The sequence below is a fragment of the Pleurodeles waltl genome, chromosome 2_1, assembly GCF_031143425.1.
Source record: "Pleurodeles waltl isolate 20211129_DDA chromosome 2_1, aPleWal1.hap1.20221129, whole genome shotgun sequence".
NCBI classification, from domain to species: Eukaryota; Metazoa; Chordata; class Amphibia; order Caudata; family Salamandridae; genus Pleurodeles; species Pleurodeles waltl.
In genome coordinates this window covers 8,194,602-8,338,780 of record NC_090438.1, presented here as the reverse complement: position 1 = coordinate 8,338,780, position 144,179 = coordinate 8,194,602, and the positions used below count along the sequence as shown (strand labels likewise).

Sequence of the window (144,179 nt, the reverse complement as noted above, 5' to 3'; positions counted from 1 at the left end):
AACCAGACACAGGCAGTGAGGCACACGATACAGGCCACAGCACCAACCAGAGACAGGCACTGTTGGACAGAATACAGGCAACAGCAACCAGACACAGGCACTGAGGCACAGAATGCAGGCAGCAGCAACCAGACACAGGCACTGAGGTAAAGGATACAGGCAGCAGCAACCAGAGACAGGCAGTGAGGCACAGAATACAACCCACACCAACCAGAGACAGGCACCAAGGCACATAATACAGGCAGCAGCAACCAGACACAGGCACTGAGGCACAGAATACGGGCCACACCAACCAGAGACAGGCACTGAGCCAGAGAATACAGGCAGAAGCAATCAGAGAAAGGCACTGAGGCACAGGATACAGGCAGCACCAACCAGAGACAGGCACGGAGGCACAGGATACAGACAGCACCAATCAGAGTACAGCACTGAGGCACAGAATGCAAGCCACACCAACCAGAGACAGGCACTGAGGCTCAGGATACAGGTAGCACCAATCAGAGAAAGGCACTGAGGCACATAATACCCACAGCACCAAACAGTGACAGGCACTGAAGCAAAGAATATAGCCTGTATCATCCAGCGACAGGCCAGTGAGGCACAGAATACAGGTGGCACCAACCAGAGACACACCAGTGAGGCACAGAATACAGGCAGCAGCAACCAGACACAAGCACTGAGGTACAGGATACAGGCAGCAGCAACCAGAGACAGGCAGTGAGGCACAGAATACAACCCACACCAACCAGAGACAGGCACTGAGGCACATAATACGGGCCACACCAACCAGAGACAGGCACTGAGCCAGAGAATACAGGCAGAAGCAATCAGAGAAAGGCACTGAGGCACAGAATACAGGCAGCACCAACCAGACACAGGCACTGAGGCACAGGATACAGGCAGCACCAATCAGAGAAAGGCACTGAGGCACAGAATACCCACAGCACCAAACAGTGACAGGCACTGAGGCACAGAATACGGGCCACACCAACCAGAGACAGGCACTGAGTCAGAGAATACAGGCAGAAGCAATCAGAGAAAGGCACTGAGGCACAGAATACAGGCAGCACCAACCAGACACAGGCACTGAGGCACAGGATACAGGCAGCACCAATCAGAGAAAGGCACTGAGGCACAGAATACCCACAGCACCAAACAGTGACAGCCACTGAGGCACAGAATACAGGCTATATCATCCATCGACAGGCCAGTGAGGCACAGAATGCAGGTAGCACCAACCAGACACACGTCAGTGAGGCACAGATTACAGGCCTCACCAACCAGACACAGGCAGTGAGGCACACGATACAGGCCACAGCACCAACCAGGGACAGGCACAGAGTCAAAGAACATAGGCACCACCAGCCAGAGATAGGAAGTGAGGCATAGGATACAGGCAGCACCAACCAGATACAGGCACTGAAGCACAGAATACAGGCAGCACCAACCAGATACAGGCACTGCGAAGGCTTGATTGATACCACATACAAAACAGCGTTACAGAAATGCAAGCAGAAACCACCCACATATTCAGGAGTGTGGAGCAATTACAGCATAAAATGTGTTTTGAATGTGTTTTGCTGGTGAACACTCAACATTTAGACATACACCTTGCTAGAGCAAATACAGGCCATGGACACGAGTAAACTAGTATTCACCCCACATAGAGGCAGCAGCTGTACTCTTCACACCCTCCATGGAGTCAGCAGTTGGACCCTTTGTACACCCCTACAGAGGCAGCAGTTGGATTCTTCTCACGCCCCTATAGAGTCTAGAGTTGAACTCTTCATACCCCCTATAGAGTCAGCAGTTGAACTCTTCACACCCCCTATAGAGTTAGTAGTTGAAATCTTCATATCACCAAAAAAAGTCAGGATTTGGACTCTTCACACAGCCCTATAGAATCAGCAGTTGAACTTTTACACCCCTTATAGGGTCAGCAGGTGAACTCTTCACACCCCCTATAAAGTCAGCAGTTGAACTCCTCACACCCTTTATAGAGACAGCAGTTGGACTTTTCACACACCCCTATAGAGTCAGCAGTTGGACTCTTCACACACCTATATAGACTCAGCAGGTGAACACTTCACACCCTCATATAGAGTCAGCAGTTGAACTCCTCACACCTTTTATAGAGACAGCAGTTGGACTCATCACACACCCCTATAGAGTCGCCAGTTGAACTCTTCACCCCCATAGAGTCAGTAGTTGAACTCTTCACACACCTATAGAATCAGCAGTTGGACTCTTCAGGAACCCCTATAGAGTCAGCAGTTGGACTCTTCAGGCACCCCCATAGAGTCAGCAGTTGAACTCTTCACACACACCTATACAGCCATCAGTTAAACTCTTCACACCCCCATAGAGTCAACAGTTGGACTCTACACACATCCTTTAGAGTCAGTAGTTGGACTCTTCATAACCCCCTATAGAGTTAGTAGTTGATCTCTTCACCCTCCCAAAAAAGAGTCAGCAGTGGGACTCTTCACAACCCCCTGTAGAGTCAGCAGTTAGACTCTTCACACACCCCTATAGAGTCAGCAGTTAGACTCTTCACAACCCCCTATAGAGTCAGCAGTTGGACTCTTCACACCCCTATAGAGCCAGCAGCTGCACTTTTCACACTCCCCCATAGAGTAAGCAGTTGGAGTATTCACATCCCCCTATAGAGTCAGCAGTTGGACTCTTCACATCCCCCTATAGAGTCAGCAGTTGGACTCTTCACATCCCTCTATAGAGAGTCTGCAGCTGAAGTCTTCAGATGGAGTCAGCAGTTGGACTCTTCACACCCCCTCTACAGAGGCAGCAGTTGGATTCTTCACATCCCCCTATAGAGTCAGCAGTTGGACTCTTCACCCCCCCCCCCTTAGAGTCAGTAATTAGACTCTTCATAACCCCCCTGTAGAGTCAGCAATTGGACTCTTCACAACCCGCTATAGAGTCAACAGCTGGAGTATTCACACCCTCCATAGAGGCAGCAGTTGGACTCTTCACATCCCCCTATAGAGTCAGCAGCTGGAGTCTTCACCCCCCATAGAGTCAGCAGTTGGAGTCTCCCCCCACAGAGTCAGCAGTTGGACTCTTCACATCCCCTATAGAGTCAGCAGTTGGACCCTTCCCCCTATAGAGTCAGCAGCTGGAGATTCACCACCCATAAAGTCAGCAGTTAGACTCTTCACACCCCCCTCTACAAAGGCAGCAGTTGGAATCTTCACATCCCCCTATAGAGTCAGCAGTAGGGCTCTTCACATCCCCCTATAGAGTAAGCAGCTGGACTCTTTACATGCCTCTATAAAGTCAGCAGTAGGACTCTTCACACCCCCTATAGAGTCAGCAGCTAAAGTCTTCACAACCCAAATAGAGTCAGCAGTAGGGCTCTTCACATCCCCCTATAGAGTAAGCAGCTAGACTCTTCACACCCCTCTATAGAGTCAGCAGCTGGACTCTACTGTACCCTTCCTTGGTCTGTAATTTAACTGGGTTTGTTATAAGCAGCACTGGTGCTTGCTTTGCCCCTGCTCTCTACCTCCACTTGGCTGTGCATGCACAGAGGCCCCTCCTTCCACAACCTGGGAAAATGGGGTTTGTCTACTTTCCCCAAATCTGGGAAAGTCTGAGTCTAATTATCTGTAGACCCTGTCCAGGCAGTGGCACCTCCTTCTGCGCCTGACACAGCGCCACCTAGCGGACGGTATCTGTGAGCTCATCAAGAGTTCAGAAATCTTCCTGTTGGGGATTCAGGAACCTCAAACAGACCACATTGTGGTCAAAGCTCACAGCGTTTTTGTTTGAAAGGTCTGAGCATTTTTATTTACTTTCAAATTCATTATTCCCCAACCTCAAACAAAAAGAGCAGATAAAAATACACGTTGTAACCTGCTAGTGCACCGAGGTCAAGGTAAGCACTGTCTGGGTGTAGTGGCAAGTATGAAGGATGCGAAGGAGGCAGATTTCATGTTAATATCTTTTATTCTTGCCACAAGAAATAAGGCCCACGAGCAGCCGGCCGGCCGCAACACCGCGCTTTCTTCGCGCCTCTGCCTTTCCGCCGCGCCGCCCCCTGACGTCACGACCGTCCTCGTTACAGATTGGTCGTGGCGTCATGAGGCGTCTAAACATAGAAGACAGACTAGCTCTGTCCCTCCGGCCTCGTGCGTTAACTCACGTACGACATCTCCCTTTTCAACAGAACAAGAAACTTAAGGAACTTCACCTCATAACAAAATCTTCGAACCTCTTGGGTGCTCGGATACGCCTAATTGGCCTGCTCGGAGTAACATACTGAAGTGAATTCGCCTTGACGGCGCACGCATCCTCTAGGCTTGACCCCATTACATTGTGACTGTCGCTCTCCACAGATTCGGGCCTGCAGCCATTCTGTCCTGAGGCAGCCGTCAAGCCACGCCATGCCTTCTCGCATCGCTCCGCACTCGCCTGTCCACTTATTCCTGGCCTGGAAGGCGTATTCACACATTCCTCCTCATCAATGACTACATCCCTGGCTTCGTGAGTTTGCCACTCATCAACATCATCCGTGCCTTCGGCCCCATCCACACGGACATCTTTCATGATGATTTTCTCTTGCCCAGCCTTGAGCCTAACTATGTCGTCCTTGCTCCGCCACCCCGCTCCTTCCAGGCAGACTGCCCCTCTTGTCACTCCTTGCACACGCACCGGGGTTTGAAACACAGACTCCCCCTTCATCACCCTGTTGGGTTTCTTCACCAATACCCAATCCCCTTGCGCTATATTTTTAGTTTTGGCTCTATTCACCATGTCAGCGTACCTCTTATTGTTTTCCTGTTTGGCCACTATTCTTGCTTTGACTCTCAATCTCTCATCAGATTCTGCCTCAATTTCCCGGTTCATGTCATACCACTTATTTAATTTGGGGGTAAGCTCACTCATGCATCTTCTCCCTCTCATCAAATAAAACGGAGTGTGTCCAGTAACCTCACTGGGCGTGTTGTGGAAAGTGTTCACCTTGTCCGCCAGAAACGCTTTCACATTCATGTTGGAAGCGATCGCCTGTTGCACGCCCTCTTTGAGGAATCTATTCATACGCTCAACCTGCCCATTGCTCTTCGGGCTGTACAGCGGGGTTTTCTCTTGCTTAATCCCCAACCTGGACAGAAAATCCGTCATCCGCCTGGACACTAACTGGGTGCCGTTGTCCGACACCATGATCTTCGGCTGTCCCTCAATCGCGAAAATTTTCGTCAATGCCTTGATCACTCGTTCAGTGGTAACTTCCCTGACGAACTTGTAGTGAATCCATTTGGAGAAGTAATCCGTAAGGACGATGAGATGTCTACACTCGTCAGGTAGCCTTGTAAATGGGCCCGCAAAATCAATGGCAATCTTGTTCCACGGGCCGGCAGGTATGTCCACCAGCTGCAACTCTCCTTTTGTCGTCTTCCAGTGCTTATCGGCCCTTAAGCACGGTCCACACCGATCAATGAATCTGCTGACATCGCTGCACATCCCTGGCCACCAGTAGTACTGCTTGAGGAGATTCTTTGTAGCGGTATTGCCCGGGTGGCCTTTATGGGCAATCCTGATTAGCTTGTCTCTTAAGCTTTCCGGAGGTACGAACAGCTCGTGTCTCTTCACAAAGCCGCCTTCGATGGTGAGTTCGGGACTAATCTGTTGGAAACTTCTGAGTGCCCCGTGCAAGTTCCGGATAGGGGGCCAATGAGCCTTCATGTGGTCCATCACCCTCCGCATAGTCCCGTCCTTCTCCTGAGCCGTCAACCATTCTTCCTCTGATATGGATCCCTCGCACATGGCTGTTGCGTCAACCATTGCCACAACGCACTCCGTGTCGTCCAGGGAATCATTCTCCTCGTCCGGGATCGGTATGCGAGATAGGCAATCCGCCCTGCAGTTGAGGCCCCCTTTGATGTGTCTGACGGTGAAGTGATATTCTTGCAACTTAGACAGTAGACGTAGGAGCCTAGAGCTGGCTTTGCCATTGCCACGTCCTTCACCGTCCATCATGTATATCAAGGGTTTGTGGTCGGTGACTAATTCGAACTCCCTGCCCCACAAATATTTTCTCAGTTTCTCCACGGCCCAGACGCACGCGAGCGTCTCCCGCTCGATGGTGCTGTAGTGCTTCTCTGCTTCGCTCAATGACCGCGATATGAATGCAACAGTGTTCTCCTTCTTCCCTTGGAATTGGCAAAATACTGCACCGATTCCCTTGGCACTGGCGTCAACCGTGATTACATTCCGGAGGTCCTTGTTGTACGGTCGTAATACTGGGGCCGCGGCGATTGCCTGCTTGACGGATTCGAAGGCAGCGCTTTGTTCTTGTGTCCACGTATACTTTTCGTTCTTCCGTAGCAGTTTCCTTAGAGGCTCCACAGTGGTTGCGTATCCTTGCATGAACTTGGAATAGTATTCGCTGAGTCCCAGGAACGATCGCAAGGTGTCTTTGTCTCCTGGGCAAGGGGCATCTCGTATGGCCCTCACTAAATCATCTTTCGGCGCGATGCCATTAGGGGTAAGCACGTGCCCTAAGTATTCTATCTTGTTTTTCATGAATTTGCACTTGTCTTTGGAGACTGTCATCCCCCTTTTTTGTAGCACCTCCAACACTCTGCGCAGCAGTTCTAAGTGCCCCTTCTCGTCTTCCGTGTGTATCAGAATGTCGTCCTGAAATGCTTCAACCCCCTTCATATCGCAGAAGAGGAGGTCCATTAGCTTTTGAAAGACGCCCGAGGCCGATGCAAGGCCGAATGGAAGACGGATGTACCTGTATGCTCCAAACGGGGTAATAAAGGTGGTAAGTTCCTTGGATTCCTCCGTGAGACACACTTGGTGGTATGCAGACTTCAGGTCTATCAGGGTGAAAAACTTCGATCCTGCTGTGGCCGACAATATCTCCTGAATGTTGGGCAGTGGATGGCAGTTCACCAGGATATTTCTGTTCAGTGATCGCAGGTCTACACACAACCGAATGTCCCCTGTCCTCTTCTTCTTGGACACCACGATTGCGGACACCCATTCTGATGCACCTGCTTCCTCTATTACTCCTTCCCTTTTCAGCTTATCAAGAACAGCCTTAAGCTCCCCCCTTACTGAAAGAGGAATTGTTCTGACTTTGTGTTTTATGGGTAGGGCACCCTTTTTTAACCGTATAGCATGCACAAATCCTCTTACGCACCCTACCTTGTTTTCAAAAACGGAGTCAAACATTTCGAGGACCTCAGCTAATCCATCATGTAAATCATCAGGCTGCACATAATTGACCCAGTTATCTCTCAGAACTATGGGATCTTCCGCCCCAGGGACTAGCATCACACCTAGCTTCGCCAGGTCCTTCCATCCTACAAGGCTCCTCCCATTTTCAGCCACATATATCTTTGTTCTCACAGTGCGCCCTCGAAAGGTGAGGGAGTCCCAGAAGTAACTTTTCATCACTATGTCGTGTTCCCCGAAGGCCTTTGGACTCACATCCGTCTCGTGCAGTCGTACATCTTGCCACTTCGAATCAAATGTCCTATCAGAGATCAGGGTAAGGGGGGAACCAGAATCAGCCGTAAATGGCAATTTTATCACACCAATCATGACGGAGCCAATGGGACCCTTCACTCTACAGTCCTCACCATCAATGGACAACACCATGTCCGCATCCGCATCAGTATCATTCTCGCTTACCGAGCTCACTTTCATGCCCGTATTATATTTTTTTGCTTTGCATACTGCCGCAAAGTGGCCCAACTTCCTGCATTTAGAACAGCTTTTGTGCACGGCAGGGCAGGCCCTGCTATCCGCTAAGTGATCTTTTGACCCACATCTATAACAGACGAGCTGCCTCCTGCCTCCCCCTCTATCACTCGCTGCCCTTTCTGAATTTCCGGGCACATGTTTACGGCTGTCCTGTACATAGAACACATTTGAAGACTGACTAGTGTTCGCCAGTTCCTTGGAAGATACCATGGAGCGTTCCACTGCCTTTGCAATGGCAATTACGTCCTTCAGCGAAGGATTCCTGCATGAAAGCAAACGTTCCTGCACTTTCTTTGAATGGCAGTAGAACACCACCTGGTCTCTAATGTACGTATCAGTCATCACTGCAAATTCACAATCTTGAGCTAGGACACGTAGACATGCAATATATTCCTCGATAGTCTCTCCTTCCTCTTGTTTCCGCAGTGCGAATTTATGGCGCCCCACCATGATGTTGCACTCCTCTGCATACTGCAGCTCAAGCCGCCGCACAGCCTCCTGGTACTCATTCAGCGGAGCTGTGGCTCCATGGGGATTCACATATACCGGCAGGCTATCGAAAACCTCTTGTCCAGCCTTCCCCAACAGTCCGAATAGCAAAGACTTTTTCCGTTCGGGGCTATACCCCTGACCATCAATTGAGATAATATAGTTCTCAAATGCGCGCAGCCATCCTTTCCACTTCATGCATGGCTTACCGGGAGAGTCCAGGAAGAGAGGAGGTACGCAGATATGACCTGTCTGCGACATGGCCGGAAAGCGGGAGGCTACTGGGCTGCGCAGAACGGTAGGAGTCGTCGAAGTCAATCGTGTGGAGACCGCAGCATCAGCGCCTTAGGGGTTGCACGTAGTCCCAGTGAAGAGATATCAGCGCTTTCCACTGGCCTCCCGAAACACCAGGTAAGGTGGGCTACACTCGTGGGCCTTGGTAGAAGCTGTGACCCTCGTCGCCATTTGTAGTGGCAAGTATGAAGGATGCGAAGGAGGCAGATTTCATGTTAATATCTTTTATTCTTGCCACAAGAAATAAGGCCCACGAGCAGCCGGCCGGCCGCAACACCGCGCTTTCTTCGCGCCTCTGCCTTTCCGCCGCGCCGCCCCCTGACGTCACGACCGTCCTCGTTACAGATTGGTCGTGGCGTCATGAGGCGTCTAAACATAGAAGACAGACTAGCTCTGTCCCTCCGGCCTCGTGCGTTAACTCACGTACGACACTGGGTTTTCCTAAACTATCCGATGGACTTGTTTCCGTCGTCTCTACTTTTCTGCGCAGGTCAAGTTGAGTGGGTGTCTGCAAACTGACTACATGCACCTTGCTGATGCAGCTAAATCTGGAGCGCGTATAACCTGTTTAAAATCTCATGTGCTACCTTCGGGGTCGCTGGATGGGTCTTTGCTGCGTAACATAGGGCGAGCGGTATCTAAAAGTGGTGACCTTCCTGTGGACCTCCACCGTGAATGGAGAGGGGAGCTCTAGTGGAATTATCACTCACTCAATTTAGCGAGTTATAGCTCATTATTGAACCTCTTTCAGAATTTTCTAATGTGCATCGAAGGCTTGCAGTTCATTTTTAAGTCTACCGGCTATCGGTAAGTCTATATTAGTTGCCTGACATGCGTCACAGAAGAAAGAAGACAGCAGAAATAGAGAAGAAGGCATGCGGAGAAGAGGAAAGAAAAACGCAGCGAAGAAAGAACACAGAGAAGATGGCAAGAGACAAAGAAGAAAGAAGAATACAGTGAAAAAAGAACAAAGAGAAGACGGCATGAGACAAACAAGAAAGAAGAATACAGCGAAGAAAGAACAAAGAGAAGACGGCATGAGACAAAGAAGAAAGAAGAATCCAGCAAAGAAAGAACAAAGAGAAAATGGCATGAGACAAAAAGAATGCAGCTGAACAAAAAAAAAGAGAATACGGCATGAGACAAACAAGAAAGAAGAATGCAGCGAAGAAAGAACACGGAGAAGACGGCAGGAGACAAAGAACAACACAGAGAATACGGCATGTGGTGAAGAAGAAAGAAGAATGCAGCGAAGAAAGAACAAAGAGAAAATGGCATGAGACAAAGAAGAAAGAAGAATGCAGCAAAGAAAGAACACAGGAAATATGGCATGTGGTGAAGAAGAAAGAAGAATGCAGGGAAGAAAGAACAAAGAGAAGACGCATGCGGAGAAGAAGAAAGAAGATGGGAGCAAAGAAATAACACTGAAAAGATGGCATGAGACAAAGAAGAAAGAAGAATGCAGGGAAGAAAGATCAAAGAGAAAACGGCATGAGACAAAGAAGAAAGAAGAATGCAGCGAAAAAAGAACACAGAGAAGATAGCATGAGACAAGAAAGAGGAATGCAGCAAAGAAAGAACACAGAGAAGACGGCATGAGACAAAAAAGAAAGAAGAATACTGTGATAAAAGAATAAAGAGAATACGGCATGAGACGAAAAGAAAGAAGAATGCAGCGTAGAAAGAACAAAGAGAATACATAATGAGACAAAGAAGAAAGAAGAATACAGCGAAAAAAGAACAAGGAGAAGACGGCATGAGAAAAAGAAGAAAGATGAATACAGCAAAGAAAGAACAAAGAGAAGACTGCATGAGACAAACAAGAAAGAAGAATGCAACAAAGAACGAACACAGAGAAGCTGGCATGAGACAAAGAAGAATACAGAGAATACGGCATGTAGTGAAGAAGAAGGAAGAATGCAGCAAAGAAAGAACAAGGAGAAAACAGCATGAGACAAAGAAGAATGAAGAATGAAGTGAAGAAAGAACACAGAGAAGACAGCATGAGACAAAGAAGAAATAAGAATGCATCAAAGAAAGAAAACAGAGAACATTGCATGTGGTGAAGAAGAAAGAAGAATGCAGTGAAGAAAGAACAAAGAGAAAACGTCATGAGACAAAGAAGCAAGAAGAATGCAGTGAAGAAAGAACAAAGAGAAGAACGCATGCAGAGAAGAAGAAAGAAGATGGGAGCAAAGGAATAACACAGAGAAGATGGCATGAGACAAAGAAGAAAGAAGAATGCAGCGAAGAAGGAACAAAGAGAAGACAGCATGAGAAAAGAAGAAAGAAGAATGCAGCGAAGAAGGAACAAAGAGAATACGGCATGAGACAAAGAAGAAAGAAGAATGCAGCGAAGAAAGAACAAAGAGAAGACGGCATGCGACAAAGAAGAAATAAGAATGCAGCGAAGAAAGAGAAAAGAGAAGACGGTATGCGACTAAAAAGAAAGAAGAATGCAGCAAAGAAAGAACAAAGAGAAGACGGTATGAAACAAAGAAGAATGCAGCGAAGAAAGAACACAGAGAAGACGGCATGAGACAAAGAAGAATGAAGAATGCAGCAAAGAAAGAACACAGAGAAGATGGCATGAGACAACGAAGAAAGAAGAATGCAACAAAGAAAAGACAGAGAGGACAGCATGAGACGAAGAAGAAAGAAGAATGCAGCGAAAAATGAACAAAGAGAAAACTGCATGAGACAAAGAAGAAAGAAGAATGAAGCAAAGAAAGAACAAAGAGAAAAGGGCATGAGACAAAGAAGAAAGAAGAATGCAGCGAAGAAAGAACACAGAGAAGACGGCATGAGGCAAAAAAGAAAGAAGGATGGAGCGAAGATAGAACAAGATTGATAGATTGGCTACCAAGAAAGGAGGTTTGGCTACCAAGAGAGGTAAGAACCTATCAGAAGGGGTCTCTGACGTCACTCAGAGCAGTCCAGCATGCCCCCAACACCTCTGAATCCAAGATGGCAGAGGTCTGGGACACACTGGAGGAGCTCTGGGCACCTCCCCTGGGAGGTAATGGTCAGGGGAGTGGTCATTCCCCTTTCCTTTGTCCAGTTTCGCACCAGAGCAGGCTGGGGGATCCCTGAACCGGTGTAGAATGGCTTATGCATAGCATTTCCAGAGGCTGGGGGAGGCTACTCCTCCCCAGCCCTTCACACCTATTTCCCAAGGGAGAGGGTGTAACACCCTCTCTCAGAGGAAATCCTTTGTTCTGCCTTCCTGGGCCAGGGCTGCCCAGACCCCAGGAGGGCAGAATCCTGTCTGAGGGGTTGGCAGCAGCAGCAGCAGCAGTGGAAACCCCGGAAAGGCAGTTTGGCTTTACCCGGGTTCAGTGCTAGAGACCTGGGGGATCATGGAATTGTCACCCCAATACCATCCTGGTATTGGGGGGACAATTCCATGATCCTACACATGTTACATGGCCATGTTCGGAGTTCCCATTGTGACGCTACACATAGGTAGTGACCTATGTGCAGTGCACGCGTGGAATGGTGTCCCCGCACTCACAAAGTTCGGGGAATTTGCCCTGAACGATGCGGGGGCACCTTGGCTAGTGCCAGGGTGCCCGCACACTAAGTAACTTGGCACCTAACCTTCACCAAGTGAGGGTTAGACATATAGGTGACTTATAAGTTACTTATTGAAGGAGGCTGGACTGGCTTGTAGTGGGTACCAAGGGGTACTTGCACCTTGCACCAGGCCCAGTTATCCCTTATTAGTGTATAGGGTGTCTAGCAGCTTAGGCTGATAGATAATGGTAGCTTAGCAGAGCAGCTTAGGCTGAACTAGGAGACGTGTGAAGCTACTACAGTACCACTTAGTGTCATATGCACAATATCATAAGAAAACACAATACACAGTTATACTAAAAATAAAGGTACTTTATTTTTATGACAATATGCCAAAGTATCTTAGAGTGTACCCTCAGTGAGAGGATAGGAAATATACACAAGATATATATACACAATAGCAAAAATATGCAGTATAGTCTTAGAAAACAGTGCAAACAATGTATAGTTACAATAGGATGCAATGGGGAAACATAGGGATAGGGGCAACACAAACCATATACTCCAAAAGTGGAATGCGAACCACGAATGGACCCCAAACCTATGTGACCTTGTAGAGAGTCGCTGGGACTATTAGAAAATAGTGAGAGTTAGAAAAATAACCCTCCCCAAGACCCTGAAAAGTGAGTGCAAAGTGCACCAAAGTTCCCCTAAGGACAAAGAAGTCGTGTTAGAGGAATAATGCAGGAAAGACACAAACCAACAATGCAACAACTGTGGATTTCCAATCTAGGGTACCTGTGGAACAAGGGGACCAAGTCCAAAAGTCACAAGCAAGTCGGAGATGGGCAGATGCCCAGGAAATGCCAGCTGCGGGTGCAAAGAAGCTTCTACTGGACAGAAGAAGCTGAGGTTTCTGCAGGAACGAAAAGGGCTAGAGACTTCGCCTTTGGTGGACGGATTTCGCTCGCCTTGGAGAGTCGTGCAGAAGTGTTTTCCCGCTGAAAGGACGCCAACAAGCCTTGCTAGTTGCAAATCATGCGTTTGGCGTTTTTGGACGCTGCTGGGGCCCAGGAGGGACCAGGAGGTCGCAAATTGGACCTGAAGAGAGAGGGGACGTCGTTCAAGACAAAGAGCCCTCACTGAAGCAGGTAGCACCCGGAGAAGTGCCAGAAACAGGCACTAAAAGGATGCGTGAAACGGTGCTCTCCGAAGTTGCACAAAGGAGTCCCACGTCGCCGGAGACCAACTTAGAAAGTCGTGCAATGCAGGTTAGAGTGCCGTGGACCCAGGCTTGGCTGTGCACAAAGGATTTCTGCCGGAAGTGCACAGGGGCCGGAGTAGCTGCAAAGTCGCAGTTCCCAGCAATGTAGCCCAGCGAGGAGAGGCAAGGACTTACCTCCACCAAACTTGGGCTGAAGAGTCAATGGACTGTGGGGGTCACTTGGACAGAGTCGCTGGATTCGAGGGACCTCGCTCGTCGTGCTGAGAGGAGACCCAAGGGACAGGTAATGCAGCTTTTTGGTGCCTGCGGTTGCAGGGGGAAGATTCCGTCGACCCACGGGAGATTTGTTCGGAGCTTCTGGTGCAGAGAGGAGGCAGGCTACCCCCACAGCATGCACAAGCAGGAAAACAGTCGAGAAGGCGGCAGGATCAGCGTTACAGAGTTGCAGTAGTCGTCTTTGCTACTATGTTGCAGGTTTGCAGGCTTCCAGCGCGGTCAGCAGTCGATTCCTTATCAGAAGGTGAAGAGAGAGATGCAGAGGAACTCGGATGAGCTCTTGCATTCGTTATCTAAAATTTCCCCAGAGACAGAGACCCTAAATAGCCAGAAAAGAGGGTTTGGCTACCTAGGAGAGAGGATAGGCTGCTAACACCTGAAGGAGCCTATCAGCAGGAGTCTCTGACGTCACCTGGTGGCACTGGCCACTCAGAGCAGTCCAGTGTGCCAGCAGCACCTCTGTTTCCAAGATGGCAGAGGTCTGGAGCACACTGGAGGAGCTCTGGACACCTCCCAGGGGAGGTGCAGGTCAGGGGAGTGGTCACTCCCCTTTCCTTTGTCCAGTTTCGCGCCAGAGCAGGGGCTAAGGGGTCCCTGAACCGGTGTAGACTGGCTTATGCAGAATTGGGCACATCTGTGCCCAACAAAGCATTTCCAGAGGCTGGGGGAGGCTACTCCTCCCCTGCCTTCACACCATTTTCCAAAGGGAGAGGGTGTCACACCCTCTCTCAGAGGAAGTTCTTTGTTCTGCCATCCTGGGCCAGGCCTGGCTGGACCCCAGGAGGGCAGATGCCTGTCTGAGGGGTTGGCAGCAGCTGCAGTGAAACCCCAGGAAGGGCAGTTTGGCAGTACCAGGGTCTGTGCTACAGACCACTGGGATCATGGAATTGTACCAACAATGCCAGGATGGCATAGAGGGGGCAATTCCATGATCTTAGACATGTTACATGGCCATATTCGGAGTTACCATTGTGAAGCTACATATAGGTAGTGACCTATATGTAGTGCACGCGTGTAATGGTGTCCCCGCACTCACAAAGTTCAGGGAATTGGCTCTGAACAATGTGGGGGCACCTTGGCTAGTGCCAGGGTGCCCTCACACTAAGTAACTTTGCACCTAACCCTTTACCAGGTAAAGGTTAGACATATAGGTGACTTATAAGTTACTTAAGTGCAGTGTAAAATGGCTGTGAAATAACGTGGACGTTATTTCACTCAGGCTGCAGTGGCAGGCCTGTGTAAGAATTGTCAGAGCTCCCTATGGGTGGCAAAAGAAATGCTGCAGCCCATAGGGATCTCCTGGAACCCCAATACCCTGGGTACCTCAGTACCATATACTAAGGAATTATAAGGGTGTTCCAGTAAGCCAATGTAAATTGGTAAAATTGGTCACTAGCCTGTTAGTGACAATTTGAAAGTAATGAGAGAGCATAACCACTGAGGTTCTGGTTAGAGCCTCAGTGAGACAGTTAGGCACCACACAGGGAACATATACATGCACACCTATGAGCACTAGGGCCCTGTGTGACAGGGTCCCAGTGACACATACATATAGGCCACAAACCTATGAGCACTGGGGTCCTGACCAGCAGGATCCCAGTGACACATAACAAACATACTGAAAACATAGTGTTTTCACTATGAGCACTGAGGCCTGGCTATCAGGATCCCAGTGAGACAGTGAAAACAGTGACAAACACCCTGACATACACTCACAAACAGGCCAAAAGTGGGGGTAACAAGGCTAGAAAGAGGCTACCTTCTCACACAACCCCCCCCCCAAACGAAGGACAATAATGCTAACCTTGGCCAGTTGAGACTTTATTGTCTAAGTGGTGATAAGTAGAGAGTAGCTCTGCAATAGACTGGTTACTCCCTTTATCATCCACTATATGGTTACTTCCCTGTGGGGATGTAAACCACCCTGTTTGAAGTTTTTTAGCTAAGCAACAATGTGAAGATGTATTTTCAGAGTTTCTATCAGTAAGTTTTAGTTTAGAGCAGTGGGAATTGTCCACTGAACCTATTTGTAGTGATGGAAATGCCAGACAGGGATGCTGTCTCAGAAAAGCCATAGCTGGGCAAAAACTTTGTCCATCTGGCTGGAAGAGAGAACAGGGATGCTGTTTCTCTTGAGTTGGAGCAGGGCAGGGATGCTGTCCTATGAGCTCCACACTAGGGCAGGGATGCTGTCCTAAGTGTTGTGAGGTAGTGCAGGGTTTCTGCACTAAAGTTTCTCTGGGAGGGTTGGAGGGATGCTCCATGTTAACTAAAATGGTGCTGTTTTTCTCACCAATGTTAGTTATCCCACAGAGAGGTACTTCCACCTCAGGGAGTCCAGCTTTGCCAGCTGATGATTCCCTTGGAACAGGTGCCACCCCAGGAGAGGTTTCTCCCACCACAGGAATAGTATCCTGAATGGTAGGGTGGTTAGGGGATACTGTGATACCCTTTTTACCTGTTGATGGAGAGGGATCCTGAGTTTTCAGGCCTTCTCTCCTTTGCTTTTTCATTTCACTTGAAATGAGAGGGAACAATTCCTCAGGGATGCCCAGCATGGCTGCATGGGCATAAAACTCTACATCAGCCCAACCTGAGGCCTCTAGGTCATTACCTAAGAGACAGTCTACAGGTAAGCTAGGTGATACCACCACCTGCTTAGGGCTAGTAACTCCACCCCAACTAAACTGAATTATAGCTAAGGGAAGAAACTTAGTGGAGTTATGGACATCAATAATCTTATACTGTTGTCCAATGATGTGTTGTTCAGGAGGCACTAGGTTTTTAGTCACCAAAGTGAAACTGGCACCTGTGTCCCTGTAGGCCAAGGCCTCAACACCATTTATTGAAACTGTCTGCCTGTACTTATCCATTGTAAGGGGACAAGCAGCCAGTGTGGCAAGGCGGGGCCACTAGGTGTGACAGAAACTGTCTTGGGACTGACTACCCCAGTTTCTACTATGGACCCATAAGTGAACCCAACTACACCCTTTGCTTGACTGTTGCCAGCAGTCCCACCACTAGTACCACTACTGCTAGGGGCACTAGAGCTTGATGTATTAGTGGTGGTAGGCTCAGGGGGTTTACCTGGACAGGACTTATCCCCTGGCCTATGGCCTCTATTTTTACACACAAAGCACCAAGGCTTTTTAATGTGTGCAGGTTGGGAAGAAGAGGAAGAATTTGTTTTATCCCCACCCTCTGAAGAGTGTTTAAGATTTGAAGTGGGATCTTAGGTTTTACCCTTATCCCCATGCTTATCTTGAGATTTTTCACCATCTTTCTTCTTATTGCCATCTTTGTCACCCCCTGTATGAACTTTTCTGTTCACCCTTGTTCTGACCCATTTGTCTGCCTTCTTTCCCAATTCTTGGGGAGAGGTCAGATCAGAGTCTACCAGGTACTGGTGCAACAAATCAGACACACAATTATTAAGTATATGCTCTCTCAGGATTGTGTTATACAGGCTTTCATAATCAGTAACTTTACTGCCATGTAACCACCCCTCCAAGGCCTTCACTGAATGGTCAATGAAATCAACCCAGTCTTGTGAAGACTCCTTTTTCGTCTCTCTGAACTTTATCCTGTACTGTTCAGTGGTTAAGCCATAACCATCCAGGAGTGCATTCTTAAGAACTTGGAAATTATTAGCATCATTTTCTTTCACAGTAAGGAGCCTATCCCTACCTTTTCCACTAAATGATAGCCATAGGATAGCAGCCCACTGCCTTTGAGGGACATCCTGTACAACACAGGCCCTCTCAAGTGCAGCAAACCACTTGTTAATGTCATCCCCCTCCTTATAAGGGGGAACTATCTTGTGCAGATTCCTGGAATCATGCTCTTTTGCAGAATGACTATGGGGAATACTGCTGCTGCCACCATGGGTATCTAAACCCAACTTCTGTCTTTCCTTCTCTAATTCAAAAGACTGTCTATCCAAATCCAGCTGTTGCTTTTTAAGCTTCAGTCTGGTTTGTTCCACCCTCAACTTATTGAGTTCCCTCTCTAACATTCTGTCATCAGGGTTGGTGGGAGGGACATTCCCAGAAACAGAGCTATGATGGGAATGAACAGAAGGAGACCTGTCCCTTACAGAAGCCACCCTAACAGCTTGGTTAACAGAAACATTACTACCAGTATGGTGAGAATAAATGCTTTTGCTGTGATGTGAGACAACACTATTTATATGGTGTGGCTCATCATCATTACCATCTATGCTAGATTGTCTAGTAATGGGCAGGCTAGGAAGTTTCTTTCCTGAATCTTTTCCTGGGGGAGTCCCTGAATCAGATTGAGAACTATTAGGTACTTTTTCAACAGATGAGGCACCTATGGCCTTATCCTGTTCTCTAAGCATGTTAAGTAACAGTTCCAAGGAAGGATTCTTCCCTACACTCAAACCTCTCTCTATATAGAGACTCCTTGCTCTTTTCCAGCTAAGGTTGTCATATGCAAGTTTGGACAGATCAACATTTTGGCCTGTGCCAGACATTTTTAGAGAGAGTTAAAGTGATAGAAAAAGAGAAAAAAGTTTTCAGAACTTTTTGGAAAGACAGAAAAAAACTTTTTAAACTTTTAAGAACTTTTTGAAAGTTTAGAGGTACTTTTCAGCACTTAGAAAAGAGTGAAAAGAGGAAATGCAAAACTTTTTGGCTATGTGTATATACACTGACCTTGTTTTGTATATTTTTCTCTTATGAAAAGTACAATGACAAGAGTGGTAAGTAGTCTCAAGCACTTATCCCACCACTGCACAACCAATGTAGGAGGCTGGACTGGCTTGTAGTGAGTACCAAGGGGTACTTGCACCTTGCACCAGGCCCAGTTATCCCTTATTAGTGTATAGGGTGTCTAGCAGCTTAGGCTGATAGATAATGGTAGCTTAGCAGAGCAGCTTAGGCTGAACTAGGAGACGTGTGAAGCTACTACAGTACCACTTAGTGTCATATGCACAATATCATAAGAAAACACAATACACAGTTATACTAAAAATAAAGGTACTTTATTTTTATGACAATATGCCAAAGTATCTTAGAGTGTACCCTCAGTGAGAGGATAGGAAATATACACAAGATATATATACACAATAGCAAAAATATGCAGTATAGTCTTAGAAAACAGTGCAAACAATGTATAGTTACAATAGGATGCAATGGGGAAACATAGGGATAGGGGCAACACAAACCATATACTCCAAAAGTGGAATGCGAACCACAAATGGACCCCAAACCTATGTGACCTTGTAGAGGGTCGCTGGGACTATTAGAAAATAGTGAGAGTTAGAAAAATAACCCTCCCCAAGACCCTGAAAAGTGAGTGCCAAGTGCACTAAAGTTCCCCTAAGGACAAAGAAGTCGTGTTAGAGGAGTAATGCAGGAAAGACACAAACCAGCAATGCAACAACTGTGGATTTCCAATCTAGGGTACCTGTGGAACAAGGGGACCAAGTCCAAAAGTCACAAGCAAGTCGGAGATGGGCAGATGCCCAGGAAATGCCAGCTGCGGGTGCAAAGAAGCTTCTACTGGACAGAAGAAGCTGAGGTTTCTACACGAACGAAAAGGGCTAGAAACTTCCCCTTTGGTGGACGGATCCCACTCGCCTTGGAAAGTCGTGCAGAAGTGTTTTCCCGCTGAAAGGACGCCAACAAGCCTTGCTAGTTGCAAATCGTGCGTTTGGCGTTTTTGGACGCTGCTGGGGCCCAGGAGGGATCAGAAGGTCGCAAATTGGACCTGAAGAGAGAGGGGACATCGTGCAAGAAAAAGAGCCCTCACTGAAGCAGGTAGCACCCAGAGAAGTGCCAGAAACAGGCACTACAAGGATGCGTGAACCAGTGCTCGCCGAAGTTGCACAAAGGAGTCCCACGTCGCCGGAGACCAACTTAGAAAGTCGTGCAATGCAGGTTAGAGTGCCGTGGACCCAGGCTTGGCTGTGCACAAAGGATTTCCGCCGGAAGTGCACAGGGGCCGGAGTAGCTGCAAAGTCGCGGTTCCCAGCAATGCAGCCCAGCGAGGTGAGGCAAGGACTTACCTCCACCAAACTTGGGCTGAAGAGTCACTGGACAGTGGGGGTCACTTGGAGAGAGTCCCTGGATTTGAGGGACCTCGCTCGTCGTGCTGATAGGAGACCCAAGGGACCGGTAATGCAGCTTTTTGGTGCCTGCGGTTGCAGGGGGAAGATTCCGTCGACCCACAGGAGATTTCTTCGGAGCTTCTGGTGCAGAGAGGAGGCAGGCTACCCCCACAGCATGCACAAGCAGGAAAACAGTCGAGAAGGCGGCAGGATCAGCGTTACAGAGTTGCAGTAGTCGTCTTTGCTACTATGTTGCAGGTTTGCAGGCTTCCAGCGCGGTCAGCAGTCGATTCCTTATCAGAAGGTGAAGAGAGAGATGCAGAGGAACTCGGATGAGCTCTTGCATTCGTTATCTAAAATTTCCCCAGAGACAGAGACCCTAAATAGCCAGAAAAGAGGGTTTGGCTACCTAGGAGAGAGGATAGGCTACTAACACCTGAAGGAGCCTATCAGCAGGAGTCTCTGACGTCACCTGGTGGCACTGGCCACTCAGAGCAGTCCAGTGTGCCAGCAGCACCTCTGTTTCCAAGATGGCAGAGGTCTGGAGCACACTGGAGGAGCTCTGGACACCTCCCAGGGGAGGTGCAGGTCAGGGGAGTGGTCACTCCCCTTTCCTTTGTCCAGTTTCGCGCCAGAGCAGGGGCTAAGGGGTCCCTGAACCGGTGTAGACTGGCTTATGCAGAATTGGGCACATCTGTGCCCAAGAAAGCATTTCCAGAGGCTGGGGGAGGCTACTCCTCCCCTGCCTTCACACCATTTTCCAAAGGGAGAGGGTGTCACACCCTCTCTCAGAGGAAGTTCTTTGTTCTGCCATCCTGGGCCAGGCCTGGCTGGACCCCAGGAGGGCAGATGCCTGTCTGAGGGGTTGGCAGCAGCAGCAGCTGCAGTGAAACCCCAGGAAGGGCAGTTTGGCAGTACCAGGGTCTGTGCTACAGACCACTGGGATCATGGAATTGTACCAACAATGCCAGGATGGCATAGAGGGGGCAATTCCATGATCTTAGACATGTTACATGGCCATATTCGGAGTTACCATTGTGAAGCTACATATAGGTAGTGACCTATATGTAGTGCACGCGTGTAATGGTGTCCCAGCACTCACAAAGTTCAGGGAATTTGCCCTGAACAATGTGGGGGCACCTTGGCTAGTGCCAGGGTGCCCACACACTAAGTAACTTAGCACCCAACCTTTACCAGGTAAAGGTTAGACATATAGGTGACTTATAAGTTACTTAAGTGCAGTGTAAAATGGCTGTGAAATAACGTGGACGTTATTTCACTCAGGCTGCAGTGGCAGGCCTGTGTAAGAATTGTCTGAGCTCCCTATGGGTGGCAAAAGAAATGCTGCAGCCCATAGGGATCTCCTGGAACCCCAATACCCTGGGTACCTAGGTACCATATACAAGGGAATTATATGGGTGTTCCAGTGTGGCAATCAGAATTGGTATATTTAGTCACTAGTCTGCAGTGACAATTTTAAAAGCAGAAAGAACATAACCACTGAGGTTCTGGTTACCAGAGCCTCAGTGAGACAGTTAGGCATCACACAGGGAACACATAAATATAGGCCACAAACTTATGAGCACTGGGGTCCTGGCTAGCAGGGTCCGAGTGACACATAACAAACACACTGACAACATAGGGTTTTCACTATGAGCACTGGGGCCCTGGTTAGCAGGATCCCAGTGAGACAGTAAAAACACCCTGACTTATACTCACAAACAGGCCAAAAGTGGGGGTAACAAGGCTAGAAAGAGGCTACTTTCTCACACAACCCCCCGCCCCCAAACGATGGTTTGTGTTGCCCCTATCCCTATGTGTCCCCATTGCATCCTATTGTAAAAATACATTGTTTGCACTGTTTTCTAAGACTATACTGCATATTTATGGTATTGTGTACATATAACTTGTGTATATTTGCTATCCTCACTCTGAGGGTACACTCTGAGATACTTTGGCATATTGTCATAAAAATAAAGTACCTTTATTTTTAGTATAACTGTGTATTGTGTTTTCTTATGATATTGTGCAAGTGACACTTGTGGTACTGTAGTAGCTTCACACGTCTCCTAGTTCAGCCTAAGCTGCTCTGCTAAGCTACCATTATCTATCAGCCTATGCTGCTAGACACCCTATACATGAATAAGGGATAACTGGGCCTGGTGCAAGGTGCAAGTACCCCTTGGTACTCACTACAAGCCAGTCCAGCCTCCTACACTACCTTCCTACAGATGTACACTGTCACCTGTTACAAAGAGGTGACAGCCGCTCAGCTGTAGTAACTTACTACAGAAGAGGTCTGGGGGTCGCAATGGCTGCCGCAGGAGCCAGCAGTGGATGTGAAAGGCAGGTCAGGTCACAGAGTGTAATTAAAGCAGCTGTTTAAAGAATAAAAACAAGGTCACTTTCTTCTGATCTGTTTTTAGCTGTACAGTAACAGGCAGGAGGCAGATATTTACAGCAAGATGTTTATTTTTTTGCACTCTTTAGGTAATTATGGAACCATTGGAATCTTTCTGCATGGTGTTACCCATTCGATCTACTGCATCTCTTTTATTTTTTCTTAAATAATGTCTTGTATTAAAAACATTCTAATATCTTTTTAGTAACAAATGCCCACCAGCTGTTTTTGATGTGTGTAATTTTGCACTAGAGATTCTATTTTTATGGTTCATGTTTAGAAACGTGCTCTCTCTTTCATAGGAAAGGGCTACGTCCCAAGGATTTAAGTGGTTTGTGGGAAAGGTGATGATGTTACCATATGTTACTAAGAATAAAGTACCCCCTGCCCTACATGACAGTGATATTTACAAGTCACCTTGAGGTTTCATCACCCTACAAACGCACTCTGCCTTCGGCCTTGTTCCACTATTTGGTAATGGGACTCCTTTGTACCTTGCGATATCCTCATAATGTACAGCAGGTGGTACTTATCCCATATATCAACCTGAGCAGATTTGTAATTGCACCAAAGAAAGCATTCTCGGGTGATATGAACAGATAATACACTACAGGATGACAAAAAAACTGAATATTTGTGATTTCAAGTAATAAACAGTTGCATGTGTTATAAATAGATAGCTACATTGTGAAAAAGGGAAAGATTAGAGATTCTGAAATCATATCATTTCTTTGTTCAGGTAAGTTCTCCCTTTATGAACACAGACTGGTTGTTAGTTTCACGTTGTGTGGTCATTGAAGGTTTGCTAAGTAGTACCTCATTGTTACAGAAAGGATAAGCTGAAACAGAGCTCCATACCAACAAGTGGGCTATGCTTCAGGTAACTCATTAAACATCTGTAAAGCGTGTCCATACCTGTGTTGGCCATACGCTATATAACTCTGTAAATAAAGACATTGCATAGCAATAAAGCAATCCTCAACCTAGTGTTGGCCTCACTCTGGACCTCCTCTGCAGTGCCTTCCCTCATCCCCTTCCCCTCATTCGGCCACTCCGTTACTCTGGTGCATACCTAAGCAGAGTCGGTGGTGCCGGAAGGTGGGCCTCTGGGAGCATGCTGTCCTCAAGGAACTATGGCCTGTGCATTCACAAAACATGCACCTTGGAAGATGTGGATAAAATGAAGGCAGCTGTGGCTGCCTCATGGACTGAGACAGCACCCCTCTGCTGACAAGGTAGCTCCATTACAAGTCTGTATGCTTCCGACACCAAAAAGGATGCCAGGGACCCATAAGGACTTGTTGGGGATGGTTCTCCAAGGCTTCTCAGGGTGTTCTACCACAGGTCCCAGTTTGGGTCTTTCACTTATCTCCCATCTGTTTCTACCACTGCTCCACCTACAGTGTTGTTGGCTCTTCCAGACAGACCGACAGGAGATCCAGATATGGTTCAAGTGTTTTTCACCAAAGTTCAGGAATATATTTTTTGGTGTGGCCCATGGCGTTCCCACATGAATAGCCATGAGTGATCTTTTTGATGTCATGTTTGAGTGGGAATGCAGACGCATCAGTTGTTGTTATGCACAATGTATCAAGTAAAAAAAAATATATATATATATATATATATTATAAAAGAGAAGCATTACAAACCTAGCCATGTAGAGTGCTGCTCAAATTATAACAGGAAAATTGGAATTTAGTTTCTCACCTTACATATATTTATACGGATGGGACCAGAGACTCTGCGGCCAGAGGAGAAAAGAGCAGCCATATATATTATCTGAGTTTGTGGGATGACACTAAAGATGTGTTGGCCCAAAACATTCAGCACTGTGTCTGTATCACTAGTTAGCAGTCCAGAGGGAAGACAAAGAAATTCAAGGTTAGGGCATTTTCCATATTGAGAAGCTCTGATTCAAGTCTGTTATGGTTCAGAACCTATGGAAATTGGAGGTTGGAGAAGACTGATGTCAAGAGAGGAATGTGACAGGATGCACAAGAATGCATCATGTCTATATTGTGGGAAGAATGGGTGCTTTATCCAGGAATGCCCTGCTCATCCTAGAACACTCTAAGCTGCAGTGTTGGGGCAATCCACAAGCTTAGAAAAGATATCCTTGAACATGACATGAAGAACACATCACAGAGTAATGTTCCACATGGCTTTGCATGTTGGTCATGTAAAAGCAGTGGTTCTGAGGGATTCAGCAGCGATGTAATATGTCCTAAATGCAAGATATGTGCAGTCATGAATCTACCATGCCTACCAAAAACAAACTTCAATCAGCCAGGGCAGTGCGGCGAACCCTGCTCACAGCCGGACCCATAGCTGTGCATATGGAGAAGGCAGTTTTGTAAAGGAATAGGACATCACCAGGAGGAGATGCAAGTTGATGTTCTAGATGTCCAACAGACTGGGCATTATGTAACATGACATATTGTAAAAATGTATGTTTGGAATTTGAAGAGAAAAAGATCTTCATTAGTCAGTGTGTAGGAAATGTTGTTCTCAGTTGAGGGGTGTGAGAGCCCCATTCACGTAATAAGCACGATCTGTGTCAGGGTAAATGTAGGAAAGTACCATCTTGCCTGGCATGTTACCCCCATTTTTCACTGTATATATGTTGTTTTAGTTGTATGTGTCACTGGGACCCTGGTAACCCAGGGCCCCAGTGCTCATAAGTGTGCCTGAATGTGTTACCTGTGTAGTGACTAACTGTCTCACTGAGGCTCTGCTAATCAGAACCTCAGTGGTTATGCTCTCTCATTTCTTTCCAAATTGTCACTAACAGGCTAGTGACCATTTTTACCAATTTACATTGGCTTACTGGAACACCCTTATAATTCCCTAGTATATGGTACTGAGGTACCCAGGGTATTGGGGTTCCAGGAGATCCCTATGTGCTGCAGCATTTCTTTTGCCACCCATAGGGAGCTCTGACAATTCTTACACAGGCCTGCCACTGCAGCCTGAGTGAAATAACATCCACGTTATTTCACAGCCATTTTACACTGCACTTAAGTAACTTATAAGTCACCTATATGTCTAACCTTTACCTGGTAAAGCTTAGGTGCAAAGTTACTTAGTGTGAGGGCACCCTGGCACTAGCCAAGGTGCCCCCACATTGTTCAGAGCCAATTCCCTGAACTTTGTGAGTGCGGGGACACCATTACACGCGTGCACTACATATAGGTCACTACCTATATGTAGCTTCACAATGGTAACTCCGAATATGGCCATGTAACATGTCTATGATCATGGAATTGCCCCCTCTATGCCATCCTGGCATAGTTGGCACAATCCCATGATCCCAGTGGTCTGTAGCACAGACCCTGGTACTGCCAAACTGCCCTTCCTGGGGTTTCACTGCAGCTGCTGCTGCTGCCAACCCCTCAGACAGGCAGCTGCCCTCCTGGGGTCCAGCCAGGCCTGGCCCAGGATGGCAGAACAAAGAACTTCCTCTGAGAGAGGGTGTGACACCCTCTCCCTTTGGAAAATGGTGTGAAGGCAGGGGAGGAGTAGCCTCCCCCAGCCTCTGGAAATGCTTTGTTGGGCACAGATGTGCCCAATTCTGCATAAGCCAGTCTACACCGGTTCAGGGACCCCTTAGCCCCTGCTCTGGCGCGAAACTGGACAAAGGAAAGGGGAGTGACCACTCCCCTGACCTGCACCTCCCCTGGGAGGTGTCCAGAGCTCCTCCAGTGTGCTCCAGACCTCTGCCATCTTGGAAACAGGGGTGCTGCTGGCACACTGGACTGCTCTGAGTGGCCAGTGCCACCAGGTGACGTCAGAGACTCCTGCTGATAGGCTCCTTCAGGTGTTAGTAGCCTATCCTCTCTCCTAGGTAGCCAAACCCTCTTTTCTGGCTATTTAGGGTCTCTGTCTCTGGGGAAACTTCAGATAACGAATGCAAGAGCTCATCCGAGTTCCTCTGCATCTCCCTCTTCACCTTCTGATAAGGAATCGACTGCTGACCGCGCTGGAAGCCTGCAAACCTGCAACATAGTAGCAAAGACGACTACTGCAACTCTGTAACGCTGATCCTGCCGCCTTCTCGACTGTTTTCCTGCTTGTGCATGCTGTGGGGGTAGCCTGCCTCCTCTCTGCACCAGAAGCTCCGAAGAAATCTCCAGTGGGTCGACGGAATCTTCCCCCTGCAACCGCAGGCACCAAAAAGCTGCATTACCGGTCCCTTGGGTCTTCTCTCAGCACAACGAGCGAGGTCCCTCGAATCCAGCGACTCTGTGCAAGTGACCCCCACAGTCCAGTGACTCTTCAGTCCAAGTTTGGTGGAGGTAAGTCCTTGCCTCACCTCGCTGGGCTGCATTGCTGGGAACCGCGACTTTGCAGCTGCTCCGGGCCTCTGTGCACTTCCGGCGGAAATCCTTTGTGCACAGCCAAGCCTGGGTCCACGGCACTCTAACCTGCATTGCACGACTTTCTAAGTTGGTCTCCGGCGACGTGGGACTCCTTTGTGCAACTTCGGCGAGCACCGTTTCATGCATTCTCGTAGTGCCTGTTTCTGGCACTTCTCCGGGAGCTACCTGCTTCAATGAGGGTTCTTTGTCTTGCACGACGTCCTTTCTCTCTTCAGGTCCAATTTGCGACCTCCTGGTCCCTCCTGGGCCCCAGCAGCATCCAAAAACGCCAAACGCACGATTTGTAGCTAGCAAGGCTTGTTGGCATTCTTTGGGCAGGAAACACCTCTGCACGACTCTCCAAGGCGAGAGGGATCCTTCCACCAAAGGGGAAGTCTCTAGCCCTTTTCGTTCCTGCAGAAACCTCAGCTTCTTCTGTCCAGTCGAAGCTTCTTTGCACCCGCAGCTGGCATTTCCTGGGCATCTGCCCATCTCCGACTTGCTTGTGACTTTTGGACTTGGTCCCCTTGTTCCACAGGTACCCTAGATTGGAAATCCACAGTTGTTGCATTGCTGGTTTGTGTCTTTCCTGCATTATTCCTCTAACACGACTTCTTTGTCCTTAGGGGAACTTTAGTGCACTTTGCACTCACTTTTCAGGGTCTTGGGGAGGGTTATTTTTCTAACTCTCACTATTTTCTAATAGTCCCAGCGACCCTCTACAAGGTCACATAGGTTTGGGGTCCATTCGTGGTTCGCATTCCACTTTTGGAGTATATGGTTTGTGTTGCCCCTATCCCTATGTTTCCCCATTGCATCCTATTGTAACTATACATTGTTTGCACTGTTTTCTAAGACTATACTGCATATTTTTGCTATTGTGTATATATATCTTGTGTATATTTCCTATCCTCTCACTGAGGGTACACTCTAAGATACTTTGGCATATTGTCATAAAAATAAAGTACCTTTATTTTTAGTATAACTGTGTATTGTGTTTTCTTATGATATTGTGCATATGACACTAAGTGGTACTGTAGTAGCTTCACACGTCTCCTAGTTCAGCCTAAGCTGCTCTGCTAAGCTACCATTATCTATCAGCCTAAGCTGCTAGACACCCTATACACTAATAAGGGATAACTGGGCCTGGTGCAAGGTGCAAGTACCCCTTGGTACTCACTACAAGCCAGTCCAGCCTTCTACATTGGTGACAGCGGTGGGATAAGTGCTTGAGACTACTTACCACTCTTGTCATTGTACTTTTCATAAGAGAAAAATATACAAAACAAGGTCAGTGTATATACACATAGCCAAAAAGTTTTGCATTTCCTCTTTTCACTCTTTTCTAAGTGCTGAAAAGTACTTCTAAACTTTCAAAAAGTTCTTAAAAATTTAAAAAGTTTTTTTTCTGTCTTTCCAAAAAGTTCTGAAAACGTTTTTCTCTTTTTCTATCACTTTAACTCTCTCTAAAAAATGTCTGGCACAGGCCAAAGTGTTGATCTGTCCAAACTTGCATATGACAACCTTAGCTGGAAAAGAGCAAGGAGTCTCTGTATAGAGAGAGGTTTGAGTGTAGGGAAGAATCCTTCCTTGGAACTGTTACTTAGCATGCTTAGAGAACAGGATAAGGCCATAGGTGCCCCATCTGTTGAAAAAGTACCTAATAGTTCCCAATCTGATTCAGGGACTCCCCCAGGAAAAGATTCAGGAAAGAAACTTCCTAGCCTGCCCATTACTAGACAATCTAGCATAGATGGTAATGATGATGAGCCACACCAAATAAATAGTGTTGTCTCACATCATAGCAAAAGCATTTATTCTCACCATACTGGTAGTAATGTTTCTGTAAACCAAGCTGTTAGGGTGCCTTCTGTAAGGGACAGGTCTCCTTCTGTTCATTCCCATCATAGCTCTGTTTCTAGAAATATCCCTCCCACCAACCCTGATGACAGAATGTTAGAGAGGGAACTCAATAAGTTGAGGGTGGAACAAACCAGACTGAAGCTTAAAAAGCAACAGCTGGATTTGGATAGACAGTCTTTTGAATTAGAGAAGGAAAGACAGAAGTTGGGTTTAGATACCCATGGTGGCAGCAGCAGTATTCCCCATAGTCATCCTGCAAAAGAGCATGATTCCAGGAATCTGCACAAGATAGTTCCCCCTTATAAGGAGGGGGATGACATTAACAAGTGGTTTGCTGCACTTGAGAGGGCCTGTGTTGTACAGGATGTCCCTCAAAGGCACCGGGCTGCTATCCTATGGCTATCATTTAGTGGAAAAGGTAAGGATAGGCTCCTTACTGTGAAAGAAAATGATGCTAATAATTTCCAAGTTCTTAAGAATGCACTCCTGGATGGTTATGGCTTAACCACTGAACAGTACAGGATAAAGTTCAGAGAGACCAAAAAGGAGTCTTCACAAGACTGGGTTGATTTCATTGACCAGGCAGTGAAGGCCTTGGAGGGGTGGTTACATGGCAGTAAAGTTACTGATTATGACAGCCTGTATAACTTAATCCTGAGAGAGCATATTCTTAATAATTGTGTGTCTGATTTGTTGCACCAGTACTTTGTGGACTCTGATCTGACCTCTCCCCAAGAATTGGGAAAGAAGGCAGACAAATGGGTCAGAACAAGAGTGAACAGAAAAGTTCATACAGGGGGTGACAAAGATGGCAACAAAAAGAAGGATGGTAAGTCTTCTGACAAGGGTGGGGACAAATCTAAAAATGAGTCTTCATCAGGCCCACAAAAACACTCTGGTGGGGGTGGTGGGTCCAAATCCTCCTTTAATCAGAACAAGGAAAAGAAACCATGGTGCTATTTATGTAAAATAAAAGGCCATTGGACAACAGATCCCAGTTGTCCAAAGAAAGGCACCACTGCTCCTACCACTACAACCCCTACTGCTACACCTAGTGTTCCTACTAATAGCAGTGGTGGTGGGAGCAAACCTACTAATAGCCAATCCAAGGGAGTAGCTGGGCTCACTTTTTGTAATTTATTTGGGGTTGGTCTGATTAGGGAGACCACAGAGGCTACTTTAGTCTCTGAAGGGGCTATTGATTTAGCCACTTTGGTTGCTTGCCCCCATAACTTGGAGAAGTACAAGCAACTAACCCTAATAAATGGTGTTGAGGTCCAGGCCTACAGGGACACAGGTGCCAGTGTCACAATGGTGATTGAAAAACTGGTGCACCCTGAACAACACATACTTGGACACCAGTACCAAGTAACCGATGCTCACAACATAACACAAAGCCACCCCATGGCTGATGTAAATCTCAACTGGGGGGGGGTAACTGGTCCAAAGAAAGTTGTGGTAGCTTCAGATTTACCTGTAGACTGTCTATTAGGGAATGATTTGGAGACATCAGCTTGGTCAGATGTGGAGTTGGAGGCCCATGCAGCAATGCTGGGCATCCCAGGGCATATTTTTGCTTTGACAAGGGCTCAGGCCAAAAAGCAAAAAGGACAGGGAAGCTTGGATCCTGGAACAATGGACCAAGTGCTCCCTAAAGCTAGGGCTAGTAGAAGCAAACCACTTCCTACTATCCCTCCCTCTACAGTGGATTCTAATTCTGAGGAAGAAGAATTCCCTCCCTGTGCAGAACCTACACCAGAGGAGCTGGAAGCAGACACTGCTGAGCTTTTGGGTGAAGGGGGGCCTGCCAGAGAGGAGCTGAGTGTGGCACAGCAAACCTGTCCCACATTAGAGGGTCTCAGACAGCAAGCTGTCAAACAGGCTAATGGGGATGTCAGTGACTCTCACAGAGTTTACTGGGAGGACAACCTCTTATACACTGAGCATAGGGATGCTAAACCTGGAGCTGCCAGGAGATTAGTGATTCCTCAGGAGTACAGAAAGTTCCTCCTAACACTGGCACATGACATTCCCCTAGCTGGGCACCTGGGTCAAATGAAAACTTGGGACAGATTGGTTCCATTGTTTCATTGGCCTAGGATGTCTGAGGACACAAAGGAATTTTGTAAGTCCTGTGAAACCTGTCAAGCCAGTGGCAAGACAGGTGGCACTCCAAAGGCACCCTTTATCCCACTGCCGGTGGTTGGGGTTCCCTTTGAAAGGGTAGGGGTTGACATAGTTGGCCCCCTTGACCCTCCTACTGCTTCAGGCAATAGGTTTATCTTGGTGGTAGTGGACCATGCCCCAAGATACCCTGAAGCAATTCCTTTAAAGACCACTACAGCTCCTGCAGTGGCAAAGGCCCTCCTGGGAATATTTTCCAGGGTGGGCTTCCCAAAGGAAGTAGTATCAGACAGAGGAAGCAATTTCATGTCTGCATACTTAAAGGCCATGTGGAAGGAGTGTGGTGTAACGTACAAGTTCACAACACCCTATCATCCACAAACAAATGGACTGGTGGAGAGATTTAATAAAACTCTCAAAGGCATGATTATGGGTCTCCCTGAAAAACTCCACAGGAGATGGGATATCCTTCTACCATGCCTCCTTTTTGCCTACAGGGAGGTACCCCAGAAAGGAGTGGGCTTCAGCCCCTTTGAACTTCTTTTTGGACACCCTGTTAGGGGTCCACTCACACTTGTAAAGGAGGGTTGGGAACAACCTTTAAAAGCTCCTAAACAGGATATTGTGGACTATGTACTTGGCCTCAGATCAAGGATGGCTGAGTACATGAAAAAGGCCAGTAAAAACCTTCAGGCCAGCCAAGAGCTCCAGAAGCAATGGCATGATCAGAAGGCTGTTTTGGTTCAGTACCAACCAGGGCAGAAAGTGTGGGTCTTGGAGCCTGTGGCCCCAAGAGCACTCCAAGATAAATGGAGTGGACCCCACACAATTGTTGAAAAGAAGGGTGAAGTCACCTACTTGGTTGACTTAGGCACTGCCAGGAGTCCCCTTAGGGTGCTCCATGTCAACCGCCTGAAACCCTACTATGACAGGGCTGATCTCACCCTGCTCATGGCAACTGATGAGGGACAGGAAGAAGACAGTGATCCTCTACCTGATCTCTTCTCTTCCACAGAACAAGATGCTCTTGTGGAAGGTGTAGTTTTGGCAGATTGTCTTACTGCTGAGCAGAAAGACCATTGCATAAATCTCCTAGGACAATTTTCAGAACTCTTCTCTACTGTGCCAGGCACCACTTCTTGGTGTGAGCACACTATAGATACTGGAGACAGTTTACCTGTCAAAAGTAAGATCTATAGGCAGCCTGACCATGTCAGGGACTGCATAAAGCAAGAAGTTCAGAAAATGTTGGAACTAGGAGTGGTTGAGCACTCTGACAGTCCATGGGCTTCTCCTGTGGTACTAGTACCAAAACCCAATTCTAAAGATGGAAAGAAGGAAATGCGGTTTTGTGTAGACTATAGAGGTCTCAACTTGGTAACCAAAACTGATGCTCACCCTATACCCAGGGCAGATGAGCTGATAGATACACTGGCATCTGCCAAGTATCTAAGCACTTTTGATTTGACAGCAGGGTATTGGCAGATCAAAATATCAGAAGATGCTAAATCTAAGACTGCATTTTCTACCATTGGAGGACATTACCAGTTTATTGTAATGCCTTTTGGTTTGAAAAATGCACCTGCCACTTTTCAGAGGTTGGTGAACACAGTCCTGCAAGGGCTGGAAGCTTTCAGTGCAGCATATTTGGATGATATAGCTGTCTTTAGCTCCAGCTGGGATGATCACCTGGTCCACCTATGGAAAGTTTTGGAGGCCCTGCAAAAGGCAGGCCTCACTATCAAGGCTTCAAAGTGCCAGATAGGGCAGGGTAAGGTGGTTTATCTGGGACACCTTGTTGGTAGGGAACAGATTGCACCACTTCAGGGGAAAATCCAAACTATTATTGATTGGGTTCCCCCTACCACTCAGACTCAGGTGAGAGCCTTCCTAGGCCTCACTGGGTATTACAGGAGGTTCATTAAGAACTATGGCTCCATTGCAGCCCCTCTTAATGACCTCACATCCAAGAAAATGCCTAAAAAGGTATTATGGACAGCAAACTGTCAGAAAGCTTTTGAGGAGCTGAAGCAGGCCATGTGCTCTGCACCTGTCCTGAAAAGCCCTTGTTACTCTAAAAAATTCTATGTCCAAACTGATGCATCTGAATTAGGAGTAGGGGCAGTCCTATCACAACTTAATTCTGAGGGCCAGGATCAACCTGTTGCTTTTATTAGTAGGAGGTTGACCCCTAGAGAAAAGCGTTGGTCTGCCATTGAGAGGGAGGCCTTTGCTGTGGTCTGGGCTCTGAAGAAGTTGAGGCCATACCTGTTTGGCACTCACTTCATTGTTCAGACAGACCACAAACCTCTACTTTGGCTAAAACAAATGAAAGGTGAAAATCCTAAATTGTTGAGGTGGTCCATATCCCTACAGGGAATGGACTATACAGTGGAACATAGACCTGGGAGTAGCCACTACAATGCAGATGGACTCTCCAGATATTTACACTTAGACAATGAAGACTCATCAGGTCATGGCTAGTCTTATTGTCCTTCGTTTGGGGGGGGGTTGTGTAGGAAAGTACCATCTTGCCTGGCATGTTATCCCCATTTTTCACTGTATATATGTTGTTTTAGTTATATGTGTCACTGGGACCCTGGTAACCCAGGGCCCCAGTGCTCATAAGTGTGCCTGAATGTGTTACCTGTGTAGTGACTAACTGTCTCACTGAGGCTCTGCTAATCAGAACCTCAGTGGTTATGCTCTCTCATTTCTTTCCAAATTGTCACTAACAGGCTAGTGACCATTTTTACCAATTTACATTGGCTTACTGGAACACCCTTATAATTCCCTAGTATATGGTACTGAGGTACCCAGGGTATTGGGGTTCCAGGAGATCCCTATGGGCTGCAGCATTTCTTTTGCCACCCATAGGGAGCTCTGACAATTCTTACACAGGCCTGCCACTGCAGCCTGAGTGAAATAACGTCCACGTTATTTCACAGCCATTTACCACTGCACTTAAGTAACTTATAAGTCACCTATATGTCTAACCTTTACCTGGTAAAAGTTACTTAGTGTGAGGGCACCCTGGCACTAGCCAAGGTGCCCCCACATTGTTCAGGGCCAATTCCCCGGACTTTGTGAGTGCGGGGACACCATTACACGCGTGCACTACACATAGGTCACTACCTATGTGTAGCTTCTCAATGGTAACGCCGAATATGGCCATGTAACATGTCTATGATGATGGAATTGCCCCTTCTATGCCATCCTAGCATAGTTGGCACAATCTCATGATCCCAGTGGTCTGTAGCACAGACCCTGGTACTGCCAAACTACCTTTTCAGGGGTTTCACTGCAGCTGCAGCTGCTGCCAACCCCTCAGACAGGTTTCTGCCCTCCTGGGGTCCAGCCAGGCCTGGCGCAGGATGGCAGAACAAAGAACTTCCTCTCCCTTTGGAAAATGGTGTGAAGGCAGGGGAGGAGTAGCCTCCCCCAGCCTCTGGAAATGCTTTCATGGGCATAGGCTATTGGACAGTAGAAGTTGAGGATTCTGCAAGAACAACAAGGGCTAGAGACTTCCCCCTTGGAGGATGGATCCCCCACACCGTGGAGAGTCGTGCAGAAGTGTTTTCTCGCCGAAAGACCGGCAACAAGCCTTGCTAGCTGCAAGTCGTGCGGTTAGCGTTTTTGGATGCTGCTGTGGCCCAGGAGGGACCAGGATGTCGCCAATTGCGTCTGGGGACAGAGGGGGCATCGATCAAGACAAGGAGCCCTCTCAGAAGCAGGCAGCATCCGCAGAAGTGCCGGAACAGGCACTACAAAGAAGAGTGAAACGGTGCTCACCCGAAGTTGCACAAAGGAGTCCCACATCGCCGGAGACCAACTTAGAAAGTCGTGCAATGCAGGTTAGAGTGCCGTGGACCCAGGCTTGGCTGTGCACAAAGGATTTCCGCCGGAAGTGCACAGAGGCCGGAGTAGCTGCAAAAGTCGTGGTTCCCAGCAATGCAGTCTGGCGTGGGGAGGCAAAGACTTACCTCCACCAAACTTGGACTGAAGAGTCACTGGACTGTGCGAGTCATTTGGACACAGTTGCTGGATTCAAGGGACCTCGCTCGTCGTGCTGAGAGGAGACCCAGGGGGCTGGTGATGCAGTTCTTTGGTGCCTGCGGTAGCAGGGGGAAGATTCCGTCGACCCACGGGAGATTTCTTCTGAGCTTCTAGTGCAGAGAGGAGGCAGACTACCCCCACAGCATGCACCACCAGGAAAACAGTCGAGAAGGCGGCAGGATCAGCGTTACAGAGTTGCAGTAGTCCTCTTTGCTACTTTGTTGCAGTTTTGCAGGCTTCCAGCGCGGTCAGCAGTCGATTCCTTGGCAGAAGGTGAAGAGAGAGATGCAGAGGAACTCTGATGAGCTCTTGCATTCGTTATCTAAGTAAATCCCCAAAGCAGAGACCCTAAATAGCCAGAAAAGAGGGTTTGGCTACTTAGGAGAGAGGATAGGCTAGCAACACCTGAAGGAGCCTATCAGAAGGAGTCTCTGACGTCACCTGCTGGCCCTGGCCACTCAGAGCAGTCCAGTGTGCCAGCAGCACCTCTGTTTCCAAGATGGCAGAGGTCTGGAGCACACTGGAGGAGCTCTGGGCACCTCCCAGGGGAGGTGCAGGTCAGGGGAGTGGTCACTCCCCTTTCCTTTGTCCAGTTTCGCGCCAGAGCAGGGCTAAGGGGTCCCTGAACCGGTGTAGACTGGCTTATGCAGAAATGGGCACCATCTGTGCCCATGAAAGCATTTCCAAAGGCTGGGGGAGGCTACTCCTCCCCTGTCTTAACACCTTTTTCCAAAGGGAGAAGGTGTAACACCCTCTCTCTGAGGAAGTCCTTTGTTCTGCCTTCCTGGGCCAAGCCTGGCTGGACCCCAGGAGGGCAGAAACCTGTCTGAGGGGTTGGCAGCAGCAGCAGCTGTGGTGAAACCCCTGAAAAGGCAGTTTGGCAGTACCCGGGTCTGTGCTAGAGACACGTGGGATCATGGGATTGTGCCAACAATGCCAGGATGGCATAGAGGGGGAAATTCCATGATCATAGACATGTTACATGGCCATATTCGGAGTTACCATTGTGAAGCTACACATAGGTAGTGACCTATGTGTAGTGCACGCGTGTAATGGTGTCCCCGCACTCACAAAGTCCGGGGAATTTGCCCTGAACAATGTGGGGGCACCTTGGCTAGTGCCAGGGTGCCCACACACTAAGTAACTTAGCACCCAACCTTTACCAGGTAAAGGTTAGACATATAGGTGACTTATAAGTTACTTAAGTGCAGTGGTAAATGGCTGTGAAATAACGTGGACGTTATTTCACTCAGGCTGCAGTGGCAGGCCTGTGCAAGAATTGTCAGAGCTCCCTATGGGTGGCAAAAGAAATGCTGCAGCCCATAGGGATCTCCTGGAACCCCAATACCCTGGGTACCTCAGTACCATATACTAGGGAATTATAAGGGTGTTCCAGTATGCCAATGTGAATTGGTGAAATTGGTCACTAGCCTGTTAGTGACAATTTGGAAAGAAATGAGAGAGCATAACCACTGAGGTTCTGAATAGCAGAGCCTCAGTGAGGCAGTTAGTCATAACACAGGTAACACATTCAGGGTACACTTATGAGCACTGGGGCCCTGGCTGGCAGGGTCCCAGTGACACATACAACTAAAACAACATATATAGAGTGAAAATGGGGGTAACATGCCAGGCAAGATGGTACTTTCCTACACAAACCCCCCCCCCCAAAACGAAGGACAATAAGACTAGTCATTACCTGATGGGTCTTCATTGTCTAAGTGGAAATATCTGGAGAGTCCATCTGCATTGGAGTGGGTACTCCCAGGTCTATGTTCCACTGTATAGTCCATCCCCTGAAGGGATATGGACCACCTCAACAATTTAGGGTTTTCACCTTTCATTTGTTTTAGCCAAAGTAGAGGTTGTGGTCTGTCTGAACAATGAAGTGAGTGCCAAACAGGTATGGCCTCAACTTCTTCAGTGCCCAGACCACAGCAAAGGCCTCCCTCTCTATGGCAGACCAACGCTTTTCTCTAGGGGTCAACCTCTTGCTGATAAAAGCAACAGGCTGATCCTGGCCCTCAGAATTAAGTTCTGATAAGAGTGCCCCTACCCCTAATTCAGATGCATCAGTTTGGACAATGAATTTTTTGGAGTAACAGGGGCTTTTCAGGACAGGTGCAGAGCACACGGCCTGCTTCAGCTCCTCAAAAGCTTTCTGACAGTTTGCTGTCCATAATACCTTCTTAGGCATTTTTTTTTTAGATGTGAGGTCATTAGGAGGGGCTGCAATGGAGCCATAGTTCTTTATGAAGCTCCTATAGTACCTAGTGAGGCCTAAAAATTCTCTCACCTGAGTCTGAGTGGTAGGGGGAACCCAATCTATAATAGTTTAGATTTTCCCCTGAAGTGGTGCAATCTGTTCTCCACCTACCAGGTGTCCGAGATAAACCACCTTCCCCTGCCCTATCTGGCACTTTGAAGCCTTGATAGTGAGGCCTACCTTTTGCAGGGCCTCCAAAACTTTCCATAGGTGGATCAGGTGATCATCCCAGCTGGAGCTAAAGACAGCAATATCATCTAGATATGCTGCACTAAAAGCTTCCAACCCTTGCAGGACTGTGTTCACCAACCTCTGAAAAGTGGCAGGTGCATTTTTCAGTCCAAAAGGCATCACTGTGAATTGGCAATGGCCTCCAATGGTTGAAAATGCAGTTTTTGCTTTTGCATCTTCTGATAACTTGATCTGCCAATACCCTGCAGTCAAATCAAAAGTGCTTAGATACTTGGCAGATGCCAGTGTATCTATTAGCTCATCTGCCCTGGGTATAGGGTGAGCATCAGTTTTGGTTACCTGGTTGAGACCTCTGTAGTCTACACAAAACCGCATTTCCTTCTTTCCATCCTTGGAATGAGGTTTTGGTACAAGTACCACAGGAGAGGCCCATGGACTTTCAGAGTGCTCAACCACTCCCAGTTCAAGCATTTTCTTCACCTCTTACTTTATGCAGTATCTGACATGGTCAGGCTGCCTATATGTAGGAAAGTACCATCTTGCCTGGCATGTTACCCCCATTTGTCACTGTATATATGTTGTTTTAGTTGTATGTGTCACTGGGACCCTGGTATCCAGGTCCCCAGTGCTCATAAGTGTGCCTGAATGTGTTACCTGTGTAGTGACTAACTGTCTCACTGAGGCTCTGCTAATCAGAACCTCAGTGGTTATGCTCTCTCATTTCTTTCAAATTGTCACAAACAGGCTAGTGACCAATTTTACCAATTTACATTGGCTTACTGGAACACCCTTATAATTCCCTAGTATATGGTACTGAGGTACCCAGGGTATTGGGGTTCCAGGAGATCCCTATGGGCTGCAGCATTTCTTTTGCCACCCATAGGGAGCTCTGACAATTCTTACACAGGCCTGCCACTGCAGCCTGAGTGAAATAACGTCCACGTTATTTCACAGCCATTTTACACTGCACTTAAGTAACTTATAAGTCACCTATATGTCTAACCTTTACCTGGTAAAGGGTTAGGTGCAAAGTTACTTAGTGTGAGGGCACCCTGGCACTAGCCAAGGTGCCCCCACATTGTTCAGGGCCAATTTCCCGGACTTTGTGAGTGCGGGGACACCATTACACGCGGGCACTACATATAGGTCACTACCTATATGTAGCTTCACAATGGTAACTCCGAATATGGCCATGTAACATGTCTATGATCATGGAATTGCCCCCTCTATGCCATCCTGGCATAGTTGGCACAATCCCATGATCCCAGTGGTCTGTAGCACAGACCCTGGTACTGCCAAACTGCCTTTCCTGGGGTTTCACTGCAGCTGCAGCTGCTGCCAACCCCTCACATGGCAGAACAAAGGACTTCCTCTGAGAGAGGGTGTTACACCCTCTCCCTTTGGAAAATGGTGTGAAGGCAAGGGAGGAGTAGCCTCCCCCAGCCTCTGGAAATGCTTTCTTGGGCACAGATGTGCCCAATTCTGCATAAGCCAGTCTACACCGGTTCAGGGACCCCTTAGCCCTGCTCTGGCGCGAAACTGGACAAAGGAAAGGGGAGTGACCACTCCCCTGACCTGCACCTCCCCTGGGAGGTGTCCAGAGCTCCTCCAGTGTGCTCCAGACCTCTGCCATCTTGGAAACAGAGGTGCTGCTGGCACACTGGACTGCACTGAGTGGCCAGTCCCACCAGGTGACGTCAGAGACTCCTTCTGATAGGCTCCTTCAGGTGTTAGTAGCCTATCCTCTCTCCTAGGTAGCCAAACCCTCTTTTCTGGCTATTTAGGGTCTCTGTCTCTGGGGAAACTTTAGATAACGAATGCAAGAGCTCATCAGAGTTCCTCTGCATCTCTCTCTTCACCTTCTGTCAAGGAATCGACTGCTGACCACGCTGGAAGCCTGCAAAACTGCTACAAAGTAGCTAAGACGACTACTGCAACTCTGTAACGCTGATCCTGCTGCCTTCTCGACTGTTTTCCTGGTGGTGCATGCTGTGGGGGTAGTCTGCCTCCTCTCTGCACTAGAAGCTCTGAAGAAATCTCCCATGGGTCGACGGAATCTTCCCCCTGCAACCGCAGGCACCAAAAAGCTGCATTACCGGTCCCTTGGGTCTCCTCTCAGCACGACGAGCGAGGTCCCTTGAATCCAGCACCTCTGTCCAAGTGACTCCCACAGTCCAGTGACTCATCAGTCCAAGTTTGGTGGAGGTAAGTCCTTGCCTCCCAACGCCAGACTGCATTGCTGGTAACCACATTTTTTGCAGCTACTCCGGCCCCTGTGCACTTCCGGCGGAAATCCTTTGTGCACAGCCAAGCCTGGGTCCACGGCACTCTAACCTGCATTGCACGACTTTCTAAGTTGGTCTCCGGCGACGTGGGACTCCTTTGTGCAACTTCGGGTGAGCACCTTTTCACGCATCCTCGTAGTGCCTGTTTCTGGCACTTCTCCGGGCGCTACCTGCTGCTGAGAGGGCTCCTTGTCTTGCTCGACGTCCCCTCTGTCTCCTGGCGCAATTTGCGACATCCTGGTCCTTCCTGGGCCACAGCAGCATCCAAAAACGCTAACCGCAAGATTTGCAGCTAGCAAGGCTTGTTGGCATTTTTTCGGCGGAAACACACTTCTGCACAACTCTCCACGGCGTGTGGGATCGGTCCTCCAAAGGGGAAGTCTCTAGCCCTTGTCGTTCTTGCAGAAACCTAAGCTTCTTCTGTCCAGTAGAAGCTTCTTTGCACCCACAGCTGGCATTTCCTGGGCATCTGCCCATCTCCGACTTGCTTGTGACTTTTGGACTTGGTCCCCTTGTTCCACAGGTACCCTCGACTGGAAATCCATTGTTGTTGCATTGCTGGTTTGTGTCTTTCCTGCAGAATTCCCCTATCACGACTTCTTTGTCCTTTGGGGAACATTAGTGCACTTTGCACTCACTTTTCAGGGTCTTGGGGTGGGCTATTTTTCTAACCCTCACTATTTTCTAATAGTCCCAGCGACCCTCTACAAGGTCACATAGGTTTGGGGTCCATTCGTGGTTCGCATTCCACTTTTGGAGTATATGGTTTGTGTTGCCCCTATCCCTATGTGTTCCCATTGCATCCTATTGTAACTATACATTGTTTGCACTGTTTTCTAAGACTATACTGCATATTTTTGGTATTGTGTACATATAACTTGTGTATATTTGCTATCCTCATACTGAGGGTACACTCTGAGATACTTTGGCATATTGTCATAAAAATAAAGTACATTTATTTTCAGTATAACTGTGTATTGTGTTTTCTTATGATATTGTGCAAGTGACACTTGTGGTACTGTAGTAGCTTCACACGTCTCCTAGTTCAGCCTAAGCTGCTCTGCTAAGCTACCATTATCTATCAGCCTAAGCTGCTAGACACCCTATACACGAATAAGGGATACCTGGGCCTGGTGCAAGGTGTAAGTACCCCTTGGTACTCACTACAAGCCAGTCCAGCCTCCTACATTGGTTGTGCAGCGGTGGGATAAGTGCTTTGAGACTACTTACCACTCTTGCCATTGTACTTTTCATAAGAGAAAAATATACAAAACAAGTTCAGTGTGTGTACACATAGCTAAAAAGTTTTGCATTTCCTCTTTTCACTGTTTTCTAAAGTGCTGAAAAGTACTTCTAAACTTTCAAAAAGTCTTAAAAGTTTTAAAAGTTTTTTTTTCTGTCTTTCTAAAAAGTTCTGAAAACTTTTTTTCTCTTTTTCTATCACTTTAACTCTCTCTAAAAATGTCTGGCACAGGCCAAAATGTTGATCTGTCCAAACTTGCATATGACCACCTTAGCTGGAAAGGAGCAAGGATTCTCTGTGTATAGAGAGGTTTGAGTGTAGGGAATAATCCTTACTTGGAATTGTTGCTTAATATGCTTAGAGAACAAGATAAGGCCAAAGGGGCCACATCTGTTGAAAAAGCAGCAAATGGTTCCCAATCTGATCCAGGGACTCCCCCAGGTAAAGATTCAGGAAAGAAACTCCCTAGCCTGCCCATTACTAGACAGTCTAGCATAGTTGTTACTGAGGTGGAGTCACATTATACAGATGATGTGCTCTCACATTACACTGTCAGCCAAGCTGTTAGGGTGGCCTCTGTAAGGGACAGGTCTCCTTCTGTTGATTCTCATCATACCTCTGTGTCTAAGAATGTCCCTCCCACCAACCCTGATGACAGAATGTTAGAAAGGGAACTCAACAAGTTGAGAGTGGAACAAACCAGACTGAAGCTTAAAAAGCAACAGCTGGATTTGGATAGACAGTCTTTTGAACTAGAGAAGGAAAGACAGAAGTTGGGTTTTGAAACCCATGGTGGCAGCAGCAGTATTCCCCATAGTCATCCTGCAAAAGAGCATGATTCCAGGAATCTGCACAAGATAGTTCCCCCTTATAAGGAGGGGGATGACATTAACAAGTGGTTTGCTGCACTTGAGAGGGCCTGTGTTGTACTGGATGTCCCTCAAAGGCAGTGGGCTGCTATCCTATGGCTATCATTTAGTGGAAAAGGTAGGGATAGGCTCCTTACTGTGAAAGAAAATGATGCTAATAATTTCCAAGTTCTTAAGAATGCACTCCTGGATGGTTATGGCTTAACCACTGAACAGTACAGGATAAAGTTCAGAGAGACCAAAAAGGAGTCTTCACAAGACTGGGTTGATTTCATTGACCATTCAGTGAAGGCCTTGGAGGGGTGGTTACATGGCAGTAAAGCTACTGATTATGAAAGTTTATGATTATGATTATGTGTTCCCTGTGTGATGCCTAACTGTCTCACTGAGGATCTGCTAACCAGAACCTCAGTGGTTATGCTCTCTCTGCTTTCCAAATTTGTCACTAACAGGCTAGTGACGAAATTGACCAATTGTAGGAGGCTGGACTGGCTTGTAGTGAGTACCAAGGGGTACTTACACCTTGCACCAGGCCCAGGTATCCCTTATTAGTGTATAGGGTGTCTAGCAGCTTAGGCGGATAGATAATGGTAGCTTAGCAGAGCAGTTTAGGCTGAACTAGGAGACGTGTGAAGCTACTACAGTACCACAAGTGTCACTTGCACAATATCATAAGAAAACACAATACACAGTTATACTAAAAATAAAGGTACTTTATTTTTATGACAATATGCCAAAGTATCGCAGAGTGTAACCTAAGAGTGAGGATAACAAATATACACAAGTTATATGTACACAGTACTAAAAATATGCAGTATAGTCTTAGAAAACAGTGCAAACAATGTATAGTTACAATAGGATGCAATGGGGACACATAGGGATAGGGGCAACACAAACCATATACTCCAAAAGTGGAATGCGAACCACGAATGGACCCCAATCCTATGTGACCTTGTAGAGGGTCGCTGGGACTATTAGAAAATAGTGAGAGTTAGAAAAATAGCCCTCCCCAAGACCCTGAAAAGTGAGTGCAAAGTGCACTAAAGTTTCCCAGAAGACAAAGAAGTCGTGATAGAGGAATAATGCAGGAAAGAGACAAACCAACAATGCAACAACGATGGATTTCCAATCTAGGGTACCTGTGGAACAAGGGGACCAAGTCCAAAAGTCACAAGCAAGTCGGAGATGGGCAAATGCCCAGGAAATGCCAGCTGTGGGTGCAAAGGAGCTTCTACTGGACAGAAGAAGCAGAGGTTTCTGCAGGAACGAAAAGGGCTAGAGACTTCCCCTATGGTGGACGGATCCGTCTCACCGTGGAGAGTCGTGCAGAAGTGTTTTCCCGCCGAAAGAACGCCAACAAGCCTTGCTAGCTGCAAATCGTGCAGTTAGCGTTTTTGGATGCTGCTGTGGCCCAGGAGGGACCAGGAGGTCGCGAATTGGACCAGAAGGAAGAGGGGACGTCGAGCAAGACAATGAGCCCTCTCAGCAGCAGGTAGCACCCGGAGAAGTGCCAGAAACAGGCACTACAAGGATGCGTGAAACGGTGCTCACCCGAAGTTACACAAAGGAGTCCCACGTCGCCGGAGACCAACTTAGAAAGTCGTGCAATGCAGGTTAGAGTGCCGTGGACCCAGGCTTGGCTGTGCACAAAGGATTTCTGCCGGAAGTGCACAGGGGCCGGAGAAGTTGCAAAAGTCGCGGTTACCAACAATGCAGTCTGGCGTGGGGAAGCAAGGACTTACCTCCACCAAACTTGGACTGAAGAGTCACTGGACTGTGGGAGTCACTTCGACAGAGTTGCTGGATTCAAGGGACCTCGCTCGTCGTGCTGAGAGGAGATCCAAGGGACCGGTAATGCAGCTTTTTGGTGCCTGCGGTTGCAGGGGGAAGATTCCGTCGACCCACGGGAGATTTCTTCGGAGCTTCTAGTGCAGAGAGGAGGCAGACTACCCCCACAGCATACACCACCAGGAAAACAGTCGAGAAGGCGGCAGGATCAGCGTTACAGAGTTGCAGTAGTCGTCTTTGCTACTATGTTGCAGTTTTGCAGGCTTCCAGCGTGGTCAGCAGTCGATTCCTTGGCAGAAGGTGAAGAGAGAGATGCAGAGGAACTCTGATGAGCTCTTGCATTCGTTATCTAAAGTTTCCCCAGAGACAGAGACCCTAAATAGCCAGAAAAGAGGGTTTGGCTACCTAGGAGAGAGGATAGGCTACTAACACCTGAAGGAGCCTATCAGAAGGAGTCTCTGACATCACCTGGTGGCACTGGCCACTCAGAGCAGTCCAGTGTGCCAGCAGCACCTCTGTTTCCAAGATGGCAGAGGTCTGGAGCACACTGGAGGAGCTCTGGACACCTCCCAGGGGAGGTGCAGGTCAGGGGAGTGGTCACTCCCCTTTCCTTTGTCCAGTTTCGCGCCAGAGCAAGGGCTAAGGGGTCCCTGAACCGGTGTAGACTGGCTTATGCAGAATTGGGCACATCTGTGCCCAAGAAAGCATTTCCAGAGGCTGGGGGAGGCTACTCCTCCCCTGCCTTCACACCATTTTCCAAAGGGAGAGGGTGTAACACCCTCTCTCAGAGGAAGTCCTTTGTTCTGCCATCCTGGGACAAGCCTGGCTTGACCCCGGGGGGGGGGCAGAAACCTGTCTGAGGGGTTGGCAGCAGCAGCAGCAGTGAAACCCCAGGAAAGGCAGTTTGGCAGTACCAGGGTCTGTGCTACAGACCACTGGGATCATGGAATTGTCCCAATAATGCCAGGATGGCATAGAGGGGGCAATTCCATGATCTTAGACATGTTACATGGCCATATTCGGAGTTACCATTGTGAAGCTACATATAGGTAGTGACCTATATGTAGTGCACATGTGTAATGGTGTCCCCGCACTCACAAAGTTCAGGGAATTGGCCCTGAACAATGTGGGGGCACCTTGGCTAGTGCCAGGGTGCCCTCACACTAAGTAACTTTGCACCTAACCTTTACCAGGTAAAGGTTAGACATATAGGTGACTTATAAGTTACTTAAGTGCAGTGTAAAATGGCTGTGAAATAACGTGGACGTTATTTCACTCAGGCTGCAGTGGCAGGCCTGTGTAAGAATTGTCAGAGCTCCCTATGGGTGGCAAAAGAAATGCTGCAGCCCATAGGGATCTCCTGGAACCCCAATACCCTGGGTACCTCAGTACCATATACTAGGGAATTATAAGGGTGTTCCAGAAAGTCAATGTAAATTGGTAAAATTGGTCACTAGCCTGTTAGTGACAATTTGAAAGAAATGAGAGAGCATAACCACTGAGGTTCTGATTAGCAGAGCCTCAGTGAGACAGTTAGTCACTACACAGGTAACACATTCAGGCACACTTATGAGCACTGGGGCCCTGGAGAACAGGGTCCCAGTGACACATACAACTAAAACAACATATATACAGTGAAAAATGGGGGTAACATGCCAGGCAAGATGGTACTTTCCTACAGCCAGGCCTGGCTGGACCCCAGGAGGGCAGAAACCTGTCTGAGGGGTTGGCAGCAGCAGCATCTGCAGTGAAACCCCAGCAAAGGTAGTTTGGCAGTACCCGGGTCTGTGCTAGAGACTCGGGGATCATGGAATTGTCTCCCCAATGCCATCCTGGCATTGGGGTGGCAATTCCATGATCTTACACATGTTAAATGGCCATGTTCGGAGTTACCATTGTGACGCTATACATAGGTAGTGACCTATATATAGTGCACTCGTAAAATGGTGTCCCCGCACTCTCAAAGTCCGGGGAATTTGCCCTGAACGATGTGGGGGCACCTTGGCTAGTGCCAAGGTGCCCACACACTAAGTAACTTGGCACCCAACCTTCACCAAGTGAAGGTTAGACATATAGGTGACTTATAAGTTACTTGAGTGCAGTGGTAGATGGCTGTGAAATAATGCAGACGTTATTTCACTCAGGCTGCAGTGGCAGGCCTGTGTAAGATTTGTCAGAGCTCCCTATGGGTGGCAAAAGAAATGCTGCAGCCCATAGGGATCTCCTGGAACCCCAATACCCTGGGTACCTCAGTACCATATACTAGTAAATTATAAGGGTGTTCCAGTATGGCAATGTGAATTGGTAAAATTGGTCACTAGCCTGTTAGTGACAATTTGTACAGAGAGAGCATAACCACTGAGGTTCTGGTTAGCAGAGCCTCAGTGAGACAGTTTGGCATCACACAGGGAACACATACATATAGGCCACAAACTTATGAGCACTGGGGTCCTGGCTAGCAGGGTCCCAGTGAGACAGTGAAAACACCCTAACATATACTCACAAACAGGACAAAAGTGGGGGTAACAAGGCTAGAAAGAGGCTACTTTCTCACACAACCCCCCACCACCCCCCAAACGAAGGACAATAAGGCTAACCTTGGCCAGTTGAGACTTTATTGTCTAAGTGGTGATAAGTAGAGAGTAGCTCTGCAATAGACTGGTTACTCCCTTTATCATCCACTATATGGTTACTTCCCTGTGGGGATGTAAACCACCCTGTTTGAAGTTTTTTAGCTAAGCAACAATGTGAAGATGTATTTTCAGAGTTTCTATCAGTAAGTTTTAGTTTAGAACAGTGGGAATTGTCCACTGGACCTATTTCTAGTGATGAGAATGCCAAACAGGGATGCTGTCTCAGTAAAGCCATAGCTGGGCAAAAACTTTGTCCATATGGCTGGAAGAGAAAAAGGGATGCTGTTTCTCTTGAGTTGGAGCAGGGCAGGGATGCTGTCCTATGAGCTCCACACTAGGGCAGGGCTGCTGTCCTAAGTGTTGTGAGGCAGTGCAGGGTTTCTGCACTAAAGTTTCTATGGGAGGGTTGGAGGGATGCTCCATGTTAACTAAAATGGTGCTCTTTTTGTCACCAATGTTAGTTATCCCACAGAGAGGTACTTCCACCTCAGGGAGTCCAGCTATGCCAGCTGATTATTGTGAGAAGGTAGCCTCTTTCTAGCCTTGTTACCCCCACTTTTGGCCTGTTTGTGAGTGTATGTCAGGGTGTTTGTCACTGTTTTCACTGTCTCACTGGGATCCTGATAGCCAGGCCTCAGTGCTCATAGTGAAAACACTATGTTTTCAGTATGGTTGTTATGTGTCACTGGGATCCTGCTGGTCAGGACCCCAGTGCTCATAGGTTTGTGGCCTATATGTATGTGTCACTGGGACCCTGTCACACAGGGCCCCAGTGCTCATAGGTGTGCATGTATATGTTCCCTGTGTGGTGCCTAACTGTCTCACTGAGGCTCTGCTAACCAGAACCTCAGTGGTTATGCTCTCTCATTACTTTCAAATTGTCACTAACAGGCTAGTGACCAATTTTACCAATTTACATTGGCTTACTGGAACACCCTTATAATTCCCTAGTATATGGTACTGAGGTACCCAGGGTATTGGGGTTCCAGGAGATCCCTATGGGCTGCAGCATTTCTTTTGCCACCCATAGGGAGCTCTGACAATTCTTACACAGGCCTGCCACTGCAGCCTGAGTGAAATAACGTCCACGTTATTTCACAGCCATTTTTACACTGCACTTAAGTAACTTATAAGTCACCTATATGTCTAACCTTTACCTGGTAAAGGTTAGGTGCAAAGTTACTTAGTGTGAGGGCACCCTGGCACTAGCCAAGGTGCCCCCACATTGTTCAGAGCCAATTCCCTGAACTTTGTGAGTGCGGGGACACCATTACACGCGTGCACTACATATAGGTCACTACCTATATGTAGCTTCACAATGGTAACTCCGAATATGGCCATGTAACATGTCTATGATCATGGAATTGCCCCCTCTATGCCATCCTGGCATAGTTGGCACAATCCCATGATCCCAGTGGTCTGTAGCACAGACCCTGGTACTGCCAAACTGCCCTTCCTGGGGTTTCACTGCAGCTGCTGCTGCTGCTGCTGCCAACCCCTCAGACAGGCAGCTGCCCTCCTGGGGTCCAGCCAGGCCTGGCCCAGGATGGCAGAACAAAGAACTTCCTCTGAGAGAGGGTGTGACACCCTCTCCCTTTGGAAAATGGTGTGAAGGCAGGGGAGGAGTAGCCTCCCCCAGCCTCTGGAAATGCTTTGTTGGGCACAGAGGTGCCCAATTCTGCATAAGCCAGTCTACACCGGTTCAGGGACCCCTTAGCCCCTGCTCTGGCGCGAAACTGGACAAAGGAAAGGGGAGTGACCACTCCCCTGACCTGCACCTCCCCTGGGAGGTGTCCAGAGCTCCTCCAGTGTGCTCCAGACCTCTGCCATCTTGGAAACAGAGGTGCTGCTGGCACACTGGACTGCTCTGAGTGGCCAGTGCCACCAGGTGACGTCAGAGACTCCTGCTGATAGGCTCCTTCAGGTGTTAGTAGCCTTTCCTCTCTCCTAGGTAGCCAAACCCTCTTTTCTGGCTATTTAGGGTCTCTGTCTCTGGGGAAACTTTAGATAACGAATGCATGAGCTCAGCCGAGTTCCTCTGCATCTCTCTCTTCACCTTCTGATAAGGAAACGACCGCTGACCGCGCTGGAAGCCTGCAAACCTGCAACATAGTAGCAAAGACGACTACTGCAACTCTGTAACGCTGATCCTGCCGCCTTCTCGACTGTTTTCCTGCTTGTGCATGCTGTGGGGGTAGCCTGCCTCCTCTCTGCACCAGAAGCTCCGAAGAAATCTCCCGTGGGTCGACGGAATCTTCCCCCTGCAACCGCAGGCACCAAAAAGCTGCATTACCGGTCCCTTGGGTCTCCTCTCAGCACGACGAGCGAGGTCCCTCGAATCCAGCGACTCTGTCCAAGTGACCCCCACAGTCCAGTGACTCTTCAGTCCAAGTTTGGTGGAGGTAAGTCCTTGCCTCACCTCGCTGGGCTGCATTGCTGGGAACCGCGACTTTGCAGCTACTCCGGCCCCTGTGCACTTCCGGCGGAAATCCTTTGTGCACAGCCAAGCCTGGGTCCACGGCACTCTAACCTGCATTGCACGACTTTCTAAGTTGGTCTCCGGCGACGTGGGACTCCTTTGTGCAACTTCGGCGAGCACCGTTTCACGCATCCTCGTAGTGCCTGTTTCTGGCACTTCTCCGGGAGTTACCTGCTTCAGTTAGGGCTCTTTGTCTTGTTCGACGTCCCCTCTCTCTTCAGGTCCAATTTGACACCTCCTGGTCTCTCCTGGGCCCCAGCAGCGTCCAAAAACGCTAAACGCACGATTTGCGTGTAGCAAGGCTTGTTGGCGTCCTTCCGGCGGGAAAACACTTCTGCACAACTCTCCAAGGCGAGTGGGATCCGTCCACCAAAGTGGAAGTCTCTAGCCCTTTTCGTTCCTGCAGAAACCTTGGCTTCTTCTGTCCAGTCGAAGCTTCTTTGCACCCGCAGCTGGCATTTCCTGGGCATCTGCCCATCTCCGACTTGCTTGTGACTTTTGGACTTGGTCCCCTTGTTCCACAGGTACCCTAGATTGGAAATCCACAGTTGTTGCATTGCTGGTTTGTGTCTTTCCTGCATTATTCCTCTAACACGACTATTTTGTCCTTAGGGGAACTTTAGTGCACTTTGCACTCACTTTTCAGGGTCTTGGGGAGGGTTATTTTTCTAACTCTCACTATTTTCTAATAGTCCCAGCGACCCTCTACAAGGTCACATAGGTTTGGGGTTCATTCGTGGTTCGCATTCCACTTCTGGAGTATATGGTTTGTGTTGCCCCTATCCCTATGTTTCCCCATTGCATCCTATTGTAACTATACATTGTTTGCACTGTTTTCTAAGACTATACTGCATATTTTTGCTATTGTGTATATATATCTTGTGTATATTTCCTATCCTCTCACTGAGGGTACACTCTAAGATACTTTGGCATATTGTCATAAAAATAAAGTACCTTTATTTTTAGTATAACTGGGTATTGTGTTTTCTTATGATATTGTGCATATGACACTAAGTGGTACTGTAGTAGCTTCACACGTCTCCTAGTTCAGCCTAAGCTGCTCTGCTAAGCTACCATTATCTATCAGCCTAAGCTGCTAGACACCCTATACACTAATAAGGGATAACTGGGCCTGGTGCAAGGTGCAAGTACCCCTTGGTACTCACTACAAGCCAGTCCAGCCTCCTACAATTATTCCTTTGGAACAGGTGCCACCCCACGAGAGGTTTCTCCCACCACAGGAATGGTATCCTGAATGGCAGGGTGGTTAGGGGACACTGTGATACCCTTTTTACCTGTTGTTGGAGAGGGATCCTGAGTTTTCAGGCCTTCTTCTCTCCTTTTTCATTTCAGTAGAAATGAGAGGGAACAATTCCTCAGGCATACCCAGCATGGCTGCATGGGTATAAAACTCTACCTCAGTCCAACCTGAGGTCTCTAAATCATTACCTAAGAGACAGTCTACAGGTAAGCTAGTCCTTAGAAGATCTGTGAACTCAGAGTCACAAAAGAGGGTCCCACGACGTTGGAGGCCAACTCAGCGGGTTGAGCACTGCAGGACGGAGTGCTGGGGACCCAGGCTAGGGGGTGCATGAAGGAAATCCTGGAAGAGTGCACAGGAGCCACAGCAGCTGCAAATACGCAGTACACATGTTTGCAGTCTAGCGCGGGGAGGCAAGGACTTACCTCCACCAAACTTAGACTGAAGGATCACTGGATTGTGGGAGTCACTTGGATAGAGTTCCTGTGTTCCAGGGACGATGCTCGTCAGTAAGAGAGGAGACCCAGAGGACCGGTGATGCAGTCTTTTGGTGCATGCGTTAGCAGGGGGAAGATTCTGTCGACCCATTGGAGATTTCTTCTTGGCTTCTGGTGCAGGGTGAAGGCAGGCGACCTCCAGAGCATGCACCACCAGGAAACAGTCAAGAAAGCCGTCAGGATGAGGCGCTACAATGTTGCTGGTAGTCGTCTTGCTACTTTGTTGTGGTTTTTCAGGCGTCCTGGAGCAGTCAGCGGTCGATCTTTGGTAGAAGTCGAAGAGGGAGATGCAGAGGAACTCTGGTGAGGTCTTGCATTCGTTATCTGAAGAATTCCCCAAAGCAGAGACCCTAAATAGCCAGAAAAGGAGGTTTGGCTACCAAGAAAGGAGGATTGGCTACCAAGAAAGGTAAGAGCCTATCAGAGGGGGTCTCTGACGTCACCTGCTGGCACTGGCCACTCAGAGCAGTCAAGTGTGCCCCCAACACCTCTGATTCCAAGATGGCAGAGGTCTGGAGCACACTGGAGGAGCTCTGGGCACCTCCCAGGGGAGGTGCAGGTCAGGGGAGTGGTCACTCCCCTTTCCTTTGTCCAGTTTCGCGCCAGAGCAGGGCTGGGGGATCCCTGAACCAGTGTAGACTGGCTTATGCAGAGATGGGCACCATCTGTGCCCATCAAAGCATTTCCAGAGGCTGAGAGAGGCTACTCCTCCCCAACCCTTCACACCTATTTCCAAAGGGAGAGGGTGTCACACCCTCTCTCAGAGGAAATCCTTTGTTCTGCCTTCCTGGGCCAGGGCTGCCTGGACCCCAGGACGGCAGAAACCTGTCTGAGGGGTTGGCAGCAGCTGCAGTGAAACCCTGCAAAGGCAGTTTGGCAGTACCCCGGGTTCTGTGCTAGAGATCCGGGGGATCATGGAACTGTCCCCCCAATAACAGAATGGTATTGGGGTGACAATTCCATGATCTTAGACATGTTACATGAGATGAGAGTATGTAGTTCTCTGGGAACTATGAATATCTATATATGTGTACAGGTGTTCTAAGGTTGATCCGGACACTTGGGTTGGGAAATGGTTTCATTGGTTTTTGATGACATTTAAAAAATAAAAAAAAAGTACTATACGTTTAGAGTTGTGACTTAGTATGAATGATGTATGCTAGTGTGTAGGAGTTTTAAGGGACATTTGTTTGGTATATCTGTGGGAATATGTATGTTTGGCATCATACATGTAATATGTTGCATCTTCCCCAGACCCAGTAGCATGCAGAAGAACACACCACAAACTGACCTCGGAATGAGCATTTTTAGTCTTCAGCGTACAACATGTAACTAACTCACAATATCCCATAACTGTTAGGACCATGCCCTGACACCCATATTGATGACATAGTTTCCTTTATGTGACTGCTCCTAACTGCGGGGTTCTAGCACGCAGTGGCGGCCAGCATAAATTAGAAGTGGGAGGGTGGGAGGAGGGAGTGCAGCTGGAGCATAGGGGAGGTAAGTGCAGGGAGAGCCCGAGGGGTTAATAAAAAAAAAAAAAACACACAAAAAAAAAAAAATAACACTTTCCTGGTGCTGCCGGTCGCCTCACGGTCATCTGCTTCTTGGTCCAAGCATCAAACACTCCCCGTGCAATCACTGCGCTGCTCTCATGCTGTTACCGAGCATGAGAGCCGTGGGGGGATTGGCATGAGAGGGTTTGTTTGCCGCTCGCTCAGGCCCAGTGAGCCTGTGTTGTTTCTCCAACTCGGCTGTCAAATACAGCTGAGCTGGAGAAACCTAACTGTGCATGTCTGTTATCCGGCTGGCGCAGTCAAGGGCACACTGCCCTCCCCTCCCGTGGCTCGCCCCCCCCCCCCCCCTGCACAGGCTGGCACAGCAGCAGCAGAAAAATAAGACAATAGTGAAACATCCTTTTATTTTTGTGCTGCAGTCGCTGCGCCAGCGGGCGGCACTCCTACGCCACTGCAGAGGAGCCACAGCTGCCGCAGTACCTACAGGTCTGACACCACAGACTCTGCATTACCAGCTGGATTCAGAGACCCAAGGAGGTGCTGAGCGCCCACCAGCGGCCCTGAGAGTCACTGCCAATGGGCTTCACAGCTCAGCTGTAAATAGTTCAGATAATATCCAAGTCCCGCTCGTTTCAGAGCCACGCAGAATTAATCTTATAAGGGAGGGGGTGAAACTGGAGCTCATGTGACCCCCCCACCTTTATAAGCTGAAGGACTGGGGAGAGTTGGGGGCCTCAACCACCTGGATTTTTCATAAGTTTCGGGTCTGGATCTTCGTACATGACGTTTAGTAGCACAATCGGAGAAAAGCAAACACGTTTTGAATCAAAACGTTTATTGAAAGAAAACTCACAATAAAAACATGATTATCAACTGGTGAATGACAGATCCACAATGTACAAGAAGCATAAACCTGCCTGCCCTACCTCCTTTGTACTCCAGAGGGCAGCATTATACAAGGGTCAGCGGTGTCAGATTTCACCAATTCTATTATTTGGCAAAAGATGACTATTGACAGTGCAGGGACAGGACATGTCTCCTACAGTGCTGCTACACGTATGTGATGCACAGGCAGGTGTGTGACCTGCACCAGCCTCAAGGACCAGCTGCACTGTAACCTGGGCTAGGAAACCCCAGCGAACATTATACATTGTATACATCCTGTCTACAGTGCAAGGTCACATCAAGCGAAGCGTTCATGGTCCTTGATGCTGCGAGGTGTGGGGTGGAGAGCCTTCCTCTGCAGAGGTCTGTGTTCTAGGGGCATCCTCTGAGCTCATGTGGACGATGTGGACCACGTGTACCCCTCTGCGGCCCGACAAGCTCCTGGCTGCTTCTCTAGGGCTCCAAGTCCACCACGCAGCCGTGCTCCGCATCGAAGTACTTCTGGAGACGCTTGGTGGTGCTGGCCAACTCCTCTTGGAAGTGAACAATCTTTTCCTTGGTTTTTTTATGCTGAAATTGCAAACATTTGTAAAGTTCAGTAAACTTAAGTACAGTTTATAAAAACACCCACAGATGATCACAGTAGCATCCATTGTCATTGTTTCTTACCCAACACACCTAGACCCAGCTCAGTGAGGTGGTCTCCCCCGAGGTGGTTGACCTGCAGGACTCCCTCACGTGCCAAGCCACCCCAGACATTTCACACCACAACAGCAAAAACCCACAGTGGAACCAGCCAGCTACAGCCCACCACACCACACCACACGGCGCACACATGCCAGGGCCCTGGAACCAAGTCACATTTATTTATTTATTTAATGCGTTTTTATATAGCGCAGACTTTACCCGAAGGTGTCAGAGCACTTCACAATAGGCCAAGTAAAGATACAAGAGGAGAAGAATTAAAAGTGAGCCTGTTACAAAAACAAACGTTATATTACATGAGGCAATAGTGATAATTGTGCAAGTATCAAGAGCAAAAAAAAAAAAAATACACGAGGTAGCAAACGATACGTTACGAAAGGAAAAAGTGACGTGTGCAGGTTACAAGAGCACATAAAGTACGAGTAGAGGTAAAAAAAAATTGCAATAAATGGTAGACACTCAAAACACTCAAACAATAGTTACGTTACATGAGGCAGTGGTGGCCGTTGTGCATGTATCAAAAGTAAACAAGATATAAGAGGTAGTAAATGATACGTTGTAAAAGGAAAGGTGTCGTGTGCATGTTACAGAAGAGTACAAAAAACAGGTAAAGGTATAATACTGCACTAAATGGCAGACACTCAAAACACAAAAACACCCTGAGAAGGCACTTCTATAGGCATGGAGAACAGAATTTCCTATAATGGAAGGACTTCCTTCAGAAAACAGAGGGCTTGAATTAAATTTGGAAGTGTCTTTGAAGGAGGAGAGCTTTGAGGTCAGTTTTGAAGGCCTGGGAAGAGGTGGTGGTCCGAAGCTGAGGCGGAAGTGAGTTCCAGATTCTCACCGCGTTGCCTGAAAAGGATTGGGCCATCGATCTTTCCTTCTTGAAAATTAGAGGTTCAAGCAATAATTTTTCTGCATTACGTGATGGTCTGGAGCCCCCAGAGAGTTTCAGTTTATTCACCAGGTAGCGAGGGGAGGAGGAGTGCAAGGCTTTGTGGGTGATACATGCAGTTTTGTAGATAGATCTTGCCTCTATGGGAAGCCAACGGAGGGTGGATAAAATGGGTGTGATGTGGTCGCTTCTTTTGGCCCCATATATGAAACGAGCTGCTGAATGGAGAATAGACTTCAGGGGGGAAAGGTGGGATTTGGGAAGGCCAGTAAGAAGAGAGTTGCAGTAGTCCAATCTGGAGAGAACCAGCGATTGGACCAGGGTTTTAAGGTCGTGCTCCGGGAAGAAGCGACGAATCCCCCAAAGAAGGCGCAGTTGGTGTCAAACTTTGCAATGGAGTCGATGTGGGAGAGTAGATTGAGTTTTTTGTCGAGAATGACACCAAGGGATTTTGCGCTCTCGACAATGATGGGTTTATTGTTCATTAGATTGATCTGATCCATCCATGATTGCACTGGGGGATGAGAAAGTGAGGAGGAGAGGAGGAGGAATTCTGTTTTGGAGGGATTCAGGATCAGTTGATGAGTTAACATCCAGTTTTGAATGGAGTCGAGAGTAGAGCTAAGGAAGGAGAGATCGTGAGAGGAGGCCACCTTAAGGTAGATCTGAGTGTCATCCGCATAAAGATGATAGTGGATCCCGGATTTACTCAGGAGATTTCCCAACGGTTCTAAATAGAGATTGAACAGTGTGGGTGCAAGTATGGAGCCTTGAGGAACATCCTGACTGACCGCTAAAGGAGCTGAAAGACTGTTCGCCATTTTGATCATTTGGGATCTATCAGAGAGGAAGGAGGCAAACCATTTGAGCACAGTGCCCTCCATGCCCATTCTCTGTTGAAGAGTGTTAAGGAGAGTGTTGTGATTGACAGTGTCAAAGGCTGCAGAAAGGTCAAGAAGAATTAGAAGACAAGACTCCCCTGAATCGAGTATCCGCAGCGCGTCATCAATCACTAGCAGCAGGGCTGTTTCAGTGCTGCAGTTTTGAATGAAGCCGGACTGGAAATTGTCAAGAAGATCATTTTCCTTGATATGGCGAGAGAGTTGTTTCGCTACACATTTTTCTGTGATTTTCGCAAGAAAGGGTAGGTTAGTGATGGGACGGTAGTTGTTGAGGTCGTTTGCATCAGCGGTGGGTTTTTTAAGCAGAGGGGTGACCTGCCCAGTTTTGAAGGAAACAGGAAGGGAGCCTTGACTGAGGGAGAGGTTGACCAGAGTGGTCCAATAGGAAAGAGAGTTAGTATAGAAGTCAATGGCAATGGCACTAGGGATGGGGTCAAGAGAATGGTTAGAGGGCTTTGTATCGAGGATGCATTTAAGGAGAGCATCGTCAGAGATGGGGTCAAAGTTTTGCCAAATGGTTAAGGATTTGCGCTCCTCTGTAGGGGTAGGATGAATGACCTGATCTACAAGTGATTTTACTTTTTCGTAAAGAGTACAGCGAATTCCGCTGCTTTCTTTTTGGAATCTTCCAATTTGGAGGTTGGGGGAGAGCTGTTTGGGTTCTTGATGAGGTCGAATAGTTTTTTGGGTCTATTTTTGGCTGAGTCAAGGAGGGATTTGTAGTGCGACGCTTTTCCAAGGAAGATGAGCTTGTGGTACTTGGATCTTGCTGAACGAAGCGTGGCCAAATTTTCAGTGGAGGGCGCTTGTCTCCATTGTTTCTCAAGGGCTCTTAGGAACTTCCTTTCTTCATAGAGGGATTTGTTGAACCACAGTGCTGAGGGAGTGGGCCTTTTCTTTTTGCTTTGGAGAGGAGCGACATTATTGATTTCGACTGCAAGGACTGTGAGGCATTGGGAGGTGAGTTCGTTAACATCTAGGTCCGGGTCTAGCCTTGGAAGTGATAGCAAAGCAGAATCACAGAGGGTACTGAGGTCAATATTTTTAGTGTCACGGAACCAGGAGGTAGCCCTCTTAGGCTGGCCAAGAGTTATAGAGTGTGATAGGTGAAGAGAGAATGGGATGAGGAGGTGGTCCGACCAGTCTACATGAATAGGGGTAGCGATAGTCAGCAAGCCTGCTTTAGAAATAACAAGGTCCAGGATTGAGCCTTTAGAGTGTGTTGTTTCTGTGCAGTGTTGGATAAGATCGTTTGCAGAGAGGAAGGTGGCCAGCAAATTCGCATAGATGTCTTGAGGCGAGCCCCAGTGGACATTGAAGTCACCCACGAAGATCTGATTGTCACTTTGCGTATATTGGTCGCTGATGCAGTCCGTGAGTTCCTCCATAAACGAAGGGCTGCTACCAGGCGGGTGGTAAATAGCATGGAATCTGAGAGGTGAGCGGTGGTGCAATTGAAGCTCAAGAGATAGGCATTCAAAAGTGTGGAAGGAGCTGTTAGGAAGAGCCTTGAGTTGAAGGGAGTTTCTAAAGATGACTGCAACACCTTCCCCAACTTTGTCAATTCTGTCATTTCTAAGTATAGAATAGCCTGTGGGTACAAGGAGATCAAACAGAGTGAGAGGTATCGTTGAACCAGGTCTCTGTGAGGAAGAGCATGTCAATATTGTGCAAGTTGATGGTATCGGAGATTTCAAGTTTGTGTTTGGTATCGGAGATTTCAAGTTTGTGTTTTATTGCAGATCTGCAGTTGTGGAGCAAACAGCGCAGCTCTGACGCAACTGTTTTGGTGACAGGGGGACTTGGGCTATGAGGGGTGATAGGGATATTGTACTTATATGAGGGCGCTTGGGATTTAGGTGGGCGAGTGGTTCTGACAGAGGAGATGGTCGGAATAGAGTAGATAACAGGTTTACTGGGAAGTGGAAGTGAAGGAAGGGTGGCATTCAAGTGCTTGTGTGGATTTGCAGACGACAGGCTATGCTTAGCTATAATGGGATGTGGGGGTGAGGTGCATCTCGTGGAAGGGTGAGTGTTTGCCAAAGAAATTGAGGTGTGTGGAAAAGTCGAGATCTTGGAGCTTAAAACTAAAATGGTTGCTTCAAGTTGGGAGATGGTGGCGATTAGAGAGCCTACCTTATTTTCCAGAGAGAGTAAGGAAGAGCACGGCATGTTGGGTGGCTCGATGGAAACAGGAGGGGGTGCACTAGGCAGTGTACGGCAGGGAGAGGTGGGGGAACGGGAGGGGAGTAGGGGTATAGGGTTCAGAGGTGGGGAAAGGTTTTGGATGAGAGCAGGAGTTGGTGCGCCAGGGGTGAGAGGAGAGTTGTTGTTACAAGAAGGATAGGAATTAAGGGCAGAATTAGGGGGCGATAGAAGAGGAGTGGGGCGGTGGGGCAGTAGGAGAGGGGAGGAGTGTGAGGAGTCATAGGGATTAGGGAGGTTTGGAAGGAAGGGAGGGGAGGGGGTTGGATAGGTCCTGGTAGCTAAGTGAGGTGGCTGTGAGGGAGCGGGTATCAGGCAGAGTGGGGGGGATTGGGCGAAAGTGAAGTTGAAGAAAGGAGGTGATTCTGCTCGGTCCGAGGGAGGGAAGGGGTTACCAGGGGAGGAAATGGGGTAGCACAGCATTGCTGGAGGAGAGTGGGGAGGGAGAGAGATGGGATGTATTTGTGGGGAAATCGGGGTACATAGTGAGGGGAGGAGTGGGCGGAAAAGCAGAGAGGAGGAGGGAACAAGGGGAACGTAGGGAATATAGACAAGGGGAGAGGGCTAGAAGAGAGGTGGTCTAAGGAGGGGGGTGGCCGGAAGGGATAGGGGGGAGGAGATGAGAATGGAGTGCCGGGACGGTGCAGAATGGACGAGGAGCGTGTTAGCTAGAGGTAAGACTGAAGCGAAGAGGGGAGAGGTAAACTGTGAGGGGGGAAGAATGGGAGGGGAGGTCCGAGGGGAGAGAAGAGGGTCGACCTGTGCCTCCCCAGGGTGCAACCTGTTGGAGAGTGGGGGGGTCAAGGGAGGAGAAGGTCGAGTAGAAGCAGTGACTTCTCAACCCTTCAGGGTATGCCTGGTTGGCTCCGATGATACATCTGACATCGCTGGGGCCTTTTCACCTAATGTGGGCTCAACTGTGCTTGGCGCCATGAGAGATGGGACCCCTAGACGAGCTCAACCATTGCAAAGGGAGCACTTTGGATAATCTCCCCGCTATGACTCATACATAAACATACCCAGGGGTCACTCAGATTGCCACTTCTTTTGCGTGCCCTTGGCATAGTCTACACAAGTGACAATCCATCCCTAGAATGGTCGCCATGTTTCAGTAGGATCCTTGGCAGCTCTGGGTCCTGGGGCTTCATCAGGAGTCCTGGTGCACCCCTAAATCTAGCCCATTTCCTGTCCTAGCCCTGCAGGTCTGGTAAATACAGATACATGCAAGACAACACGAGGCGTACTCAGCCCAAAGGCACAACAGAGAGTCCCTGGAGTAATAAAGTTATGTAAATAAATACTGGGCCAGACATATCACAGGACATGAAGGAAGCACTGCATTCAGGACGCTTCACAATGTCGTGTGGCACAGGGAGGACGTGGGCATCATCCGCCCTACGGGTCACACGCGAGGTGCAGACAACGCATGTAACATGTGAAATCCCCAGCACTGTGGACTGGAGACACTCAGGGCACAGTGTGAGGTTCTGAAAAGAAATGCTCAGTCTCTAACTCTAGTTGTTATTTTATTGAGCTTCATAGGAACAATAAGTAGTGGCGCCCCCTAAAGTCACACGCACGGGAGACGGAGAGCAGAGAAGCAGAGAAGCAGAGGACTGAAGAGCTAACAGGGGAATACAGAGCGTCTTCCGACAGCCACTCCTGCTGCAGGCACTATTGTGTGTGCTGCAGTATTCAAAGACGCCCCATCTGGGATCAACCTACTGTTACCAGCACTGCTCCAGCCACCACAAGTGTGTGCTGCAGTATTTAAGGATGCCACATCTGGGATCAACCTACTGTTACCATCACTGCTCCAGCTGCAGTCACAAGTGTGCTGCAGTATTTAAAGATGCTACATCTGGGATCAACCTACTGTTACCAGCACTGCTCCAGCCACCACATGTGTGTGCTGCAGAATTTAAGGATGCCACATCTGGGATCAACCTACTGTTATCATCACTGCTCCAGAGCAGCCACCACATGTGTGTGCTGCAGTATTCAAAGACGCCACATCTGGGATCAACCTACTGTTACCATCACTGCTCCAGCTGCAGTCACAAGTGTGCTGGAGTATTTAAAGATGCCACATCTGGGATCAACCTACTGTTACCAGCACTGCTCCAGAGTAGTCACCACATGTGTGTGCTGCAGTATTTAAAGACGCCATATCTGGGATCAACCTACTGTTACCAGCACTGCTCCAGAGCAGTCACCACATGTGTGTGCTGCAGTATTTAAAGATGCCACATCTGGGATTAACCTACTGTTACCATCACTGCTCCAGAGCAGCCACCACATGTGTGTGCTGCAGTATTTAAAGATGCCACATCTGGGATCAACCTACTGTTACCATCACTGCTCCAGCTGCAGTCACAAGTGTGCTGCAGTATTTAAAGATGCCACATCTGGGATTAACCTACTGTTACCATCACTGCTCCAGAGCAGCCACCACATGTGTGTGCTGCAGTATTCAAAGACGCCACATCTGGGATCAACCTACTGTTACCATCACTGCTCCAGCTGCAGTCACAAGTGTGCTGCAGTATTTAAAGATGCCACATCTGGGATCAACCTACTGTTACCAGCACTGCTCCAGAGCAGTCACCACATGTGTGTGCTGCAGTATTTAAAGACGCCCCATCTGGGATCAACCTACTGTTACCAGCACTGCTCCAGAGCAGCCACCACACGTGTGCTGCAGTATTTAAAGACGCCACATCTGGGATCAACCTACTGTTACCATCACTGCTCCAGCTGCAGTCACATGTGTTACTTTTCCTACTAGAGGCTCAGCTAGGTACAATAACTTCTTAAAAAGTAATGTTCCTAAATATTAATTCCACTCCTACTGCACCATTAAATTGGATTGTTAATAAACATTACAGATAGTGTTTAAGTTATTCTTCTACCAGGCCCCACACCAGAGATAACATAGCCCAGTTATGATTTATTCTGAACTTTAGTTTTTCTCATAAGATAGCTATAGCCCTTGTTAGAGATTAATAGCTTTAGGGGAGAGTCACTCTAGCTATGGGCCAACACTAAATCCACCACCTTACCTTGTGGGCTTCCAGGCCCACTGAGGGGTGAAATGTAATATTTAAAAGCAATGGTATTTGCTATCAAAAAGGGTTATTTGGACAGATGTGTGAATGTTTAAAAGCTGGAGGAGTCACGCTACACTTGTGGCAAAGTGAAGTTGTTTGTGTATCACTATTTTCATTTTCTACCCAGTTAGGAAGCCAACATACAAATTCCATAGTAGATCGGGTTGCTTGATAATAAATGGCTATAAAACTAAGGGCCTGATTCCAACTTTGGAGGACGGTGTTAAACCGTCCCAAAAGTGACGGATATACCACCTACCGTATTACGAGTTCCATAGGATATAATGGACTCGTAATACGGTAGGTGGTATATCCGCCACTTTTGGGCCGGTTTAACACCGTCCTCCAAAGTTGGAATCAGGCCCTAAGTCTCCCACAGTAGGAATAAATATCTGTTGTTCAGCGCCAAGATACCCTTCTGGGGGAATATGCGCTTTACAAATACACGTTATATTATTTTATAAGACCTTCAGTCGCGGACTCTGGATACTGTGAATAAAAATGAAGACCGAGGTTAGGAATAAATACATTCCAAGTAATTTGTAACTGAAATCTACAGGGTCATTTCTGTGGCCAATTCTCTGCTCCAGCGGCAGAGCTCTCAGGTGTGCGAGGTGTATAGAGCGACTAATAGAGCCCAAGATTCACTCTGCATTCTTAAATTCCTTATATTATACGAGATAAAGAAAAGGAATGGAACAACAAGAACTCTTGGAACGCAACAGAAAGGCCTGGATCGGACGAGCGACTTGGACCTGGAGAGTGGGGGGGGGGGGGTCTGCAATGGAGCAGAGAAGAGACTGCACTTTACAGCTCTTGGGGACACAAATCCCGTTGAACATCCAGATCATCCATTGAAACTGGAGGAACAAAAGCTTGGCTCCCGTCACCTGGAACCACGTAGTGCTTCGCATCTGCAGAGATTAAAGCCTTAGTTGTTAGATAAGTGGCCATTGAAAAGCGCTTTGATGCCACTGGTTGTCTTGTAGCAGTCTCTGGTCCCCAGAAAGTGCATCTACACAGAGCACCAGACTTTATCACCTTCAAGAGTCTCTAATGATGACATGCAACGGCACTCCGTAGTGTGTCTGTAGCTTCTGTGCAGTGAGCATTGCCTGGTGCCCACACCCAGTGGTGCATTCTTAGGCCACTACATACATGAGATCTCAGAGGATCAACAACTTTACACACTGCACACATTTAGCCCCTCACCCAACCCACAAAGACATTAGTACTTACAACACAACACTTGAACCTTTCCAGCTCCAGTTTCAAGAACTCCTCCACCGTGAGGGCTCGGAAGTCCTTCTGCAACCCTAGGAAGCCGCAGGCTGCAGAGCGCTTGGAGTGTTCATGCCTGAGAGGAAGGAGAGGGGACCACTGAGTGCGAGGTGGCAACGACTGCGCTGGATGTGGGGCGAACAGTGTTACTGCAAAAACAGCAGGAATGCATGGGGCAAGGGCTCTCAACTGATGAGGGACACTAATGAAAAGCAAAGACGTCCATAAAACACTCATACACACCAGACAAAGACATACAACAATGGAGAATGCACAGCTCAGGTTCAGCATCTCTTCTAAGGGTTTCTATGAGATTAAGTACATTACTTTGGAAAGACTGTGGTGCAGTGAAACGTTATGAACTATTAGCCTGCCTTGTTTACACCTCAATGTCAGCCCAAGACAACAAGCGAGTGTGTGCCACTCCCTGAAAACCACAAGAGAACCAGAGGTGGTGGTGGACCTAGAAGTCAACAAAAAGAGTTGGAGCCAAAAAAAAAACAAAATATGGGAATCTTCACCGTGAGGAATTTAATTTCTATGAGGAGTTGCAAAGGGGTGCATAAGGGGCACACTAATCCAAGTTCTTAAAACACTACCAGCATTGTCCTTCTGTGAAAGAACATGCCACATGCAGGGAAAGGACTGGGGATACGCGGAAGGAAAAGCAAGGAGTTAAGCCATGAAGTCCTGATGCTGTATTGTGTAGCAGTGGCACAGGTTAGGTCTGAGAGGTCCACAATATATTCAACACAAACCACTAACATTTATATTACACACCAGGGATGCAAGTCTCTTACTGCCAAGGTAGATGTTATTCCGTGTGTTCTTTTAGTTTCCTGACAGGTTTGATTTTTGGACAGCTTTTGTAAAGGCGGGAGCAGACCCCAGGCTGAACACCACTTTCCTCAGAAGTAATGTAAACCCCAGTAACCTCCACTGAAGAGGGCCATGTGTGTGTTTATACTTTTCTTAATCAAAAATAAAGTTTGCAAACATTATCTACTACAAATTACAGACAGTGGAAGAAACTAAGGATGCCGGAGGTGGAATCACAACTATTAAAAAGTCAACTGGAAACAAACAACAAAAAAACTAAAAATGGCCGACCTCAGCCCTAGATGTGCAATCCCACAGTGAATTTCAAAACAAGGCACAAAAGAGCAACCCCTTTGGGTGAATGAAGAGCTGAAAAAAAATTAAGTGACCAACCTCAACACTGCCCATCGCCCTAGACCAGGGTTCTGCAAAGTCGGTCCTGGAGAGCCAGGTCCATGCCAGGTTTTTAGCATATCCACATTTAGAAAAATGAAGATTTCTGAAACATCTTGAAGCACATGAAACAGAGGCTGAGCCATATTTCCCAAGCCCACCTGCCATCACACACATCTCTGAGAGAACCGAGGTGGGCTATCTTGCCAGTGGAATATGCTAGAGCAAATGTAGAGTCACCCCTACTCTAAGTGCTACCCACTGGAACGGAGATTCAGATGTACAGTGGGATGCATGTATTGATTTGATTTGTGAAGCACTGGCTTGTGGCATGTTATTCTGTAGTGCTTGAACTTTCATAATTCTGTGGGTTTCTCATGTGGCATCAGCTGGTGGGTTGTGGTTGGAAGCAACAGTAGTTCTTAAGAGACCTTATGGTATCTGGTGATCAGTAAAAGTATCTTAAAAGGTGCCCTATCAAAGTAGATGAAAGGGCACCTCCTTGACATCTAGCAGGTGGGGTACACCTCGGAAGAGGTTGGGTTTCAAGTTTCTCTTGAGGCTCTTCAAGTGCAATGGCTCCTAGGTCTGGGCTTAGTGAAGTCCACAGGCATGTGCCTAAAGTAGGAGGCTGGCCTGGTTTGTAGTGCATACCTTGGGTAATTACTTCTTACACCAGGCCCAGTTATCCCTTATTAGTGGAGCAGTAGTGTTCTAGCAGCTTAGGCTGATAGAGGTAGCTGTAGCAGAGCAGCTTCGGTTGAACTAGGAGACATGCAAAGCTCATGTAATACCACATATGGTTACACAGTAATTATACAACAAGTAAAGACAATACTCACTGTTACCAAAAAAATAAAGGTATTTATTTGTGTGACACTACCAAAAAATAACTTAGAGACAATACTCCTTCTGGAGGTAAGTATTATACACAATATATACACTAGACACCAGAATTAGACAAGTAAATAGTCATAGAACAATGCAAACAGTAGGAAATCCTATAGAGTGCAATGGGAAAAAATAGGTCTAGGGGCAACACAAATCATATACTAAGAAAGTGGAATGTGAATCACAAATTCCCCCCTAGACAAGTTTAGTGTGTGCAGAATCGCTGGGAGAGTAAGAATACAGTCAAGGTAAGTAAATTACCCCACCCCAGGGCCCAGAAAAGCAGGAGTAAAAAACTGCAAGTTTCCTTAGGACACACTACAACTCATTTTTGGGATTCTGCAATAGCCAGCCAACTCTGCAAAGAACAACTGCTGGATTATTGGACCCGACGACCTACAAAGGAAGGGGATCAAGTCCAGAAGTCGAAAGGAGTTCCAGAAAGGACAGGAGCCCCTGCCAACCTAGAAGAGGGTGCAAATGAGTCACTGGTTAGTCAAAGACTGCAGAAATGCACCCTAGGAAGATGCCAGTGGGTTCCTGCATGATGAAAAAGATGTCCCACGGCGTGAAGATTGTTGCATATGAGATTTCGTTTTGAAAAGCACCAACAAGCCTTGGCTATGGCAAAAGTGCGTATTTCATCAAAATGGCGCTGGATGGACACAGGAGGGACCTGAGGGCCTCAACTCTAGGTGAGGAGGAAGAGGGGGCTCTTAGCACCTTAGAGAGTCCTCAGGATGCCATCCAGCACCCCCAGAAGCTGCAGCATCTGGGTTCAAAGGAGGTGCAAAAAGCAGTTGATGCAGCACAACAACAGAAGGTCCCACGCCGCCAGAGAACAACTCAGCGAGTTGAGCGTCACAGGTTGGAGTGCTGGGGACCTGGCCAAGGCTGTGCAGGAAGGAATTTTGCAACGAGTGCACAGAGGCATAAGGAGGCGAAGAAGACAACACACAGGGGTACTGTTGTTCTCGTGTGTAGGAAGTTGGCTCTGTATGCACTATTTCAAAGTAAGGAATAGTATGCACAGAGTCCAAGGGTTCCCCTTAGAGGTAAGATAGTGGCAAAAAGAGATAATTCGAATGCTCTATTTTGTGGTAGTGTGGTCTAGCAGTAGGCTTATCAAAGGAGTAGTGTTAAGCATTTGTTGTACACACACAGGCAATACATGAGGAACACACACTCAGAGACAATTCCAGGCCAATAGGTTTTTGTATGGAAAAATATATTTTCTTAGTTTATTTTAAGAACCACAGGTTCAAGATTTACATGTAATAATTCAAATGAAAGGTATTGCAGGTAGGTACTTTAGGAACTTTAGCAAAATAGCATATACAGTTTTCACATAAATCACATATAGCTATTTTAAAACAGTGCAATTTTCAACAGTTCCTAGGGGGAGTAAGAGTTTGTTAGTTTTTGCAGGTAAGTAAACCACCTACGGGGTTCAAGTTTGGGTCCAAGGTAGCCCACTGTTGGGGGTTCAGAGCAACCCCAAAGTTACCACACCAGCAGCTCAGGGCCGGTCAGGTGCAGAGGTCAAAGTGGTGCCCAAAACGCATAGGCTTCAATGGAGAAGTGGGTGCCCCGGTTCCAGTCTGCCAGCAGATAAGTACCCGCGTCTTCGGAGGGCAGACCAGGGGGGTTTTGTAGGGCACCGGGGGTACACAAGTCCACACAGAAAGTACACCCTCAGCAGCACGGGGCGGCCAGGTGCAGTGTGCAAGCAAGCGTCGGGTTTTCAATAGAAAGCAATGGGAGACCAAGGGGTCTCTTCAGCGATGCAGGCAGGCAGGGGGTGGGGGTCCTCGGGGTAGCCACCACCTGGGCAAGGGAGAGGGCCACCTGGGGGGGTCGCTCCTGCACTGGAGGTCGGATCCTTCAGGTCCTGGGGGCTGCGCGTGCAGTGTCCCTACCAGGTGTCGGGTTCTTGGAAGCAGGCAGTCGCGGTCAGGGGGAGCCTCGGAATTCCCTCTGCAGACGTCGCTGTGGGGGCTCAGGGGGGTCAACTCTGGCTACTCACGGTCTCGCAGTCGCCGGGGAGTCCTCCCTGAAGTGATTGTTCTCCACAAGTCGAGCTGGGGGCGTCGGGTGCAGAGTGCCAAGTCTCACGCTTCCGGCGGAAAACACGTGTTGTTTCAAAGTTGCTTCTTTGTTGCAAAGTTGCAGTCTTTGGTGAACAGAGCCGCTGTCCTCGGGAGATCTTGGTTCTTCTAGTTGCAGGGCAGTCCTCTGAGGCTTCAGAGGTCGCTGGTCCCTGTGGAAAGCGTAGCTGGAGCAGTGTCTTTAGAAGTGGGGAGACAGGCCGGTAGAGCTGGGGCCAAAGCAGTTGGTGTCTCTGTCTTCTCTGCAGGGGTTTTTCAGCTTAGCAGTCCTCTTCTTAGGTTGCAGGAATCTGAGTTCCTAGGTTCTGGGAAGCCCCTAAATACTGAATTTAGGGGTGTGTTTAGGTCTGGGGGGTTAGTAGTCAATGGCTACTAGCCCTGAGGGTGGCTACACCCTCTTTGTGCCTCCTCCCTGAGGGGAGGGGGGCACATTCCTATCCCTATTGGGGGAATCCTCCATCTGCACGATGGAGGATTTCTAAAAGTCAGAGTCACTTCAGCTCAGGATGCCTTAGGGGCTGTCCTGACTGGTCAGTGACTCCTCCTTGTTTTTCTCATTGTCTCCTCCGGCCTTGCTGCCAAAAGTGGGGCCGGAGCTGGAGGGGGCGGGCAACTCCACTAGCTGGAGTGCCCTGAGGTGCTGTAACAAAGGGGGGGTGAGCCTTTGAGGCTCACCACCAGGTGTTACAGTTCCTGCAGGGGGAGGTGTGAAACACCTCCACCCAGTACAGGCTTTGTTACTAGCCACAGAGTGACAAAGGCACTCTCCCCATGTGGCCAGCAACATGTCTGGTGTGTGGCAGGCTGCAAAAACCAGTCAGCCTACACGGGTAGTCGGTTAAGGTTTCAGGGGGCACCTCTAAGGTGCCCTCTGGGGTATTTGTTACAATAAAATGGACACTGGCATCAGTGTGCATTTATTGTGCAGAGAAGTTTGATACCAAACTTCACAGTTTTCAGTGTAGCCATTATGGTGCTGTGGAGTTCGTGCATGACAGACTCCCAGACCATATACTCATATGGCTACCCTGCACTTACAATGTCTAAGGTTTTTCTTAGACACTGTAGGGGCATAGTGCTCATGCACTTATGCCCTCACCTATGGTATAGTGCACCCTGCCTTAGGGCTGTAAGGCCTGCTAGAGGGGTGACTTATCTATACTTCATAGGCAGTGTGAGGGTGGCATGGAACCCTGAGGGGAGTGCCATGTCGACTTAGTCATTTTATCCCCACTAGCACACACAAGCTGGCAAGCAGTGTGTCTGTGCTGAGTGAGGGGTCCCCAGGGTGGCATAAGATATGCTGCAGCACTTAGAGACCTTCCCTGGCATCAGGGCCCTTGGTACCAGGGGTACCAGTTACAAGGGACTTACCTGGATGCTAGGGTGTGCCAATTGTGGAAACAAAAGTACAGGTTAGGGAAAGAACACTGTTGCTGGGGCCTGGTTAGCAGGCCTCAGCACACTTTCAAATCAAAACTTAGCATCAGCAAAGGCAAAAAGTCAGGGGGTAACCATGCCAAGGAGGCATTTCCTTACATCGGGGAAGTCTTACGTCTTCCAAATTGCATAGACAGGACAGACTATGTTGATGATGTCCACCCTCTGTGTCCTTAGGAGCACACTCATCACCATGAGAGGAGTCCCAGGGTACCAGTTGTCGCCTTGGAAGGTGCCTGCATGGAGCAGGGGAGTGATACCGTCACTCCACAGGAGATTTTCCGGTCCTTCTGGTGCAGGATGAAGGCAGGGAGACCCCAAAGCATGCACACCGTGGAAACTGTTGCAGTTGCCGACTTGGAGCGGAGGTTGCTATAGAAAAGTGTCTCTTGTAGACACTATGTGGCAGTTACAGCGTATGTCGGAGCAGGCTGCGGTTGATCCGAGGTTAGAAGAGTCTGAAGTGGTTTCAGAGGATTCTTGAAGGAAACTTGCAAGCAGAATCTGAATAGAACTCACAGGAGAAACCCTAAATAGCCCTGAGAGGGGGATTGGCCACCTTATCAGATATGGACCTATCAGGAGGGGTCTCTGACATCACCTGCTGGCCCTGGCCACTCAGAGCCCTCCAGAGTGCCCCCACACCTTGCAAAGCAAGATGGCTGAAGTCTGGGACACACCAGAGGAGCTCTAAGCACAACCCCTGGGGTGGTGATGGCCAGGGGAGTGGTCACTCCCCTTTCCTTTGTCCAGTTTCCCAACAGAGCAGCAGAGAACGGGTCCCTGAACCAGTGTACACTGGTTTATGCAAGTAGGGCACCATCTGTGCCCTTCAAAGCATTTCCAGAGGCTAGGGGAGGCTACCCTTCCCCAGGCTGTACACCTATTTACAAAAGGAGAAGGTGGAACACCCTGCTCTCAGAGGAAATGCTTTGTTCTGCCTTCCTGGGCTGCCAGGACCCCAGGAGGGCAGAAATCTGTCTGCGAGGGGGGAGCAGCTGTAGCTGCAGTGCAAGCCTCAGAGAGGTTATTTGGCAGTTCGGGGGGGTCCATGGTGGAGCCCCCAGGATGCATGGAATTGGCTCCCCAATACCACATTTGGAATGGGGGGACAATTCCATGATCTTAGACATGTTACATGGCCATATTCAGAGTTACCATTGTGAAGCTACATATAGGTATTGATCTATATGTAGTGCACCCATGTAATGGCATCCCTGTAGGAAGGTAGCCTCTTTCTAGCCTCCTTACCTCCACTTCTGGCCTGTTTGTGAGTATAGCTCAGAGTGTTTTTACTGTCTCACTGGGATACTGCTAGCCAGGACCCCAGTGCTGATAGGTTGTGGCCTAAATGTGTTCCCTGTGTGGTGCCTAACTGTGTCACGGAGGCTCTGCTAACCAGAACCTCAGTGCTTATGCTCTCTCTGCTTTTACAATTGTCACTGCAGGCTAGTGACCATTTTCACCAATTCTAATTGGAACACAGGAACACCCTTATAATTCCCTAGTATATGGTATTAGGGTTCCAGGAGATCCCTATGTCCACATTATTTCACAGCCATTTTACACTGCACGTAAGTAACTTATAAGTCACCTATATGTCTAACCCTCACCTAGTGAAGGTGAGGTGCAAAGTTACTAAGTGTGAGGGCACCCTGGCACTAGCCAAAGTGCCCCCACATTGTTCAGGGCAATTTAACCGGACTTTGTGAGTGCAGGGACACCATTGCACGCGTGCACTACATATAGGTCAATACCTATATGTAGCTTCACAATTGTAACCCTGAATATGGCAATGTAAAATGTCCATGATCATAGAATTGTCCCCCCATGCCAAATCTGGTATTGGGGTGCCAATCCCATGCATCCCCAGGGCTCCAGCATGGACCCCGCGTACTGCCAAACTATCTCTCTGGGGTTTTCACTGCAGCTACCGCTGCTGCCATCCCACAGACAGGCTTCTGCCCTCCTGGGGTCTGGTCAGTCCCAGGAAGGCAGAACAAAGGATTTCCTCTGGAGAGAGGGTGTTACACCCTCTCCCTTTGGAAATAGGTGTTAAGGGCTGGGGAGGAGTAGCCTCCCCCAGCCTCTGGAAATGCTTTGAAGGGCACAGATGGTGCCCTCCTTGCATAAGCCAGTCTACACCGGTTCAGGGATCCCCTAGCCCCTGCTCTGGTGCTAAACTGGACAAAGGAAACAGGAGTGACCACTCCCCTGTCCATCACCACCCCAGGGGTGGTTCCCAGAGCTCATCCAGTGTGTCCCAGACCTCTGCCATCCTGAATGCAGAGGTGTGAGGGTACAATGGAGGCATCGGAGTGGCCAGTGCCAGCAGGTGACGTCAGAGACCCCTCCTGATAGGTGCTTACCTGGTTGGGTGGCCAATCCTCCTCTGAGGGCTATTTAGGGTCTCTCCTGTGGGTTTCTCTTTAGATAACGAATGCAAGAGCTCACCAGAGTTCCTCTGCATCTCCCTCTTCAACTTCTGCAAAGGATCGACTGCTGACTGCTCCAGGACGCCTGCAAAACTGCAACAAAGTAGCAAGAAGACTACAGGCAACATTGTAGCCCCTAATCCTGCTTGCTCTCTCGACTGTTTCCTGGTGGTGCATGTTCTGAGGGTTGTCTGCCTTCACCCTGCACTGGAAGCCAATTAGAAATCTTCTGTGGGTCGATGGAATCTTCCCCTTGCTAACGCAGGCACCAAACGTCTGCATCACTGGTCCTCTGGGTCCCCTCTCATCTCGACGAGCGCGGTCCCTGGAACACAGGAGCTGGATCCAAGTGACCCTGACAGTCCAGAGGTCCGTCTGTCCAAATGTAGTGGAGGTAAGTTCTTGCCTCCCCATGCCAGACAGTAATCCTGTGTACTAAGTGAACTGCAGCTGCTAGGGCTTCTGTGAACTTTTGCAAGGAATCCTTCGTGCAAAGTATAGCCCAGGTCCCCAGCACTCTGTCCTGCATTGCTCAACTTGCTGAGTTGACCACTGGCTTCATGGGACCCTCCTTTGTAGTGTTGAGACGACTGCCGTGCTCAGATTTCTTGAATGCCTGTTTAAGTGCTTCTGCGAGTGCTGCCTGCTTCTGCATGGGCTCTCTCTGCTGCTGAGCGCTCCCTTTGTCTCCTCTTCCAAGGGGCGACCTCCTTGTCCTTGCTGGGTCTGGGCAGCATCCATTTTCTTCAACCGTGACTCGTGCAGCTAGCAAGGCTTGTTTGTGGTCTTTCTGCATGGAAACAACTCTACATCCTCCAGCAAGCCGTGTGACATCTTCTGTGCAAAGGAGAGGTTCCTGGCATCTTCCGTTTTTGCAGAATCTTCAGCTTCTTCGACCCGGAGGCAGCCATTTTGCACCTTCATCTGGGGTTTAGTGGGCTCCTGACCCCCCCCCCCGGACACTTGCGTGACTCTTGGACTTGGTCCCCTTCCTTTACAGGTCCTCAGGTCCAGGAATCCATCTTCAGTGCTTTGCAGTCAGTTGTTGCCTTTGCAGAATACCCTATCACGACTTTAGTGTGTTTCTGGGGTAGTAGGGTAACTTTACTCCTACCTTTCAGGGTCTTGGGGTGGGGTGTCTTGGGCACCCTTAGTGTTTTCTTACACTCCCAGCAACCCTCTACACACTACACTAGGCCTGTGGTCCATTCGTGGTTCGCATTCCACTTTGAGTATATGGTTTGTGTTGCCCCTAGGCCTATTGTATCTTATTGCATCCTATTGTATTCTACAGTGTTTGCACTACTATTCTAACTGTTTACTTACCTGAGTTTGGTGTGTGTATATTTTGTGTATTTTACTTACCTCCTAAGGGAGTATATCCTCTGAGATATTTTTGGCACATTGTCACTAAAATAAAGTACCTTTATTTTTAGTAACTCTGACTATTGTGATTCTTATGATATAGTGTTATATGATATAAGTGGTATAGTAGGAGCTTTGCATGTCTCCTAGTTCAGCCTAAGCTGCTCTGCCATAGCTACCGCTATCAGCCTAAGTTTCTAGAACACTACTAATAAGGGATAACTGGACCTGGCACAAAGTGTAAGTACCATTGGTACCCACTATAAGCCAGGCCAGCCTCCTATACCCGAGTTATGGGGTTTGATGATTTTCTTTTTCAGAATTGATATTTAATCAATCAATTTGTAAAGCGTGCTACATACCCGTGAGGGTTTCAAGGCGCTTGGGGGGGGGGGGGGGTTGTAGGAGCTGCTACTGCTCGAAGATCCAAGTCTTGAGGAGTTTTCTGAAGGAAAGAAGGAAGGTCCTGGGTCTGTCGTAGATCCGGCGGGAGGGTGTTCCAGGTATTGGCGGCGAGGTACGAGAATGATCTGTCGCCGGAAGATTTGCGTTGGATGGAGGCGAGGTTAGCGGAGCGGAGATGTCGGGTGGGGGTGTAGAAGCTGAGTCTGTTGTTCAGGTATGATATTCCGGTGTTGTGGAGTGCCTTGTGTGCATGGGTGAGGAGCTTGAAGGTGAACCTCTTGTTGACGGGGAGCCAGTGAAGGTCTCTTAGGTGGGGGGTGATGTGGCAATGGCGAGGGATGTTGAGGATGAGTCAGGCGGAGGCGTTTTGGATGCGTTGGAGGAGTTTGGATGAGATACCGGTGTAGAGGGCGTTGCCGTAGTCGAGTCTGCTGCTGACGAGGGCCTGGGATACTGTTTTTCTTGTTTCTGTTGGAATCCATTTGTAAACTCTGCGAAGCATGTGGAGGGTGTTGTAGCAGGAGGAGGAGATGGCACTGACCTGTTTTGACATGGAGAGTGAGGAGTCAAGGGTGAAGCCGAGGTTTCGTGCGCTGTCGGTGGGGGACCCAGCGTGGACTGCCACCATGAGTTGTCCCAGGTGGAGGGGGTGCGACCAAGGATGAGGACCTCTGTTTTGTTCGAATTCAGTTTTAGCCGGCTGTCTCTCATCCAGTCAGTGATGGCTTTTAGTCCCTCGTGGAGGTTGGTTTTGGCGGTGTGCGGGTCCTTGGTGAGGGAGAGGATGAGTTGGGGCTCGTCGACGTAGGAGATGATATTGAGGTTGTGCTGGTGGGCCACTTGTGCGGGGGGGCCATGTAGATGTTGAACAGCGTCGGGCTGAGGGATGAGCCCTGGGGTAGGCCGCAGAGGATGATGAAGGCTTTGGATTAGTACGGGGAGGCGAACTCTTTGGGTTCTGCCGGCGAGGAAGGATGCGGTCCATGCGAGGGCTTGGTCCTGGATTCCTACTGGGGGGAGGCGGGATTTTAGGGTGTGGTGACAGACGGTGTCAAAGGCGGCTGAAAGGTCTAGGAGGATGAGGGCTGATGTTTCTCCATTGTCAAGGTGCCGTCTGATGTCGTCTGTGGCGGCGAGGAGGGCGGTTTCGGTGCTGTGGTTGCATCTGAAGCCGGACTAGGAGGGGGTCGAGGATGTTGTTGTCTTTGAGGTACCGAGTGAGCGGAGTGTTGACGACTTTCTCGATGACCTTCGCCGGGAAAGGGAGCAGAGAGATGGCCCAGAAGTTTTTCAGGTCCTTGGGGTCTGCCTTTGGTTTCTTGAGAAGGGCGTTGATTTCGGCATGTTTCCAGATTTCCGGGAATCTTGCAGTTTCGAAGGAGATGTTGATGGCTTTCCGTAGGTGTGGTGCGATGGCTGTGTCTGCTTTGTTGAAGATGTGGTGTGGGCAGGGGTCTGATGGTGATCCGGAGTGGATGAGTTCATGGTCTTGCGGGTATCGTCATCGCTGATGTTGGTCCAGGAGGTCAGTCGGCTGGAGCGGGTGGAGTTCTTGGTGGGTGGGTTAGGAGCGTCCGGAGTGTGAGGGGAGTTGAAGCTGTCGTGGATATCCGTGATTTTTTGGTGGAAGGCGGTTGTTAGGGCGTTGCATAGTTCTTGGGCTTTCAAGTTGTAGTAGGAAGAGTGAAGTAATGAGATATGTTGAGGTTGCTGTGAATTATGCCAGCACATGTATTGTGTACATTAATAGGAAATGTCTCCCTTGAAGGCATTATTTCCTTGGGATTTTAATCTCCTACACTGGGGTATTCTTTGTGTGTCAGTGATTGAAGAAAGTGTTGAATGTCTGCATCCACAACTGGGAGTCCGTCGTGCGGAATAGTATCGCTTCGGTACATGATGTCCTAGACATCTGTGCCAGACTTTATTAAAGAGTTTGACATGCCTGAATTCCCAAGTTGGTTGGTTGGTAACCCACCTGGAATTCCCAAGTTTGGAGGTAGGGCTCAGGCTTTTAGCTAAAATAGCTATATTTTACAACATTTTGGCATTAGACATTGCTTATGGTTAAGAGTTTGGCAAATGTTTGTATAGATGAATAGGGGATTGGGAATTGGCTAATAAAATACAATTCTCCCTTCTTCCAATAAGGGGGATATTTGACATACTTTGTGTTTCCCATTGGTGGCCTGGGTTAAGTTTTGGAGTTTAAATTAACATTAAAACGTCTTAATTTGTACTTTTAATTATCTCCTCTAGTGATATGTGGATTTTCAAGACGATACCTGTGCATTGAAAGATCCATAGCTCACACCACGACGTGCAGTACAGTTGTGCTCCTACCTTTCTGCGGGTGATGGCGGTTCTCATTATTTCATGGACATTCAGAGCCAAGTCAGCGGCCCTGTCCACCTCCTGCAGGCCATCACAAATCTCAGATGGCCAATCACTGATCACCAGCTAGAAATTAGGGATCAGAGACAACTGATGTGCCAGACTCCAGTCTCCAAACAGAACACCCCAGACAGGTTCGCCACCTCAGGGGAGCAGGACTTTGACTGCTATGTCGAGGGTCGCACCATGACAGTAGAAGAACAATACAACCTGGACAAACAACTCCAGATTTCCACACAGCTGCATCCTTAAAAAAGAAACACTGTTTACCACTTTGTTAAATATGTTCAATCAACACTAGCTAACACTGGAGCATGCACTGTCTCTTCCTCATTAACCACTCTACAATGACTTTCAAAGAGGAGGACAATATACCCTGAAGAATGAACAAAAATCCCATACATATCTTCTGGGAGTAATGAGGGCTTGTCACTGAGATGCCCAAGACGTGCCCTCTGAACTTAAATTCACCATAGATGTATATAAATGTAATGGTTGAAGAAAAGGGAACCTGAAGCCGTAACTCACCAGGGGTCATCATCGGGCTCCCATCCTTCCAACTCAATCAGACAAAAGAAGCAGCGGGCAACATCCGGCTCGTTCATGGTAGGACTGTGCACGAAGCCAGCTTTGGCCATCTGCAAACCAGAGAAGGTATCCATCAATCAATCAAACATTTATAGAGTGCGACAACTCATCACTGAGAGCCTTGCGGCACTGTACGAAGCTTAAGCAAGGCTAACAATACACAGCATTTGTTGACCTCAAGATGATCAGGATATCAACCTCTAGTTACCATGACCAGGCCGTGGTGACAATAGGTCTATGATCACCAGCTCCAAGCCACAGTCTAAGAACACCAGATATGGTAAGGGTGCAGAAAAGTGATCTTAAATGGAAATCATATGCAAAGCAGTAATCAAGAAAAAGACACACATCACTGAACAGACCACTCGCACTAACATTGGACGCCCGCTTCTGTGGTAGGAAGGAACGTCAATCAGACGTTAGGAAGGGGAACAGTAAGAATCCATTCTGGATTTTGTTTTGTGTAATGGAATGGAAGGCTAAATTCTTGTGAGTTTCAGTGCAGATAAAGTTACTGACTATTAGGAAGCATGAAAGTTAAATAATTCTTCTAGACCACCACAGAGGATCAGTGCCCTGAACTCATTCCTTAGTGGATGTCCAGAACATGTTCCACGATTCTAAGTCCCAGAGCTCTCTGCCCCTAACCTGCTGCTTTACATCTGTGCAGTGCTGAGGTGTCGGGGCTGGCCGGGTGTGTGGGGGGTACCTAAGGTACTTGCACCTTATACCAGGTCCAGGTATCCCCTACTAGTGCAAATTAGTCAGTGTCTAGAAGCCAGGCTCTCTAGAGGTAGCTGTGGATGAGCCGCCAAGGCTTATCTAGGAGACATGCAAAGCTTATGCAAAACCACTGTAGTCACACAGCACTTATACACATGAAACAATTCACTCAGTGTTACAAACATAAAGATACTTTATTATAGTAACACCACCAAAATTATTATAGAGGCAATACTCCCTTAGGAGGTACATAATATACAAGATATATACACTAGTTGTCGGAACTAGGCATAAGGATAGTTAGAAAACAGTGCAAATAGTGTAAAACACAATAGAGAATAGTGGACTTAGGGGAGCACAAACCATATACAAAAAAAATTGAATGCAAGAGTGTAACCCCCACCCAGGTAAGTGGAGTGTGTAGAGGGTGACTGGGGGTACCAGGAAAGCACAAAAGGCAAGTACCTCAACACCCCCGTCAACCAGGAAAGCAAGAGTAAATCATTAGAATTTCCACTTAGACAAAACGAAGAGAATTGCAAACCCCAGGGATGACTGCAAGAAACAAATGGTGGATTTCTGAATAAGAAGACCTGTGGAAAGAGGGGACCAAGTCCAGAAGACACAGAGGCCCTCATTCTGACCCTGGCGGTCTTTGACCGCCAGGGCGGAGGACCGCGGGAGCACCGCCGACAAGCCGGCGGTGCTCCAATGGGGATTCCGACCGCGGCGGTAAAGCCGCGGTCGGACCGGCACCACTGGCGGGGTCCCGCCAGTGTACCGCGGCCCCATTGAATCCTCCGCGGCGGCGCAGCTTGCTGCACCGCCGCGGGGATTCTGACCCCCCCTACCGCCATCCAGATCCCGGCGGTCGGACCGCCGAGATCCGGATGGCGGTAGGGGGGGGTCGCGGGGCCCCTGGGGGCCCCTGCAGTGCCCATGCCACTGGCATGGGCATTGCAGGGGCCCCCGTAAGAGGGCCCCTACATGTATTTCACTGTCTGCTGCGCAGACAGTGAAATACGCGACGGGTGCAACTGCACCCGTCGCACAGCTTCCACTCCGCCGGCTCGATTCCGAGCCGGCTTCATCGTGGAAGCCTCTTTCCCGCTGGGCTGGCTGGCGGTCTGAAGGAGACCGCCCGCCAGCCCAGCGGGAAAGTCAGAATTACCGCCGCGGTCTTTCGACCGCGGAACGGTAACCTGACGGCGGGACTTTGGCGGGCGGCCTCCGCCGCCCGCCAAGGTCAGAATGAGGGCCAGAGTCTAGTCGGAGCAGGAGCCCCTACAAACCAAGCTAAGGATTGCAGGTGTCGGTTGACGGTGCAGAAGAAAAGTCAGCACTGCAGCCCTGGAGTCGGAGTCGAGTTCCTGGAGGATGCAGGTGATGTCCCATGCCAGAAGGAAGATTGCAGTCGGGTTTGCGGGTCTGGATTCCACCAACAAACCTTGGCACAGGCAAAACTTGCGGTTGGCAGAGAGTGGTGCCACTGGGGACTGTTTTGCTTTCCTGCTTTACTGCTGACCAAATATATACACTGAAAGGAGTCAAAAAGAATCTCTGGAATGCACTTCTTTGTCTAAAGAAGACATTTATTACATCACTTCACAAGGCTCATGAAGGAAGGTCAATACAACCGAAAGTGCACTTTTAAAATGTGCAACAATGAAGTGAGAACATGTACAAAGAATCTTCAATCTAGAAACAGCAAATATATACATGCAAAGATACAAACACCTATATTGACATATATATTCATATACAATGCAAAGCAAATAAAGTAAACATTCATCAACATAGGGCACAGTTGCTCCTTCATACTTCTCATGCCAGCAAGTTGTTGGCCCCGGTTCGACTGCAACGAGAACGAGAGATCTACCCTCACGGGAAATATATCAGTCATTCGACGTCTCAATCCTGACTGAAGTCTGAATCTCCTCACCGTCGACCTGGGTCTCTTATATACCTTAAACAAGCAGGGAAGGAGGTTTCTAGAAAAGCCCTCCCACTCTGTGAAAAGTGTTAAAAATGCTGGCTATTTCAGGTCAGTATTGAAAGAAACACGTTGGACCCCAACAGGTTCCCAAGGTGTCGGTCCCAAAACTAAACCGTTCCCTGCCGTACCATAAACACCATCCTAGTACATCCTTACCTTGCTGACTGAATGACTCCTCCACGTTATGTACTAGCCCTTGATGAGAAAGAACACACAGAATAAAAACTTGAGCACATTGTATAATGTGGGCATGGAAAATTACTTGCACCTTTTAACGCCGCAGTGGCTAATGCTAAAATAAAGTCAATAGGCATGATGAATCTGGTGTTCACTAATGTGACGGTGTGCTGCTAGGCTAAGTGCAACATGGAGTCAGTGGTCAAAACACAAATAGAATTACAGGGACCAGCAAGGCCCAGGAGGACTCAACCCACAAGGGAGGCCCAGAGGGGACCCTCAGCATCACATAGAGCCCACAGAAGCACAGGCAGCACACACGGGTCCCACAGGACGGGGACACAGAAGGTGCAAATGGAGCCCATGCAGTACTATGAAAAGGAGTCCCGTGCCACAGGAGAGTCGCTCAGGAACTGTGCTGGAGCTACACAAAGAGTGAAGACCCCCTGGAAGAAGAGCCAACAAGCCTTGGCAGCTGCAAAGGAAGCAGTGCATGGGGGTACTGTCCTGTGTGAGAAGGCAAGGGCTTACCTCCACACAAGTTGGACCATCTGGACCACTTCCGACCACCACCCGTGATGCAGGATCCATGCAGCTTAGCAGGAGAGAGGATCCACGCAGCTAGTCGTCATTGCTATTTGTGCCTGCAGATGCAGGGGAGTGATTCCTTCACTCCAAAGGATATTCTTTCTTCTTTCCTGTGCAGATCGAAGATGGGCTGTCCTCAGAGGATGCACAACTGGGGAAATGTTGCAAAAGCTGGAAGGAGCCAGAGAAACAATGTTGCAGGCAAAGTCTTCTTCTTTGTTTCAGATTGTCGGGTCCTGGGAAGTCCAGGTGCAGTTTCTTTGGTCAGAATTTGAAGTAAGGGATGCAGAAAAATCCTGCTGGAATCTTGCAAGCTGAAATCTGATGAACCACCCAAAAGAGAGACCTTAAATATCCCTGAATGGGGGATTGGTCACCTAGCTGGGTTACCACCTATCGGGAGGGGGCTCTGGCATCACCTGCCTTGCCACTCAGATGCTTCCAGAGTTCCCTGCCAACCTTGAATTCAAGATGGCAGAATCCAGGGACCCTCTGAAGGAGCTCTAGGCACCACCGCTGGGGTGGTGATGGACAGGGGACTGGTCACTTCCCTTTCCATTGTCCAGTTTCGCACCAGAGCAGGAACTGGAGGTCCCTGAACTGGTGTAGGCTTGTTTATTGCTGGAGGGCACCAAATGTGACCTTCAAACCATACCAGTGGCTTGGGGAGGCTACCTCTCCCAAACCATGTAACACCTATTTCCAAAGGGAGAAGGTGTAACACCCTTCTCCCAAAGGAAATCCTTAGTTCTCGCTTCCTGGACTTGAGCTGTTTAAGCAACAGGAGGGCAGAAACCTGTCTGTGAGGTGGCAGCAGCTAGTGCTGCGTGGGAAACCTCTGAAGGCTGTGAAAACAATGTTGGGGATCCTCTAAGGAGCCCCCAGAGTGCACAGAATCATACAACCAATATTGGCAAAAGTATTGGGGTATGTTCCAACACATTTGATACCAAACATGCCTACGTTCAGAGTTACCATTATGTAGCTGGACACAGGTAGTTACCTATGTCCAGGACACACGTAAAATGATGTCCCCGCATGCACAAAGTCTAGGAAAATGGATCTGGAGTTTGTGGGGGCACCTCTGCTAGTGCAGGAGTGCCCTCACACACAAGTACAAATACCCTGCTCTCTGGGCTGGGGGGGGGCTATCATAGGGGTGACTTATAGTAAACTGGTGTGGTGACCTATAGTGAAAACACGCAGACTGCCATGGCAGGCCTGCAGAACCCTTTGCATGGGCTCCCTATTGGTGGCAGAATAACTGCTGCAGCCCATAGGGATCCGCTGGAACCCCAGTGCCCTGGGTACCAGAGTACCATCTGCTAGGGGCTTACATGGGGGTACCAGTATGCCAATTGTAGGATCAATAGGTTTCAGCAACCATGTTTTAAAGGTGAGAGCATAATGACTGGGGTCCTGGATAGCAGGATACCAGTGAACACATTCAAACACACTGACAAACAGGCCAAAAGTGGGGGTAACCAAGCTAGAAAGAGGCTTCTTTCCTACATGCGGAGGAGGAGAAATCACTTAATCTCAGAGCTGGTGTGGAATAGGTGTTTGCCAGGGTCAGTCCTGAACTAATATTGGAACAGGAAGGCTTAACTGAGGTCCATGCATTCATAATTGCACAGATTGTGCAGCTGCCAGACTGCATCACTTCTTATGGGGGGGGGGGATTAGAAAAACATACAACAGAACTGTTAACAAAGCAAATGGGCAGTGATGCCCCTGGCACAGGAGGTCTGGGACAGGCCCAATACACCAGCAGGCAGAGACTGACTGACCTGCCTAAGGCTGGCTAGTTCAGAGCCAGGGCAGTCTGCACTTTCTACACACCAGCAAGCAGAGAATGACTGGCCTGCCACAGCGAGCAGAGACTGACACTTTATACAAACCACCAAGTAGTGACTGACTGATCTGCCTATGGTTGGCTAATTCAGAGCCAGGGTAGTCTGCACTTTACACACACCACCTCTCCCACCGTCAGTGAGGTGGGGCTGGAGGGCTAGCCTCTCATTGTGTGGAACAAGGTCAGAGCCGACCTAAGCTGCAGAGGAGCACTCAAGGTGCTTTTTGTGAGAGGAGGCCACTTGGTGTCTGATGTTGATGGGTTCTAGAAGTTGGTTGTGCCCAGGGTCCCTGCTAACCAGGTTCCCTGGGCCAGAGCTCTTTCCCTAAATCTATTGTGATGCTTGGAACAATTGGATACACTCTTAAATACCCCTATAGGTCCTTAATAAATGGGTACCCCAGTACCCAGGGATAGTTAGAGTAGACCCCTGAGGACAGCAGCACTGATTGTGACACTCTCTACCGCCCTGCACCCAGATGCACCAAGCACTGTCAGTGCAGGCTGAGTGTACTGGGGCAAAACTAAAAGCAAACTCGACATGACACACTCCCTATGTGCCCGCTCCACCTTACACTGCATTTGATATGGGTAAGTTGTAGGAGGCTGGCCTGGCTTGTAGTGGGTACCAAGGGGGACTTACACTCTGTACCAGGTCCAGGTATCCCTTATTAGTGTAGAGGGTTGTCTAGCAGCTTAGGCTGATAGAAGGTAGCTATAGCAGAGCAGCTTAGGCTGAACTAGGAGACATGCAAAGCTCCTACTATACCACGTGTCATATGCACAATATCATAAGAAAACACAATACACAGATATACTAAAAATAAAGGTACTTTATTTTTATGACAATATGCCAAAAGTATCTCAGTGAGTACCCTCAGCATGAGGATGCCAAATATACACAAGATATATGTACACAATACCAAAAATATGCAGTAATAGCAAAAGGAAGTAATGCAAGCAGTGTAAAGTTACAGTAGATTACAATAGGAGCACATAGGTATAGGGGCAACACAAACCATATAATCCAAAAATGGAATGCGAACCACGAATGAACCAAAAACATATGTGAGCTTGTAGAGGGTCGCTGGGACTGTAAGAAAACAGTGAGGGTTAGAAAAATAGCCCACCCCAAGACCCTGAAAGGTAGGTGTAAAGTGCACCTACAACCCCCAGAGAGCACAGAAGTTGTGATAGGGGGATTCTGCAAGGAAGACCAACACCAGCAAAGCAACAACAGTGGATTCCTGGACCTGAGTACCTGTGAAACAAGGGGACCAAGTCCAAGAGTCGCGACAATGTCGAGAGAGGGCAGATGCCCAGGAAATGCCAGCTGAGGGTGTAAGGAAGCTGCCACCGGGTGGAGGAAGCTTGGTGTTCTGCAAGAACGAAGAGGACTAGGAACTTCCTCTTTGGAGGATGGATGTCGCACCCTGTGAAGAAGCTTGCAGAGGTGTTCCCACGCAGAAAGACTGCAAACAAGCCTTGCTAGCTGCAAGGGTTGTGGTTAGGGTTTTTGGATGCTGCTGTGGCCCAGGAGGGACCAGGGTGTCGCCACTTGGATGAGGAGACAGAGGGAGCACCCAGCAAGTCAGGGAGCCCTCACAGAAGCAGGCAGCCCCCGCAGAAGTACCAGAACAGGCACTTGGAAGAGGAGTGAACCGGAGTCCACCCGAAGTCAGAAAAGGGAGTCCCACGACGCTGGAGGACAACTCAGAAGGTTGTGCACTGCAGGTTAGAGTGTCGGGGACCAAGGTTTGGCTGTGCACAAAGGAAATCCTGTAAGAGTGCACAGGAACCGGAGAAGCTGCAAATCATGTGGGACCCAGCAATGCAGTCTAGCGTGGGTAGGCAAGGACTTACCTCCACCAAACTTGGACTGAAGAGTCACTGGACTGTGGGGGTCACTTGGACAGAGTTGCTGAGTTCCAGGGACCACGCTCGTCGTGCTGAGAGGGGACCCAGAGGACCGGTGATGCAGTCTTTTGTTGCCTCCAGTTGCAGGGGGAAGATTCCATCGACCCACGGGAGATTTCTTCAGAACGCCTGGTGCAAGAAGGAGGCAGGCTACCCCCAGAGCATGCACCACCAGGAAACAGGCGAGAAAGCCAGCAGGATGAAGCGATACAAGGTTGCAGTAGTCGTCTTTGCTACTTTGTTGAGGTTTTGCAGGCGTCCTGAGCAGTCAGCAGTCGATCCTTTGGCAGAAGGTAAAGAGGGAGATGCAAAGGAACTCTGATGAGCTCTTGCATTGGGTATCTGAAGAATTCCCCAAAGCAGAGACCCTAAATAGCCAGAAAAGGAGGTTTGGCTACCTAGGAAGGAGGATAGGCTAATAAGAAAGGTAAGAGCCTATCAGAAGGAGTCTCTGACGTCACCTGCTGGCCCTGGCCACTCAGAGCAGTCCAGTGTGCCAGCACACCTCTGAATCTAAGATGGCAGAGGTCTGGGGCACGCTGGAGGAGCTCTGGGCACCTCCCCTGGGAGGTGCAGGTCAGGGGAGTGGTCACTCCCCTTTCCTTTGTGCAGTTTCGCGCCAGAGCAGGGCTGGGGGATCCCTGAACCGGTGTAGACTGGCATATGCAGAGATGGGCACCATCTGTGCCCATCAAAGCATTTCCAGAGGCTGGGGGAGGCTACTGCTCCCCAGCCCTGACACCTTTTTCCAAAGGGAGAGGGTGTAACACCCTCTCTCTGAGGAAGTCCTTTGCTCTGCCTTCCTGGGCCAGGCCTGGCTGGACCCCAGGAGGGAAGAAACCTGTCTGAGGGGTTGGCAGCAGCTGCAGTGAAACCCCGAGAAAGGCAGTTTGGCAGTACCCGGGTCTGTGCTGGAGACTCGGGGGATCATGGAATTGTCTCCCCAATGCCAGAATGGCATTGGGGTGACAATTCCATGATCTTAGACATGTTACATGGCCATGTTCGGAGTTACCATTGTGACGCTATACATAGGTAGTGACCTATGTATAGAGCACGCGTGAAATGGTGTCCCCGCACTCACAAAGTCCGGGGAATTTGCACTGAACGATGTGGGGGCACCTTGGCTAGTGCCAGGGTGCCCACACACTAAGTAACTTAGCACCCAGCCTTCACCAGGTGAAGGTTAGACATATAGGTGATCTATAAGTTACTTAAGTGCAGTGGTAAATGGCTGTGAAATAACATGGACGTTATTTCACTCAGGCTGCAGTGGCAGGCCTGTGTAAGAATTGTCAGAGCTCCCTATGGGTGGCCAAAGAAATGCTGCAGCCCATAGGGATCTCCTGGAACCCCAATACTCTGGGTACCTCAGTACCATATACTAGGGAATTATGAGGGTGTTCCAGTATGCCAATGTGAATTGGTGAAATTGGTCACTAGCCTGTTAGTGACAATTTCGAAAGCAGAGAGAGCATAACCACTGAGGTTCTGGTTAGCAGAGCCTCAGTGAGACAGTTAGTCATTACACAGGGAACACATACAGGGCACACTTATGAGCACTGGGGCCCTGGCTGGCAGGGTCCCAGTGACACATACACTAAAACAACATATATACAGTGAAATATGGGGGTAACATGCCAAGCAAGATGGTACTTTCCTACATAAGGCACCCCTCTGATAGGACTTAACACCCTAAGGCAGGATGCACCATACTATATGTGAGCGCATCATTGCATGAGCACTATGCCCCCACTGTGTCCTTGCCAAACCTGGGACATAGTGAGTGAGCAGAGCAGCCATTTTAAGTGCATGTGCTGGACACTGGTCAAACATGAGTTTCCCAGCTACATGATGGCCACTCTGCACCCTGGGTTGTTTGGTATTAAACAGCTCAGGATAATAAGTCCAAACTGGTACCAGTATTGGATTTGACCCCAGAAGTGTCCAGGGGTCATCCCCCAAGGTGCCCCCTGCAAAAGCTGACCTAACCTGTCTAGGAAAGTACCCTCTTTTTGCCATGGTTACCACCATTTTTGGCCTGATGTCAATGTGCTTGACTGTTCACTGGGATCCTGCTAACCAGGACCCCAGTGATTATGCTTTTGCTCCTCTAAATTTTGTTGTTGCATACTGGTAACGCAGTATTTCACCCAAAATTGGCATACTGGTGCCCCCTTATAAGTCCCTAGAATATGGTACCTAGGTACCCAGGGCATTGGGGTTCCAGGGGATCTGTATGGCCTCCAGCATATATATTTTGCCACCCATAGGGAGCTTATGCAAAGGCTTCTGCAGGACTGCCATTGCAGCCTGCATGAAAAGGTGCATGCACCCGTTCACTGCCATGTACACTGGTATGACAGTCCCAGACCTTTTATTGCACCCACTGCTGCAGCATCACAGGTCCCAGACCTTTTAATGCACCCACTGCTGCAGCATCACTGGTCCCAGACCTTTTAATGCACCCACTGCTGCAGCATCACAGGTCCCACACCTTTTAATGCACCCCCTGCTGCGGCATCAAAGGTCCCAGACCTTTTATTGCACCCCCTGCTGCAGCATCACAGGTCCCAGAACTTTTATTGCACCCACTGCAGCAGCGTCACAGGTCCCAGACGTTTTATTGCACCCACTGCTGCAGCGTCACAGGTCCCAGACCTTTTAATGTCCCCACTGCTGCAGCGTCACAGGTCCCAGACCTTTTAATGTCCCCACTGCTGCAGCGTCACAGGTCCCAGACCTTTTAATGCCCCCACTGCTGCAGCGTCACAGGTCCCAGACCTTTTAATGCATCTACTGCTGCAGCGTCACAGGTCCCAGACCTTTTAATGCATCCACTGCTGCAGTGTCGCAGGTCCCAGACCTTTTAATGCATCCAATGCTGCAGCGTCACAGGTCCCAGACCTTTTAATGCATCCACTGCTGCAGCATCACAGTCCCTGACATTTTAATGCATCCACTGCTGCAGCATCAGTCCCAGACATTTAATACGCCCACTGCTGCAGCAAAGGTCCCAGACCTTTTAATGCACCCACTGCTGCAGCGTCACAGGTACCACACCTTTTTATCCACCCACTGCTGCAGCATCACAGCCCTTTTAACGCAGCCACTGCTGCAGCATCACAGGTCCCAGACCTTTTAATGCACCCACTGCTGCAGCATCACAGTCCTTTTAACGCACCCACTGCTGCAGCATCACAGTCCCAGACATTTTAACGCTGCTACGCCATGACTGTGAGACCGAGCTAGTGTTAAGTGACCAGAGTCTGAACTAACACTTTATACAGGTGCCCTGCAGCCCACGCATCAACCCACCAAGCCAGGGGATGAGAGAGCCCCTGCATGGTGGGGGGGTGAGGGTGAAAACAACCTCCTGAAGTGTGTGTGTGTGTGGGGGGCGGCCCTCTGCAGCTCATGGGGAGGAGGGGCACAGCCCTCTGCAGTGTGGGGGGGAACACAGCCCCCTGTAGGAGGGATGAGGGGGACACAGCATGGGGAGGCACAGTACCCTGCAACGGGGGCAGACACCTGCAGCACCGGAGGGAACACAGCCCCCTGTTGAGGTCGGGGGGACACAGCCCTCTGCATCACAGGGGAGCCAGCTCCCTGCACATGGGGTGGGACAACAACACAGCCCCCTGCATTGAGACACAGCTCCCTGCGGGGAGAAGGAGGGAGATTCAGCCCCCTGCATAGGGGGGAGCAAGGGGGGGTCACCGGCCCCTGCAGCACTGGCAGGGGGGGGGGACACAGCCTCCTGCAGAGGGGAGGCAGCCCTTCAAGGACTGGCCCCTCCAGTCCATGACCAATGAATATCTATGCGAGATAGAAGACTCGCTGCCCCTCGTCACATTGGGAGCCCCATCCTGTTCACACCACTATGTTGCGTAGCAATTTTAGTTATAGCTCCATGCACGTTAGTTTAATACATTAGGCCGCTGTGCACTTTGACCTAGATATATATTATTCTGCTTCGCATTGTTATTTTTACAATAACCAGTTTTACGGTCTTGTTTTAATTTCTTATATCTAACTGTTTTGCTTAGCCCAGCACTGTGTTCTCAAACAAGACATTCTTGATCACTTTGTGCTTCAGTCAAGGCTACAGTTTGGAACATTGTCGGTGAACGCAGTAGAAGTTTAGTCTCCAACATTCGTAGAAAATACACATCCTTACGTAGGGACATTATCTTAGAACATTAGCTGTGTTATTATAAAAACACAGCCTAGTCCCATTATACGTTAAGAGGGAGATTCTAGCCAGGGAACCACGACTGTATGCTTTGCTACAGATGCTAACGCAGACCACAGGCCTTTGCTCAGGTATGAGGGTCGATGTCCTCCCGGGGGAACCTGAACGGCAGAATTAGAGCTTAACATGGTTGTAAGAGGCTGGACTGGCTTGTAGTGAGTACCAAGGGGTACTTGCACCTTGCACCAGGCCCAGTTATCCCTTATTAGTGTATAGGGTGTCTAGCAGCTTAGGCTGATAGATAATGGTAGCTTAGCAGAGCAGCTTAGGCTGAACTAGGAGACGTGTGAAGCTACTACAGTACCACCTAGTGTCATATGCACAATATCATAAGAAAACACAATACACAGTTATACTAAAAATAAAGGTACTTTATTTTTATGACAATATGCCAAAGTATCTTAGAGTGTACCCTCAGTGAGAGGATAGGAAATATACACAAGATATATATACACAATAGCAAAAATATGCAGTATAGTCTTAGAAAACAGTGCAAACAATGTATAGTTACAATAGGATGCAATGGGGAAACATAGGGATAGGGGCAACACAAACCATATACTCCAGAAGTGGAATGCGAACCACGAATGGACCCCAAACCTATGTGACCTTGTAGAGGGTCGCTGGGACTATTAGAAAATAGTGAGAGTTAGGAAAATAACCCTCCCCAAGACCCTGAAAAGTGAGTGCAAAGTGCACCAAAGTTCCCCTAAGGACAAAATAGTCGTGTTAGAGGAATAATGCAGGAAAGACACGAACCAGCAATGCAACAACTGTGGATTTCCAATCTAGGGTACCTGTGGAAAAAGGGGAACAAGTCCAAAAGTCACAAGCAAGTTGGAGATGGGCAGATGCCCAGGAAATGCCAGCTGCGGGTGCAAAGAAGCTTCGACTGGACAGAAGAAGCTGAGGTTTCTGCAGGAACGAAAAGGGCTAGAGACTTCCCCTTTGGTGGACGGATCCCTCTCGCCTTGGAGAGTCGTGCAAAAGTGTTTTCCCGCCGGAAAGACGCCAACAAACCTTGCTACACGCAAATCGTGCGTTTGGCGTTTTTGGACACTGCTGGGGCCCAGGAGGGACCAGGAGGTCGCAAATTGGACCTGAAGAGAGAGGGGATGACGAGCAAGACAAAGAGCCCTCACTGAAGCAGGTAGCACCCGGAGAAGTGCCAGAAACAGGCACTACAAGGATGCGTGAAACGGTGCTCCCCGAAGTTGCACAGAGGAGTCCCACGTCGCCGGAGACCAACTTAGAAAGTCGTGCAATGCAGGTTAGAGTGCCGTGGACCCAGGCTTGGCTGTGCACGAAGGTTTTCCGCCGGAAGTGCACAGGGGCCGGAGTAGCTGCAAAGTCGCGGTTCCCAGCAATGCAGCCCAGCGAGGTGAGGCAAGGACTTACCTCCACCAAACTTGGGCTGAAGAGTCACTGGACTGTGGGGGTCACTTGGACAGCGTCGCTGGATTCGAGGGACCTCGCTCGTCGTGCTGAGAGGAGACCCAAGGGACCGGTAATGCAGCTTTTTGGTGCCTGCGGTTGCAGGGGGAAGATTCCGTCGACCCACGGGAGATTTCTTCGGAGCTTCTGGTGCAGAGAGGAGGCAGGCTACCCCCACAGCATGCACAAGCAGGAAAACAGTCGAGAAGGCGGCAGGATCAGCGTTACAGAGTTGCAGTAGTCGTCTTTGCTACTATGTTGCAGGTTTGCAGGCTTCCAGCGCGGTCAGCGGTCGATTCCTTATCAGAAGGTGAAGAGGGAGATGCAGAGGAACTCGGCTGAGCTCATGCATTCGTTATCTCAAGTTTCCCCAGAGACAGAGACCCTAAATAGCCAGAAAAGAGGGTTTGGCTACCTAGGAGAGAGGAAAGGCTACTAACACCTGAAGGAGCCTATCAGCAGGAGTCTCTGACGTCACCTGGTGGCACTGGCCACTCAGAGCAGTCCAGTGTGCCAGCAGCACCTCTGTTTCCAAGATGGCAGAGGTCTGGAGCACACTGGAGGAGCTCTGGACACCTCCCAGGGGAGGTGCAGGTCAGGGGAGTGGTCACTCCCCTTTCCTTTGTCCAGTTTCGCGCCAGAGCAGGGGCTAAGGGGTCCCTGAACCGGTGTAGACTGGCTTAGGCAGAATTGGGCACATCTGTGCCCAACAAAGCATTTCCAGAGGCTGGGGGAGGCTACTCCTCCCCTGCCTTCACACCATTTTCCAAAGGGAGAGGGTGTCACACCCTCTCTCAGAGGAAGTTCTTTGCTCTGCCATCCTGGGCCAGACCTGGCTGGACCCCAGGAGGGCAGCTGCCTGTCTGAGGGGTTGGCAGCAGCAGCAGCTGCAGTGAAACCCCAGGAAGGGCAGTCTGGCAGTACCAGGGTCTGTGCTACAGACCACTGGGATCATGGAATTGTACCAACAATGCCAGGATGGCATAGAGGGGGCAATTCCATGATCATAGATATGTTACATGGCCATATTCGGAGTTACCATGGTGAAGCTACATATAGGTAGTGACCTATATGTAGTGCACGCGTGTAATGGTGTCCCCGCACTCACAAAGTTCAGTGAATTGGCTCTGAACAATGTGGGGGTACCTTGGCTAGTGCCAGGGTGCCCTCACACTAAGTAACTTTGCACCTAACCTTTACCAGGTAAAGGTTAGACATATAGGTGACTTATAAGTTACTTAAGTGCAGTGTAAAATGGCTGTGAAATAACGTGGACGTTATTTCACTCAGGCTGCAGTGGCAGGCCTGTGTAAGAATTGTCAGAGCTCCCTATGGGTGGCAAAAGAAATGCTGCAGCCCATAGGGATCTCCTGGAACCCCAATTACCCTGGGTACCTCAGTACCATATACTAGGGAATTATAAGGGTGTTCCAGTAAGCCAATGTAAATTGGTAAAAATGGTCACTAGCCTGTCAGTGACAATTTGGAAGTAATGAGAGAGCATAACCACTGAGGTTCTGGTTAGCAGAGCCTCAGTGAGACAGTTAGGCACCACACAGGGAACATACACATGCACACCTATGAGCACTGGGGCCCTGTGTGACAGGGTCCCAGTGACACATAACAACCATACTGAAAACATGGTGTTTTCACTATGAGCACTGAGGCCTGGCCATCAGGATCCCAGTGAGACAGTGAAAACAGTGACAAACACCCTGACATACACTCACAAACAGGCCAAAAGTGGGGGTAACAAGGCTAGAAAGAGGCTACCTTCTCACACAACCCCCCCCCAAACGAAGGACAATAAGGCTAACCTTGGCCAGTTGAGACTTTATTGTCTAATTGGTGATAAGTAGAGAGTAGCTCTGCAATAGACTGGTTACTCCCTTTATCATTCACTATATGGTTACTTCCCTGTGGGGATGTAAACCACCCTGTTTGAAGTTTTTTAGCTAAGCAACAATGTGAAGATGTATTTTCAGAGTTTCTATCAGTAAGTTTTAGTTTAGAGCAGTGGGAATTGTCCACTGAACCTATTTGTAGTGATGGAAATGCCAGACAGGGATGCTGTCTCAGAAAAGCCATAGCTGGGCAAAAACTTTGTCCATCTGGCTGGAAGAGAGAACAGGGATGCTGTTTCACTTGAGTTGGAGCAGGGCAGGGATGCTGTCCTATGAGCTCCACACTAGGGCAGGGATGCTGTCCTAAGTGTTGTGAGGTAGTGCAGGGTTTCTGCACTAAAGTTTCTCTGGGAGGGTTGGAGGGATGCTCCATGTTAACTAAAATGGTGCTGTTTTTCTCACCAATGTTAGTTATCCCACAGAGAGGTACTTCCACCTCAGGGAGTCCAGCTTTGCCAGCTGATGATTCCCTTGGAACAGGTGCCACCCCAGGAGAGGTTTCTCCCACCACAGGAATAGTATCCTGAATGGTAGGGTGGTTAGGGGATACTGTGATACCCTTTTTACCTGTTGATGGAGAGGGATCCTGAGTTTTCAGGCCTTCTCTCCTTTGCTTTTTCATTTCACTTGAAATGAGAGGGAACAATTCCTCAGGGATGCCCAGCATGGCTGCATGGGCATAAAACTCTACATCAGCCCAACCTGAGGTCTCTAGGTCATTACCTAAGAGACAGTCTACAGGTAAGCTAGGTGATACCACCACCTGCTTAGGGCCAGTAACTCCACCCCAACTAAACTGAATTATAGCTAAGGGAAGAAACTTAGTGGAGTTATGGACATCAATAATTTTATACTGTTGTCCAATGATGTGTTGTTCAGGAGGCACTAGGTTTTCAGTCACCAAAGTGAAACTGGCACCTGTGTCCCTGTAGGCCAAGGCCTCAACACCATTTATTTAAACTGTCTGCCTGTACTTATCCATTGTAAGGGGACAAGCAGCCAGTGTGGCAAGACCAATGCCACTAGGTGTGACAGAAACTGTCTTGGGACTGATTACATCAGTTTCCACTATGGACCCATAAGTGAACCCAACTACACCCTTTGCTTGACTGTTGCCAGCAGTCCCACCACTAGTACCACTACTGCTAGGGGCACTAGAGCTTGATGTATTAGTGGTGGTAGGCTCAGGGGGTTTACCTGGACAGGACTTATCCCCTGGCCTATGGCCTCTATTTTTACACACAAAGCACCAAGGCTTTTTAATGTGTGCAGGTTGGGAAGAAGAGGAAGAATTTGTTTTATCCCCACCCTCTGAAGAGTGTTTAAGATTTGAAGTGGGATCTTTGGTTTTACCCTTATCCCCATGCTTATCTTGAGATTTTTCACCATCTTTCTTCTTATTGCCATCTTTGTCACCCCCTGTATGAACTTTTCTGTTCACCCTTGTTCTGACCCATTTGTCTGCCTTCTTTCCCAATTCTTGGGGAGAGGTCAGATCAGACTCTACCAGGTACTGGTGCAACAAATCAGACACACAAATATTAAGTGTATGCTCTCTCAGGATTGTGTTATACAGGCTTTCATAATCAGTAACTTTACTGTCATGTAACCACCCCTCCAAGGCCTTCACTGAATGGTCAATGAAATCAACCCAGTCTTGTGAAGACTCCTTTTTGGTCTCTCTGAACTTTATCCTGTATTGTTCAGTGGTTAAGCCATAACCATCCAGGAGTGCATTCTTAAGAACTTGGAAATTATTAGCATCATTTTCTTTTACAGTAAGGAGCCTATCCCTACCTTTTCCACTAAATGATAGCCATAGGATAGCAGCCCACTGCTTTTGAGGGACATCCTGTACAGCACAGGCCCTCTCAAGTGCAGCAAACCACTTGTTAATGTCATCCCCCTCCTTATAAGGGGGAACTATATTGTGCAGATTCCTGGAATCATGCTCTTTTGCAGGATGACTATGGGGAATACTGCTGCTGCCACCATGGGTATCTAAACCCAACTTCTGTCTTTCCTTCTCTAATTCTAAAGACCGTCTATCCAAATCCAGCTGTTGCTTCTTGAGCTTCAGTCTGGTTTGTTCCACTCTCAATCTATTGAGCTCCCTTTCTAACAATCTGTCATCAGGGTGGGTGGGAGGGACATTTCTAGATACAGAGGTATGATGGGAATGAACAGAAGGAGACCCGTCCCTTACAGAGGGCACCCTAACAGCTTGGCTACCAGTATAATGTGAGAGCACACCATCAGTATGGTGTGATTCAACCTCTGTACCAACTATGCTAGACTGTCTAGTAATGGGCAGGCTGAGAAGTTTCTTTCCTGAACCTTTTCCTGGGGGAGTCCCTGGATCAGATTGAGAACCATTAGCTACTTTTTCACCAGATTGGGCACTTATGGCCTTATCCTGTACTCTAAGCATATTAATTAACAGTTCTAAGGAAGGATTCTTCCCTACACTCAAACCTCTCTCTATGCAGAGACTCCTTGCTCCTTTCCAGCTAAGGTGATCATATGCAAGTTTGGACAGTTCAACATTTTTGCCTGTGCCAGACATTTTTTTAGAGAGAGTTAAAGTGATAGAAAAAGAGAAAAAAAAGTTTTCAGAACTGTTTGGAAAGACAGAAAAAACTTTTTAAACTTTTAAGAACTTTTTGAAAGTTTAGGAGTACTTTTCAGCACTTAGAAAAGAGTGAAAAGAGGAAATGCAAAACTTTTTGGCTATGTGTATATACACTGACCTTGTTTTGTATATTTTTCTCTTATGAAAAGTACAATGACAAGAGTGGTAAGTAGTCTCAAGCACTTATCCCACCACTGCACAACCAATGTAAGAGGCTGGACTGGCTTGTAGTGAGTACCAAGGGGTACTTGCACCTTGCACCAGGCCCAGTTATCCCTTATTAGTGTATAGGGTGTCTAGCAGCTTAGGCTGATAGATAATGGTAGCTTAGCAGAGCAGCTTAGGCTGAACTAGGAGACGTGTGAAGCTACTACAGTACCACCTAGTGTCAGATGCACAATATCATAAGAAAACACAATACACAGTTATACTAAAAATAAAGGTACTTTATTTTTATGACAATATGCCAAAGTATCTTAGAGTGTACCCTCAGTGAGAGGATAGGAAATATACACAAGATATATATACACAATAGCAAAAATATGCAGTATAGTCTTAGAAAACAGTGCAAACAATGTATGGTTACAATAGGATGCAATGGGGAAACATAGGGATAGGGGCAACACAAACCATATACTCCAGAAGTGGAATGCGAACCACGAATGGACCCCAAACCTATGTGACCTTGTAGAGGGTCGCTGGGACTATTAGAAAATAGTGAGAGTTAGGAAAATAACCCTCCCCAAGACCCTGAAAAGTGAGTGCAAAGTGCACCAAAGTTCCCCTAAGGACAAAATAGTCGTGTTAGAGGAATAATGCAGGAAAGACACGAACCAGCAATGCAACAACTGTGGATTTCCAATCTAGGGTACCGGTGGAACAAGGGGACCAAGTCCAAAAGTCACAAGCAAGTCGGAGATGGGCAGATGCCCAGGAAATGCCAGCTGCGGGTGCAAAGAAGCTTCGACTGGACAGAAGAAGCTGAGGTTTCTGCAGGAACGAAAAGGGCTAGAGACTTCCCCTTTGGTGGACGGATCCCTCTCGCCTTGGAGAATTGTGCAGAAGTGTTTTCCCGCCGGAAAGACGCCAACAAGCCTTGCTACACACAAATCGTGCATTTGGTGTTTTTGGACACTGCTGGGGCCCAGGAGGGACCAGGAGGTCGCAAATTGGACCTGAAGAGAGAGGGGACGTCGAGCAAGACAAAGAGCCCTCACTGAAGCAGGTAGCACCCGGAGAAGTGCCAGAAACAGGCACTACGAGGATGCGTGAAACGGTGCTCGCCGAAGTTGCACAGAGGAGTCCCACGTCGCAGGAGACCAACTTAGAAAGTTGTGCAATGCAGGTTAGAGTGCCGTGGACCCAGGCTTGGCTGTGCACGAAGGATTTCCACCGGAAGTGCACAGGGGCCGGAGTAGCTGCAAAGTCGCGGTTCCCTGCAATGCAGCCCAGCAAGGTGAGGCAAGGACTTACCTCCACCAAACTTGGTCTGAAGAGTCACTGGACAGTGGGGGTCACTTGGACAGCGTCGCTGGATTCGAGGGACCTCGCTCGTCGTGCTGAGAGGAGACCCAAGGGACCGGTAATGCAGCTTTTTGGTGCCTGCGGTTGCAGGGGGAAGATTCCGTCGACCCACGGGAGATTTCTTCGGAGCTTCTGGTGCAGAGAGGAGGCAGGCTACCCCCACAGCATGCACAAGCAGGAAAACAGTCGAGAAGGCGGCAGGATCAGCGTTACAGAGTTGCAGTAGTCGTCTTTGCTACTATGTTGCAGGTTTGCAGGCTTCCAGCGCGGTCAGCGGTCGATTCCTTATCAGAAGGTGAAGAGGGAGATGCAGAGGAACTCGGCTGAGCTCATGCATTCGTTATCTAAAGTTTCCCCAGAGACAGAGACCCTAAATAGCCAGAAAAGAGGGTTTGGCTACCTAGGAGAGAGGAAAGGCTACTAACACCTGAAGGAGCCTATCAGCAGGAGTCTCTGACGTCACCTGGTGGCACTGGCCACTCAGAGCAGTCCAGTGTGCCAGCAGCACCTCTGTTTCCAAGATGGCAGAGGTCTGGAGCACACTGGAGGAGCTCTGGACACCTCCCAGGGGAGGTGCAGGTCAGGGGAGTGGTCACTCCCCTTTCTTTTGTCCAGTTTCGCGCCAGAGCAGGGGCTAAGGGGTCCCTGAACCGGTGTAGACTGGCTTAGGCAGAATTGGGCACATCTGTGCCCAACAAAGCATTTCCAGAGGCTGGGGGAGGCTACTCCTCCCCAGCCCTAACACCATTTTCCAAAGGGAGAGGGTGTCACACCCTCTCTCAGAGGAAGTTCTTTGTTCTGCCATCCTGGGCCAGGCCTGGCTGGACCCCAGGAGGGCAGCTGCCTGTCTGAGGGGTTGGCAGCAGCAGCAGCTGCAGTGAAACCCCAGGAAGGGCAGTCTGGCAGTACCAGGGTCTGTGCTACAGACCACTGGGATCATGGAATTGTACCAACAATGCCAGGATGGCATAGAGGGGGCAATTCCATGATCATAGACATGTTACATGGCCATATTCGGAGTTACCATGGTGAAGCTACATATAGGTAGTGACCTATATGTAGTGCACGCGTGTAATGGTGTCCCCGCACTCACAAAGTTCAGTGAATTGGCCCTGAATAATGTGGGGGCACCTTGGCTAGTGCCAGGGTGCCCTCACACTAAGTAACTTTGCACCTAACCTTTACCAGGTAAAGGTTAGACATATAGGTGACTTATAAGTTACTTAAGTGCAGTGTAAAATGGCTGTGAAATAACGTGGACGTTATTTCACTCAGGCTGCAGTGGCAGGCCTGTGTAAGAATTGTCAGAGCTCCCTATGGGTGGCAAAAGAAATGCTGCAGCCCATAGGGATCTCCTGGAACCCCAATACCCTGGGTACCTCAGTACCATATACTAGGGAATTATATGGGTGTTCCAGTATGCCAATGTGAATTGGTGAAATTGGTCACTAGCCTGTTAGTGACAATTTGGAAAGAAATGAGAGAGCATAACCACTGAGGTTCTGGTTAGCAGAGCCTCAGTGAGACAGTTAGGCACCACACAGGGAACATACACATGCACACCTATGAGCACTGGGGCCCTGTGTGACAGGGTCCCAGTGACACATACATATAGGCCATAAACCTATGAGCACTGGGGTCCTGACCAGCAGGATCCCAGTGACACATAACAACCATACTGAAAACATGGTGTTTTCACTATGAGCACTGAGGCCTGGCTATCAGGATCCCAGTGAGACAGTGAAAACAGTGACAAACACCCTGACATACACTCACAAACAGGCCAAAAGTGGGGGTAACAAGGCTAGAAAGAGGCTACCTTCTCACAATGGTGTGCTCAGATTATGACTCAGATAGAAAATAGTCCATCGATTCTAGTGGCAATATGATAGCGTTATTCTTATGCTTCACTCTCATCGTCACCATTTTAATATTGCCATGTTGTGTCGTCCTGGTTATTGCAGCTCACGCTTTGCTATCCAAAATGCAGTCGTTTTATTAAACCAGTCTTTAAAACGTATACTGCTTTTATTGTCATTTATATATGAGACTGAATTGCGAATGAGAGAACTGGATGCAACCTGAGGGACCACGACATCCCTGAGAAGTATATGTCATGCGCTCGGCTGCCCAATCATCTCTACCTTTTGGGAGAGACGAGGCACTGCTAGTTAGCCGGAGCAAAACCCAGATTTGGAGCGACAGGTGACACCCACTGTGGGTCATACTCAGTCCCCCACACTGTGGACGATCTCGCTGCTCAGAATCCAGTAGTCTCATTAGAATGAGAGCCTACACGACAACTGCACCAGCCTAACCCGCAGCGTTATTCCAGCCCCAGGAAGTGAAGGGAAGCGTAGCCCTGGCTGAGTTACAGAGACCTTGCTACAGCTTACAGTCCAGACCTGTTTTATTACAGTCATTGAATAACTCACTGAAGCCTTGGAATGAGCACAGAGGGGAGAGAAGGGGCATTACATGGCAGTGAGGAGAGCTCCCATGTCCTAACCCAGAGGAGAGGCAGGCAGAGAAGGGACACAATGATGGGGTCATAGTGTCTCTGGACACTGCACCCGCCCCTCGGGTACACTACTTACAGACAGCCCCCAGTTACACTACTTACAGACAGCCCTCGGTTACATTACTTACACTCCCAGGTCCTAACCCAGAGGAGAGGGCTGCAGAGAAGAGACACAATGATGGGGTCACAGTGTCTCTGGACACTGCACCCGCCCCTCGGGTACACTACTTACAGACAGCCCCCAGTTACACTACTTACACTCCCAGGTCCTAACCTGGGGGAGAGGCCGGCAGAGAAGAGACACAATGATGGGGTCATAGTGTCTCTGGACACTGCACCCGCCCCTCGGGTACACTACTTACAGACAGCCCACATTACAACACTTACGAACAGCACGCGTTACACTACTTACAGACAGCCCCCAGTTACACTACTTACAGACAGCCCTCGGTTACATTACTTACACTCCCAGGTCCTAACCCAGAGGAGAGGGCTGCAGAGAAGAGACACAATGATGGGGTCTCAGTGTCTCTGGACACTACACCCGCCCCTCGGGTACACTACTTACAGACAGCCCTGTTACAACACTTACGAACAGCACGCGTTACACTACTTACAGACAGCCCCCAGTTACACTACTTACAGACAGCCCCCAGTTACACTCCCAGGTCCTAACCCAGGGGAGAGGCCTGCAGAGAAGAGACACAATGATGGGTCACAGTATCTCTGGACACTACACCCGCCCCTCGGGTACACTACTTACAGACAGCCCCCAGTTACACTACTTACAGACAGCCCTCGGTTACATTACTTACACTCCCAGGTCCTAACCCAGAGGAGAGGGCTGCAGAGAAGAGACACAATGATGGGGTCACAGTGTCTCTGGACACTGCACCCGCCCCTCGGGTACACTACTTACAGACAGCCCGCATTACAACACTTACGAACACAACCGCGTTACAGCACCTGCCCCTCAGGTACATTACTTTCAGACAGCCCCGCTACACTACTTAAAGGCAGCCCTCTGTTACAACACTTACAGACAGCCTCCCATTACACTACTCACAGACAACCGCCATTACACTACTGACAGTCCCCGTTACACCACTTACAGACAGCCCCCAGTTACACTACTTACAGACAGCCCTCGGTTACAGTACTTACAGATACACCACTCAGTCCCCTTTACGCCACTCTGGCAGCCCTCCCCGTTACACGAGTTACAGCTTATTGTTACACTACTGAGACAGCCCCCATGACACTACTCACAGAAGCGGGGGGGGGGGGGGGGGGGGGGGCAGAAAAGCAGACTCTGCGACCTCCTCAGTTTGTTGCTTTCGTTTAGAAAACCCTCCGATGTAAACGAGCAGCGCTTGATTTTTATTACATAAAAGCCCCCTTGACCTCCCCCGAGCGAGGCTGTAAAAGGAAATACCACCAAGGAACTTCACTTATGGGTCTGAGAGGACATCGGGGCCACGAGTCCAGCCCACGGGCGTAACAAAGGCCCCCGCGGTGCAGGAGTGTGGGGGTTGCGTACTTTGGGGGGCTGAACACAGCCCCCCAAAGTCCGGAGGGGGCCCCTGGAGTCCAGCCCACAACAGGGGGCGGGGGTAACACAGGCCCCCGCAGCCCCCTAGGTGGGGGAGGGGGGGCGCCGTTACAGGGGCTGAGCACAGCTCCTGCCTGAGTGAGTCCGGAGGGGGCCCCTTGAGTCCAGCCCACACCAGGGGGCGAGGGTTAACACAGGCCCCCGCAGCCCCCTAGCTGCGGGTCAAGCTCTAGGTGCCCCCCAGCACTGCTCCTGGCTTGAGTCAGTCCGTGGGGCTCTCTCCTTGTTCTGTGTAGGACCCCCCCCCCCCCTCCATGTTCTACGGGAGGGGGGGGGGATCCAGTTTCGTCCGGCCACTGGTCCACGCCTTTCCGGAGGTGACTACAACTCCCAGCATGCATTGCACCAGCAGACACCCGCCTGAGGCCGCCAGGGTCGGGTCCCCCACCACCCTCAGAGCGAGAGTCGGGGTGCAGGGCTTCGGGGCACTTACATTTTCAGGGGTGCACATGCAGTTCTCCACGAAGGGCCAGTCCCCGAAGGTCTTCAGCCGGTTGGAGAAGTCGTACATCTCCCGGTACTGGTGCAGCACCTCCATCCTCAGAGCACACGAGGCGCCGAGGGGAACCGGCTCAAGAGAGGGGGCGCCTGGAAGCACCGGGACAAAGGAGCTGGAAGGTACCGGCCGGGGCAGACCACCTGCATCTAACAAAGTACATCCCGCCCCTTGCGGGTGGGATCCAACACCTGCAGCCCCACCCCTGGGGGGTCCAACTCCAGTAGCCCCACCCCTGGGGGGGGGGGGTCCAAACCCTGCAGCCCCACCCCTGGGGGGGGGGGGTCCAAACCCTGCAGCCCCACCCCTGGGGGGGTCCAACTCCAGTAGCCCCACCCCTGGGGGGGGGGGGTCCAAACCCTGCAGCCCCACCCCTGGGGGGGGGGGTCCAAACCCTGCAGCCCCACCCCTGGGGGGGTCCACCCACCTGCAGCCCCACCCCTGGGGGGGGGGTCCAAACCCTGCAGCCCCACCCCTGGGGAGAATATCCAACCACCTGCAGCCCCACCCATGGGGGGGGTCTAAACCCCTGCAACCTCACCCATAGGGAGAACGTCCAACCACACGCAGCTCCACCCCTGGGGCTGTTCAACCACCTGCAGCTCGACCCCTGGGGGGTGTCCGCCACCTGCAGCCCCACCCCTGGGGGGGTCCAAACCACCTGAAGCCCCACCCCTGGGGGGGTCCAAACCACCTGCAGCCCCACCCCTGGGGGGTCCAACCACCTGCAGCCCCACCCCTGGGGGGGTCCAACCACCTGCAGCTCCACCCCTGGGTGGATCCAAACCCCTGCAGCCCCACACCTGGGGGGGGTCCAACACATGCAGCCCCACCCATGGGGGGTGTTCATCCACCTGCAGCCCCACCCCTGGGGTGGGTCCAACCACCTGCAGCCCCAACCCTGGGGAGAATATCCAACCACCTGCAGCCCCACCCATGGGGGGGGTCTAAACCCCTGCAACCTCACCCATAGGGAGAACGTCCAACCACACGCAGCTCCACCCCTGGGGCTGTTCAACCACCTGCAGCTCGACCCCTGGGGGGTGTCCGCCACCTGCAGCCCCACCCCTGGGGGGGTCCAAACCACCTGAAGCCCCACCCCTGGGGGGGTCCAAACCACCTGCAGCCCCACCCCTGGGGGGTCCAACCACCTGCAGCCCCAACCCTGGGGGGGGGTCCAAACCCTGCAGCCCCACCCCTGGGGGGGTCCAACCACCTGCAGCCCCAACCCTGGGAGAATATCCAACCACCTGAAGCCCCACCCAGGGGGGTCCAACCACCTGCAGCCCCACCCCTGGGGGGTCCAACCACCTGCAGCCCCACCCATAGGGAGAATGTCCAACCACATGCAGCTCCACCCCTGGGGGGGTGTCCAAACCCCTGCAGCCCCACCCACGGGTGGTTGTCTAAACCCCAGCAAGCTCACCCATAGGAAGAATGTCCAACCACATGCAGCTCCACCCCTGGGGGGTATCCAACCACCTGCAGCCCCACCCATGGGGGGTGTCCATCCACCTGCAGCCCCACCCATGGAGGGTGTCCAACCACATGCATCCTCACCCTGAAGGGTGTCCAACCACCTGCACCCCACCCAAGTGGGAGTGTCCAACCCCTGCATCAAACTACCCCACCCCACCCACCTGCAGACCCACCCATGGGGGGGGTCAAAACCCCTGCAGCCCCACCCCTGGGGGGGTCCAACACCTGCAGCCCCAACCCTGAACGTGGTCCAACCTCCTGCATCAAACTACCACATCCCACCCACCTGCAGCCCCACCCATGGGGGTGTCCAACCACCTGCAGCCCCACCCATAGGGAGAATGTCCAACCACCTGCAGCCCCACCCATGGGAGGGTTCAACCACCTGCAGCCTCACCCATGGGGGAAGTCCAAACCCCTGCAGCCCCACCCATGGGGGGGTCCAACCACATGCAGCCCCACAACCACCTGCAGCCCCACCCATGGGGGGGTTCAACCCCTGCAGCCCCACCCATAGGGGTCCAACCACCTGCAGCCCCACCCCTGGGGGGGGGGGTCCAACCACCTGCAGCACCACCCATGGGTGGTGTCCCGCCCACCTGCAGCCCCACCCATAGGGAGAATGTCCAACCACCTGCAGCTCCACCCATGGGGGGTGTCCAACCACATGCAGCCCCACCCCTGGGGGGGTCCAACCACCTGCAGCCCCACCCATGGGGGGGTGGCCTGCCCACATACAGCCACACCCATAGGGAGAATGTCCAACCACCTGCAGCCCCACCCACGGGGGTGTCCAACCACCTGCAGCCCCACCCATGGGAGGGTTCAACCACCTGCAGCCCCACCCATGGGGGAAGTCCAAACCCCTGCAGCCCCACCCATGGGGGGGTCAAACCACATGCAGCCCCACAACCACCTGCAGCCCCACCCATGGGGGGGTTCAACCCCTGCAGCCCCACCCATAGGGGTCCAACCACCTGCAGCCCCACCCCTGGGGGGGGGGGGTGTAGGAAAGTACCATCTTGCCTGGCATGTTACCCCCATTTTTCACTGTATATATGTTGTTTTAGTTGTATGTGTCACTGGGACCCTGGTAACCCAGGGCCCCAGTGCTCATAAGTGTGCCTGAATGTGTTACCTGTGTAGTGACTAACTGTCTCACTGAGGCTCTGCTAATCAGAACCTCAGTGGTTATGCTCTCTCATTTCTTTCCAAATTGTCACTAACAGGCTAGTGACTATTTTTACCAATTTACATTGGCTTACTGGAACACCCTTATAATTCCCTAGTATATGGTACTGAGGTACCCAGGGTATTGGGGTTCCAGGAGATCCCTATGGGCTGCAGCATTTCTTTTGCCACCCATAGGGAGCTCTGACAATTCTTACACAGGCCTGCCACTGCAGCCTGAGTGAAATAACGTCCACGTTATCTCACAGCCATTTTACACTGCACTTAAGTAACTTATAAGTCACCTATATGTCTAACCTTTACCTGGTAAAGGTTAGGTACAAAGTTACTTAGTGTGTGGGCACCCTGGCACTAGCCAAGGTGCCCCCACATTGTTCAGAGCCAATTCCCTGAACTTTGTGAGTGCGGGGACACCATTACACGCGTGCACTACATATAGGTCACTACCTATATGTGGCTTCACAATGGTAACTCCGAATATGGCCATGTAACATGTCTATGATCATGGAATTGCCCCCTCTATGCCATCCTGGCATTGTTGGCACAATTCCATGATCCCAGTGGTCTGTAGCACAGACCCTGGTACTGCCAAACTGCCCTTCCTGGGGTTTCACTGCAGCTGCTGCTGCTGCCAACCCCTCAGACAGGCATCTGCCCTCCTGGGGTCCAGCCAGGCCTGGCCCAGGATGGCAGAACAAAGAACTTCCTCTGAGAGATGGTGTGACACCCTCTCCCTTTGGAAAATGGTGTGAAGGCAGGGGAGGAGTAGCCTCCCCCAGCCTCTGGAAATGCTTTGTTGGGCACAGATGTGCCCAATTCTGCATAAGCCAGTCTACACCGGTTCAGGGACCCCTTAGCCCTGCTCTGGCGCGAAACTGGACAAAGGAAAGGGGAGTGACCACTCCCCTGACCTGCACCTCCCCTGGGAGGTGTCCAGAGCTCCTCCAGTGTGCACCAGACCTCTGCCATCTTGGAAACAGAGGTGCTGCTGGCACACTGGACTGCTCTGAGTGGCCAGTGCCACCAGGTGACGTCAGAGACTCCTTGTGATAGGCTCCTTCAGGTGTTGCTAGCCTATCCTCTCTCCTAGGTAGCCAAACCCTCTTTTCTGGCTATTTAGGGTCTCTGTCTCTGGGGAAACTTCAGATAACGAATGCAAGAGCTCATCCGAGTTCCTCTGCATCTCTCTCTTCACCTTCTGATAAGGAATCGACTGCTGACCGCGCTGGAAGCCTGCAAACCTGCAACATAGTAGCAAAGACGACTACTGCAACTCTGTAACGCTGATCCTGCCGCCTTCTCGACTGTTTTCCTGCTTGTGCATGCTGTGGGGGTAGCCTGCCTCCTCTCTGCACCAGAAGCTCCGAAGAAATCTCCCGTGGGTCGACGGAATCTTCCCCCTGCAACCGCAGGCACCAAAAAGCTGCATTACCGGTCCATTGGGTCTCCTCTCAGCACGACGAGCGAGGTCCCTCGAATCCAGCAACTCTGTCCAAGTGACCCCCACAGTCCAGTGACTCTTCAGTCCAAGTTTGGTGGAGGTAAGTCCTTGCCTCACCTCGCTGGGCTGCATTGCTGGGAACCGCGACTTTGCAGCTACTCCGGCCCCTGTGCACTTCCGGCGGAAATCCTTTGTGCACAGCCAATCCTGGGTCCACGGCACTCTAACCTGCATTGCACGACTTTCTAAGTTGGTCTCCGGCGACGTGGGACTTCTTTGTGCAACTTCGGCGAGCACCGTTTCACGCATCCTCGTAGTGCCTGTTTCTGGCACTTCTTCGGGTGCTACCTGCTTCAGTGAGGGCTCTTTGTCTTGCTCGACGTTCCTTCTCTCTTCAGGTCCAATTTGCGACCTCCTGGTCCCTCCTGGGCCCCAGCAGCGTCCAAAAACGCTAAACGCACAATTTGCAACTAGCAAGGCTTTTTGGCGTCCTTTTGGCGGGAAAACACTTTTGCACGACTCTCCAAGGCGAGTGGGATCCGTCCACCAAAGGGGAAGTCTCTAGCCCTTTTCGTTCCTGCAGAAACCTCAGCTTCTTCTGTCCAGTAGAAGCTTCTTTGCACCCGCAGCTGGCATTTCCTGGGCATCTGCCCATCTCCGACTTGCCTGTGACTTTTGGACTTGGTCCCCTTGTTCCACAGGTACCCTAGATTGGAAATCCACAGTTGTTGCATTGCTGGTTTGTGTCTTTCCTGCATTATTCCTCTAACACGACTTCTTTGTCCTTAGGGGAACTTTAGTGCACTTTGCACTCACTTTTCAGGGTCTTGGGGAGGGTTATTTTTCTAACTCTCACTATTTTCTAATAGTCCCAGCGACCCTCTACAAGGTCACATAGGTTTGGGGTCCATTCGTGGTTCGCATTCCACTTTTGGAGTATATGGTTTGTGTTGCCCCTATCCCTATGTTTCCCCATTGCATCCTATTGCAACTATACATTGTTTGCACTGTTTTCTAAGACTATACTGCATATTTTTGCCATTGTGTATATATATCTTGTGTATATTTCCTATCCTCTCACTGAGGGTACACTCTAAGATACTTTGGCATATTGTCATAAAAATAAAGTACCTTTATTTTTAGTATAACTGTGTATTGTGTTTTCTTATGATATTGTGCATATGACACTAAGTGGTACAGTGGTAGCTTCACACGTCTCCTAGTTCAGCCTAAGCTGCTCTGCTAAGCTACCATTATCTATCAGCCTAAGCTGCTAGACACCCTATACACTAATAAGGGATAACTGGGCCTGGTGCAAGGTGCAAGTACCCCTTGGTACTCACTACAAGCCAGTCCAGCCTCCTACATTGGTTGTGCAGTGGTGGGATAAGTGCTTGAGACTACTTACCACTCTTGTCATTGTACTTTTCATAAGAGAAAAACATACAAAACAAGGTCAGTGTATATACACATAGCCAAAAAGTTTTGCATTTCCTCTTTTCACTCTTTTCTAAGTGCTGAAAAGTACTTCTAAACTTTCTAAAAAGTTCTAAAAAGTTTAAAAAGTTTTTTTTCTCTGTCTTTCTAAAAGTTCTGACAAACTTTTTATCTTTTACTATCACTTTAACTCTCTCTAAAAATGTCTGGCACAGGCCAAAATGTTGATCTGTCCAAACTTGCATATGACAACCTTAGCTGGAAAAGAGCAAGGAGTCTCTGTATAGAGAGAGGTTTGAGTGTAGGGAAGAATCCTTCCTTGGAACTGTTACTTAACATGCTTAGAGAACAGGATAAGGCCATAGGTGCCTCATCTGTTGAAAAAGTACCTAATAGTTCTCAATCTGATTCAGGGACTCCCCCAGGAAAAGATTCAGGAAAGAAACTTCCTAGCCTGCCCATTACTAGACAGTCTAGCATAGTTGGTAATGATGATGAGCCACACCATACAAATAGTGTTGTCTCACATCATAGCAAAAGCATTTATTCTCACCATACTGGTAGTAATGTTTCTGTTAACCAAGCTGTTAGGGTGGCTTCTGTAAGGGACAGGTCTCCTTCTGTTCATTCCCATCATACCTCTGTATCTAGGAATGTCCCTCCCACCAACCCTGATGACAGAATGTTAGAGAGGGAACTCAATAAGTTGAGGGTGGAACAAACCAGACTGAAGCTTAAAAAGCAACAGCTGGATTTGGATAGACAGTCTTTTGAACTAGAGAAGGAAAGACAGAAGTTGGGTTTAGAAACCCATGGGGGCAGCAGCAGTATTCCCCATAGTCATCCTGCAAAAGAGCATGATTCCAGGAATCTGCACAAGATAGTTCCCCCTTATAAGGAGGGGGATGACATTAACAAGTGGTTTGCTGCACTTGAGAGGGCCTGTGTTGTACAGGATGTCCCTCAAAGGCAGTGGGCTGCTATCCTATGGCTATCATTTAGTGGAAAAGGTAGGGATAGGCTCCTTACTGTAAAAGAAAATGATGCTAATAATTTCCAAGTTCTTAAGAATGCACTCCTGGATGGTTATGGCTTAACCACTGAACAGTACAGGATAAAGTTCAGAGAGACCAAAAAGGAGTCTTCACAAGACTGGGTTGATTTCATTGACCATTCAGTGAAGGCCTTGGAGGGGTGGTTACATGGCAGTAAAGTTACTGATTATGACAGCCTGTATAACTTAATCCTGAGAGAGCATATTCTTAATAATTGTGTGTCTGATTTGTTGCACCAGTACTTGGTGGACTCTGATCTGACCTCTCCCCAAGAATTGGGAAAGAAGGCAGACAAATGGGTCAGAACAAGAGTGAACAGAAAAGTTCATACAGGGGGTGACAAAGATGGCAACAAAAAGAAGGATGGTAAGTCTTCAGACAAGGGTGGGGACAAATCTAAAAATGAGTCTTCATCAGGCCCACAAAAACACTCTGGTGGGGGTGGTGGGTCCAAATCCTCCTTTAATCAGAACAAGGAAAAGAAACCATGGTGCTATTTATGTAAAATAAAAGGCCATTGGACAACAGATCCCAGTTGTCCAAAGAAAGGCACCACTGCTCCTACCACTACAACCCCTACTGCTACACCTAGTGTCCCTACTAATAGCAGTGGTGGTGGGAGCAAACCTACTAATAGCCAATCCAAGGGAGTAGCTGGGCTCACTTTTGGTAATTTAGTTGGGGTTGGCCTTGTTAGGGAGGCCACAGAGGCTGTGTTAGTCTCTGAGGGGGCTATTGATTTAGCCACCTTAGTTGCTTGTCCCCTTAATATGGATAAGTACAAGCAGCTACCCGTAATAAATGGTGTTGAGGTTCAGGCCTACAGGGAGACTGGTGCCAGGGTGACTATGGTCATAGAGAAACTGGTCCACCCTGAACAACACCTACTTGGTCACCAGTACCAAGTAACCGATGCTCACAACAACACACTTAGCCACCCCATGGCTGTTGTAAATCTCAACTGGGGGGGGTTACTGGTCCAAAGAAAGTTGTGGTAGCTTCAGATTTACCTGTAGACTGTCTATTAGGGAATGATTTGGAGACATCAGCTTGGTCAGATGTGGAGTTGAAGGCCCATGCAGCAATGCTGGGCATCCCAGGGCATATTTTTGCTTTGACAAGGGCTCAGGCCAAAAAGCAAAAAGGACAGGGAAGCTTGGATCCTGGAACAATGGACCAAGTGCTCCCTAAAGCTAGGGCTAGTAGAAGCAAACCACTTCCTACTATCCCTCCCTCTACAGTGGATTCTACTTCTGAGGAAGAAGAATTCCCTCCCTGTGCAGAACCTACACCAGAGGAGCTGGAAGCAGACACTGCTAAGCTTTTGGGTGAAGGGGGGCCTGCCAGAGAGGAGCTGAGTGTGGCACAGCAAACCTGTCCCACATTAGAGGGTCTCAGACAGCAAGCTGTCAAACAGGCTAATGGGGATGTCAGTGACTCTCACAGAGTTTACTGGGAGGACAACCTCTTGTACACTGAGCATAGGGATCCTAAACCTGGAGCTGCCAGGAGATTAGTGATTCCTCAGGAGTACAGAAAGTTCCTCCTAACACTGGCACATGACATTCCCCTAGCTGGGCACCTGGGTCAAATGAAAACTTGGGACAGATTGGTTCCATTGTTTCATTGGCCTAGGATGTCTGAGGACACAAAGGAATTTTGTAAGTCCTGTGAAACCTGTCAAGCCAGTGGCAAGACAGGTGGCACCCCAAAGGCACCCCTTATCCCACTGCCTGTGGTTGGGGTTCCCTTTGAAAGGGTAGGGGTTGACATAGTTGGCCCCCTTGACCCTCCTACTGCTTCAGGCAATAGGTTTATCTTGGTGGTAGTGGACCATGCCACAAGATATCCTGAAGCTATTCCTTTAAGGACCACTACAGCACCTGCAGTGGCAAAGGCCCTCCTGGGAATATTTTCCAGGGTGGGCTTCCCAAAGGAAGTAGTATCAGACAGGGGAAGCAATTTCATGTCTGCATACTTAAAGGCCATGTGGAAGGAGTGTGGTGTAACGTACAAGTTCACAACACCCTATCATCCACAAACAAATGGACTGGTGGAGAGATTTAATAAAACTCTCAAAGGCATGATTATGGGTCTCCCTGAAAAACTCCGCAGGAGATGGGATATCCTTCTACCATGCCTCCTTTTTGCCTACAGGGAGGTACCCCAGAAAGGAGTGGGCTTCAGCCCCTTTGAACTTCTTTTTGGACACCCTGTTAGGGGTCCACTCACACTTGTAAAGGAGGGTTGGGAACAACCTTTAAAAGCTCCTAAGCAGGATATTGTGGATTATGTACTTGGCCTCAGATCAAGGAAGGCTGAGTACATGAAAAAGGCCAGTAAAAACCTTCAGGCCAGCCAAGAGCTCCAGAAGCAATGGCATGATCAGAAGGCTGTTTTGGTTCAGTACCAACCAGGGCAGAAAGTGTGGGTCTTGGAGCCTGTGGCCCCAAGAGCACTCCAAGATAAATGGAGTGGTCCCCACACAATTGTTGAAAAGAAGGGAGAAGTCACCTATTTAGTTGACTTAGGCACTGCCAGGAGTCCCCTTAGGGTGCTCCATGTCAACCGCCTGAAACCCTACTATGACAGGGCTGATCTCACCCTGCTCATGGCAACTGATGAGGGACAGGAAGAAGACAGTGATCCTCTACCTGATCTCTTCTCTTCCACAGAACAAGATGCTCTTGTGGAAGGTGTAGTTTTGGCTGATTGTCTTACTGCTGAGCAGAAAGATAATTGCATAAATCTCCTAGATCAATTCTCTGAACTCTTCTCTACTGTGGCAGGTACCACTTCTTGGTGTGAGCACACTATAGATACTGGAGACAGTTTACCTGTCAAAAGTAAGATCTATAGGCAGCCTGACCATGTCAGGGACTGCATAAAGCAAGAGGTCCAGAAAATGTTAGAACTAGGAGTGGTTGAGCACTCTGACAGTCCATGGGCTTCTCCTGTGGTACTGGTACCAAAACCCCATTCCAAAGATGGAAAGAAGGAAATGCGGTTTTGTGTAGACTATAGAGGTCTCAACTTGGTAACCAAAACTGATGCTCACCCTATACCCAGGGCAGATGAGCTCATAGATACACTGGCATCTGCCAAGTATCTAAGCACTTTTGACTTGACTGCAGGGTATTGGCAGACCAAATTGTCAGAAGATGCTAAACCTAAGACTGCATTTTCAACCATTGGAGGACATTACCAGTTTACTGTAATGCCTTTTGGTTTGAAAAATGCACCTGCCACTTTTCAGAGGTTGGTGAACACAGTCCTGCAAGGGCTGGAAGCTTTCAGTGCAGCATATTTGGACGATATAGCTGTCTTTAGCTCCAGCTGGGATGATCACGTGGTCCACCTATGGAAAGTTTTGGAGGCCCTGCAAAAGGCAGGCCTCACTATCAAGGCTTCAAAGTGCCAGATAGGGCAGGGTAAGGTGGTTTATCTGGGACACCTTGTTGGTGGGGAACAGATTGCACCACTTCAGGGGAAAATCCAAACAATTATTGATTGGGTTCCCCCTACCACTCAGACTGAGGTGAGAGCCTTCCTAGGCCTCACTGGGTATTACAGGAGGTTCATTAAGAACTATGGCTCCATTGCAGCCCCTCTTAATGACCTCACATCCAAGAAAATGCCTAAAAAGGTATTATGGACAGCAAACTGTCAGAAAGCTTTTGAGGAGCTGAAGCAGGCCATGTGCTCTGCACCTGTCCTGAAAAGCCCTTGTTACTCTAAAAAATTCTATGTCCAGACTGATGCATCTGAATTAGGAGTAGGGGCAGTCCTATCACAACTTAATTCTGAGGGCCAGGATCAACCTGTTGCTTTTATTAGTAGGAGGTTGACACCTAGAGAAAAGCGTTGGTCTGCCATTGAGAGGGAGGCCTTTGCTGTGGTCTGGGCACTGAAGAAGTTGAGGCCATACCTGTTTGGCACTCACTTCATTGTTCAGACAGACCACAAACCTCTACTTTGGCTAAAACAAATGAAAGGTGAAAATCCTAAATTGTTGAGGTGGTCCATATCCCTACAGGGAATGGACTATACAGTGGAACATAGACCTGGGAGTAGCCACTCCAATGCAGATGGACTCTCCAGATATTTCCACTTAGACAATGAAGACTCATCAGGTCATGGCTAGTCTTATTGTCCTTCGTTTGGGGGGGGGTTGTGTAGGAAAGTACCATCTTGCCTGGCATGTTACCCCCATTTTTCACTGTATATATGTTGTTTTAGTTGTATGTGTCACTGGGACCCTGGTAACCCAGGGCCCCAGTGCTCATAAGTGTGCCTGAATGTGTTACCTGTGTAGTGACTAACTGTCTCACTGAGGCTCTGCTAATCAGAACCTCAGTGGTTATGCTCTCTCATTTCTTTCCAAATTGTCACTAACAGGCTAGTGACTATTTTTACCAATTTACATTGGCTTACTGGAACACCCTTATAATTCCCTAGTATATGGTACTAAGGTACCCAGGGTATTGGGGTTCCAGGAGATCCCTATGGGCTGCAGCATTTCTTTTGCCACCCATAGGGAGCTCTGACAATTCTTACACAGGCCTGCCACTGCAGCCTGAGTGAAATAACGTCCACGTTATCTCACAGCCATTTTACACTGCACTTAAGTAACTTATAAGTCACCTATATGTCTAACCTTTACCTGGTAAAGGTTAGGTGCAAAGTTACTTAGTGTGTGGGCACCCTGGCACTAGCCAAGGTGCCCCCACATTGTTCAGAGCCAATTCCCTGAACTTTGTGAGTGCGGGGACACCATTACACGCGTGCACTACATATAGGTCACTACCTATATGTGGCTTCACAATGGTAACTCCGAATATGGCCATGTAACATTTCTATGATCATGGAATTGCCCCCTCTATGCCATCCTGGCATTGTTGGCACAATTCCATGATCGCAGTGGTCTGTAGCACAGACCCTGGTACTGCCAAACTGCCCTTCCTGGGGTTTCACTGCAGCTGCTGCTGCTGCCAACCCCTCAGACAGGCATCTGCCCTCCTGGGGTCCAGCCAGGCCTGGCCCAGGATGGCAGAACAAAGAACTTCCTCTGAGAGAGGGTGTGACACCCTCTCCCTTTGGAAAATGGTGTGAAGGCAGGGGAGGAGTAGCCTCCCCCAGCCTCTGGAAATGCTTTGTTGGGCACAGATGTGCCCAATTCTGCATAAGCCAGTCTACACCGGTTCAGGGACCCCTTAGCCCTGCTCTGGCGCGAAACTGGACAAAGGAAAGGGGAGTGACCACTCCCCTGCACCTCCCCTGGGAGGTGTCCAGAGCTCCTCCAGTGTGCTCCAGACCTCTGCCATCTTGGAAACAGAGGTGCTGCTGGCACACTGGACTGCTCTGAGTGGCCAGTGCCACCAGGTGACATCAGAGACTCCTTGTGATAGGCTCCTTCAGGTGTTGCTAGCCTATCCTCTCTCCTAGGTAGCCAAACCCTCTTTTCTGGCTATTTAGGGTCTCTGTCTCTGGGGAAACTTCAGATAACGAATGCAAGAGCTCATCCGAGTTCCTCTGCATCTCTCTCTTCACCTTCTGATAAGGAATCGACTGCTGACCGCGCTGGAAGCCTGCAAACCTGCAACATAGTAGCAAAGACGACTACTGCAACTCTGTAACGCTGATCCTGCCGCCTTCTCGACTGTTTTCCTGCTTGTGCATGCTGTGGGGGTAGCCTGCCTCCTCTCTGCACCAGAAGCTCCGAAGAAATCTCCAGTGGGTCGACGGAATCTTCCCCCTGCAACCGCAGGCACCAAATAAATGCATTACCGGTCCCTTGGGTCTCCTCTCAGCACGACGAGCGAGGTCCCTCGAATCCAGCGACTCTGTCCAAGTGACCCCCACAGTCCAGTGACTCTTCAGTCCAAGTTTGGTGGAGGTAAGTCCTTGCCTCACCTCGCTGGGCTGCATTGCTGGGAACCGCGACTTTGCAGCTACTCCGGCCCCTGTGCACTTCCGGCGGAAATCCTTTGTGCACAGCCAAGCCTGGGTCCACGGCACTCTAACCTGCATTGCACGACTTTCTAAGTTGGTCTCCGGCGACGTGGGACTTCTTTGTGCAACTTCGGCGAGCACCATTTCACGCATCCTCTTAGTGCCTGTTTCTGGCACTTCTCATGGAGCTACCTGCTTCTGTGAGGGCTCTTTGTCTTGCTCGACGTCCCCTCTCTCTGCAGGTCCAATTTGCGACCTCCTGGTCCCTCCTGGGCCCCAGCAGCATCCAAAAACGCCAAATGCTCGATTTCCAACTTGCAAGGCTTGTTGGCGTCCTTTCGGCGGGAAAACACTTCTGCACAACTCTCCAAGGCGAGTGAAATCCGTCCACCAAAGGGGAAGTCTCTAGCCCTTTTCGTTCCTACAGAAACCTCAGCTTCTTCTGTCCAGTAGAAGCTTCTTTGCACCCGCAGCTGGCATTTCCTGGGCATCTGCCCATCTCCGACTTGCTTGTGACTTTTGGACTTGGTCCCCTTGTTCCACAGGTACCCTAGATTGGAAATCCACAGTTGTTGCATTGCTGGTTTGTGTCTTTCCTGCATTATTCCTCTAACACGACTTCTTTGTCCTTAGGGGAACTTTAGTGCACTTTGCACTCACTTTTCAGGGTCTTGGGGAGGGTTATTTTTCTAACTCTCACTATTTTCTAATAGTCCCAGCGACCCTCTACAAGGTCACATAGGTTTGGGGTCCATTCGTGGTTCGCATTTCACTTTTGGAGTATATGGTTTGTGTTGCCCCTATCCCTATGTTTCCCCATTGCATCCTATTGTAACTATACATTGTTTGCACTGTTTTCTAAGACTATACTGCATATTTTTGCTATTGTGTATATATATCTTGTGTATATTTCCTATCCTCTCACTGAGGGTACACTCTAAGATACTTTGGCATATTGTCATAAAAATAAAGTACCTTTATTTTTAGTATAACTGTGTATTGTGTTTTCTTATGATATTGTGCATATGACACTAAGTGGTACAGTGGTAGCTTCACACGTCTCCTAGTTCAGCCTAAGCTGCTCTGCTAAGCTACCATTATCTATCAGCCTAAGCTGCTAGACACCCTATACACTAATAAGGGATAACTGGGCCTGGTGCAAGGTGCAAGTACCCCTTGGTACTCACTACAAGCCAGTCCAGCCTCCTACAGGGAGGTCCAACCACCTGCAGCACCACCCATGGGGGGTGTCCCGCCCACCTGCAGCCCCACCCATAGGGAGATGTCCAACCACCTGCAGCTCAACCCATGGGGGGTGTTCAACCACATGCAGCCCCACCCCTGGGGGGGTCCAACCACCTGCAGCCCCACCCATGGGGGGTGGCCTGCCCACATTCAGCCCCACCCATAGGGAGAATGTCCAACCACCTGCAGCCCCACCCATGGGGGAGCCCAACCACCTGCAGCCCCACCCATGGGGGGGGGGTCCAACTGTAGGAGGCTGGCCTGGCTTGTAGTGGGTACCAGAGGTACTTACACCTTCTGCCAGGTCCAGTTATCCCTTATTAGTGTAGAAGAGGTGTTTCTAGCAGCTAAGGCTGATAGAAGGTAGCTATAGCAAAGCAGCTTAGTCTGGACTAGGAGACATGCAAAGCTCCTACTATACCGCTTATATCATATAGCACTATTTCATAAGAATCACAATACTCAGAGTTACTAAAAATAAAGGTACTTTATTTTAGTGACAATGTGCCAAAAATATCTCAGAGGATATATTCCCTTAGGAGGTGAGTAAAATACACAAAATATACCCAACAAACGAAATCAGGTAAGCAAAACAGTCAGAAAGTAGTGCAAACACTGTAGAATACAATAGGATGCAGTAGGCCTAGGGGCAACACAAACCATATGCTAAAAAAGTGGAATGCAAATCACGAATGGACCCCTCGGCTAGTGTAGTGTGTAGAGGGTTGCTAGGAGTGTAAGAAAACACTAAGGGTGTAAAGAATACCCCAACTCAAGACCCCAGAAAGTGGCTGTAAAGTACTACTATTTCCCCAGAAACACACTAAAGACGTGATAATGGATTTTGCAAAGACCACAACAGACTGCAAAGCACTGAAGACGGATTCCTGGACCTGAGGATCTGAAAAGGAAAGGGACCAAGTCCAAGAGTCGCTGAAGTGTCCGGGGGGCCAGGAGCCCACTAAACACCTGATGATGGTGCAAAATGTCTTCCTCCGGTTGGAAGAAGCTAAAGATTCTGCAACAACGAAAGGAGGTGGAAAGTTCTTCTTCATGCAGACGATGTCCCGCTGGAGGATGCAGTAGCGTTTCATTGGTAAAATACTGCAAAGAAGCCTTGCTAGCTGCAAGAGTCACGGTTGGCCCAGGAAGGACCAGGATGTCGCCACTTGGGAGAGGAGACAGGGGGGGCCCTCAGCAATGTAGAGAGCCCACACATAATAAGCAAGAAGCACCCACAGAAGTCCTTGAACATGGGTTCAAGAAGACTGAACACAGCGGTCGTCTCAACACTGCAAATGGAGGTCCCACGACACCGGAAATCAACACAGGAAGCTGAGCATCGCAGGATGGAGTGCTGAGGACCTAGGCTTGGCTGTGCATGCAGGATTTCTTGGAAATATGCACAGAAGCCCTTGTAGCTTCAGAACACGCGGTGCACAGGATTACTGACTGGGGAGGGGAGGCAAGGACTTACCTCCTCCAAATTCAGACAGTTGGACCACTGGACTGTCTGGGTCACTTGGGTACACAACCTGTGTTCCAGGGGCCACGCTCGTCAAGATGAGAGGGGACCCAGAGTACCGGTGAAGCTGAAGTTTGGTGCCTGCTGAAGCAGGGGGGAGATTCCGTCGACCCACTGGAGATTTCTTTGTGACTTCCAGTTCAGGGTGAAGGCAGGCAGCCCCCAGAGCATGCACCACCAGGAAACAGTCGCGAAAGACCGCAGGATTAGGCGCTACAATGTCACTGGTAGTCTTCTTGCTACTTTGTTGCAGTCTTGCAGGCGTCCTGGAGCGGTCAGTGGTCGATCCTACGCAGAAGTCAAAGAAGTCGAAGAGAGAGGTGCAGAGGAACTCTGATGAATTATTGCAAGTCGTTATTTGTGGAAAAGCCCACTGGAGAGACCCTAATTAGCCCTCAGGGGAGGATTGGCCTCCTATTTAGGTAAGCACCTATCAAGCTGGAACTTGGGACTGTCAGGGTCACTTTATTCCACCACCTATGTTACTGGATTCATGCTCGTCATCTGGAGAGGGGACCCACAGGACTGGCCGTCACTACAGAGAGGTGCCTGATGAAGCAGGGACGTGACTCCATCACTCCCTGGGAGATTCCTTTGGTTCTTACAGTGCAGGGTGAAGACAGGCAGTCCTCGAAGGATGCACAACCTGGAAACCGTTGCAGATGCTGGCAGGAGCTGAAGTTACAAGGTTGCAGAAGTCGTCTTTGCTTCTTTGTTGCAAGTTGTAAAGTTCCTGGAGGGGTCAGCAGTTGATCCGTTTGTAGAAGATGAAGTAAAGGATGAAGAGGAGTCCTGCTGGAGTCTTGCAATCCGAATTTAAAGAAACACCCAGAGGAGAGACCCTAAATAGCCCTGAAAGGGAGATTGGTCACCTAACCAGGTAAGAGCCTATCAGGCGAGGGCTCTGACATCTCCTGCTGTCACTGCCCACTCATGCTCCCAGAGTGCCCCACCCACTTGGAATCCAAGACGGCAAAACCCAGGGACACTCTGGAGGAGCTCTGGGCACCACCCCCCGGGTGGTGATGTACAGAGGAGTAGTCACTCCCCTTTCTTTTGTCCATTTTCATGACAAAGCAGGGACTGGGGGTCCCTGAACCGGTGTAGACTGGATTATGCAAGGAGGGCACCATCTGTGCCCTTCAAAGCATTTTCAGAGGCTCTAGGCGCGACCGCTCCCCAGCCCTTAACACCTATTTCCAAAGGAAGAGGGTGTAACATCCCTTTCACAAAGAAAATCCTTTGTTATGCCTTCCTCTTGAGCTGTTCAAGCCCCAGGCGAGCAGTAGCCTGTCTGTGAGGTGGCAGCAGCTGGGGCTGCCTGGAAAACCTCAGAGGCTGGTATGGCAGTACTTGGGTCCACTGTGGAACCCCCAGAGTGCATGGGATTGTGCAACCAATACTGGAATCAGTATTGGCGCACAATTCTCAGTTGGTAGACACCTTACATGGCCATATTGGGGGTTACCATTGTGAAGCTGTACAACGGTATTGACCTATGTATAGTGCACACATAATGGCATCCCGCACTCATGAAGTCTGGGAAATTGGGCCTGGACAACATGGGGGCATCTCTGCTAGTGCAAGGGTGCCCTCACACACTGTTACTTTGCACCTAGCCTTCAGGGTCTGAAGGTTAGACATATAGGTGACTTATAAGTGACCTGGTGCAGTGAAAATGGCTGTGAAATAGTGCTTACACTATTTCATTCAGGTGGCAATGGCAGCCCTGAGAAAGTGTTTGTATGAGCTCCTTACAGGTGGCAAAAGAACTGCTGCAGCCCATATGGATACCCTGGAACCCCAATGCCCTGGGTACCTAGGTACCATATACTAGGGACTTATAAGGGGGGTCCACTATGCCAATTTGGAGTGCAATACTGGATTACCAGTATGTAAGGACAAATTTGGAACCAGAGAGAGAATAAGCGCTGGAGTTCTGATTAGCAGGATTCCAGAGACACAGTCAAGCATACTGACAAACAGGCCAAAAATTGTATTGTATTGTAGTGTGATAGTATTTATATAGCGCTTACTACCCCTGATGAGGTGTCAAAGCGCTTTTCGGCGAGTAGCACGCTACTCCGGAATCCAAAAATAATTAGTGGTGGATTAGTAAAGGGAAATATGAGTACAGTTTTAGTATTAATATGAGTTAATTTGGATAGATTGATAGAGACATGACATATGATGATGCGTAGATAAGTGTGATGTAAGATGAGAGCAGGGATTCATAAGTATCTAGTATAGCAACTTATCTAGGAGTTATGCAATGGCCTATGAACATAGGCATAAAATAACATATATGTATATATATATATATATATATATATATACATACACAAATGAATACACACACATATACACACATATATGTACATACATACACATATTTAAACCATGAGTAAATATACTTAAACAGGTTTAAAGAGTGTGTGTGTAGTTTATTGTTATGACAAGTAGCAATACATATTTTCTGAAGAACTATATATAACTAGAATATACACATAATCAGAAAAAAATATTTATCAACACATGTAGGAAAGTACCCCCATATTTCACTGTATATATGTTGTTTTAGTTGTATGTGTCACTGGGACCCTGCCAGCCAGGGCTCCAGTGCTCATAAGTGTGCCTGAATATGTTCCCTGTGTGGTGCCTAACTGTCTCACTGAGGCTCTGCTAACCAGAACCTCAGTGGTTATGCTCTCTCTGCTTTCCAAATTTGTCACTAACAGGCTAGTGACTAAATGTACCAATTCACATTGGCATACTGGTACAATTCCATGATCTCCCAGTGGTCTCTAGCACAGCACCTGGGTACTGCCAAACTGCCTTTCCGGGGTCTCCACTGCAGCTGCTGCTGCTGCCAACCCCTCAGACAGGTTTCTGCCCTCCTGGGGTCCAGGCAGCCCTGGCCCAGGAAGGCAGAACCAAGGACTTCATCTGAGAGGGGGTGTTACACCCTCTCCCTTTGGAAATAGGTGTGAAGGCTGGGGAGGAGTAGCCTCCCCCAGCCTCTGGAAATGCTTTGATGGGCACAGATGGTGCCCATCTCTACATAAGCCAGTCTACACCGGTTCAGGGATCCCCCAGCCCTGCTCTGGCGCGAAACTGGACAAAGGAAAGGGGAGTGACCACTCCCCTGACCAGTACCTCCCAGGGGAGGTGCCCAGAGCTCCTCCAGTGTGTCCCAGACCTCTACCATCTTAGAAACAGAGGTGTCTGTGGCACACTGGACTGCTCTGAGTGGCCAGTGCCAGCAGGTGACGTCAGAGGCTCCTTCTGATAGGCTCTTACCTCTCTTGGTAGCCAATCCTCCTTCCTAGGTAGCCAAACCTCCTTTTCTGGCTATTTAGGGTCGCTGCTTTAGGGAATTCTTTAGATAACGAATGCAAGAGCTCACCAGAGTACCTCTGCATCTCCCTCTTCACTTTCTACCAAAGGATCGACCGCTGACTGCTCAGGACGCCTGCAAAACCACAACAAAGTAGCAAGACGACTACTTGGAACCTTGTATCGCCTCATCCTGCCGGCTTTCTCGACTGTTTCCAGGTGGTGCATGCTCTGGGGGTAGCCCTCGTTCAGCCCGCACCAGAAGCTCCGAAGAAATCTCCCGTGGGTCGAGGGAATCTAACGCAGGCACTAAAAGACTGCGACACTTATCCTCTGGGTCCCCTCTCATCCTGATGAGCGTGGTCCCTGGAACTCAGCAACTCTGTCCAAGTGACTCCCAAAGTCCAGTGACTCTTCAGTCCAAGTTTGGTGGAGGTAAGTCCGTGCCTCGCCACGCTAGACTGCATTGTTGGGTACCGCGTGACTTGCAGCTGCTCCGGCTCCTGTGCACTCTTCCAGGATTTCCTTCGTGCACAGCCAAGCCTGGGTCCCCGACACTCCTTCCTGCAGTGGACAACCTTCTGAGTTGTCCTCCGGCGACGTGGGACTCCCTTTTGTGACTTTGCGTAGACTCCGGTTCACTTTCCTTCCAAGTGCCTGTTCAGGTACTTTTGCGTATGCTGCCTGCTTCTGTGAGGGCTCCCTGAGTTGCTGGACACGCCCTCTGCCGCCTCCTCCAAGTGGCGACATTCTGGTCCCTCCTGGGCCACAGCAGCACCCAAAAACCTCTACCGTGACCCTTGCAGCTAGCAAGGCTTGTTTGCGGTCTTTCTGTGTGGGAACACCTCTGCAAGCTTCATCGCGACGTGGGACATCCGCCTTCCAAAGGAGAAGTCCCTAGCTCTCTTCTTTCTTGCAGAACTCCAATCTTCTTCCATCAGGTGGCAGCTTCCTTGCACCCTCGGCTGGCATTTCCTGGGCTCCTACCCACTCTCGACACTGTCGCGACTATTGTACTTGTTCCCCTTGTCTTACAGGTACTCAGGTCTGGAAATCCACTGTTGTTGCATTGCTGGTGTTTGTTCTTCCTGCAGAATCCCCCTATCACGACTTCTGTGCTCTCTGGGGGTAGTAGGTGCACTTTACACCTACCTTACAGGGTCTTGGGGTGGGCTATTTTTCTAACCCTCACTATTTTCTTACAGTCCCAGCGACCTCTACAACCTCAGATAGATCTGGGGTCCATTTGTGGTACGTATTCCACTTTTGGAGTATATGGTTTGTGTTGCCCCTATACCTATGTGCTCCTATTGCAATCTATTGTAATTCTACACTGTTTGCATTACTTTTCTTGCTATTACTTACCTAAGTTTGGTTTGTGTACAGTAGATATCTTATCATAATACTGAGGGTACTCACTGATATACTTTTGGCATATTGTCATAAAAATAAAGTACCTCTATTTTTTAGTAATTCTGTGTATTGTGTTTTCTTATGATATTGTGCATATGACACCAGTGGTATAGTTGGAGCTTTCCATGTCTCCTAGTTCAGCCTAAGCTGCTTTACCATAGCTACCTTCTATCAGCCTAAGCTGCTGAAAACACCTCTTCTACAGTAATAAGGGATAACTGGACCTGGCACAAGGTGTAAGTACCTCTGGTACCCACTACAAGCCAGGCCAGCCTCCTACATTGGTTGTGCAGCGGTGGGATAAGTACTTGTAACTACTTACCACTAAGTCATTGTGTACTTTTCATAAGAGAATAATATACAAAACAGTTCAGTGTATGTACACCTTACCAAAATGTTTTGCTTTTCTCCTCTTAAACTTTTTACAAAGTTCTGAAAAGTTTCTCTAAACTTCTAAAAGTTTTCTAAAAGTTAGAAAAAGTTTTTTTCTCTGTTCTTTAAAAAGTTCTGAAACTTTTTCTTCCTTCTCACTATCTCTAAACCTTTTGCTATCATGTCTGTAGAAGATTCAACTCTTAAAATGGTCAATACTACTTATGACAATTTGAATTACAAGAGCCTAAGGAGTCTCTGCTTAGATAGAGGTTTAGTGATAGGAAAGAACCCTACAAAAGAGTTTCTATTTAACATGCTTATTGTAAATGATGAGTCCCAAGCTGGCCCATCAAATGACAGGTTAATAGAAGGTTCCAATTCTGACTCAGGGGATCTCCTTGAGGGAGGTGGGGAGGGTTCTGAACAGGATCTGCCCCCTAGCAGGACACCAAGTAATGTTGGTAGTAATGGAGGTTTCCATCACAGTAGGGAAGTCTTTATTCCTAGAGGCCAAGTTGCTAGGGTCCAGTCAGTTAGGGACAGATCCGCCTCTGTTGTTTCAAACTTTTCTTCTGTGTCCAAGCATTCCCAACCCACCCACCCTGAGGATAACTTGTTAGAAAGGGAACTCAAAAAGTTGAGGGTTGAAGAGACCAGACTGAAACTTAAACAGCAACAGCTGGCCTTAGATAGGGAATCCGTAGACATTGAGAAGGAGAGACAGAGGTTGGGGTTAAGACCCCATGGTGGCAGCAGCAGTATTCCTGATAGTAATCCTGTTAGAGAGCATGATTCTAGGAATCTGCACAAGATAGTTCCCCCTTACAAGGAGGGGGATGACATCAACAAATGGTTTGCTGCACTTGAGAGGACCTGAATGGTACAGGGGGTCCCTCAAAGGCAGTGGGCTGCTATTTTGTGGCCATCTTTCAATGAAAAGGGTAGGGATAGGCTCCTTACTGTTAGAGAAAGTGATGCTAACAATTTTGCAGTTTTGAAGGATGCACTCTTGGATGGATTTGGCTTAACCACTAAATAATACAGGATTAAGTTCAGAGACACCAGAAAAGAGTCCTCACAAGACTGGACAGATTTTGCAGACTGTTCAGTGAAGGCCTTGGAGGGGTGGTTACCTGGTAGTAAAGTATCTGACTATGAAAGCCTGTATAATCTTATTCTAAGAGAGCATATTCTGAATAACTGTGTGTCTGACTTGTTACACCAATATCTAGTGGACTCAGATCTGACCTCTCCCCAAGAATTGGGAAAGAAGGCAGACAAATGGGTCAGAACAAGGGTGAACAGAAAAGTTCATACAGGGTGTGACAAGGATGGCAAGAAGAAAGTGTGAGAAAGTAGCCTCTTTCTAGCCTTGTTGTCCCCACTTTTGTGCTGTTTGTGAATATAAGTCAGGGTGTTTTCACTGTCTCACTGGGATCCTGCTAGCCAGTGTGCAGTGCTCATAGTGAAAACCCTATGTTTTCACTATGTTTGTTATGTGTCACTGGGACCCTGCTAGCCAGGACCCCAGTGCTCATAAGTTTGTGGCCTATATGTATGTGTTCCCTGTGTGATGCCTAACTGTCTCACTGAGGTTCTGCTAACCAGAACCTCAGTGGTTATGCTCTCTCTGCTTTCCAAATTGCCACTAACAGGCTAGTGACCAATTTCACCAATCCACATTGGCATACTGGAACACCCTTATAATTCCCTAGTATATGGTACTGAGGTACCCAGAGTATTGGGGTTCCAGGAGATCCCTATGGGCTGCAGCATTTCTTTTGCCACCCATAGGGAGCCCTGACAATTCTTACACAGGCCTGCCACTGCAGCCTGAGTGAAATAATGCCCACATTATTTCATAGCCATTTTACACTGCACATAAGTAACTTATAAGTCACCTATATGTCTAACCTTCACCTGGTGAAGGTTGGGTGCAAAGTTACTTAGTGTGTGGGCACCCTGGTACTAGCCAAGGTGCCCCCACATCGTTCAGGGCAAATTCCCCAGACTTTGTGAGTGCGGTGACACCATTTCATGCGTGCACTATACATAGGTCACTACCTATGTATAGCGTCACAATGGTAACTCCGAACATGGCCATGTAACATGTCTAAGATGATGGAACTGTCACCCCAATGCCAGGAGGAGGGAGCTTCATCTCACATGGCGCAGGAGGGCGAGACTACGGACTCGGAGTTAACCAGTGGGACGGAGGGCGAGGGGAGCTCCACGGCGGGGACAGGAGCTGAGACCAGTGACACGGACTCGTCCTCTGATGGGAGCTCCCTTGTGGTGGCTGCCACATCTGTTCCCCGCGCATGTACAGGTACAGCCGCCACCCCCCCTACCAGCACTGCCCTCCCAGCTGCCCCTCATCCCTTGCCCCGTGCCCGCTCACCCAGGAGGGTGGGCATCACCTTCGCCCCAGGCACCTCAGGCCCTGCCCCAGTCACCCCTGCTGCCCTCAGTGAGAAGGCCATTGACCTCCTCAGGTCCCTCACTGTTGGGCAATCTACCATTTTGAATGCCATCCAGGGTGTAGAAAGGGAGTTGCAACAAACAAATGCTTTCCTGGAGGGCATTCATTCTGGTCAGGCGGCCCTTCAGCAAGCTTTTCAGACTCTGGCCTCAGCACTGATGGCAGCTATTGTCCCTGTCTCCAGCCTTCCCCCTCCAACTTCCTCCACCCAGGCCCAATCCCCTGTACCTCAGCCTATCCCAAGCACACCTTCAGACCAGCATGCACACACGTCAACACACAAGGGAAGCTCTGGCAAACATAAGCACCACACATCCCACAGGCACTCACGCAAGCATCACACACATGCAGACACACCGACATCCACTGCCTCCACTGTGTCTGCCTCCTCCTCGTCTCCCTCCTCCCTCCCAGTCTCGTCTCCACTCACACCTGCACGCACTACATCTACATCCACTACTTCTATTACCAGCACACACACCACCACACCCCGCTCACGTGCAGTCACCACCCCACTACCATTCACACGTCCCCTGTGTCCTCTCCCAGTGTGTCTGTGACGCCACTTCCCAAGATACACAAACGCAGGCACACACCCACCCAACAGCCATCCACCTCACGACAGCCTCCAGCGCATGCACCTTCACCCAAAGTCACCAAACGAACACCTACTACAACCACTACCTCTTCCTCCACTTCCAAACCCCCTCCAGCTACCCATCCCAGTGTTCCTAAGAAACTTTTCCTGTCCAACCTTGACCTCTTTCCCTCACCTCCCCCACCCCTTCAGTCTCCTAGGGCCTGACTCTCCAGGTCCCAACCTAGCACCTCAGCCACCACGTCTCCGGGACCAGTGGTGCCTGTAGTCACCGGAATCTGGAGTGCACCGGCCACCAGGGCAGCCAGCACCAGCCCCGCTGGGCCATAAAGGACCGCCAGCACCAGCCCCGCTGGGCCATAAAGGACTGCCAGCACCAGCCCCGCTGGGCCATAAAGGACCGCCAGCACCAGCCCTGCTGGGTCAGACAGGACTGCCAGCACCAGCCCAGCTGGGCCATAAAGGACCACCAGCCCAGCTGGGCCATAAAGGACCACCAGCCCCGCTGGGCCAGACTGGACCGCCAGCAATAGCCCCACTGGGCCACACAGGACCGCCAGCAGCTGAGTCACTGCCAAGGACCCCGCCACCGCAAGCACCACTGAACAGGATACTGCATCCACAAGCACCGCTGAACACGACACTGCCGCCACAAGCACCGCTGCCAAGGACACCGCTGCAACAAGCACCGCTGGCCCATGAGCGCCAAGGGCACTGACGCTACTGAGTCCATCACGAGCAGGATGAAGCACTCTGGGCACAAGGCCCCCTCCTGAACCAGTGGAGAGATACATCCACTGCCTCTGTCCTTGGCAGCATGAAGCACTCTGGGCACAAGGCCCCCTCCAGAACCAGTGGAGAGATACATCCACTACCTCTGTCCTTGGCAGCATGAAGCACTCTGGGCACAAGGCCCCTCCAGAACCAGTGGAGAGATACATCCACTACCTCTGTCCTTGCCAGGATGAAACACTCTGGGCACAAGGCCCCCTCCAAAACCAGTGGAGTAAGACATCCACTACCTTTGTCCTTGGCAGGATGAAGCACTCTGGGCACCATGCCCCCTCCAGAATCAGTGGAGCCTGTTATCCACTTGAGAGACTGTGGCTTTGCACTCCTGTAGGAGGCTGGCCTGGCTTGTAGTGGGTACCAGAGGTACTTACACCTTGTGCCAGGTCCAGTTATCCCTTATTAGTGTAGAAGAGGTGTTTCTAGCAGCTAAGGCTGATAGAAGGTAGCTATGGCAAAGCAGCTTAGGCTGGACTAGGAGACATGTAAAGCTCCTACTATACCACTGGTGTCATATGCACAATATCATAAGAAGAAAACACAATTCACAGAAGTACTAAAAATAAAGGTACTTTATTTTTATGACAATATGCCAAAAGTATCTCAGTGAGTACCCTCAGTATGAGGATAAGATATATATACAAAATATATGTACACAAACCAAAATTATGCAGGTAATAGCAAGAAAAGTAATGCAAGCAGTGTAAAGTTACAATAGATTGCAATACAGTAGGAGCACATAGGTATAGGGGCAACACAAACCAAACCATATTCCAAAAGTGGAATGCAAACCACGAATGGACCCCAAACCTACGTGAGCTTGTAGAGGGTCGCTGCGGCTGTAAGAAAACAGTAAGGGTTAGAAAAATAGCCCACCCCAAGACCCTGAAAAGTAGGTGTAAAGTGCACCTATAACCCCAAAGAGCACAGAAGTCGTGATAGGGGATTTCTGCAAGAAAGACCAACACCAGCAAAGCAACCAAACTGGATTTCCGGACCTGAGTACCTGTGAAACAAGGGGACTAAGTCCAAGAGTCGCGACAATGTTGAGAGTGGACAGATGCCCAGGAAATGCCAGCTGAGGGTGCAAAGAAGCTGCCACCAGATGGTAGAAGCTGTGGATTCTGCAAGAACGAAGAGGGATAGAAACTTCCCCTTTAGAGGATGGATGTCCCAGATTGTGAAGAAGCTTGCAGAGGTGTTCCCACGCAGAAAGACTGCAAACAAGCCTTGCTAGCTGCAAGGGTCGCAGTTAGGGTTTTTGGATGCTGCTGTGGCCCAGGAGGGATCAGGATGTCGCCACTTGGATGAGGAGACAGAGGGGGCGCCCAGCAAGACAGGGAGCCCTCACAGAAGACGGCAGTACCCGCAGATGTACCAGAACAGGTATTTAGAAGAGGAGTGAACCGGAGTCCATCCGAAGACACAAAAGGGAGTCCCACGACGCCGGAGGACAACTCAGAAGGTTGTGCACTGCAGGTTAGAGTGTCAGGGACCCAAGCTTGGCTGTGCATGAAGGAAATCCTGGAAGAGTGCACAGGAGCCGGAGCAGCTTCAAATCAAGCGGTACCCAGCAATGCAGTCTAGCGTGGGGAGGCAAGGACTTACCTCCTCCAAACTTGGACTGAAGAGTCACTGGACTGTGGGAGTCACTTGGACAGAGTTGCTGAGTTCCAGGGACCACGCTCATCGTGCTGAGAGGGGACCCAGAGGACCGGTGATGCAGTCTTTTGTTGCCTGCGGTTGCAGGGGGAGGATTCCGTCGTCCCACTGGAGATTTCTTCAGAGCTCCTGGTGCAGAGAGGAGGCAGGCTACCCCCAGAGCATGCACTACCAGGAAACAGTCGAGAAGGCGGCAGGAGAACCGATACAAGGTTGCAGTAGTCGTCTTTGCTACTTTGTTGCGGTTTTGCAGGCGTCCTGAGCAGTCAGCGGTCGATCCTTTGGCAGAAGGTGAAGAGAGAGATGCAGAGGAACTCGGTTGAGCACTTGCATTCGTTATCTAAAGAATTCCCCAAAGCAGAGACCCTAAATAGCCAGAAAAGGAGGTTTGGCTACCTAGGAAGGAGGATCGGCTAGCAACATAGGTAAGAGCCTATCAGGAGGAGTCTCTGACGTCACCTGCTGGCACTGGCCACTCAGAGCAGTCCAGTGTGCCAGCAGCACCTCTGCTTCCAAGATGGCAGAGGTCTGGAGAACACTGGAGGAGCCCTGGGCACCTCCCCTGGGAGGTGCAGGTCAGGGGAGTGGTCACTCCCCTTTCCTTTGTCCAGTTTCGCACCAGAGCAGGGCTGGGGGATCCCTGAACCAGTGTAGACTGGCTTATGCAGAGATGGGCACCATCTGTGCCCATCAAGCATTTGCAGAGGCTGGGGGAGGCTACTCCTCCCCAGCCCTGACACCTTTTTCCAAACGCAGCGGGTGTAACACCCTTTCTCTGAGGAAGTCCGTTGTTCTGCCTTCCTGGGCCAGGCCTGGCTGGACCCCAGGAGGGCAGAAACCTGTCTGAGGGGTTGGCAGCAGCAGCAGCTGCAGTGAAACCCCGGGAAAGGTAGTTTTGCAGTACCCGGGTCTGAGCTAGAGACTCGGGGGATCATGGAATTGTCTCCCCAATTCCAGAATGGCATTGGGGTAACAATTCCATGATCTTAGACATGTAACATGGCCATGTTGGGAGTTACCATTGTGACGCTATACATATGTCGTGACATATGTATAGTGCACGCGTGTAATGGTGTCCCCGCACTCACAAAGTCCGGGGAATTTGCCCTGAACAATGTGGGGGCACCTTGGCTAGTGCCAGGGTGCCCACACACTAAGTAACTTAGCACCCAACCTTTACCAGGTAAAGGTTAGACATATAGGTGACTTATAAGTTACTTAAGTGCAGTGGTAAATGGCTGTGAAATAACGTGGACGTTATTTCACTCAGGCTGCAATGGCAGGCCTGTGTAAGAATTGTCAGAGCTTCCTATGGGTGGCAAAAGAAATGCTGCAGCCCATAGGGATCTCCTGGAACCCCAATACCCTGGGTACCTCAGTACCATATACTAGGGAATTATAAGGGTGTTCCAGTATGCCAATATAAATTGGTAAAATTGGTCACTAGCCTGTTAGTGACAATTTGGAAAGAGAGAGCATAACCACTGAGGTTCTGGTTAGCAGAGCCTCAGTGAGACAGTTAGTCATAACACAGGTAACACATACAGGGCACACTTATGAGCACTGGGGCCCTGGCTGGCAGGGTCCTAGTGACACATACAACTAAAACAACATATATACAGTGAAATATGGGGGTAACATGCCAGGCAAGATGGTACTTTCCTACATTAATGTCTTCCCCCTCCTTGTAAGGGGGAACTATCTTATGCAAATTCCTCGAATCATGCTCTTTCACAGGATTACTATCTGGAATGCTGCTGCTGCCACCATGGGGTCCTAACCCCAACCTATTTTTCTAAGTCTAAAGATTCCCTGTCGAGAGCCAGCTGTTGCTGTTTAAGCTTCAGCCTGGACTCTTTCACTCTCTATCTATTGAGTTCCCTTTCTAACAGTATGTCATCAGGGTGGGTGTGTTGGGCATGCTTTGACACAGAAGAATGATGTGAATGAACAGAGGGAGACCTGTCCCTAACAGTTGTCACCCTAACAACCTGGCCTGCAGGAATAACATCCCTACTGTGATGGGAGCTCACATTAGTACCAGCTATGCTAGGTGGTCTGCTAAGGGGCAGGTTGGGAAGATCACCTTCTAACATTCTTACTAGGGGTGCCCCTGAGTCAAAGTGTGACCCATCTCCTAACTTCTCAATGGATGTGCCAGCTAAGGCCTTATCATTCTCAATAAGCATGTTATTTAACAATTCTCTAGAGGGATTCTTTCCTACCCCTAAACTTCTATCAATGCAGAGACTCCTTAAACCCTTCCAGTTAAGGTGGTCATAAGCTGAGCTGACCAGATCAAGAGAAGGACCTACATCAGACATGATAGAAAAAGGATTAGGGACAGATAAAAGAGAGAAAAAATTTCAGGACTTTTTAAGGAAACAGAAAAAAACTTTTTCAACTTTTTAGAAAGTTTAGAGGTACTTTTCAGCACTTAGCAAATAGACCAAGAGAAAAAAAGCAAAACATTTTGGTTAGGTGTACATACACTGAACTTGTTTTGTATATTATTCTCTTATGAAAAGTACACAATGACAAAGTGGTAAGTAGTTGCAAGTACTTATCCCACCGCTGCACGACCAATGTAGGAGGCTGGCCTGGCTTGTAGTGGGTACCAAGGGGTACTTACACTCTGTACCAGGTCCAGTTATCCCTTATTAGTGTAGAAGAGGTGTTTCTAGCAGCTTAGGCTGATAGAAGGTAGCTGTAGCAGAGCAGCTTTAGCTGAACTAGGAGACATGCAAAGCTCCTACTATACCACTGGTGTCATATGCACAATATCATAAGAAAACACAATACACAGATATACTAAAAATAAAGGTACTTTATTTTTATGACAATATGCCAAAAGTATCTCAGTGAGTACCCTCAGTATAAGGATACCAAATATACACAAGCTATGTGTACACAATACCAAAAATATGCAGTAATAGCAAAAGGAAGTAATGCAAGCAATGTAAAGTTACAGTAGATTGCATTAGGAGCACATAGGTATAGGGGCAACACAAACCATATATTCCAAAAGTGGAATGCGAACCACGAATGGACCCCAAACCTATGTGAGCTTGTAGAGGGTCGCTGGGGCTGTAAGAAAACAGTGAGGGTTAGAAAAATATCCCACCCCAAGTCCCAGAAAAGTAGGTGTAAAGTGCACCTATATTCCCCAGAGAGCACAGAAGTCGTGATAGTGGAATTCTGCAAGGAAGACAAACACCAGCAAAGCAACCAAAGTGGATTTCTGAATGAGAGTACCTGTGGAACAAGGGGACCAAGTCCAAGAGTCGCGACAAAATCGAGAGAGGGCAGATGCCCAGGAAATGCCAGCTGAGGGTGCAAAGAAGCTGCCACTGGATGGTAGAAGCTGTGGATTCTGCAAGAACAAAGAGGGCTAGAAACCTCCCCTTTGGAGGATAGATGTCCCACGTCGTGAAGAAGCTTGCAGAGGTGTTCCTAGGCAGAAAGACCGCAAACAAGCCTTGCTAGCTGCAAGGGTCGCTGTTAGGGTTTTTGGATGCTGCTGTGGCCCAGGAGGGACCAGGATGTCGCCACTTGGATGAGGAAACAGAGGGGGCACCCAGCAAGTCAGGGAGCCCTCACAGAAGCAGGCAGCACCCGCAGAAGTGCCGGAACAGGCACTACAAAGAGGAGTGAGCCGGTGCTCCCCCGAAGACACAAAAGGAAGTCCCACGACACCGGAGGACAACTCAGGAGATTGTGCACTGCAGGTTAGAGTGTCAGGGACCCAGGCTTGGCTGTGCATGAAGGAAATCCTGGAAGAGTGCACAGGAGCCGGAGCAGCTGCAAATCACGCTGTACCCAGCAATGCAGTCTAGCGTGGGGAGGCAAGAACTTACCTCCACCAAACTTGGACTGAAGAGTCACTGGACTGTGGGAGTCACTTGGACAGAGTTGCTGAGTTCCAGGGACCACGCTCGTCGTGCTGAGAGGGGACCCAGAGGACCGGTGATGCAGTCTTTTGTTGCCTGGGGTTGCAGGGGGAAGATTCCGTCGTCCCATGTAGGAGGCTGGACTGGCTTGTAGTGAGTACCAAGGGGTACTTACACCTTGCACCAGTCCCAGTGATCCCTTATTAGTGTATAGGGTGTCTAGCAGCATAGGCTGATAGATAATGGTAGCTTAGCAGAGCAGCTTAGGCTGAACTAGGAGACGAGTGAAGCTCCTACAGTACCACTAGTGTCACTTGCACAATATCATAAGAAAACACAATACACAGCTATACTAAAAATAAAGGTACTTTATTTTTATGACAATATGCCAAAGTATCTCAGAGTGTACCCTCAGTATGAGGATAGCAAATATACACAAGATATATGTACACAATACCAAAAATATGCAGTATAGTCTTAGAAAACAGTGCAAACAATGTATAGTTACAATAGGATGCAATGGGGAAACATAGGGATGGGGCACAACAAACCATATACTCCAAAAGTGGAATGCGAACCACGAATGGATCCCAAACCTATGTGACCTTGTAGAGGGTCGCTGGGACTATTAGAAAATAGTAAGGGTTAGAAAAATAGCCCACCCCAAGACCCTGAAAAGTGAGTGCAAAGTGCACTAAAGTTCCTCAAAGGACATAGAAGTCGTGATAGGGGAATTCTGCAGGAAAGACACAAACCAGCAATGCAACAACGATGGATTTCCAGTCGAGGGTACCTGTGGAACAAGGGGACCAAGTCCAAAAGTCACAAGCAAGTCGGAGATGGGCAGATGCCCAGGAAATTCCAACGGTGGGTGCAAAGAAGCTGCTACTGGACAGTAGAAGCTGAGGATTCTGCAAGAACGACAAGGGCTAGAAACTCCCTCTTTGGAGGATATATCCTGCATGCCGTGGAGAGTTGTGCAAAAGTGTTTTCCCGCCGAAAGACTGCCAACAAGCCTTGCTAGCTGCAAATCATGCGGTTAGGGTTTTTGGATGCTGCTGTGGCCCAGGAGGGACCAGGATGTCGCCAATTGCATCTGAGGACAGAGGGGGCGTCGAGCAAGACAAAGAGCCCTCTCCGAAGCAGGCAGCACCCGCAGAAGTGCCGGGACTGGCACTAAGAAGAAGAGTGAAACGGTGCTCACCCGAAGTTGCACAAAGGAGTCCCACGTCACCGGAAACCAACTTAGAAAGTCGTGCAATGCAGGTTAGAGTGCCGTGGACCCAGGCTTGGCTGTGCACAAAGGATTTCCGCCGGAAGTGCACAGAGGCCGGAGTAGCTGCAAAAGTTGCAGTTCCCAGCAATGCAGTCTGGCGTGGGGAGGCAAGGACTTACCTCCACCAAACTTGGACTGAAGAGTCACTGGACTGTGGGAGTCACTTGGACAGAGTTCCTGGAATCAAGGGACCTTGCTCGTCATGCTGAGAGGAGACCCAGAGTACCGGTAATGCAGTTCTTTGGTGCCTGCGGTTGCAGGGGGAAGATTCCGTCGACCCACGTGAGATTTCTTCAGAGCTTCTAGTGCAGAGAGGAGGCAGACTACCCCCACAGCATGCACCACCAGGAAAACAGTCGAGAAAGCGGCAGGATCTGCGTTACAGAGTTGCAGTAGTCATCTTTGCTATTTTGTTGCAGTTTTGCAGGCTTCCAGCGCGGTCAGCAGTTGATTCCTTGGCAGAAGGTGAAGAGAGAGATGCAGAGGAACTCTGATGAGCTCTTGCATTCGTTATCTAAGGAATTCCCCAAAGCAGAGACCCTAAAAAGCCAGAAAAGAGGGTTTGGCTACCTAGGAGAGAGGATAGGCTAGCAACACCTGAAGGAGCCTATCAGAAGGACTCTCTGACGTCACCTGCTGGCCCTGGCCACTCAGAGCAGTCCAGTGTGCCAGCAGCACCTCTGTTTCCAAGATGGCAGAGGTCTGGAGCACACTGGAGGAGCTCTGGACACCTCCCAGGGGAGGTGCAGGTCAGGGGAGTGGTCACTCCCCTTTCCTTTGTCCAGTTTCGCGCCAGAGGAGGGCTAAGGGGTCCCTGAACCGGTGTAGACTGGCTTATGCAGAAATGGGCACCATCTGTGCCCATGAAAGCATTTCCAGAGGCTGGGGGAGGCTACTCCTCCCCTGCCTTCACACCATTTTCCAAAGGGAGAGGGTGTAACACCCTCTCTCAGAGGAAGTCCTTTGTTCTGCCATCCTGGGCCAGGCCTGGCTGGACCCCAGGAGGGCAAAAACCTGTCTGAGGGGTTGGCAGCAGCTGCAGTGAAACCCCTGAAAAGGCAGTTTGGCAGTACCAGGGTCTGTGCTACAGACCACTGGGATCATGGGATTGTGCCAACTATGCCAGGATGGCATAGAGGGGGCAATTCCATGATCATAGACATTTTACATGGCCATATTCGGAGTTACCATTGTGAAGCTTCACATAGGTAGTGACCTATGTGTAGTGCACACGTGTAATGGTGTCCCCGCACTCACAAAGTCAGGGGAATTTGCCCTGAACAATGTGGGGGCACCTTGGCTAGTGCCAGGGTGCCCTCACACTAAGTTACTTTGCACCTAACCTTTACCAGGTAAAGGTTAGACATATAGGTGACTTATAAGTTACTCAAGTGCAGTGGTAAATGGCTGTGAAATAACGTGGACGTTATTTCACTCAGGCTGCAGTGGCAGGCCTGTGTTAGAATTGTCAGAGCTCCCTATGGGTGGCAAAAGAAATGCTGCAGCCCATAGGGATATCCTGGAACCCCAATACCCTGGGTACCTCAGTACCATATACTAGGGAATTATAAGGGTGTTCCAGTAAGCCAATGTAAATTGGTAAAATTGGTCACTAGCCTGTTAGTGACAATTTGAAAGAAATGAGAGAGCATAACCACTGAGGTTCTGGATAGCAGAGCCTCAGTGAGACAGTTAGTCATAACACAGGTAACACAGTCAGGCACACTTATGAGCACTGGGGCCCTGGCTGGCAGGGTCCCAGTGACACATACAACTAAATCAACACATATACAGTACAGTGAAAAATGGGGGTAACATGCCAGGCAAGATGGTACTTTCCTACATCACACGGGAGATTTCTTCAGAGCTCCTAGTGGAGAGAGGAGGCAGGCTACCCCCAGAGCATGCGCCACCAGGAAACAGTCAAGAAGGCGGCAGGATCAGCGATTCAAGGTTGCAGTAGTCGTCTTTGCTACTTTGTTGCGGTTTTGCAGGCGTCCTGAGCAGTCAGCGGTCGATCCTGTGGCAGAAGGTGAAGAGAGAGTTGCAGAGGAACTCTGATGAGCTCTTGCATTCGCTATCTAAAAAATTCCCCAAAGTAGAGACCCTAAATAGCCAGAAAAGGAGGTTTGGATACTTAGGAATGAGGATAGGCTAGCAACACAGGTAAGAGCCTATCAGAAGGACTCTCTGACGTCACCTGCTGGCCCTGGCCACTCAGAGCAGTCCAGTGTGCCAGCAGCACCTCTGTTTCCAAGATGGCAGAGGTCTGGAGCACACTGGAGGAGCTCTGGGCACCTCCCCTGGGAGGTGCAGGTCAGGGGAGTGGTCACTCCCCTTTCCTTTGTCCAGTTTCGCGCCAGAGCAGGGCTGGGGGATCCCTGAACTGGTGTAGACTGGCTTATGCAGAGATGGTCACCATCTGTGCCCATCAAAGCATTTACAGAGGCTGGGGGAGGCTACTCCTCCCCAGCCCTGACACCTTTTTCCAAAGGGAGAGGGTGTAACACCGTCTCTCTGAGGAGTTCATTTGTTCTGCCTTCCTGGGCCAGGCCTGGCTGGACCCCAGGAGGGCCGAAACCTGTCTGAGGGGTTGGCAGCAGCAGCAGCTGCAGTGAAACCCCAGGAAAGGTAGTTTGGCAGTACCCGGGTCTGTGCTAGAGACTCGGGGGATCATAGAATTGTCTCCCCAATGCCAGAATGGCATTGGGGTGACAATTCCATGATCTTAGACATGTTACATGGCCATGTTCAGAATTACCATTGTGACGCTGTACATAGGTAGTGACCTATGTACAGTGCACGCGTGTAATGGTGTCCCCGCACTCACAAAGTCTGGGGAATTTGCCCTGAACAATGTCGGGCACCTTGGCTAGTGCCAGGGTGCCCACACACTAAGTAACTTAGCACCCAACCTTTACCAGGTAAAGGTTAGACATATAGGTGACTTATAAGTTTCTTAAGTGCAGTAGTAAATGGCTGTGAAATAACATGGACGTTATTTCACTCAGGCTGTAGTGGCAGGCCTGTTTAAGAATTGTCAGAGCTCCCTATGGGTGGCAAAAGAAATGCTTCAGCCCATAGGGATCTCCTGGAACCCCAATACCCTGGGTACCTCAGTACCATATACCAGGGAATTATAAGGGTGTTCCAGTATGCCAATGTGAATTGGAGAAAATGGTCACTAGCCTGTTAGTGACAATTTGGAAAGTAAAGAGAGAGCATAACCACTGAGGTTCTGGTTAGCAGAGCCTCAGTGAGACAGTTAGTCATCACACAGGGAAAACATACAGGGCACACTTATAAGCACTGGGGCCCTGGCTGGCAGGGTCCCAGTGACACATACACTAAAACAACATATATACAGTGAAATATAGGGGTAACATGCCAGGCAAGATGGTACTTTCCTACACAAGCCTTTCCCATGTTTTAATCTGACCCAAATGTCCAGCCAAGGGAATGTCGTGTGCCAGAGATAGGAGGAACTCTCTGTATTGCAGGGGAATGACCAATCTCCTGGCTGCTCCAGGTTTCGGGTCCCTTGCCTCTTTATACAAGAGGTTGTCCTCCCAGTAAACTCTATGTGAGTCACTGACATCCCCATTTTGCTGTTTGACAGCTTGCTGTCTTAGACCCTCTAATGTGGGACAGGTTTGCTGTGCCACACTCACCTCCTCCCTAGCAGGCCCCCCTCTACCCAAAAGCTCAGCAGTGTCTGCTGCCAGCTCCTCTGGTGAAGGTTCTGCACAGGGGGGAAATTCTTCTTCCTCAGAAGTAGAATCATCTGTAGAGGGAGGGATAGTGGGTAGGGATTTACCCTTACTAACCCTAGCTTTAGGGAGCACTTGGTCCATTGTTCCAGGATCCAAGTCACCCTGTCCTTTTTGCTTTTGGGCCTGAGCCCTTGTCAAAGCAAAAATATGCCCAGGAATGCCCAGCATTGCTGCATGAGCCTCCAACTCCACTTCTGCCCAATCTGATGTCTCTAAATCGTTCCCTAGTAGACAGTCTATAGGTAAATCTGAGGCAACCACAACTTTCTTTGGACCAGTAACCCCCCCCCAGTTGAGATTCACAACAGCCATGGGGTGGCTAAGAGTGTTGTTATGAGCGTCTGTCACTTGGTACTGGTGACCAAGTAGGTGTTGTTCAGGGTGTACCAGTTTCTCTATCACCATGGTAACACTGGCACCTGTGTCCCTGTAGGCCTGAACCTCAACACCATTTATTAGGGGAAGTTGCTTGTACTTATACATATTAAGGGGACAAGCAACCAAGGTGGCCAAATCAATGGCACCTTCAGCGACTAACACAGCCTCTGTGGTCTCCCTAACAAGACCAACCCCAACTAAATTACCAAAAGTGAGCCCAGCTACTCCCTTGGACTGGCTATTAGTTGGTTTGCTCCCACCACCACTGCTATTACTAGAGGCACTAGAGGTTGCAGTAGGGGTTGTGGTAGTGGGAGGCTTAGTGCTTTTCTTAGGACAACTGGCATCAGTTGCCCAATGGCCTTTTACTTTACATAAATAGCACCATGGTTTCTTTTCTTGGTTAGAAGAGGATTTGGACCCACCACTCCCACCAGAGTGTTTTTGTGGGCCTGATGAAGACTCATTTTTAGATTTGTCCCCACCCTTGTCTGAAGACTTACCATCCTTCTTCTTGCCATCCTTGTCACCCCCTGTATGAACCCCTGTATGAACTTTTCTGTTCACTCTTGTTCTGACCCATTTGTCTGCCTTCTTTTCCAATTCTTGGGGAGAGGTCAGATCTAAGTCCACTAGATATTGGTGTAACAAATCAGACACACAGTTATTCAGAATATGCTCTCTCAGGATCAGATTATACAGGCTTTCATAGTCAGAAACTTTACTGCCATGTAACCACCCCTCCAAGGCCTTCACTGAATAGTCAACAAAGTCTACTCAGTCTTGTGAGGACTCTTTTCTGGTTTCTCTGAACTTAATCCTGTATTGTTCAGTGGTTAAGCCAAATCCATCCAAGAGTGCATTCTTCAAAACTGTAAAATTATTGGCATCACTTTCCTTCACAGTAAGGAGCCTATCCCTACCCTTTCCACTGAAAGATAGCCATAGGATAGCAGCCCACTGCCTTTGAGGGACCCCCTGTACCATACAGGCCCTCTCAAGTGCAGCAAACCACTTGTTAATGTCATCCCCCTCCTTGTAAGGGGGCCGCTGCACAACCAATGTAGGAGGCTGGACTGGCTTGTAGTGAGTACCAAGGGGTACTTACACCTTGCACCAGGCCCAGTTGTCCCTTATTAGTGTATAGGGTGTATAGCAGCATAGGCTGATAGATAATGGTAGCTTAGCAGAGCAGCTTAGGCTGAACTAGGAGACGAGTGAAGCTCCTACAGTACCACTAGTGTCACTTGCACAATATCATAAGAAAACACAATACACAGTTATACTAAAAATAAAGGTACTTTATTTTTATGACAATATGCCAAAGTATCTCAGAGTGTACCCTCAGTATGAGGATAGCAAATATACACAAGTTATATGTACACAATACCAAAAATATGCAGTATAGTCTTAGAAAACAGTGCAAACAATGTATAGTTACAATAGGATGCAATAGGGACACATAGGGATAGGGGCAACACAAACCATATACTCCAAAAGTGGAATGCGAACCACGAATGGACCCCAAACCTATGTGACCTTGTAGAGGGTCGCTGGGACTATTAGAAAATAGTGAGGGTTAGAAAAATAGCCCACCCCAAGACCCTGAAAAGTGAGTGCAAAGTGCACTAAAGTTCCCCAAAGGACAAAGAAGTCGTGATAGGGGAATTCTGCAGGAAAGACACAAACCAGCAATGCAACAACAATGGATTTCCAATCGAGGGTACCTGTGGAACAAGGGGACCAAGTCCAAAAGTCACAAGCAAGTCGGAGATGGGCAGATGCCCAGGAAATGCCAGCTGTGGGTGCAAATAAGCTTCTACTGGACAGGAGAAGTTGAGGATTCTGCAGGAACGAAAAGGGCTAGAGACTTCCCCTTTGGAGGATGGATCCCTCACCCCGTAGAGAGTCGTGCAGAAGTGTTTTCCCGCCGAAAGACTGCCAACAAGCCTTGCTAGCTGCAAATCATGCAGTAAGGGATTTTGGATGCTGCTGTGGCCCAGGAGGGACCAGGATGTCGCAAATTGCGTCAGGTCAGAGAAGGGACGTCGAGCAAGACAAGGAGCCCTCTCAGCAGCAGGTAGCACCCAGAGAAGTGCCAGAAACAGGCACTACGAGGATGCGTGAAACGGTGCTCACCCGAAGTTACACAAAGGAGTCCCACGTCGCCGGAGACCAACTTAGAAAGTCGTGCAATGCAGGTTAGAGTGCCGTGGACCCAGGCTTGGCTGTGCACAAAGGATTTCCGCCGGAAGTGCACGGAAGCCGGAGTAGCTGCAAAAGACGCGGTTCCCAGCAATGCAGTCTGGCGTGGGGAGGCAAGGACTTACCTCCACCAAACTTGGACTGAAGAGTCACTGAACTGTGATAGTCACTTGGACAGAGTTGCTGGATTTAAGGGACCTCGCTCGTCATGCTGAGAGGAGACCCAGGGGACCGGTAATGCAGTTCTTTGGTGCCTGCGGTTGCAGGGGGAAGATTCCGTCGACCCACAGGAGATTTCTTCGGAGCTTCTAGTGCAGAGAGGAGGCAGACTACCCCCACAGCATGCACCACCAGGAAAACAGTTGAGAAGGCGGCAGGATCAGCGTTACAGAGTTGCAGTAGTCGTCTTAGCTACTTTGTTGCAGTTTTGCAGGCTTCCAGCGTGGTCAGCAGTCGATTCCTTGGCAGAAGGTGAAGAGAGAGATGCAGAGGAACTCTGATGAGCTCTTGCATTCGTTATCTAACGTTTCCCCAAAGACAGAGACCCTAAATAGCCAGAAAAGAGGGTTTGGCTACTTAGGAGAGAGGATAGGCTAGCAACATCTGAAGGAGCCTATCAGAAGGAGTCTCTGACGTCACCTGGTGGCACTGGCCACTCAGAGCAGTCCAGTGTGCAGGCAGCACCTCTGTTTCCAAGATGGCAGAGGTCTGGAGCACACTGGAGGAGCTCTGGACACCTCCCAGGGGAGGTGCAGGTCAGGGGAGTGGTCACTCCCCTTTCCTTTGTCCAGTTTCGCGCCAGAGCAGGGCTAAGGGGTCCCTGAACCGGTGTAGACTGGCTTATGCAGAAATGGGCACCAAATGTGCCCATGAAAGCATTTCCAGAGGCTGGGGGAGGCTACTCCTCCCCTGCCTTCACACCATTTTCCAAAGGGAGAGGGTGTAACACCCTCTCTCAGAGGAAGTCCTTTGTTCTGCCATCCTGGGACAAGCCTTGCTTGACCCCAGGGGGGCAGAAACCTGTCTGAGGGGTTGGCAGCAGCAGCAGCTGCATTGAAACCCCTGAAAAGGCAGTTTGGCAGTACCAAGGTCTGTGCTACAGACCACTGGGAACATGGGATTGTTCCAACTATGCCAGGATGGCATAGAGGGGGCAATTCCATGATCATAGACATGTTACATGGCCATATTTGGAGTTACCATTGTGAAGCTACATATAGGTAGTGACCTATATGTAGTGCACGCGTGTAATGGTGTCCCCGCACTCACAAAGTCCGGGGAATTGGCCCTGAACAATGTGGGGGCACCTTGGCTAGTGCCAGGGTGCCCTCACACTAAGTAACTTTGCACCTAACCTTTACCAGGTAAAGGTTAGACATATAGGTGACTTATAAGTTACTTAAGAGCAGTGAAAATGGCTGTGAAATAATGTGTGCATTATTTCACTCAGGCTGCAGTGGCAGGCCTGTGTAAGAATTGTCTGAGCTCCCTATGGGTGGCAAAAGAAATGCTGCAGTCCATAGGGATCTCCTGGAACCCCAATACCCTGGGTACCTCAGTACCATATACTAGGGAATTATAAGGGTGTTCCAGTAAGCCAATGTAAATTTGTAAAATTGGTCACTAGCCTGTTAGTGACAATTTGGAAAGAAATGAGAGAGCATAACCACTGAGGTTCTGATTAGCAGAGCCTCAGTGAGACAGTTAGTCACTACACAGGTAACACATTCAGGCACACTTATGAGCACTGGGGCCCTGGATGACAGGGTCCCAGTGACACATACAACTAAAACAACATATATACAGTGAAAAATGGGGGTAATATGCCAGGCAAGATGGTACTTTCCTACACGAGTGCTCTGCCACCCACCACCACCCCTCCTGTCACCAGACCTATAGAGGATACACCCCGCCCGACTGTACCCACCCCTCAACTGGCCCCCGTTTGGCCCACTCCTTACTCCTGTTTAGACACCACACATACCCCCCGTCCCATGGCCCCGCAAAAGCGCACCCTGCGCTGAAACTTGGTCTCTAATTCACAAGAGGAAGATGTCATTGAAGAAATGACACGGAGGTGGATGACTAATTGGAATGACTATGGGGTCAAGGACATTGTCCACACTATGAAACAATGGGATAGTTTAGTTCAGTTACATGCAGCTACCCTTATGTGCAACATTATAATACAAGAATATGAGGATGATGGTTCCTCAGCTCCTGCTGGACTGGTGGACCTCCGAAAACGCGCCTCTACTGGACTGCCTTCTGGTTATGGTCTACATGATTATGTTGTTACTCTCCTCGCATATAGGGACCCCCTGTGGATGTGTAGTCCTTCTGTAAAGGCATCCATGTTTCCCATGAGAGAGGTTCCGCCGGTTTGGCGAGAGCCGGTGATGGATGCCGCCCGACAAGTTATTACAGCAGGGCATTTTCAACAAATGTGGGTACAAACCCCATGGAAAAGATCTGAAACATATACCCTAAAAGCTGCCTTACCTGACCCCGTAAGAATCCTGCAGGGTATTATAATGAACTGCAACAAGTTCTTGATTCCTGTACTATGACGTTGTCCGATATTGACATGTTAATGGCAGCAGTAGTCCCGCAGGAAGTATGGTCAAAAGTACGGAGGCATGACCATGCTGAACTAGGGGGCACGTGGGACCAATTGCAAGCAGCAGAAAGGGACAGGGTTGGGGGAGCGAAACCAGACCCACTTATATTGGCTCTCCCACTGCGTATTTTGGATTTAATGAAGACCATACTTGCACCACACAGGATAAATTGGCCGTCTGTAAACAGAAAAAGGACGAGGGTGTTTCAGACTTTTATACAAGGTTTTAGGGTGTCTTTTCAGATTACAGCGGCCAAGACATGACTAATGAAGGGGGGATAAGACTGTTTGTTGACAAATTCGTGGACAATTTATTACCAGACATAAAGGGAAAATTGAAATTGTGTGAAAGTACGTGGCCAGTCTCTACTGCCACTGGAATACTGACAATGACCCAATATTATGAGAACAGGGAGATAGAAGAACAAAAAAAGAACGAGAAAAAATGAAGGAGTTGAAAATGAAGGTGTTACTTCAGCAGGCCTACCCTCAGCCCCGTCAACAGCAGTCCAGATCAAGGTCACAAGGACCTCCCAATGACAGAAGGCAGTCCCAACACCCTCCCCGTTCTTCCCTCTCCTACAATCAGTGCGCCTATTTCAAGCAGGAGGGCCACTGGAAGAATGACTGCCCCAATAAGGACAACTCCACAGGCCGCCCATGCCCCCACCGCAACAGGACAACAGACCACGCGGTAGGTCTGGTCCTGCAGATAGACCCTGCCAGCAGGCCCATTCACGGTCCCACAGTACCCCCCGCCCGAATTATTTTGATGCTTCATCCCAGCGTCAATATTTTAATGATGACTATGATGCGTATGAGGGTCAGGGGTCCTCCTTTGACTAGGACAGCCTTCGACAGAGGGGGGTGGGACCAGTTTCTATTCCTGTTAGGCAGAATGGCCCTCACGTTGAGGTACAATTAGACGGTACTCCACATGATTTTTTGGTAGATACTGGGGCCACCAAAAGTTCTGTTAAACGTGAAGAGGTCCAAGGGGTCACTCTGCCTGGCAATATTAATGTCTCTATGGGTTTTTCTGGTGTTCCGGTGGCTAACCCCGTCTCCCAGCTGCTGCATGTTGCTATAGGTCCTTACACTATTAGCTCCCCTCTCATTCTTACTTCGGCCTGTAGTGAGAATTTATTGGGTTTGGACCTATTAAAGAAATAGTACGCCAACATTTATTGCTCTCCGGATGGAGTTTATATCACTTTAGGTCCAAATATTTCCCCGTCACAATTTTTGTCAAAACCACTTCCACCCGAAGAGATTTGCCAGACATTTTATGCGCCACACATTAGGACGATGTTGGATGTTTGGACATACCACCGTATGTCATACGCTTGAAAGTCAATGCCAAATTACCTCGTCTTCCCCAATACAAATTGTCCCAACACATTGAACAACAACTCAAAAATATTGTGACCCAGTTGATTGATTTGGGTGTCATTGAAGAAACGCGTGGTAATGATTGTAACAGTCCTGTCCTTCCTGTTCATAAAAAATTATCTGATGGCACCGCGTCTCCAGGACTCCGATTTGTTATTGATTTACGGGTGGTCAATAAGATTGTAATACCCCAGTTCCCTGTTGTTCCTGACATTACGACATTATTAACAATGATACCTGCCTCCGCTACTTGGTTCTCTGTTATCGATCTTAAGAATGCATTCTTTAGCATTCCTATTCATCCAGATAGCAGACACATCTTCGGGTTTTCACTGGGTGGCCGCAGTTTCCGGTTCTGTCGCGCTCCACAAGGCTATACTGAATCGCCTAGCATTTTTAGCCAGGCCCTCAAGGGTCAATTAGATACCCTTGTTTTTCCTTGCTCCTCGACGCTGGTTCAATATGTGGATGACCTTTTAATAGCATCCAATTCAGAACAAAATTGTAAAACAGATACTGTAGCCTTATTGAAACATCTTGCACACCATCACCGTAAGGTCTCCTTCTCCAAATTGCAATATTGTAGACAGGAGGTTATATACCTAGGACACCTCCTGTCTAAGGAGGGACGTACGTTAACGGCTGAGAGAATACAAGCTATACGAGACATACTGGTTCCAAGGACACAGAGAGAGGTTAGGGCCTTTATAGGTATTACCTCCTTCTGTCGTCAATGGATTCCTAATTATTCTCTTTTGATAAAACCATTTTTGCATCTCACCCACAAAGATTGTCCTGAAAAAATTGAATGGAATGATGATTTTCAGTTTGGTTTTGATGAATTGAAAAATACACTCTGCACAGCACCTGTACTGGGTACGCTTGATTATCGTACAGATTTTCAGTTATATGTGAGCGAGAGAAATGGATGTTCACTATCAGTGTTAACTCAAGAGCATGGTGGCAAACAACGCCCCTGTGCTTATTTTTCGGCCCTACTGGATCCAGTGGCTGGTGCACTTCCAAGCTGTCTACAGGCAGTAGCCGCTGCAGCGGTCGCAGTGCGCCAGTCGGCCGGGATAGTCATGGATTCACCCCTTACCCTGTTGGTCCCACACACTGTTGACACACTATTAAATAAAACAAAAACACAGCATCTTACTAATGCACGATTAACTACTTATAAACTGACACTTTTAGCTAGTCACGTAACATTAAAAAGGTGCAACACGCTCAATCCTGCCACTTTATTGCCAATTACTGAAAAAACAGAATGATGACATACATGACTGCATTCTCCGGACGGAGGATGAAACAAAAGGGAGAGTGGACTTACAGGACACTCCACTGAAAGACCCTGATGGCATATTGTACGTAGTTGGCTCATGCATCAAGCTACTCGATGGCACTACCTCTGCAGCCTATGCAGTTACAACAGCTACCACTGTAGTTGAAACAGCTAGAATACCACACAACTCTGCTCAGGCCGCAGAATTAATAGCTCTAACACGAGCCTGTGAGTTAAGTAAAGGACTTAATGTGAACGTTTACACGGACAGCCAGTATGCATTTGGCGTAGCACACAATTTTGGTCGCTTGTGGGCAGAACGGGGATTCCTCACCTCACATGGGACACGTATTCAACATGGGACCCTTATAACTAACTTACTTTCTGCCCTGGCATTGCCCAAAACAATGGCTATCATGAAGTGTAGTGCACACAAAAAGGTGACAGATGAAACTGGACGGGGCAACGCCCTAGCCGATCAGACAGCAAAAGATACAGCGTATGCAAAGACAGGACACATGTATGTGGTAGATAGGACAGAGAAGGTTTGTCCCCATGAAATATTTGGGAACACGGTAGAGAGTGTCAGGAAGATACAGGATGAGGCAACTGAACAGGAGAAAAAGGAATGGGAAGAAGGGAAGGCCCAGTTAGATGTAAATACGCTGTGCTGGACAGATCTGTCACAGAGGGAAAGATGGATGTTACCCGATGCATTTGTTCTGCCAGTAGTGACTATGGCCCATGGTCCTGCACACGTTAGTGCAAAAAGTATCTGTGATTTGCTTGATCCGGTTTGGTCTAATAAAAATATCAGAAGAGTAGCTGACCAACTGGTCCAATCCTACATGATTTGTTTACAACATAACATAGGGAAGGGTGCCTCAGTCCCCGCTGGGCATTTTTCACCACCAACGTATCCCTTTGAAGTACTACAAATGGATTATATTGAGATGGAAAGGTGTAACAACTTGAAATATGTCTTAGTTGTGGTATGTATGTTTAGTAAGTGGGTAGAAGCCTACCCTACCAAAGATAATACTGCCCTTACCACCGCAAAGGTACTTCTGAAGGTGTTCTTCCCCAGGTTTCGGGTCCCAAAGTGTGTCTGGTCAGATAATTGGAGTCATTTTGTAGGGTAGGTGATGAAAAGGGTGTGTGAAGGGTTGGGCCTCCTACAGAAGTTTCATGTAGCTAACCACCCCCAGTCGGCAGGTCTAGTTGAAAAATATAATTGCACACTTAAATTGAAGATGTCAAAAATATGCGCAGAACGCGGTATATGTAGGAGGCTGGACTGGCTTGTAGTGAGTACCAAGGGGTACTTACACCTTGCACCAGGCCCAGGTATCCCTTATTAGTGTAGAGGGGTGTCTAGCAGCTTAGGCTGATAGAAAAGGTAGCTTAGCAGAGCAGCTTAGGCTGAACTAGGAGACGAGTGAAGCTCCTACAGTACCACTAGTGTCATATGCACAATATCATAAGAAAACACAATACACAAATATACTAAAAATAAAGGTACTTTATTTTTATGACAATATGCCAAAAGTATCTCAGTGAGTACCCTCAGTATGAGGATAGCAAATATACACAAGATATATGTACACAATACCAAAATATTCAGTAATAGCAATAGAAAACAATGCAAACAATGTATAGTCACAATAGAATGTAATGGGGGCACATAGGGATAGGGGCAACACAAACTATATACTCTAGAAGTGGAATGCGAACCACGAATGGACCCCAAACCTATGTGACCTTGTAGAGGGTCGCTGGGACTGTAAGAAAACAGTGAGGGTTAGGAAAATAGCCAAACCAAAGACCCTGAAAAGTAGGTGCAAAGTGCACCTAAGTTCACCAAAGAGCACAGAAGTCGTGATAGGGGAATTCTGCCAGAAACAACAACACCAGCAATGCAACAATGATGGATTTCCTGATGAGAGTACCTGTGGAACAAGAGGACCAAGTCCAAGAGTCACAATCAAGTCGGGAGTGGGCAGATGCCCAGGAAATGCCAGCTGTGGGTGAAAAGAAGCTGCCACTGGATGGTAGAAGCTGTGGATTCTGCAAGAACAACAAGGGCTAGAAACTTCCCTTTTGGAGGATGGATGTCCCACGTCGTGAACAGTCGTGCAGAAGTGTTTCCGTGCAGAAAGACCGCAAACAAGCCTTGCTAGCTGCAAGGGTTGCGGTTAGGGTTTTTGGATGCTGCTGTGGCCCAGGAGGGACCAGGATGTCGCCAATTGCGTGAGTGGACAGAAGGGGCATCCAGCAAGACAAGGAGCCCTCTCAGAAGCAGGCAGCACCTGCAGAAGTGCTCGAACAGGCACTACAAAGTGGAGTGAAACGGTGCTCACCCGAAGTTGCACAAGAGAGTCCCACGCCGCCGGAGGACAACTCAGGAGGTTGTGCAATGCAGGTTAGAGTGCCGTTGACCCAGGCTTTGCTGTGCACAAAGGAAATCCTGGAAAAGTGCACAGGAGCCGGAGAAGCTGCAAAAGACGCAGTTCTCAGCAATGCAGTCTGGCGTGGGGAGGCAAGGACTTACCTCCACCAAACTTGGACTGAAGAGTCACTGGACTGTGGGAGTCACTTGGACAGAGTTGCTGAGTTCAAGGGACCTCGCTCGTCGTGCTGAGAGGAGACCCAGAGGACCGGTGATGCAGTTCTTTGGTGCCTGCGGTAGCAGGGGGAAGATTCCGTCGACCCACGGGAGATTTCTTCTGAGCTTCTAGTGCAGAGAGGAGGCAGACTACCCCCACAGCATGCACCACCAGGAAAACAGTCGAGAAGGCGGCAGGATCAGCGTTACAAGGTCGCAGTAGTCGTCTTTGCTACTTTGTTGCAGTTTTGCAGGCTTCCAGCGCGGTCAGCCGAAGGTGAAGAGAGAGATGCAGAGGAACTCTGATGAGCTCTTGCATTCGTTATCTAAAAAATACTAGTACTCTAGTCTGGAAATCCATTGTTGTTGCATTGCTGGTGTTGGTCTCTCCTGCAGAATTCCCCTATCACGACTTCTGTGCTCTTTGGGGAACTTTAGTGCACTTTGCACTCACTTTTCAGGGTCTTGGGGTGGGCTATTTTTCTAACCCTCACTGTTTTATTACAGTCCCAGCGACCCTCTACAAGGTCACATAGGTTTGGGGTCCATTTTTGGAGTATATGGTTTGTGTAGCCCCCATCCCTATGTGTCCCCATTGCATCCTATTGTAACTATACATTGTTTGCACTGTTTTCTATTGCTATACTGCATATTTTTGGTATTGTGTACATATATCTTGTGTATATTTGCTATCCTCATACTGAGGGTACTCACTGAGATACTTTTGGCATATTGTCATAAAAATAAAGTACCTTTATTTTTAGTATATCTGTGTATTGTGTTTTCTTATAATATTGTGCAAGTGACACTAGTGGTACTGTAGGAACTTCACTCGTCTCCTAGTTCAGTCTAAGCTGCTCTGCTAAGCT

General features: G+C 49.1%; 1 protein-coding gene across 1 annotated transcript; it reads right to left on the bottom strand.

The window, feature by feature from the left end:
• Positions 1 to 52,293: 52,293 nt before the first annotated feature.
• LOC138257969 (baculoviral IAP repeat-containing protein 5.1-like) lies at positions 52,294 to 98,103 on the bottom strand. Its single transcript, XM_069205910.1, has 4 exons — positions 97,841 to 98,103; positions 74,210 to 74,319; positions 61,390 to 61,507; positions 52,294 to 52,900 (listed from the first exon to the last, which is right to left on the bottom strand). The coding sequence occupies exons 1-4, from the start codon at positions 97,943 to 97,945 to the stop codon at positions 52,784 to 52,786; spliced, it is 450 nt and encodes a 149-aa protein (XP_069062011.1). The 5' UTR covers positions 97,946 to 98,103; the 3' UTR covers positions 52,294 to 52,783.
• Positions 98,104 to 144,179: the final 46,076 nt, after the last annotated feature.

What these genes read in the sequence shown, in the direction of transcription:
- LOC138257969 (XM_069205910.1), bottom strand. Translation starts at nt 97,945, where the DNA reads ATGGAGGTGCTGCACCAGTACCGGGAGATGTACGACTTCTCCAACCGG. An exon ending in GCATGTGCACCCCTGAAAAT is followed by an intron (nt 74,320 to 97,840) that starts GTAAGTGCCCCG and finishes TCTGGTTTGCAG; the next exon opens with ATGGCCAAAGCTGGCTTCGT. An exon ending in AAAGGTTCAAGTGTTGTGTT is followed by an intron (nt 52,901 to 61,389) that starts GTAAGTACTAAT and finishes TTGCAATTTCAG; the next exon opens with CATAAAAAAACCAAGGAAAA.